Consider the following 101,521-nt stretch of genomic DNA (forward strand, 5'->3'; position numbering starts at 1 on the left):
GTCAAGGATGAAGGGGAGCTCCCCATGATGGAGCGGGCGTTCCACAGGCCACACTTGGCAGCAGCTGTGTAGGGGTGTGTGTGTGAGTTGGGGACAGCACGAGGGGTGGGGGGCGAGGGGTGGTGCTGGGACAAGAGGGGTTGAATGGGAATAAGTGGACCAGGGTGCCATGCAGGGGGAGGGGGAGGTTACAGGGAAGAGGTGGGGAAGGTGAGGTGGAAAGAGAGGATTGGGAAGGGCAGACAGGAGCATGGGGGGTTTGAAGGGTCTTGGTGAGGTCGGGGAGGTAAATGACAGCAGTATAACAATTACAACAATATACGACACCAATAATAACATAATCCAGTGATACCCAGAGGAGATGGTTGAATTGTCCTTGGACCACTGGAAAAGGCCAGTGACTAGGGGAGCCCTGAGGCTATAGCTGAATTCTTCCTGGGGTGAGGAGAGGGAAGAGTCCAGTGTTCACCGCAGTTTTCAGGAGATGACTAAATAGTCTTAGAGGGTATGGGGATGAAGACACCTGAGAAAAGGAGTAAAAAAGGAGCCTGGGTTGGGCAGAATAGGTGAGAAGGCAGGAACCTTAAGAAATGTGCTCATGTATAAACCTGGCAGCTGGTCAGCCACACCTTGATCCGAGAGGTGAGAAAGAGGTACGGGGAAGAAAATGGCCACTTATTGACCACAGCAGCTTGAAAACGGAATGACCCACAATCCTGGTGGCGGCGGCGGATGGTAGGCAATAAACAGTGGTTCTGATGGCTGAAGACCTGGTCAGGCTGAGGCTGCTCAGAGGTGAGATCTTGGAGTCCTCGGGGAGGTCCCGGCCCAGGGGATGGTTGATGGTCTGCTCCCGCTTCTCGGCCTCCGGGTGGATAGGTCCTGGCTTCCTCGGGCAGGTCCCCGACCCACGGGATGGCTGATAGTCTGTGTTGGTTTTTGGCCCTCCGGGAGGAGAGATCCCAGCTTCGTCGGGCAGGTCCCCGCCCCGGGCGGTGCTTGAAGGTCTTCTCCAGCTTCTGCACATAGTAAGCACTCAAATACCATTGATTGAAGAGCATTAGGCTAAGTGAGGCTCTTCATTCAGCCTGAAAAGGGCATTTTATTCATCATTCAACTTAGAACAGAACTCTGCTCTAGAACTAAGAGTATTTAGACTGAGCCTAAAAGAAATTAAGCTGTGGATCAATAGAGGTTTCTAAAAGATGAAATTTCCATCCAACATACTGGCCTTATAAATCTTCCAACAGTGTTCCCTGCCATCAGATGTGGTACTTTTGAGATTCTGTAGAGTGGGGGAGAGCTGGGAAATGTGGTTCCCGATCTACAAAGCAAAAATTAAACAAATATGTGCAACAGGACTCAATTTCACAGCAGCTCTCACTGCCGATCACCTAAGGATGACTGATGGCTGAAGGCTAAGGCATCCTGGAACATGTTTTATAAGGGGAATCTTCCAAGGTGACATGGAACAAGGAAAACCAAAGTCAAACCTTTACTGCAGCTTAGTTCGGTTGCTGTTCAGGCAGCAGGACCCTGCTACTGGGCTCTTGGGCCGGGCCGTGGTCTGGCTTTCGTATTAGCACCATCTTGGGAGTTGCTGCTGCTTCCAGCTAAGCAACTGGAGTCAGAGGCCAAAGGAAGAGACCACTGCAGAGTGGTTTAAGCAAGTGTGGGTTTGTCTAAACCAGGCTGCCGGAACTTCACTGTAATGCGTCTCTTGGTCTGATCATATCTGCTTTGCTGCAGTTGGCGTGTTTCCTCCCTGGCCTGGATGGAAAGAAGCAGAGAGGGTGCTGGGAGAGGCACCGGCTCAGGGGACCACGTTCCACCACTTGAAAGAGAAGGGCTTCCGGCGGACGTTGGTGCCGCAGTGGACGTCTCCCTTCCTCTCGTGATAGGTGAAGAAGTCATCGATGAAGGTGCAGTTGAGTCCCAGCGGCTCCAGCAGGGACCGGACCTTCTCTTCCAAGCAGCAGCGACCGTTGACGATGGGCCCAAAGGGCTTGGGGATCCCCAGGTATTTCCCCAAGACCACCATGTTCACCTGCAGAGGGGGAGAGAGATTCAGGATGGAGACAACAGCCAGCACGATCTAGAGTTTACCCCAGATACTGAGCCCAGAGGATGGGAAGGGAAATGCCATTTCAAGCCTTCTGAATTAATCCAGGAGTTGGGGGTCTCTGCTCATTTACTATCACCTCCAGATCTCAAGGGATCAGGACCAAGGGATGATCTCAGAGTTCTGGGAAGATTCTGCCATTTGGTCATTGAATGAGGTGGGTAATGAACCTTCCACTAACAAATGGCAATACTATTGCCTTTTGACTGGGAGATGTCACGACTGAAAAGTGCTTTAAGGTGCAGGACTCGAGACAGTTTATCCTTTCAAAAGCTGGAGGGGTTGAAACCTCTTCAACTACAATGCCACTGAACAATATTAAACAAACCATATATTCTTTCTGCAACTTAATATATCCATAATTTATATTAATGGATGTCTCTCCCTCTGGACCGTAAAGCTCACTGTGGCAGGGAACGTGTCTACCAAATCGATTATACTGTACTCTCCCATGCACTCTGCACCCTGTAAGTGCTCAATAAATACAATTGATTGATTAAATAACATTGTAAGGCATTTTTGCAAAATGAACTCAGTGAAGACTTATCTTCAACCTCATCATATGTTAACATAGCAGAGATCATAGTCCAACTTTACAAACTGCGATTGAGGCAGAGGGCAGTGCAGTGACGTACCCAAGAACTTATCTGGAATGCATTTATTTATATGAATGTCCGTCTCCCCCTCTAGACTGTAGGCTCCTTGTGGGCAGGGAACATGTCTACCAACTCTGTTATACTGTAATCTCCCAAATGCTCAGTACAGTGCTCTGCACACAGTAAGTGCTCAAAAAGTGATTGATTGGACATGCAGTCATGGTGGAATCACAAAAAGAGTCCGGATCTAATTTAATTAATTAATTAATGTTGGTATTTGTTAAGCGCTTACTATGTGCCGAGCACTGTTCTAAGCGCTGGGGTAGACACAGGGGAATCAGGATGTCCCACGTGGGGCTCACAGTCTTAATCCCCATTTTACAGATGAGGTGACTGAGGCCCAGAGAAGTTAAGTGACTTGCCCACAGTCACACAGCTGACAAGTGGCAGAGCCGGGATTCAAACTCATGACCTCTGGCTCCAAAGCCCGTGCTCTTTCCACTGAGCCACGCTGCTTCTCTAGACCTCAGAATTTAATTTAGACCTCAGAAATTCATTCATTCATTCAACTGTATTTACTGAGGGCTTACTGCATGCGGAGCACTGTACTAAGCTCTTGAAAAGTACAATTTGGAAACAAATAGAGACAATCCCTACCCAACAACAGGTTCACAGTCTAGAAGGGGGGAGACAGACAACAAAACAAGTAGACAGGCAGTTATAGCATCAATATAAATGAATGGAATTATAGATATATACACATCATTAATAAAATAAATAAAATAATAAATATGTACATGTACACACAAGTACTGTGGGGCAGGGAGCAGGGAAGAGCAGAGGGAGTGAGTCGGGATGACGGGGAGGGGAGGAGGAGAAGAGGAAAAGGGGGGCTCAGTCTGGGAAGGCCTCCTGGAGGAGGTGAGCCGAAGAGACACTACTATTTCAGTGTCCACAACGTTGTCATGGGCTGGTCTTCTTGAAGATGCTCTAAATAATTTATAGTGATAACACTGAGTTGTTTAGACTCACACCAGCCTGCTACCCTCTCCTTACCATGTCTGGGAAGAAAGCTTCAGCTTTGCATTTTTTTGAAGGGTTATTTTTAACGAGTTGGAAAAGCTGTGGGAGATCAACGATGTCTCGTTCAACCAGGCCCAAATCTCTCTTCAAGATTTCTCGGTTCCAGTCGATACAACCCTGGAGAGATGGAATGAAACTTATTCTCTTCCTGAGACCAGATGGGGAAGATCGAGTTTAGGCAGTGAACTATCTTAAATCATTCAGAAAAGAGCAGGAGACAACCGGAGTTGAGAATATTTCCTTAGACAATGGAAGTAACAGCTATGCATGTTAGAGCTCCTCATCTGAATGCTGATATAAGATTTTCTACTAAGCAGTCACTTTAATTATTATTATTATTAGTGATGATAGTAATAATAATAATGGTATTTGTTAAGCACTTACTATGTGCCAGACACTGTACTAAGGACTGGGGTAGATACAAGCAAATTGGTTTGGACACAATCCCTGTCCCATATGGGGCTCACAGTCTCAATCCCCATTTTACAGATGATATAACTGAGGTCCAGAGAAGTGAAGTGACTTGCCCAAGATCACACACCAGACAAGTGGTGGAGCTGGGATTAGAACCCATGATCTTTGGTTTACAAAGGGGGAAAATACCAGGCCAAATGACACCTTCCAACTGCTTCCCCCTGTCACCTCCCCATTCCATGTCCAGCTACAATCCAGATTAGCCTAAAAATCTGCTAGTTGGCTAACAGCTGGGCTACACATAACAGAGAAACCATCAAGAACCTTCCTATATATAGCCATCAAGGAATGATGAATGAATAGTGCCTGGTAACACTCCTCCACTTAGTACTGTGAAACTAGTTCCCAGGATTCTTTGCTGTCATACCTGCACGTATTTATTGTGTGCTCTCAGGGTTTGGTCCGACAGAATATCATCTATGGTTTTCTTTTCCTTTCCTATTTTAAGAACAAAAAAAGCCATGATCAAATCACCCCATTGGCAACAAAGCCCTCCTCTCTCGATCCCCCTCTGCCCTCTCCAGACATCACCCTGGCCTCTTCTTCCCATTCCTATCCAAACCCCTGCAGCCCCTGACTTTATTTCCTCCCCTCCATCATTCTCCTTGACCCACCACAGTGAGGTCTGCGGCTCCTTCACACCAAGAGTGCACTGTCTAAGGTCCCTTGGACAAATCCCAGTGGACTCTACTTTGTCCTCTTTTCCTTGACCTCTCAATTGCCTTTACTACTGGGGCCCACTTACTATGTTAAGTATAGTAAGTGCTTAACAAATACCACAGTTGTTATTTTTCCGGCTCTGCCACTCGTCTGCCGTGTTACCTTGGCTAAGTCACTTAACTTCTCTTTGCCTCAGTTGCCTCATCTGTAAAATGGGGATTAAGACTGAGAGCCTCACGTTGTATATGGACTGTGTGTAGCCGGATTAGCTTTCATCTACCCCAGTGTTTAGTTCAGAAGCTGGCATATAGTACGAGTTTAAAATGCCATAAAAAAGGAACTTAAAGCCTAGATATGACTCACAATCCCCCATAACACGCATGTAATTTCACTGTAAATTCTATTCCTTCCACCTGTGTGTAATCTACATTAATCTCCCTTCCCTGTTAGATTGCCAGTTCTTTGAAGGCAGGGCTCAACTCTGCACACTGAGGTGCTCAAAAAATCCTATTGACAGATTGATTTATTGACTAACTGAAGAACGAAGGATGAGATCTGAGGAATAGAGGATGAAGGGAGTCCATATGATTAGCTTGTATTCACCCCAACGCTTAGTATAGTGCTTGACACGTAGTAAACGCTTAACTAATGCCAGTTATTGTTACTATTCAAAGTTCCGTTCACTGTGCCATTCCCCATCAGTGATTTGTACACAATTAATATCAGAGGAAATTCCAATATGGAGAGGGGATGATGCCGGAAACAAGAACAGTACTGACCTTCAATCTGTTCGAACATCACTGCAGCTCCATGACCCTCCAATTGCTTCTCCCGGAAGAGCTGGAAGCAGGCAACGGGGCTGGCTAGGAGAAGCCGGAAACCCTGGCCAGAAAAAACCTGGGGTCATTGAACATTTCCTCAGCGTGACCCTCCCGACCCCCGGTCCCACTGCTTCCCGGCACAGTTGGAAAAGTAATCCCAAGACTCAGAGGGCAGATGTCAGGACGGGCCTAGGGCATCAAGACTCTAGCAGCAGGGCTGGGTCCATGTCTCCATTCCACATCCAAGACCAGTAATGACAATGACCCCCCCCTTGGCAGAGAAACTAACCCTGATAGCCCTGATTCCACCCATTCTCAGTGTTGCCATGTCCCCTACCATAGAGATTACAAAACAGAAACAGCTTTAGGGATGAAGCGTGGCTTAATGGAAAGAGCGTGGGCCTGCTAGTCAGAGGACTTGGTTCTAATTCTGACCATCTCACACATCTGCTGTGTGACCTTGAGCAAGTCACTTCACTTCTCTGTGCTTCATTTACCTCAGTGGTAAAATGGGGATTCAATCCCTGTTCTCCCTCCTACTTTGTGCATCCGGTGTGGAACAGGGACTATGTCCAACCTGATTATCTTGTAGCTACTTTAATGTTTATTATAGTGCTTGGCACATTGCAAACATTTAACAAATACCATTAAAAAATTAACACCCCCTCCAAATTAGCTTACAGTATTACTAGTGAATTTTTCTGAGTGACAGAGTTCACCCCTAGGCAGTTTCTTAGTGCATCTATTATTAATACTACTACTACTAATAATGATAATAACAATGGCATTTGTTAAGCCCTTACTGGGTGCCAAGAACTATTCTAAGCACTGGGTTGGATACAAGATAATTGGGTTGGACACAGTCCCTGTCCTGCATGAGGTTCACAGTCTTAATCCCCATTTAACAGATGAGGGAACTGAGGCACGGAGAAGTAAAGTGACTTGACCAAGGTTACCGCAGACAAAGGGCAGAGCCGGGATTAGAACCCACATCCTCTGACTCCCAGGCCCGTGCTCTTTCCACTAGGCCACGCTGTTTCCTGAGATTAATTGAGGTGTGAGAGATTGAGTTTATATAGTAATTCAATGATGGCCCGAATTCAGAGACCTAGCATGGTTTAAGTCAAACCTTATGGAGCTACACGAATAACAGAGTCTTGATGCACATCCTGGGCTTACAGTAACCATATTGTTGCCCCCTGCCATTCCTCCAGCCTGTGGCTAAGTCAGCCACCCATGAAGAAACCACAGCCTTAGGGAAACAAGGAGGGTGAGCTGAAGAGGAACACCCCCGCCCAACCCAGTTCATTCACCTTTCCATCCCGGGCTGGGACGAAGCTCAAGAACTCATCCACGTGGCCCACGAGGAGCCAATCAGAGAAGAGTTCGATGGGGGCCTGCACTTTCTGCGCGCAGAGGAAGTCCCACACAGGCTTGACTAACTCTCGGCCGCCGATCCTATGAACAGACGACAACGTGCCCGGTTAACCAGTGTCCGAGACGAGAGCTGTAATTTGCACCGTTATTCACCTCTCCCTCAACCCCATAGCACTTATATACATATCTGTGATTTATTTATGTATATCAATCATTCTGTCTTCCACTCTAGACTGTAAGTTCACTGTGGACAGGGAATGTGCCTATCAACTCTGTTATATTATGATCTCCAAGGGCTTAGTACATGTTCTGCACATAGTAAAATATTTCATTATTTCTTGGAAAGTTGTTCATTCAGCTGGTTACAAACAAGAGAAAAGTCGTAAAGGTAAACCAGCTGGCTTCCATCATGGTGGGATGAGAAGCAGGATGGCAAAGTGGATTGAGCACAGACCTGGGAGCCATAAATTCTTGGGTTATAATCCCGGCTCCGCCACTTGCCTGCTGTGTGACCCTGGGGAAATCACTTCACTTCTCTGGGCCTCAAGTAGCTCATCTTTAAAATGGGGATTGAGACTGTGAGCCCCACTTGGGACAGGGACTGTGTCCAACTTGATTTGGTTGTAGTCACCCCAGCACTTAATACAGGGTCTGGCACATAGTAAACACTTAACAAATACCGTCATTATTATTATTGTTATGAATAAATATGATTGATATTGACTGGGACTTTATCTGCAGCTGCTCAGGGCAGAAGAGTGCCCAGGTTCTAACATTCATTAATTCACGAGTATTTATTGAGCGCTTACTATGTGCAAAGCACTGTACTAAATGCTTGGGATGTACAATTTGGCAACAGACAGATACAATCCCTGCCCAGTGACCGGCTCACAGTCTAAACAGGGGAGACAGACAGCAAAGCCAAATAGGACAAAACAAAACAACATCAAGCTAAATAGAATTAAGAAGATATACACCTCATTAACAAAATAAATAGGGTAATGAATATGTACAAATAAGCACAGTGCTGAGGGGAGGGGAAGCAGAGGGAAAGGGGAGCTCAGATTGGGAAGGCCTCCTGGAGGAGGTGGGTTGTCAGTAGGGCTTTGAAGAGGGGAAGAGAGTTTGGCAGATGTGAGGAGGGAGGACATTCCAGGCTAGAGGTAGAACATGGACCAGGGTCGACGGCGGGATAGGCGTGAACGGGGGACAGCGAGGAGGTGAGCGGCAGAGGAGCGGAGCATGTGGGGTGGGCAGTAGAAAGAGAAGGTAGGTGAGGTAGGAGGGGGCAAGGTGACGGAGAGCTCTGAAGCTAAGAGTGAGGAGTTTTTGTTTTGTGCAAAGGTTGATAGGCAACCATTATGGCCACCGTAAAACTAAGGACTTTGCCTCTTTTTCCCTTTGTTATATTCCTGTCTGCAGGCCACAGAGTTCAGCATCATTTTTCTCTCATTTTCTAGAAGGAGGATCTGACTTGGAGGAATTGTTTTGATCATCCAGGCAATTAGGCAAGGTGGTGATGATATGATTGAGCGCCTACTGGATGCAGTGATTTAGAACAAAAGAAGACAAACCAAAAGACATCAGCACAGACCCCAGAGGATTCCAAGACCCTTTCCATTCTCCTTGGAATGAATTGGAGTGATACAAGGGGAGGCTGGAAATCACTTAGCATTTCTGCAGGTGAATGAGAAACACTCTTTTCCACAGTTGAGAGAAGCAACTTCATGGCCTTTAGGAGAAACTACCCAGATATGTTTCTCTAGCAGCTCCCCCTTGTAATCCCAGATGCTGTTTGCCCACCCCCCAAACCACCCCAAGGGTGCCCAGTGTGTTGCCCAGGTCCAGCGGGGATCCCGGTCTGCCCTCGCCCCTTCTTACCTGGGGAAGATATTGCTGCCGACGAGGATCCGACCCAGAGGGTATTCCTTACCCCGGACGCTGACGGGAGGACTGACCTCCAGATTGCCGAAGGAAGTGAGACCGTCGACCCATTCTGATCCTGAGTTTCGGGTCACATACCCAAAATCTGGGCCCTAAAAGAGAGACATCCCCCACATCCCCCAGAAAAGAGCCAGTTAGAGAAACATGGCCCGGCTAGGGCAAAAGCAATAAAAGCCTTTGTCTTTACGGTTGGATCAGGAACAGTGCTCTGCACATAGTAAGTGTTCAATAAATGTGATTATTGGGAAAAACTGGATGCAAGTGATTGAGGTAAAGACATCTCTGGTAATAATGTTAATGGTATTTATTAAGGGCTTATTCTGTGTCAATCTCAGTGTTAAGCACTGGCTGGGTAGTAGATAATCAGATCAGACACAGTCCCTGTTCCGCACATGATTCAAACCTAAGAAAATAAGCAGCTTACTAGTGCCAAAGGGCCTCCTTGAAAGTTGGGCAAATAGGTTCTTCTTTTAAGCAGAAAGTCAATGTCACTGATCATTCAACCATTCCCTTGGCTCCTAGCAACCTTGTCCAACTCCTCACCGCATACAAAAATACATCTAGCAGAGGATGGCAGATAAATTTCCCAATAAATCCATTTATTTCAAGAGACAAACACACAGATTGGACTCTCTTCCACTGATGGCATAAACCACACTTTCATTTTAGGTTTTATTAACTGTACTGGGGCAAAAATCATTATACACTGTGGCAAGCGGTACAGAGAGCCTGCCATTTATCTCGGACTACTTCCATCTCAAAGAGGCTTCCCTTAGCCTATCGCTTCAGACTCCTGCTGGGCCTGTGTTTAACACTGGTGTCGCCCCTGGCAACTTTAAGACTCCAATTTAATAAGTGTCTCTTAGGCGATCTTATTTATTGAGCGCTTACTGTGTGCAGAGCACGGTACTAAGTGCTTGGAGAGTACAAGATAGCATTAAACGGACATTCTCTGTCTACAGTGATCTTACAGTCTAGAGGGAGAGACAGACATTAATACAAATAAGTAAATGACAGATATGTACATAACTGCTGCGGGGTTGGAGGGGGCAGAGAATGAATAAAGGGAGCAAGTCAGGGTGACCTGTTGGGGTTTTCTTTGGCAGGTAAAGGGATGGGTGTTGCAGTATCTAATGCCCAGGCTGATCTAGCTTTCTCACCATCTCCCTGTGGCATTCTCAGCAGAGGGAGCGAGGGGACAGCTCTCCTCCGATGCCCCTGGGTCCTGGTAGCCATTCTAGAACACAGCTCCCAGGAAAAGGGGTGTCCCTTACTGCTGGGAGCTCTGGTCAAGGAGCACCATGTAGCAGATAGAGCACGGGCCTGGGAACCAGAAGGTCCTGGTTTCTAATCCCGGCTCTGCCACTTGTCTCCTGTATGACCTTGGACAAGTCACTTCACTTCTCTGGGCCTCAGTGACCTCTTCTGTAAAATGGGGATCGAGACTGTGAGCCCCATGTGGGTCAGGGACTGTGTCCAACCTGATGACTTTGTATCCACCCTAGTGCTTAGAACAATGTCTGCACACCATAAGCACTTAAAAACCATAATTATTATTACTAATGTAATGATTCAATACCTGGGGGCAGCCCGGTCTGCGTCTCCTGCAAAGCGGTTCCCCTTTTTGTCAGCCTACTCCCTGTTTCCCAAAGACCCCCAACCCAGAGGCAGACGAGGATGGCCTGGACAGGAATCACATCACCGTGACAATTACCACTGGTGAGGTCAATGCTGATTTCACAGAGACTCACGAGATTGACCCCAAGCCTCATGGCAAGGGTCTCAAGGACAAGAAGACTGAACCAGCCCTAACTTCTCCCAGTCACGTACCAACACATACTTGAAAGGGAAATCTCTCAGCCCTCCATCTCGCGGGGAGTCAAAGACGACAGGCAGTGTTTTGTGAGGAGCCTGGATGTAGCCGACCTCCATCTCGTCCTGGGAAAGGGGCAGAAAGGGGATTGTGATGAAATCAAGCAGACTGGATTATACATGTGTTCACGACCGGGGCTGCCTATATGCAGAGGTGATTTTCTCCTGTACTTGTCAACCTCCAGGGTCTTAGCCATTCTGGAGCCCAGAAAAATGAAGAGGATGAAATCAGCCACAGAAAGTTATGTAGACTTGTTCACTCATTCCCTTTCCTTAGTGCAGTGCCTTACTTCAGTAGCCAAGTGAAGGTGGGAATCAGTTCCTACTGTGAATCAGTGGAAGGTTTGGAACAGAAAGATCTGGGTTGGTGCAGTCAAAGCAGTGGATTCAGGAATCCGCTCAGCCCGCTTTTCACTTCAATTGTTGCGGCTGAAAGTAGGGCGGCCATTCGTCGGGTTTTATACTGGACAGTTCAATTTGCATCCGTTTTTCACAGATTAAAATATTTGGATGGGAAGGAATACCAGCCATGTTCTCAGAGGACTCGCTAATTGAAAGGCAGGTGGAGGGTTTTGCGGAAGGTGACCCAAATTCTGCCCCTCACTCTGCAAAGTGCTCAGGGTGGACACCCTGGGTCTTTTCCAAGGAATTAGAAAGTTCTGTCTTGATGCTGCTTTTCCCTGATCCCTGACCTTTAGGAGCTGTAACCAAGATCACCCTACATCCAAGCTCATTATTTACAATTAGTAGGATCATATAATATACTAATTATATGATACTAGTAATATTATGGGCAGGGAACATATCTACCAACTCTTTTACTGTAATAATAATTGTGGTATTTAAGTGCTTACTATGGGCCAGACACTGCTGGGGAGAATACAAGCAAATAGGGTTGGACAAAGTCCCTGTCCCATGAGGGTGGGACTCACAGTCTCAATCCCCATTTTACAGATGAGGTAACTGAGGCCCAGAGAAGTGAAGCAATTTGCCCAAGATTACACAGCAGACAAGTGGCAGAGCAGCATTAGAACCCTGATCTTCTGACTCCCAAGCCTGTGCTCTACCCATTATACCTGTACTCTTCCAAGTGTTTAATACAGTGCTCTGCACAGAGTAAGTGCCCAATATAGAGCATTGATTGATTGCTAATGATTGTGGTTTTTGTTAAGCACCTACTACGTGCCAAGCACAGGAGAAGATACAAGATCATCAGGTACCATATGGGCTTACAGTCTAAGTAGAAGGGGGAACAGGCATTGAATCCCCCAATTTGCAGATGAGAGAACTAAGGCACAAAGAAATGAAGTGACTTGCCCAAGGCCACACAGCAGGCAAGTGGCAGAGCTGGGAATAGAACCCAGGTCCTCTGACTCCTGGGCTCGGGCTCTTCCCACTAGGCCACAGTGCTTCTCATTACTGAACAGCTTTCCAAAAGCTTCAGTTAAGTTTGGGTTGGATTGCTCCTCTGAGAATCACTTGTCTACAGTTGGTCACACCATCACGTCCAAACTACTCCAGCACGTAGGCATGATCTCTGTAAATTCGCTATTTTCTAATGTTTGTATTCTTATATTTTAAGCACTGGAACTTGAATACTTGGTTTAAAAAAATGTGGGTGGGTGCATATGTTTCACCTTGATCATCCTTTGTAGGATGAAGACTCAGGGAGGGTGTTGGGACTGGCTTTTCAGGTGGTATGGGACTCCAAGGGTGTCTGTCATGTGACCTGGAATGTGGCACTCACTCCATGTGGAATCCAGCTTGTACGACCAGTGTCAGTGTTTTGATATCTGGCAAGTTTTTCTAAAGGTGATAAAGGCAGGAACGCATCTGTTATATTGTTTTATTGTACTCTCCCAACCACTTCATACAGTGCTGTGCACACAGTAAGCGCTCTGTAAATATAATAATAATAATAATGTTGGTGTCTGTTAAGTGCTTACTACGTGCAGAGCACTTTTCTAAGCGCTGGGGTAGACGCAGGGGAATCAGGTTGTCCCACGTGGGACTCACAGTCTTAATCCCCATTTTACAGATGAGGTAACTGAAGCACAGAGAGGTTAAGTGACTTGCCCACAGTCACACAGCTGACCAGCGGCAGAACCAGGATTAGAACCCACAGCCTCTGACTCCCAAGCCCGGGCTTTTTTCACTGAGCCACGCTGTTTCCCGAAGCTCTTTGCATCAACCCGGGAGGGTTTCAGACCTCAAGCCTCCTCACTGTTATGTTTTACCTGGATCCACACGTCCAGATCGTTTACCTCTTCAGGGCAGATGGTCAGCTTGCACTTAGCTTTCTTGGCAAGAGCTGTCACGGATTCAACAAAACTCTGGTTTTCTTTTATGCTGCAGAGAGCAAGGCAAAATGATTCATTCTCCTGTGCTCTGAGTCTCAGGGCACGGTAACCCAGGCTGGCCAGAAAACCAGTCGGCAACACACAGGGAGGGTGGAGATCTCCCTGAGAGAAATCTGCAGGCCCAGGGGATCCCGCTTGTCAGGTCTGGTGGAGGGACAGTTTTGAGGGGTAAGTGGGATGGGGCAGGGGGTAAAGGGGACCCTGGCTCGTAAGGGGATGCTGCCTCAGGGCCCCCCGGCCTGCTGCTTGTGCTAATGCTCCAAGCTGGGCCCCGACAAGGCATGGGTGTGTGAGCACCCCTCCTCCCAACCCTGCCTTCATACCAACTCAGAGGAGTGGCCAAGCCTTCAGACTTCAATGGAGTTAAAACCTGCTCCTAGCTATTGGACCAACTCCTACCATTCCTTCCTGCCTGGGAGTCAGAAGTTATGGGTTCTAATCCTGGATCTGTCACATATCTGCTGTGTGACCTTGGACAAGTCACTTCACTTCTCTGGGACTCTGTTACCTCATCTGTAAAATGGGAATCAAAACTGTGAGCCCCACGTGGGATAGGAACTGTGTCCAACCTACCTGGAATCTACCCTAGTGCTTAGAACAGTGCTTGGCACATAGTGTTTATTAAATACCACAATTATTATAAAGTGATTACTATGTGCTGGGCAATGCACTGGGGTAATAATAAATATAATGGCATTTGTTTAGTGCCAAGCACTGTTCTAAGCACTTGGGGGGATACGAGGTAATCAGGTTGTCACACATGGGGCTCACAGTCTTGATCTCCATTTTACAGATGAGGTAACTGAGGCCCAGAGAAGTTAAGTGACTTGCCCAAAGCCACACAGCTGACAAGTGGCAGAGTTGGAATTAGAACCCATGACCTCTGATTCCCAAGCTCGTGCTCTTTCCACAGAGCCACGCTGCTTCTCCACTAGATACAGCTAATCAGATGGTCACTTTTACTGAGCGCATACTGTGTGCTGTACTAAGCTCTTGAATCCCATATGGGGTTCACAGTCTTAAATCCCCATTTTACAGATGAGGTCACTGAGGCACAGAGAAATGAAGTGACTAGCCCAAGGTCACACAGCAGACAAGTGGTAGAGTCAGGATCAGAACCCATGACCTGACCCCCAGGCCCAGGTTCTATCCACTACGCCATGCTGCTTCTCTAGCTTCTCCCTGAGTGGGTTGTCTATACCCACTGCCTTCACTTCCCCTCCCCTAATTGTCTCCTTAACCCTCTCCAATCTGGCTTCTGCCCCTTTCTCCGCTTAGAAACTGTCCTCTAAGGTCACCGAAGATATCCTTCTTGAAAACAATTTAATGGATTCTATCCTAATCCTCCTCCACCTCTCAGCTGCTTCAACCCTGTGGACCACCCTCATTTCCTGGAAACATTATTTAACCTTGGCTTCATTGACACTGTCCCCTCCTGGTTCTCTTCCTATTTCTCTGGCTGCTCCTTCTCAGTCTCTTTTGTAGGGTCCTCTTCTGCCTTCCACCCTCTAAATGTGGGAGTCCTGCAAGGTTTAGCTATGGGTCCCTTTCTACTCTCCATCTATATCTACTCCCTTGGAGAATTCACTTGGTCCCATGGCTTCAACTATAATCTCAGTGCAGATGATCCCCAACTCTACCTCTCGAGTCCTGGTTTCTCTGCAGTCATACATTTCCTCCTACATTCAGGACAGCTCTACTTGGTCCTGGTGGGTCTACTCATCATCCCACCCAAACCTTTCCTTCCCATGAATTTCCCATCAGTGTAGTCAATCCCACCATCTTCCCTGTCTCTACGTTGATCTGAACACTCATTATATCCCATTTTGACTACTTTAATCAGCCTCCTTACTGATCTCCCTGACTCTTCTCTCTCTCCACTCCAGCCCTTATTTCACTCTACTGCTCAGAGCAGTCTACACCTGCCTCTCTTCAAGAACCTCCAGTGGTTGCCCATCCACTTCCACAGCAAACAGAAACTACTTACGCTCAGCTTTAAAGCATTCCATCATCTCTTCCCGTGCACTTGCTCATCTTCTACTACAGCACAAACCACACACTTCACTCCTCTAAATGCCAACCTACTCAGTGAACTTCAATCTCATCTTTCTGAACCCCAACCCCTTGTCCACATCCTCCCTCTGGTCAGGAACTTCCTCCCCATTCTTGTAAAAATAGACCACCACTCTCCCTACCTAGAAAGCCTTATTAAAATCATGCCTCCTTCATGACGCCTTCCCCAGCTGTCATTCATTCATTCAATAGTATTTATTGAGCGCTTACTATGTGCAGAGCACTGTACTAAGCGCTTGGAATGTACAAATCGGTAACAGATAGAGACAGTCCCTGCCCTTTGACTGGCTTACAGTCTAACTGGGGGAGACAGACAAGAACAATGGCAATTAATAGAATCAAGATCTCATTTCCCCTACTCCTTCTCCCTTCTGTATGTCACCTATGAATTTGAATCTTTGCCCTTACAGCACTTGCCTGTGAAGCAATGTGGCTTAATGATAATAAGAAGAGCAGCATGGTCTAGTGGCAAGAGCCCGGGGTTGGGAGTCAGCAGTTGTGGGTTCTAATCCCCATTCTGCCACTTATCTGCTCTGTGACATTGGGCAAGCCACTTAACTTCTCTGTGCCTCAGTTACCTCATCTGGAAAATGAGGTTTGAGACTTTGAGCCCCACGTGGGATAACCTGATTACCTTGTATTTACCCCAGTGCTTAGAACAGTGCTTGGCACATAGTAAGCACTTAAATGTCATAATTATTAGTGAGAAGCAGCATGGCTTAGTGGATAGAGCTTGGGTCTGGGAATCAGAAGGACCTGTGTTCTAATTCTGTCTACTCTGCTTGTCTATTGTGAGACCTTGGGCAAGTCACTTCACTTGTCTGGGCCTCAATTCTTAATTAAGAATTAAGAGCATGAGCCCCATGGTGGGACAGGGACTATATTCAACCTGATTAAGTATTATCTACCCTACCACTTAGAACAGGGCTTGGCACATAGTATGTGCCTATTTAGTACCATAATTATTATTACTTGCTATTCACCCCACCCTCAGCCCCACTGCACTTCCATACTCTCTAGACTGGAAGCTCCTCGTGGGCACGGAATGTGTCTAAGACTGTATTTTAGGGTACACACACAGTACAATGCACAATACAGTGTTCTGTATCTAGTGAATACTTAGTGACTATCATTGATTGATAGATTGATGGATTTCCAGGTTCTGGAGCAGGAACGAGATCTGACAGGTATGCAACAGCATCCTCCCCCTAGATTGTAAGCTCCTCTAAGGCAGGGTGATGATTTTTCTTTCTAGTGTGCTTTCTCTAAGCCTAGTGCAGTGGCTCTGCCCACAGTGGGTGCTCAACAAATTGTGATGTGGCTGTCTCATGCTAGACACTAGAATCCAAGGGAAGGATTCAGAACACTGGGCGACAGCATCACCCAGAGTGTCCCACTGGGAATGGCACATGGCGACCCACGAGGACCCACCCCCGCAACACCGGGCAGACCCCCCTCACCTGCACACGTACACCTCTTGAGGGGCCAGAGTGTTGGGAGTCATGATCCAGGGAGCCACTCGGAACACCACCGTGTCTTCGAAGATCGGGAACTCGGGGACATCCTGACAAAGACAGAACAAGATGCCTTGACCTGATGCCCCTCCTCAACTCTGAGTTGGGCCTCTGAGAGGCCTACCCCAGCCTCTCCCTCCTGGTCAGTTCTTTCCCTGCATCCGATGGAGAGGAATGAATGTCATCTTCCATGATGACCATATCCTCTGAATCTCAACATCCCCAACCTCTCTTCTTTCCTAGAGGTCATCCTTCCAGGATGTCCACATTCTCTGCATCTCAATATCCACAACCTCTCTTTTCTCCTAGATCTCACCCTCTATTTAGTCCCCTGCAGCCCACATCTCACCCTAGCCTTGTCTCCCAGCCTCCATTCTTCCCAGCCTCCATTCTCCCCCAGACTCCCTGAAGTTTTAATCCTTCTCAACTTCCCTACAGTTTCCCTTCTCCCCAGCTCCCATGGTCTCAGTCCTCCCCAGCCCCCCAGCCTCTGCTCTTTCCCGGCCCCTCCCCTTGCCCTCTCCCAGAGCTCCATGCCCATCTGTACCTGATGGGCCCGGGCCAGCAATGTGACCGAGAAGGAAACCAGGCCGGAGAAGTCGGCATCGGGGAAAGTGAGCCCCTCTATATAGAAGGTTCTATCCTCACAGCCATTCACCGGCTCCAGTACGTAGGAGGCCTTGTGCGGCCCCAGCACCATTTCAAACTGGGCCTGAAAACCTTCACCTGTGAGCCAGTGAGAGAAGGAAGCAAAGTGAGATTTGGAACCAAACCCACTCAGTGTTCACTGAATAGTCACTGGGTCAGGGGACAGTGAAGGAGAAGGAAAGAAGAAGGTGGAGTGCTGGGGGAGGAGGAAGGAGAGGAACCTTTAGTACTCACTTTTGTCTTGAAAAACTCTGACTTTATTCATCTTGGATGTGGGGATGTGCAAAATCAACTTGTGTTGGGCAAAGAATTCCTCAGGGCCCCGTGTTCTCAGCACCATCAAGGACATGTCCTTCAGGTCTAGAATGAAAGAATGACAGGGACGGCAAATTGAGGCAGAGGGGGGCAAACACGCAGGCTAATGGAAGCCAAGTAGAGGAGATTGAAGAATAACAGGCTCCCATCTAACTCATTATCAGGTTTAGACTCAGCAGTCAACAGCTTGTGAAGTTTTTCCAAGAGGAATCAAGCCCTTTGATGCCCCAGAGATGTGATTGACAGTGTGCTCACTGCAGTTCAGAAACACAGTACACAAGACCCCTAGCTCAGTGATATGTAGCACAGTCCCTGCTGACCGCTCACTGGCTCCAGAATGTGCGAGAACTTGAGTGGCCCTGGCACCATCGCAAACCTGAGCCTGAAGGACTTTACCTGTGAGATTTTTTTTTTCCTTAAATAATGCTACTTGTTAAGCACCTACTATGTGTTAAACACTGTCCTAAGCTCTGAGAAAGACACAGCTAAATTAGTTTAGACACAGCCCCTGTCCCACACGGGGCTTACAGTTTAAGTACAAGGGAGTAGGATTTAATCCCCATTTTACAAATGAAGTAGCTGAGGCACAGAGAAGTGAAGTGACTTGCCCAACATCACACACAGAAAAGTCTCAGAGCTGGGTTTACAACTCAGGTCTTCTGACTCCCAGGCCCATGCTGTTTCTATTGGACCACGTTGCTTCCCTGCTTCATTCCACAGCATTTTTTTCCATCCAGTTAATCCAACAGGCTCAGTGGGCAGTTAAAAAATCTAGTTTGGCAAGTCCTGTCCTCATTATGACCTAATGGAAAGATCACAGGTCTTGGAGTCAGAGGTCCTGGGTTCCAATCCCAACTGTGCCATATGCCTGCTATGTGACCTTGGGCAAGTAACTTCTCAGTGTCTCAGTTACCTCAACCGTAAAATGGGGATTAAATCCCACTCCCTCGTACTTAGACTGTGAACCCCATGTGGGACAGGGACTACGTCCGACCTGACTAACTTTACCTACCCCAGTGCTTAGAACAATGTTTAACAAGTACAGTAACAATTATTGTTATTATTATTTCAGGCCAAGGTAGCCTGACCCCATGCCTGTATTTTTAGCCAGCTTTTCTAAAACATCCTGTTCCCGTGTGAAATCAAAATGGATTTGCACAGCAGTCATTGCAAAATGAGTAACTTATGTAGCTCTAGCCAATGCCCAGTCAACTCTGCGATGGTCACGGACCAACTCAACCAGAATGGCTTGTTCTTCTCTTTGTCAGTCAGTCAGTTGCCAATCGTATATACTGAGCACTTACTGTGTGCAGAGCTCTAAACTAAGCACCGGGGAGACTATAACAGACACATTCTCTGCTCAGTGAGTAAACTGGCCCTGCCCCAGCCTACCCTGTCTCTTCCTTGCCACGTGAATCCTGCAGTCCAGCATGGCCCACTGCCTCTCAATCTGGGTAGAGAAATGCAGCAAGCCGGGTGGGATGCCTGCTCCAAAGCTGCTGCTCTGCCCTCCTTCCATTCCCCCATGGCTCCACCCTACTCTGCTACCCCAAACCCTCGCCGCACCCCAATCTCTTTGGGGCTCATATTCAGAATGGGCTAAAAGTGGCCAAGAAGATTGAGGGAGAGGGGAGATGGGGAGCCATCTAACCAGAAGCTTTTTTTAAAGAAAAAGAGCATGAGGAAGGTGGGACCAGTGCAGATGACAGGTGAGACATTAAAGAAGGGTTTGAGAGAGAGAGAGAGAGAGAGGCAAATGAGGAAAGAATGAGAACGAGAAGTAGCATGGTGTAATAGCTAGAGCCTGGGCGTCAGAAGGTCATGGGTTCTAATTATGACTCCGTCACTTGTCTGTGTGACCTTAGACAAGTCACTTCACTTCTCTGTGCCTCGTTTACCTCATCTGTAAAATGGGGATCAGGACTATGAGCCCCATATGGGACAGGGATTGTCCTCAACCCAATAACCTTATGTCTACCCCAGGGCTTAGTACAGTGTCTGGCGCATAGTAAGTGCTTAAAAAAACCCATAATTATTAAAGAATGACCAATAAGGACTTGGTAAAACAATATTTTGTCTCTAATACATTTCCAAAGAACACTTTTTATTAATGACAAAGTTAAAGTCCCATATAAAATATTTATAAGATGTCCTATAAAATCCACTAGATTATAAGCAACTTGAGGGTAGGGATCATGTCTACCTACTGCATTGTGCTCTCCAGAAAGTGCTTAATAAAGTGCTCTGTACATAGTGAGTGCTCAATAAACCCTATTGATTGAAAATCATCTAGCTTGTGTGGTCCTCAGTCTACGGCAGCCAAGCCTCATGAACTGAAGAGCAATAACCCAAAAGCTTCATTTGGTCGAGAGCCGCAGAATAAAACCAATTCCTTCAGCCAAAACATCAAGCTGGTGCTTCTGGGGGCAGAAGGTTAGGGGATATGGATAGAGGTGAGCAAAGGATGGCCAGGCCATGAGCTGTTCATTGCACTTCTCCCCACCTGGGGTTCATGAGGGCTGCAGGGAGGCTCTGCTATTAGTCAATCATATTTCTTGAGTACTTACTGTGTGCAGAGCACTGTATTAAGTGAAGTGTACAGTACAACAAACGCATTCCCTGTCCATAACAAGTTTACAGTGTAGAGGGGAATAGAGACATTAATACAAATAAATGAATTACAGACATGTACGTAAGTGCTGTAGGGATAGTAGGAGGGATGAATAAAGGGAGCAAGTCAGAGAGTGGGAGAAGAAGAAAGGAGGGCTTAGTCAGGGAAGGCTTCTTGGAGGAGAGCTGCTTTCAATAGGCTTTGAAGTACAGGGAAAGTAATTGTCTGTCAGATACCAGGAGGGAGGGCATTCCAAGCCAGTGATAGCTCATGGGTGAGAGGTCGATGGCAAGATAGATGAGCTTGAATCACAGTGAGTAGGTTGGCATTAGAGGAACGAAGTGTGCAGGCTGGATTGTAGTAGGAGAGTAGTGAGGTGAGGTGAGGTAGGAGGGGGCAAGGTGATTGAGTGCTTTAAAGCCGACGGTGAGGAGTTTCTTTTTGATGTGGAGGTGCATGGGCAACCACTGGAGGTCCTTGAGGAGAGGGGAAAAGTGGCCTGAACCATTTTGTAGACAAATGATGTCTACAAAGCAGCAGCAGCAGAGTGAGGTATGGAACAGTGTAGAGTAAGACAGGAGACAGGGAGGTCATCAAGGAGTCAAGGATTAATCAAGGCAGGATAAGATAAGTGATTGCATCATCACATGGAGTTCCCCAACTAACATGGTGAAATAAAGCCCAAGTGAACTGGTCTTCCCCTGCCAGGCACAAAAGCAAGTCAATAGGCACAACATGTGGCTCATTTCTGCTTCTGCTTGGCCACCCTCAAACTAAGGCTTCAGCCAGGAGCCGAGCCCAGCCCAGCCCACAACGTACCTCTACAGCCGAGCACCTTGTCATCATCCTTGTCCATGCCTGCAGCTTGGGGACCGTCCCGGTCACAGTTGACCAGCAGGACAGCACCATGGCCCCGAGGGCCCCAGGTCCAGTTTCTCTGTAGATGCCAAACAAAATGAAAGTGGTTGGTAAACAGGCTCCTCGGAGCCTGGAGTCAGAAACTTCTATCTCCCACAGCAGGGCTCTCTGGATTCCTCACCCTACCCCCTCATTCCCTGAGGAGAGAAAAAGTCTGGCCCACCTTCCGTTTTCCCCCATTAAAACAAAACTCTGACTGCTTTCACCTTGTCCATCTCCCTTGGGCTTCGGGTGACTTTACCACTGCGTCTTGTATCTGCATCCAGGCATATGTCTGACATGAAACATGAAGAAAATCACCAGTAAGGAGAGCAGGCTCAGTCAGGCAACTCTCGACAATCCCTATTAGTGAAGGGGAAAAGTGGCACAGCTAAAACAAACAAATGGAAGTTGTGGTGTAGGCCTTGGCTGGATCCACGTGGCTCAGAATCACTGTGGGGGACTGAAATTTGGGAACTAGACAACCTCATGATACAAACTTGGAGAGAAAGCAGTGATTTGAAGTAGATTGGTTTCAAGGCTCTCCTTCAGCCAGCCTCTTACCTAGGTAATTGCTTCTCACCTGTGATCTCTCATCTCCATTACACCCATGTTCATGCTATTTGCTGCTCTTGATTAAATCTTCTAACTGTCCCTTACTCACCTGTCTCTTTCCTCCCTTTCTTCAAAACCTTCCCCAAAGTCACCTCCTCCCCTGAGATGCATTTCCAGAAGCAGCATGGCTCAGTGGAAAGAGCGTGGGCTTTGGAGTCAGGGCTCATGAGTTCGAATCCCAGCTCTGCCACTTGTCGGCTGTGTGACTGTGGGCAAGTCACTTCACTTCTCTGTGCCTCAGTTCCCTCATCTGTAAAATGGGGATGAAGACTGTGAGCCCCACGTGGGACAACCTGATTCCCCTATGTCTACCCCAGCGCTTAGAACAGTGCTCGGCACATAGTAAGCGCTTAAGAAATACCAACATTAACATTATTAAATTTGCCATATTCCAGGTCATTCCATCCCTTCAGCTATTCTAACACTGTAATAATATATCTGGTTATCACAAGCAGCACAAACTAGTGGGCAGATCACTGATCTCGGAGTCGGAGGACCTGGATTCTAATACCAGCTCTGCCATTTGCCTGCTGGGTGACCTTGGGCAAGTCACTAAACTTCTCTGTGCCTCAGTTTCCTTGTCTGTAAAATGAAGATTTAATACTTGTTATCCATCCTATTTACATTGTGAACCCCATGTGGGGCAAGGACTCCAACTAACTTAATTATTTTTTAATCTTACCCAGAGCTTAATAGGTGTTTAGCTATTAGTAAGCACTTAAACCCCATGATTATTACTATTTACTTATTTATGGTTAACATTTGTATTCACATTCATCTTCTAAGGATAGGGATTGCCCTGTTTACATATGTTTTCTGCCTTCCTACTCCAGTGCTCTGCATAGAATAGGCACTCAATAAATGCTGTTAAGGATTTATAAAGATTTATTGACTCTACCAAATCTCCAACTTTACTTACCAACTCCAGTGAGGTAGAGAACAGCCTTGCCCACTACAGGGCCTGCTTTGGGTCCATAGTATGAAATCCGAACCTGGGAAAACAGCTCAAGTTGACACACCATACTCAATTCCTGTAGTAACTGCTGGTATAGACTCCATGATGTCAAACGTGAGAAGCAGCGTGGCTTAGTGAAAAGAGCACAGACTTTGGAGTTAGAGGTCAAGGGCTCCAATCCCAGCTCTGCCATTTGTCAGCTGTTTGACTTTGGGCAAGTCACTTAACTTCTCTATGCCTCAGTTACCTCATCTGTAAAATGGGGATTGAGACTGTGAGCCCCACATGGGACAACTTGATTATCTTATATCTACCCCAGCGCTTAGAATAGTGCTTGGCACGTAGTAAGTGTTTAACTAATACCATCATTATTATTATTATTTTAAACACTCTGGGAGACTGGGACAGGAGAATTGAGTCTGATCCTGTACCTGTGTGGCCCAGGAAGTTCAATGTGATTGGTGCAAAAATCTCACATGTCAATCTAATGGGCACCAATAGAGTCTTCAACCATCCACAATGGTTTTTTTGGAGACATTCAAAACCTTCTTCCCTCACCCACCCAAAGAAACACCTCAGATTAGATTTCCTGGGAGAATCCATCCATTTAACTTCAAGCCATTACTAGCACATCTAGCGTTCCCCACTGTTAGTAAAGTCATTTGTCACAGGAAGAGAGATAACACTGCAGATGATGCATTTTCCTACAATACCGTGGCTATACCCAGTCTTCCTTTCATTCATTCATTTAATCAAATTTATTGAGCACCTACTATGTGCAGAGCACTGTACTAAGCACTTGGAATGTACAATTCGTCAACAGATAGAGACAATCCCTGCCCAATGATGAGCTCACAGTCTAATCCTTTAATCTAAGGATACACAGTAGTGAACCCTAGCGCTCAGTATAGGAGAGCCAAGATGGACAGTGAATATTTCAACCCAACAAGGAGGTGTCCAACTAAGGGAAAGGGGGTCATTTAACATCTCTCCCCAGGCTCCACAATGATGTCCACCTTCTCCTCGTTGATGGTCGAGCTCGGAGCACTCAACATCACCATGACCTCCACTTTGGGGTTCAAGGACCATTTGGTTAACCCGGTGGGGGTCTTCTTGACGGGAAAGCTGTTGGCGGTGTCGATGACAACTCCCGTGGTGCTGGAGATGTTGAAGGCAGTGCTACTTCCTGGGGCACATCTAGGAAAGACCAGTGGATAAAGAATAAATAATAGCTAATTCAATTCCACAACATTCCCAGTCAACTCTGCACTATTAATGGCCCACTAAGTAGGAGGGTGAAGAGGAATTGGATCCCTATTTTACAGATGAGCAAGCAGAGGCCCAGAGAAATTAAGTGACTTGCCCAAGGTCCCCCAGCAGGCAAATGGCAAGGCTGGGATTAGATAGGTTGATCATCTGCCATCCCACAGTCCTTTTGGAAATTATTTTCTTTTACCAGAAACCTTGCAAAATTCAATTTCACTTACATTGAATTCCTCTTTGGCTGCCATTGGTAGAGCTTCTGAAATTCTAGGTATCCTTGAGTGCACACGCCAACTTTCTTTAATCCTTGTTCTAAGAACTGGGTGACCAGAAGGCCATGGAGCCAGAGTCAGGAGAGTTGTCGGGAGGGAGAAGGGGGTCAACCTTAGGGAATGAGGTCAAGATCATTTTCCTCTCCTCCTTTAAGATTTAAACCATTGTCAGGAGTTCATTCAACTGAGTCAGGGGGCATGGGGGACGAAAGTAGCCACCTTGCCAAAGCTGGAGCCTCCACCACTGTTATCATGCAGAAAGTGCTTGAGCTATGCACTAATAATAATAATATTGGTTAAGCACTTACAATGTGCCTAGCATATTGTAGTAGGTACAATACAATCCACCATAGATTCTGTCCCACCTGGGGCTCACAATATTATGGAGGGAAAGCAGTTGTTTAATCCCCTTTTATAGATGTGGAAACAGAGACCCAGAAAAGTTAATAATAATGTTGGTCTTTGTTAAGCATTTACTATGTGCAGAGCACTGTTCTAAGTGCTGAGGTAGATACAGGGTAATCAGGTTGTTGTCCCACGTGAGGCTCACAGTCTTAATCCCCATTTTACAGATGAGATAACTGAGGCACAGAGAAGGTAAGTGACTTGCCCACAGTCACACAGCTGACAAGAGGCAGAGTAGGGATTCAAACCCATGACCTCTGACTCCCAAGCCCATGTTCTTTCCACTGAACTACACTGCTAAGTGACTTGCCCTAGGTCACCCAGCAGGTAAGTGGAGGGGCTGGGACTAGAAGGCAGAAATCCCAACCTCCAGTCCAATCTGACTCTAAGACCCTTCCCAAATGTTTCCTGGTGAACATTCCCCACCTTTAGTTCAGCAGCCTCCAGCATCCCTCTGGCCCCATTGCCATGGAGACCATCCAAGCACTGCCCACGAAGAGTCAGCAAGAACAAAGCTGTTTGTGGTGGCCAGTGAGGAGCAAAATATTGAGCTCGTGATCCTCTCAGCTCGAGACTGGGGATTGGAGACGCCCCATCCTGCTTCATGAGCTCGAGACCTCTTTTGTTTTGACCTGACCCAGCTGTGCAGGCACCAAAGGGTCTTGCAGCATAATGAAAGACAAAGCTTTCATTGGCTAAGGTGCATGTCCTGGAAGACTATTTTAAGCCCTGCAACACCAAGCACCGGTAAACATTCACGCCACCTCAGCAAATGAGGTCACTGTAATTTTCCTCTCCTCTAAGAATTAAATCATCTTCAGTTCATTCAAACCAAATAATGCACCCTGAGATGTCTATTGGCTAAACTAATTCTAGCTTACTTTCCTAAGTACCATTGATTGACATGACTGTTTCCCCCGACCGCCCCCTTGGAAGTAACTTTATCAAATGTGTCTTGAAATTTACACAAGCCCTAGTCTACTTTTTCCTGAATGTGAAGTGAGTTCCATACTTAGTTGCTATTTATTTCCCTTGAAGTTGGCAATGTGGATTTCATGAGCCGCATAAACATGTACCTTACTGAATGTGGCTGTCCCACTTAACTTGGCTCCAGAAAGTTGTTTTACTAGGTTGATATCATGCACATGGAATCTTTTTTTATTGTGCAAACACCCACACCCCTTCCCACCCCCAGCCTCTCAACTACCCCTCTTTTAAAAGCAAATGCCCCCCTAAAATTGAATGCTGCTGCCCGAGGGTATAATTCTTCAAAGTGCAAATCCTACAATCCCCACTATTCAGGGAAGCAGGCCAGCTCCAGCCTATCTTCCTTGACAACTCTCTGTATTCCCTGGTCGCACTCTGCCACTTTGCAGAAGGATAGATTTTTCCCATGCCAGGTTTCAGCCGACAGACATCTGGGGAGTGTTTGAACAACCGGAGTTCAGCTACTCCCTTGTTCAGTGATTGTCTGAAGGAGAGAGGTTCAAGGGATTTCAAAATGACTTTTTTCTTGAGAGAGCAGTGCTAAAGCAGTTCCCCTTCAATGATTAAAACACTGTATGGATTAAGCCACAGAAAGGGAAGATTTTTCCTGCTTATTTCTACTTGTATCTTCCCCAGTCGGTCGGTCAATCAGTGCAGTCACTGCAGTCAGAGCACTGTATTAAGTGGTTAGGAGTGTAAAATACAACAATATAGCAGACACATTCCCTGCCTACAATGAGCTTATAGTCTAGAGGTGGGAGATAGGGCTGTGGGATATTGCCCTGTTGACAGGGCTTCCGGCCTCTTCAGGTACAGCGGCGGCCTGGTCCTACCTCCTATTTAGGTATGGATGCCTTATTGTGGCAGGAGAGTTTTTGCATACTCTGATGAAGCTTTGAGCTACGCCATATAGAGCTATCCATAATGGAAAGATCTAAGCCGAAGTGGCAAAGTCGATTCACCTGTGCTGGGCGGCAGCAGTGTGGGAAAACATCAAAGGCAGAAAATCAAGTCTGACGATGGCAGTAAGTTTTTACTGCATGGAAAAAGGCAGTGGAAAATCATTTCCATATCTTTACCCAGAAAACTCTGAAGATTCATTTACCAGAACGACCTTATTACAGAATATGGGATGTTCTGAAGAGGGTGTGTCCATGGAGTTGCTATGGGTCAGAAATGACTGAAGGAGGGTCCTGGCCTTAGCTCCTATTAAGCACTTAGTAGAGTGTTATTCACAGAGTAAGTGGTCAATAAATACAATGGAATTAATTTAGGGCTACAGCAAGTGATGGGATGTTGCTGGCTCACAGTCTTTAGAGAAAAGTGAGGGGATAGAAACCCTCAATGCCCTCCTTCCCTCTGACCCCAGGCTGATAAAGATGGCCATCGAAACAATAATGGTACTTTGATTTTATGAACTGCTTTTATTCCAAGACACTTTCCCGTTACTCATCTCATTTTTGTCCTCCCAACATCCCTGGGAGGTAAAGATAGGTATTATTATCCCTGTTTTATAGATGAGCAAACTGAGGCCTAAGAAGTATGTGGCCTAGTGGAAATACTAATAATGATAATAATGGTATTTGTTAAGTGCTTACTATGTGCCAAGCACTGTTCCCAACACTGGAGTTGATACAAGGTAATCAGGTTGTGCCATGTGGGCCTTAATCCCCATTTTACAGATAAGGTAACTGAGGCACAGAGAAGTTAAGTGACTTGCCCAAGGTCACACAGCAGACAAGTGGTGGAACTCCCAAGCCCATGCTCTTTCCACTAAGGACCTGGGTACTAATCCTGGCTCTGCTAATGACCTGCTGTGGGACCTCAGGTAAGTCACTTAATATCTCTGTGCTTCTATTTCCTCATCTTTAAATTTGGGGATCCAATTCCTCTTCTTCCTGCTACTTAGATTGTGAACCCATGTGGGAAAGGGGCTGTGTCCTACTTGACGATCTTGTATCTACTCCAGTTTTTAGTACAATGCTTGATGCATAGTAAACACTTAAATTCCATTATTTCAATTTAATGTAGAGGAGCAAAATGATTTGCCCAAGGTCACACAGCAGGCCTGGCCCTCCACAACACCCAGTTATGTCCTCTTTCCTCTGCATCTCATAGTAATGAGACATGTAAGAGAATGGGGAGAGAAGGAAAGTGGATTCTGCTCAAGACCCAGCTTAATCCATGAACTGTTGCCCAGAATAATTTCCAAAGCTCTTTGAAATCTAGTCCTCTAGATGGTAAGCTTGTTGTGGGCAGGGAACATGTCTACCAACTCTGTTACACTGCACTCTCCCAAGCAGTGTGGCCTGATGGTTAGAGCATGAGCCTGGAAATCAGAAGGACCTGGATTCCAATTCCCAGCTCTGCCATTTGTCTGCTGCGTGACCTTGGGCAAGTCAATTCACTTCTCTGGTCCTCAGTAAAATGTGGAATAAGAATGTGAGTCCCATGTGGGACAGGACTGCATCCTACCTGATTAGCTTGTATCTACTCCAGCTCTTAGTACAGTGGCTGACACATAGTAAGCACTTATATTCATTCAATAGCATTTATTGAGTGCTTACTAAGTGCAGAGCACTGTACTAAGCACTTGGAATGTACAAATCGGCAACAGATAGAGACAGTCCCTGCCCATTGATGGGCTTAAAGTCTAATCGGGAGAGACAGACAAAAACAACAGCAATAAATAGAATCAAGGAGATGTACATCTCATTAAAACAATAGCAATAAATAGAATCAAGGTGATGTACATCTCATTAACAAAATAAATAGGGTAATAAAAATATATACAATTGAGCGGACGAGCACAGTGCTGAGGGGAGGGGAAGGGAGAGGGGGAGGAGCAGAGGGAAAGGGGGGAAAAGGTGGCTTAGCTGAGGGGAGGTGAAGAGGGGGTAGAGGGGCAGCAGAGAGAGCAGAGGGAAAAGGGGAAGCTCAGTCTGGGAAGGCCTCTTAGAGGAGGTGAGCTCTAAGTAGGGCTTTGAAGAGGGTACATATATACCACAGAAAAAGTGGTCAATACAGTATTCTGCACACAGTAAGCACTCAATAAATACAACTGATTGATTGATTGATTCTTGTACATTCTGGTTGGAAGGAAACTGAATCGGGAATGGGCAAGGTAGCAACGTTCTGAGCCCACAGTCTCTACCTGGGTAAATGACAAACTGCTTCGTACGCATCCAAAAAGCCAACTTCTTGCCCTTTTTCAACTCTCTCCTTAAACATCCCTACTGAAAAATCATATCCCCTCCAGGAAGCCTTCCTTGACTAAGCTGGAAATCATGAGGGCAGGGATCATGTCTACTAACTCTACTGTACTGCAGTCTCCCAAGCGCTTATGTTTACAACATCTCTAGAATCCGCCCTATCTCCTTTTACCAACCTGCTACCATGATAAATTTAAAAGTTTATCATGTCGCGCTTTGGCTACTGCATCAGCCTCCTCCTTGTTCTCCCTGCTTCCTGTCCCTCCCCTCTCTAATAGATCCTTCTGCTGTCCAGATCATTTTTCTAAAATGAACAGTCCACATCTCACCACCCTTCAAAAACCCCTAATAGTTGCCCATCCGCCTCTGCAAACAGAAACTTCTTACTATTAGCTTTAAGGACTCAATCAGCTCTCACTTTCCTATTTTATCTCACTGATCTATTTCAACTCCTGTGATGCCAACCTATTCACTGTACCTCTGTCTCCACTGTCTTACCACTGACCTCCCTCTCCTTTCATATCAGATGGACCACCATTTTCCCAATTTTTAAAGCCATCCTAAAAAAAAAAAAAAACCCCACATCTCCTCCAAGAGACCTTCCCCAACTAAGCCCTCATTTTCCCTTCTCCCTCTCCCTCCTGCACCACCTGTGGGTTTGGATCTGAACGCTTTAAGCACTTGATATAAAACCCAGCTTCAGCCCCATAACACTTGTATACATATTCTTGTACTGCCATTTGCTCTATCTAAATTTCAGTATCTGTCACGCCCTTTACACATTAAGCTCCCTGTGGGAGGGGATTGTTCAACCAATTCCCTTACTGTGTACTCTCTCAAATGTGTGATAGAGTGCTTCACATACAGTAAGCACTCAATTAATTCCATTGATTGAATGATAAGTTTTTGTCCTTCCACCCTATCTCTCCTCTCTACTGCCTCACCCCTGCACTTAATCCCCCTTCTCTGTGCTGAGGTATTTACCTTGCCCCCATAGTACTTGTGTCCATAGCCTTAATCTCCACTGCTTCCCTTACCTGTAATTTACTTTAATGTCTGGTTTTCCCATTAGGTTGTAAGTTTCTTGAGAGCAGGGATCATGTGTACTGACTATTGTACTCTCCCAAATGTTAGTACAGTGCTCTGCACAGAGTGAACACTCAAATACAGTTTAGTTGATGTCAGTGTATCTTCGTTAACCTTGTTCAAGGGCTCTGCAGGCAAAAAGAGTTGTCCCTAAAAACTAAATAAGAATAATAATAATGGTGGTATTTGTTAAGCGCTCACTATGTGCTGTTCTAAGCACTGGGATAGATACAGAGTAATCAGGTTGTCCCATGTGGGGATCACATTTTAATCCCCATTTTACAGATGACGTAGCTGAGGCACAGATAAGTTAAGTGACTTGCCTAAGGTCACACAGCACGTTTTCTGGCCCAGCTCATTCTTTGTTTTTTTGGGGTTTTTTTCCACCTGCTTTGCTTAGCCTGCCAACCCTCAGGGATTTTTTATTAGTATTACTAGTAGTAATAGTATATTTGTTAAGCATATACTATGGTCATTCATTCATTCAATCATATTTATTGAGCACTTACTGTGTGCAGAGCACTGTATTGAAAGCTTGGAAAGTACAATTAAGCAGCAAATAGAGACAATCCCAACCCAACAACGGGCTCACAGTCTAGAAGGGGATGACAGACAACAAAACAAGTAGGCAGGCATCAATACCATCAAAATTGATAAATAAAATCATAGATATATACATATCATTAATAAAATAAAGTAATACATACAATATATACAAATGCTGTGGGGAAGGGAAGGGGGTGGAAGAGAGGGAGGGAGTAGGGGCAATGAGAAGGGGAGGAGGAGCAGAGGGAAAGGGGGGCTCAATCTGGGAAGACCTTCTGGAGGAGGTGAGCCCTCAGTAGGGCTTTGAAGAGGGGAAGAGTTAGTTTGGCAGATGTGAGGAGGGAGGGCATTCCAGGTCAGAGGTAGGACGTGGGCCATGGGTCAACGGTGGGACAGGCGAGAACGAGGCACAGTGAGGAGGTTAGCAGCAGAGGGGCAGAGTGTGCAGGCTGGGCTGTAGATGGAGAGAAGGGAGGTGAGGTAGGAGGGGGCAAGGTGATGGACAGCTTTGTCAAGCACTGTTCTCATTGCTGGGATATAGATACCAATTAATCAGGTTGGAGACAGTCCCTGCCCTTCATTCATTCAATAGTATTTACTGAGTGCTTACTATGTGCAGAACACTGTACTAAGCACTTGGAATGTACAAATCGGTAACAGATAGAGACAGTTCCTGTCCTTTGACGGGCTTACAGTCTAATCGGGGGAGACAGACAGACACATGGGGCTTATAATTTTAGTAGGAGGGAGAACAGGTATTGAATCCTCATTTTACAGATGAAGAAATTGAGGCACAGATCAATTAAGTCACTTGCCCAGGTACCACAGCAGGCAAACAGTGCAGCTAGAATTAGAATTCAGGTCCTCTGACTCTCAGGTCCAGACTTTTTCCACTAGGCAAAGCTGTTTCCCAGGGATCAGGGACATAGTGGAAGCTGAACTGTAAGCTAAATGTGGGGAGGGCACATTTCTTCAACTCTCTTGTATTGTACTCTGCCAAGGGCTTAATACAGTGCTGTGCACCCAGTCAGCATTCAGTAAGTATTAAGGTTAATTGAATCTCATTCACAAGGACCTTCTCGGTAGGAAGACAGGTTTCCTGCCAACTGGGATGATTCTGGTAGTGCTCTATGACATTAGGGATCAGTGAACTGATTGTCCTGTTCCTTTTAGGCCATGGAAAAAACCAATGTGCAGAGAAGCAGTGTGGCCAAATGGACAGAGCAGGGTCCTAAGAATTGGTTAAATGGCCAGGACATGGTGCTAGGAATTGGGAGACCTGGGTTCTAGTTCTAATTCTTCCACTTGACTGCTGTTTGACTTGGGGCAAATCACTACACTTTCATGTGACTCAATTTCCTCATATGTAAAATGGGGATTCACTACCAGTTCTTCCTCCACTTAGAGTGCACATTCCATGTGGGACAGGGACTCTGTCCAACCACACTATCTTGTATCTATCTCTGGGCCTAGTGTTTGGCACATAGTGATTGCTAAAAAAGTGGCTATTTTTATTATTTTAGGTCCCATTTTACTCTAAAGCCTCAATGAGTGCTAGTTGTGATTTTCTCCAGATTAAAATGACAAAATCGTGTAAAGAAAGAGGGTTTCCTCTCTCTTTAAAACATTCACAGATTCCAACATGTCTGTGCAAAGTGTGCGAATTCCTGAATGCTTTTACTTCTGTTTCTTCTTATCTTGCCTAATTTGTTTTGTCAACCTAGAGAAGTATCAGAGAATTACTTTGTCGGAGGATTTAGATTCAGCTGTTCCAAGCCTGTCGGAGCAGTTATTGGTCAGATATACCCTCCCGGCAGCCTAACCAGGTCAGAGTGTTCATTCTTTTTTTGGTTGCATCACTGAAGACAGCAATAAATAACATTTGCCCCTGCATTAAGGGCCTCTTGGGATCAGGTATACCTAAGCTATTTTAAGTACTCAAACAAGGACCTGATTAACTTGTATCTACCCAGGGCTTAAAACAGCATTTGACAAATAGTAAGCACTTAAACACCATAACAATAAGAAGAAGAAGAAGGGCTTGCTTGCTGTCAGCAAACAAGATCAAGGAAGTAGCATGGCCTTGATGGAAAAAATACAGAACTGGGAGTCAGAGGATCTGGGTTCTAACTCCAGCTCCACCACTTGCTTGCTATGTGACCTTGGGCAAATTGCTTAACTTTTGTGCCTCAGTTTCCTCACCTGCAAAATGGGAATTCAATACCCACTCTCCCTCCTGCTTAGACTGGGAGCCCCATGTGGGACAAAGGCTGTGCCTCACATTTACCCTAGGGCTTAGAACAGTGCTTGACACAAAGTAAGCGATTAAATACCATTAAAAAAAACCACCAGAGACTGAAGTGGGTTTGGGGCTGTCCTAGAGGAAATCTCATTTAGTTCTGGGGAGTTGGTAGCTATGGGTCCGCTTGGCTTAGCATGGGAGGTAAGCTACTTTTAACTCCTGCTTTTGCCAGAGTCTGGAGTGGGTTTTCTTTGCCCCGTTACTAATCGGTTTCCTAATCATCAAAAATTATCTGTGGTCACAAGCAACTACTCCACAGCAGATGAGTACCTGAGGTGGAAAGATCTCAGCATCTTGAAAGAAAAATAAATTAATAAGGAAATTTAAAAAAGCAATTCACTGGGAATGTGGGATTCAGTCAAGAAGTACAACAGCCTGGAGTTTCAAATAGCCTTCATGGAAGCATCATGGTGTAGTGGATAGAGTTTGGGCCTGGAGGGGTCAGGTGGTCATAAATTATAATCCCAGCTTTGCCATTTGTCTGCTGTGTGACCTTGGGTAAGTCACTTCACTTCTCTGGGCCTCAGTTCATCTATAAAATAGGGATTAAGATTCTGAGTCTCATGTGGGACAGAGACTGTGTCCAAAACTGATTATCTTGAATCTACCCCAGTGCTAAGTACAGTGCCTGGCACATAGTAAGGGCTTAAATGCCATTATTATTATGGACTGTAACCTGTAGGAGATAAGATCATTAAAAAAGTCAAGATTCCTAAATGTGAAAAATCTAATAGCTACTGGAAATCCTTCCTTTTGAGTTGGTGAGTGAGCATGTGTGTGCCTGTATATGCATTTGCTGAATTGCAATGAAATCCCAACATTTTACCACATCAAGGTCAAGAAATTAAATCAAGCCAGAATTGGTTTGTTCAAGTGTTTACTCCACCATGTGCTCAAAGGTCCCTTCACATGCAGAAAGGGCTAAAGAACCCACATCTGTCCTTTCAGTTAAAAGAGCCTCACAAAAACATCACCTTCAGCTGCATCATCACAGTATATAAAGAGTAGAGACCATCCTTCTGTATTTTGAAGAATACCTCATGTCAAATCCTCAGAATTATGTGGTAAACTAGAATGTACTTGGTTTCCTACATCTACTCCCATAGAAGCATGATACACTTTCAAATTCAGATCTCTTGAGGTGCCATTTGAGACCATTTGTTAGCCTTTTAGTGATCTTGGAATACTACCAAGTAATAACCAGCAACCTTTCCCCAATCCAAAGACTGCAATACAACCCTTCTTCGAGTAGTTGTGAAAGTAATAGTGGTGATGATATTTACTAAATGCTTACTCACTGCAATGCTCTCCTTCTTCCACATGATCATAATAAAAGGAAGCAATATGGTCTAGTCATAGGTTTGGGACTCAGAAGGATCTGTTTTTAATCCCAGCTCCACTGTTTGCTGTGTGACTTTGGACAAATCACTATAAAGGTATCTGTGCCTCAGTTACCTCATCTGTAAAATAGAGATTAAGACCATGTGGAACATGGACAGTGTCCAAACTGATTATCCTGTATCTATCCCAGCACCTAGTACAATGCCTGGAACATAGTATTTAACATATACAACTCTCATTATTCTATTTGTTTTTTGGTTTTAAGTGCTTTCTATGTGCCTAGAACTGTACTAAGCACTGGGGTAGATATGAGATCATCAGGTCCCTCAAGGGACACACAGTTTAAGTAGGAGGGAAAACAGGTATTGAATCCCCATTTTGCAGATGCAGGAACTGAGTCACAGAGAAGTTAAGTGACTTCTTCAAGATACACAGCAGGTTAATGTCAGAGCCAGGATTAAAACCCAGGTTCTCTCTCAGGCTCGGGTTCTTTCAGCCAAACCCTTTTCTCAAGTCATGTCTTTTAGATATATGACTATCATTGGGGTTCTCCTCTTGTCTACAAATACCCCTCAACTTTCTCAAAAAGAGTGGGCCCAGTACTCTAGAAGAATGAAAAGTAGAGTTGTGGGCTTAGTACAGTACTCTGATGCAGTAAGAGCTCAATAAATACTAGTAAATAAATCAATACCACTAACTGATAGACTGATGTTCCTGTTTGAATCCCAGCTCTGCCACCTGTGAGCTGTGTGACGTTGGGCAAGTCACTTGACTTCTCGGTGCCTCAGTTACCTCATCTGTAAAATGGGGATTAAGTCTGTGCACCCCAAGTGGGACAACCTGATGACCCTGTAATAATAATAATAATAATAATGTTGGTATTTGTTAAGCGCTTACTTTGTGCCGAGCACTGTTCTAAGTGCTGGGGTAGACACAGGGTAATCAGGTTGTCCCACGTGGGGCTCACAGTCTTAATCCCCATTTTACAGATGAGGTAACTGAGGCAGAGAGAAGTTAAGTGACTCGCCCACAGTCATACAGCTGACAAGTGGCAGAGCTGGCAGTCGAACTCATGACCTCTGACTCCGAAGCCCAGGCTCTTTCCACTGAGCCACGCCACGCTTGGCTACCCCAGCCACGCTGTATCTACCCCAGAGCTTAGAACAGTGCTCAGCACATAGTAAGCGCTTAACAAATGCCAACGTTATTATTGATGCCTTAAAAAAAAATACAAGTGATTTCTTATTTTAATATAGGCACTATCCTGAAGAAGAAATGCTTAGTGCCTGGTAGACTCATTCTCCCACTGGGAAAATACTAAAACCTTAATGAGAAGCAGAATTTTTGCAAAGCCAAGATGAATAAATCAGTAGTAATGATTGGTACAGAACAGAGTGCTGTACTAAATGCTTAGGAAGGTATAATATAGCACAGTTGGAAGACGTTTCCTTCCCTCAATGAGTTTACAGTTTAAAGGGGGAGAATTAAATCAATACAAATTACAGATACGTACTTATGTATGGTACAAAAAGGTCTAAAGCCTGAAAGGCATAAAGTCTTAAAATGTGAGCTCATGGCAATTAATATTTTGTTTCCCATAGATGAATCTCTTCTCCAGCAGGCTCTGTTAAGAACCATGTTCTTCCAGGCCCACTATTTGGGAGGGCAGTGGGAAGAAGCAGCTGCTGTCACTAATTAAAAAGTGATTTCAAGCTTGTGCCTACTCCCAGCACTCAATTTGGTATATGGCACATAGTAAGCACTTAAATGCCATTAAAAAATGGATTTTTTTGAGCATTTGTGTTCAGAGCACTGTATTAAGCACTTGAGAGAGTACAATATAACAGACTTGGTAGACATGTTCCCCGCCCACAAGGAGCTTACAGCCTAGAGGCACTCACACCCCCAGAGCTAGTTGTTTCTAATTTCCACCCTTCTTTCTCAACCTAAGTCAAGTCCCACTAAAAGACCATGGTTGTCCTGGCAGGTGAGTCAGACAATGGGAAGAACAGCTAATCCAAAGCATTGGGGCCTATGTCTTGTCATGTCTGGAGAAGCAGCGTGGCTCAGTGGAAAGTGCATGGCTTTGGAGTCAGGACTCATGAGTTCGAATCCCAGCTCTGCCACTTGTCAGCTGTATGACTGTGGGCGAGTCACTTAACTTCTCTGTGCCTCAGTTCCCTCATCTGTAAAATGGGGATTAAGACTGTGAGCCCCACGTGGGACAACCTGATTCCCCTGTGTCTACCCCAGCGCTTAGAACAGTGCTCTGCACATAGTAAGTGCTTAACAAATACCAACATTATTATGTCTTATGTCTTTGAGTCGTCTCCTTTCCTTAAGGACACTATGGACACATCTTTGCCAGAAAGCTCCACCTCCATCTGCAATCTTTCTGGTAGTGTATCCATAGAGTTTTCTTGGTAAAAAAAAAAAATCCAGAAAAGCAGAAGTGGTTTACCATTTCCTCCTTCCACTCAGTAAACTCTAGTCTCCGCCCTTGACTCTCTCTCATGTCGCTGCTGCCCAGCACAGGGGAGTTTTGACTAGTCCATTCTTATTTGATCCCAGTGGCAAACATTCCAGACATACAATGGAAGATTGGAGGACTACAGTTTGTTAAATGCTTACTATGGGAGTCCCACATGGGGCTCACAGTTTAAGTATGCACAATTTGCCATTAACGTGATAGATGCCTCTCAGCTAGAAGAGCACTTTTCATGTTATGAGTAGCAATCAAGAATAAGGTTTACTATTCCATGGGTGTATTAACGAGCCTTTGCTTCTGGGGAGAATAGAACTGGAAGCATTGAATGATTCAGAGAACAGATAAAAGTTTCCCCACTCAAGAAACTCATGTTCAGAAACAATTTCTGACAGTCGTATACACAGATAGCTTGTTATTGGCAGGGAATATACCTACTAATTCCATTGTATTGTATTCCAGTGCCCTGCACAGAGTAAGCACTCAAATACCATTAATTGATTAAACAGAGTCTTAGATTAAGTGTTGATTAGTGGTTCTTTTCCTCACTCTGACTTTGTGCTACATTTTTTCCCCCTTTGGAAAAGGGTTATATTAAAGTCTTTCCCTTTCCAAACTCAAGTAGGAAGAGATGGAATTAGCTGATTTTTTTGTTGGATACAGTATCTTTCCTAACATCAACAGATGCCATAAATAGCATTATTTCCCATTTCACTGAGTGTGTCATTTGTTAGGCGCTTACTCTGTGCCAAGCACTGCACCAAGCAATGGGGTAAATACAAGCTAATCAGGCTGGACACAAACCATGTGCCACAAGAGGCTCACAGTCTAAATTCCCATTTTATAGATGGGGTAACCAAGGCACGGAGAAGTTGTGACATGCATAAATTCACGCACTAGAGAAGTTGTAGAGCAGCATTAGAACCCAAGTTGGAGGCCCATACTCTATCCATTATGCCACACTGCTTCTCACATAATAAACGTTCAAGAAGCGGCACGGAGTAGCGGAGAGAGAACGGGCTGGAAATCAGAAGGACCTAGGTTCTAATTCCAGCACCGCCACATGTAGGCTGTGTAACCTTGGGTAAGACACTTCACTTTTCTGTGCCTCAGTTACCACATCCGAAAAATAGGGTTTAAGACTCTGAGTTCTTGTGGGACAGGGACTGCATTCATCCCAATGATCTTGTGTCTATCTCAGCATTTAGTACAGTGCCTGGCACATGGTAAGTGATAAAAAAACAACCCACCAATGTTGTTATTACAATTGACAAATACCATTAAAAAGGAAAAGGAATATAAGACGAAGGACTAAATGAGGCTTTAAGAGTCAGAGGTCCTCTACCTGTCTTTCAGCCCAAGCGGCCCATAGATCTCCACCTAGCAACGACAGCAACAATTGAGCCCAGTGAATTCTTTCAGGCAGGTGGATCCTTCTCAGTTTGGCTTATAATATAGCTGGGTCGCCCGACAACTTCTGCCTGCAGAAACAGGCTGGCAGAGCTCAAACCTGAACCAAGCAGACAAAGTCCCAGTGAGCCTCCAGGACATGGGGAAGAAAGTTCCATGTGCTTACCCCAAAATGTCAACCAGAGTCTCAGTCCCCACCACACAGACAGCATAAGTGGGGCGCTCCACCGACACACGGACAAATCCATGGCGAGACATGTTATTTCCCTTCAGGCTTTAGCTGTGACCTGATGCAGTTGCCTTTATACTACCCAGGTGAGTCAGCAAAGTAGGATTGAAGAACACTGGTCTTTTGCTCCGCCCCATGCCTTCTTAATGGCTCAAGATACCCATATACCTCCTTCTCATTCTCTGCTAGAGGACAAAGAGTTGTCAATCAAGTTATCTCTAGTTGAATAGCACTTCCAACACTGATCATGTATTATATTTACCTTATACCTTATATTATATCTTTACCTTATATTTGAAGATCAATCAGTGGCAGTTATTGAGCATTTATTATGTGCAGAAAGCACTGTATTAAGTGTTTGGGAGAGTACAGTACAACAGAATTAGCAGACCCGTTACCTGTTCATAACGAGCTTATGGTCTAGAGGAAATGCTACTGAAGAGATTTACCCATCATCATGTGTGTGCCTGAAAAGGCAATCAAAACCCATAGTTCTGAACTCATTTCCTCTTTTTCCATTCCCTTCTGCATCGCTCTGTTTTGTTTCATTCAATCGCATTTATTGAGCACATACTGTGTGCAGAGCACTGTACTAAGCACTTGGAATGTACAATTCGGCAACAGATAGAGACAATCCCAGCCCAACAATGGGCTCTCAGTCTAGAAGGGGGAGACAGACAACAAAACAAAACAAGAAGTGAGGTATCAATACCAAAAAGACAAATAGAATCATAGATATATACACATCATTAATAAAATAGAATAATAAATAATATATACAAATATGTTCAAGTGTTGTGGGGAGGAGAAGGGGGAAGAGCAGAGTGAGGAAGCAGGGGGAATGGTGAGAGGAGGAGGGGCAGAGGGAAAGGGAGGGCTCAATCTGGGAAGGCCTCCTGGAGGAGGTGAGCTCTCAATAGGGCTTTGAAGAGGGGAAGAGAGTTAGTTTGGCAGATGTGAGGAGGGAGGTGTTTCCTTTATTCACTCTGTCAGCCCCACAGCATTCATGTACATATCGGTAATATATTTATTTATATCGATGTCTGTGAGCTTGTTATGGACAGGAAATGTGTCTCCTAATTCTGCTGTGTGATACTTTTCCAAACACTTAATACAGTGCTTCTGCACATAGTAAATGCTTAGTAAATATGACTGATTGATTCACTGTGCACACAAAAATTCTGTCCTCTGTTATGTTGTGATGTTTAACGCTTGCACCACCTGGCACTGTTTTCTCTTTTTCTTCCTGGTCTCTCCTTCCTTATGAAGGTTTTGCTCAAAGGGAACCCCTCCCTTCTTGATAAATGACAGTATTTAGAGACCTGTGTAGCATGTGCTTACTGGAAAGAGCCCAGGTAGCCGGAAGACAAAGGGACTTTAGTGATGAGTGCCACCTGGCACTTTCAGCTCTAGGGCCTAGCCTGAGTCACACTCTCCTGGAACAGTCATTGGCATCGGCAGTGTCACTTGAGCTAAGACGGGATCAACAGGGTTCCAAAGAGCAGGGTCCAGAGTATTTAGCCAGACTGACAACCTTTACCTTCCTCAGACAGACATTTTAGAAAGGAATGTCAATCAATCAATCATTCGTATTTATTGAGTAAGCTTTGCAGAGCACTGTACTTCCCCTCTAGACTGTAAGCTTGTTGTGGGCAGGGAATGTGTCTATTATACTGTACTCTCCCAGTGAATTTTCTCCAGGGAACAGGCCCAACAGCCATCATTTTTCATGTGTCTTCGTATAGGTTACGAAGGCGGGGCCTCTATGGTGTCTAAAAAGATGAACGGAATTGAAAAAAAAGTGAAAATACTGTTTGAATCCCCCCTGCTGCTTAATGGCGTTGGCGTCCCTAGACTAATTTTTAATCTAGCAAATGGTCGACTGGTATAAAGTTTTAATCACAGCTGAGAATGCTAGGTTGTGCATGGTGGAGTTAAAACAAAACAAAAAAAGGTGGTTTGTCAATCATGCAAGTAACAATCAATCAGTGGCATTTATTGAGCACTTACTGTGAATACAATACTGTACTAAGTGGTTGGAAGACCAAGATTTACTGAGCACCTACTGTTCTGTATCTACTAGAGAAGTCTATCCTAAAGTGCTTGGGAGAGTAAGGTAGAGTTAATCTAAATGATTCCTGTTCTCCAAGAATTTACAGACTGGAGGGTGAGACTGCATGGAAATAAATTATAGATAAGAGGAAGAAGGAAAAGTAGAGATGCCGAAGATATGCAAAATGTAATATTGCAACATAAGCAATATGAAACAAACAAGATAAGAAATACGATTCCCAAATCAGTATGTACAGAAGCATTTCAGGCTGTTGAGAATGCATGGGAAGTTGATGCAGAAGTGCTCGATGGTAGTTGGAGGAACTATCCTGGCAGGGAGAAAAATTAATCAAGGAAGCACTTGGGAAAGAGATGTGATTTCAGAAAGGCTTTGAAAATGGGGAAAGCTGTGGTCTGAGGATTTGGGGTGGGAACAAATTCCAAGGAGGAGGAATGTCTTGATCATTAGTGTGATGGGATGTAGTGAGAGAAGAGAATGGATTCATAGTCGGGAGAGAGTTAATTAATACCTGCAAGCCAATGGTTAGGCTTTTCGGTTTGATGCAACTGATGGTTTCTGAGGGGAGGGGAGAATGATATTTTAGAAAAATGATGTGGGCACCCAGTGAAAGTATGGACCAAGGAAGGTAGTGGGTGGAGACAGGAAAACCCCTAAGGAGCCAAATGCAGCCTAATGGGAAATGCCTGGACCAAGTTGGTGGCTATTTGGAAGGTGACGAAGGCATAGATTCTGAAAATGCAGGGGAAAAGCTGGTAGCATTTAGTGACAGACTAAATTTGGGGGCTGAAAAAGAGAGGCAGAGCTCAAGGATAATGCCAAGACTGTGGGCTTTAGAGAAGGGGAGGATGGTGATGTTGCCAAATGTTCTTGAACCTCTTCCTCATGCAGCCTCCAGATTCACCCAAGTTAGCCCAGGTCTGCAATGTATTTATTTATTATTTACTTATTCATATTAATGATTGCCCCCCTGTAGACTGCAAGCTCACTGTGGGCAGGGAAATTGTATATTTTTGTATTGCTTAGTACAGTGTTTTGCACACAGTAAGTGCTCAATAAATACAGTTGAGTGAATGAATGAATGAATGAAGTTAACAAGTGATGTCTGGGAGACATGATGCCTGCTTTAATCTGGTCCCCTCTCTATCTATCTGCCTGCATCCTGGGACCTGGACGGGTCCTGAGGCTGCTCTGGCCGCCAGCCAGGCATCAATCAGTTTGTCATTCAGTCAATTGTAATTATTGAATGCTTACTATGTGCAGAGCATTGTACTAAGGACTTGGGAGAGTACAATATAACAGACACATTCCCTGCACACAATGAGCTTATAGTCTTTAGGGGGAGGCACACACTAATATAAATAAATGTAATTACCATTCTGTACATAAGTGTTGTGGGGATGGGAGGAGGGGGTGAATAAAGGGAGCAAGTAAGGGCAACAGAGAAGGGAGTGGGAGAAGAGCAAAGGAGGAATTAGACAGAGAAGGCCTCTTGGAGGAGATGTCCCTTCAATAAAGCTTTCAAGGTGGGGAGAGTAACTGTTTGTCAGATATGAGGGGAGAGGGCATTCCAGACCAGAGGCAGGACATGAATGAGAGGTCGGCGGTGAGATAGATGAGATCGAGGTAGACTGAGGAGGTTAGCATTAGATAAGGGAAGAGTACAGACTAGGTTGTAGAAGGAGAGAAGAGAGGTGAGGTAGGAGGGGACAAGGTGATCGAGTGCTTTAAAGCTGGTAGCAAGGAGTTTCTGTTTGATGTGAAGGTGGATGGGCAACCACTAGAGCTTCTTGAGGAGTCGGGAAACATGGCCTGAACATTTCTGTAGAAAAGTGATCCAGGCAGCAGAGAGAAGTATGGACTACAGTGGGGACAGACAGGAGGCAGGGAGATGAGTGAGGAGGCTGATATAGTAATCAAGGTAGGATAGGATAAATGCTTGCACTAAATGTGTTAGCAGTTTGAATGGAGAAAGAGGTTATTAATAATAATGATGATGGTACTTGTTAAGCATTTACTATGAGCCAAGCACTGTTCTAAGCACGGGGGAAGATACAAGGTAATCAGGCTGTCCCACTCACAGTCTTAATACCCATTTTACAGATGAGGTGACTGAGGCACAGAGAAGTTAAGTGACTTGCCCAAAGTCACACAGCTGATGAGTGGTGGAGCCGAGATTAGAACCCATGACCTCTGACTCTCAGGCCCGCACTCTAGCCGCTAAGCCACGCTGCTTCTGCTTACTATGTGCACAACACTGTACTAAGCATTTGGGAGAGTTATCACGCAACAATATAATAGACACATTTCCTGCCCACAGCAAGCTTACAAGTTTAGAGGAAGCCAGGACTGGGAGAGTGGCAAGGCCTAAGATGCTCTCCATACTGATGACAGGCTCCTGAGTTGGGACTGTGGTCATGTGGAGAGCAAGGGCTTGAGAGAAAGGCCAGTGGGCCAGGATCACATGTACAGTGCCCGCTAGAGTCAGCTGGGCACAGATAGCGGCAACTCTTCAAGGAAGAGAAGTCAAGGAGGAGCAGACAAGGAAAACACTTTTTTCTTTATTTTACATTACGAAAGTCGATTAGTTTTGGACCAAACTCTTCCAAGTTCAAAAACGAGTAAACTTTCTCTCTGTATCAGAGCGTGAAAGAATGTGCCACTCCATCAACAGGGGAAGATGTGGCTCTCTCTTCCAGGAGTCCCGAGTCCCTGTCAGTGGCACAGAACCTGGTCAGCAAGGAGTTAACTGCCCACCTTGGGGAAGACCAGCCACCCTATGACACCACCCAGGGCCCCTCTGGGGCCTTAAAGACAAATATCCTTCCCAAATCAACAAACACAGGAGACTGTGGGTGGACAGACTTTCCTACCCATCCAAATGTGGATGGGTAAGGGTCAGGGCATGACACCTGCCAGCAGGAAATGGGTTTTTTCTGCAAAGTTGTGTAACGCACTCAGTGTTGTTTGTTTAGATGTCATGAGCTGATGTGCAACAGGGTTGATGTCACCATTTATTAGCCTTTTTTCAGTAATCACCACTGACTCTGCCTGTTTATTTTTCCTTTGTGTGTGTGAATTGATCGAGCCGGATTAAGCAGAGTTTAGACAAGTGAGTTGTCTGGGAGAAGTGAGCTGAGCTCCAGGGCACATATAATCTGGGTTCTAATGGTCATAAATCTGAAGTGCTGCAACATGTACGAGAAGTAAACCGACACTCATCCCAGTTCTGAGGCTAACTGACTGGGAATACCCAGTCACTCAAGTCAAAAATCAAGAAAATTTAGATTGAGGCAACTCAGATGAACAGGCTTGTCGCTTCTGAGGCAAATGTGGTTGTCTATGGGAATTTTTTATCCGAATGGTACAGGTGTCTTATTGTTGGTTGTCATACTCACCAGATGGTCGCTCAGATTTCCCTTCATTTGCCCATGTAGATTCAGACATTGTTCTACTGCCTGGTTGACCTACCTGTGACTCAGTTCCGCATTGGTAGAATGAATCAGTCTGTTCAAACCTAGTATTTACAAAAAGTGCTTATTCCACGAATGAAGACGATAATACTGAGCACGTACGCTGTGTAAGGAATCATTCTAAGCACATGAGAAAATACAAAACAAGTATTATTCATTCATTCAGTACCATCCAACCAGGATAGACAAAATTACTAAAAAATAGTGGAATCCAAATGAATAATTTGAATAGTCAATTAAATATATATTGACTGCAAGTCATTGTGGACGGGGAATGTGTCTGTTGCATTTTACACACTCAAGCACTTAGTATAAAGCTCTTCACACAGTAAATGCTCAATAAATACCATTGATGACATATAAACAAGTGCTAAGGATGAGTAGAAACATATACATTTTAGAATTATTGGATTGTTATAACTGGGGGGAGGAGAACAGATGGGATTTGGGGAGGGATTGGAAGATGAGGAAGGTTGGTGTCTTGCAGATTTGACAGGGGGAGAGAACTCCACTGGGAAAGCAGAGAGAGCAAGGGGTCAGAGGCAGGTGAGAGGGGAATGAGGAGATTGAAGAATTTAGACTGGGGAATCACAAGTAAGTAGAGCCAATGTGTAGAGTGAAGCCAATTGAGTATAACAAAAGCTTATATAAAGGGAAATATCCCAGTGCAATTTTGTATATACAGACATAGGCTGATCCCTCTAGTTGATTGCACACTAGCTTGGCACATTTTCCTCTTCAAAATGTTAGGTGAAGTTCTGAATGATAAATGGGTGGCTTATGTTGTCTACTAATCAATCACCTCATCATTCAAATTGCTAGGTCTCCCTATCTTCAGAGCAGGGGGTAGTTAATAATAACGATGGCATTTGTTAAGTGCTTCCTATATGCCAAGCACTGTTCTAAGCACTGGGGGAAATACAAGGTAATCAAGTTGTCCCACTTGGGGCTCACAGTCTTAATCCCCATTTTACAAATGAGGTAACTGAGGCACAGAGAAGTTAGGTGACTTGCCCAAAGTCACACAGATGACAAGTGACGGAACTGGGATTAGAACCCACGACCTCTGACTCCCAAGCCGGTGGTCTTTCCACTGAGCCCTGCTGCGGGAGGAGGGACTTTCTGTGAAGCTCCATCGGTGGAAAGGACTTGTGTGTGGGAAGTGAGCTGAGACTGTGAGCACACACAGTTTCCTCCAAAACCAAAGCCTTGGGCCGACCCCTGTGGCAGGCGTAGGGGGACCCCAATCTGGGCTGCCACAGCTGGGGCTCTCCTGTCTGGATTTGAAGAGCTCTCTCTGTTGCTGGGCTGTGTGAGGGAAGGGTAATGCTGAACCAGGAGTAGGGCAGACCCACCTCCCCTCTTGATCAGACCGGGCTCTGGAACATGGAAGGCCTTTTTCCTTCCCTCATAACAGCAAATCAGCACAAAACAATCAATCAATCAATCACATTTACTGAGCACTTACTGAGTGCAAAGCACTGTACTAAGTGTTTGGGAGAGTACAATATAACAACAAACAGACACATTCCTGCCTTCGATGAGCTCACAGACCAAAGCGTCTCTGTCTTGGCTCCTTCGGAGGGTTCAGCTGCTCAAAGTCAATCAGTCAGTCAACCAGTCAGTCAGCCAACTGTACTTTCTGAGCACTTACTATGTAGTAAAGCATTCGGGAGAGTATAATACAACAACAAACAGACACATTCCCTACCCACAATGAGCTTATAGTCTAGAGGGAGAGGCAGACATTAATATAAATAAATGAATAAATAAATAAATGAATGAATAATCTGTTTCCACACTCATCAGCCCAGACCCGGTAAGGCAGGAAAGTACCTGTGGCTCCTCTCCAGAACCTGCACCCTCTGGGCCCAGCCCTGGGAAGGGTAGAGGAGATGAAGCCTCATTTTTGTTTTCTTTTTATGCCAAAAAAATTAAAAACAATAGCTCCCCTGGGGCCAGCAGGAGTCCGAGGTAGAGGTGACTCCAGAACAGGGGAATGCGGCGGCCACTGCCCAACCCATTAGGGCCGTACATGGGGGCGGGCACCAGGCGAGTATCAGACTGTGTCAAATGACCAACGGGGCAAGGTGGTGCCATGTAGGGTCGTACTTCAACCCCTTCTACTAAGGATTGGTAGTTTCGATAGGACACTTAGAAAAATCGGTCAATTAACCAAGCTCCTCTTAGGCAAATCACTCATTCAATCATATTTATTGAGTGCTTACTGTGTGCAGGGCACTGTACTAAGTGTTTGGGAGAGTACAATAAGCAGACACATTCCCTGCCCACAAGGAACTTACAGTCACACCCTCATCACTGTTAAAATCACCTCTCAAACGTCTTGCCCACCTTAGCCCATTGCTTACTTTGTCCATGGGCTTGGGATTCTGTCCCTGAGGACAGTGTGGTGCTGAAGTAATGTCAAAATCTAGTATCTACTACCTGGACCACCAAGCAGTATTCGTGCATCACCTCTGCACTTACATGCGTCCCTTTAAGTACTTGATATTCACCTCACCCTCAGTCCCAGAGCATTTATTGTACATATCCATGATTTCTTTATTTATATTGTCTCCTCTTTTAGACTGTTAGCTCCTTGTGAGCAGTACAGAGCTCTGTATACAATAAGCACTCAATACCATACCATAAATCGATTCACTTGTTTTACAAAAGTGCATAACGAGTCTAGCCAGTGGAGCCTCCCCAGATTCTATTTTGCTCTTTCCTGGGGAACACTGCTGGCCAGTCCCACTTCACTTAGTATAATTTCCTTCTACTCCTGCTGTCTTGGGTTATTTTAGTGTAGACTATCCGAGAAGCAGCGTGGCTTAGCGGAAGGAGCCCGGGCTTGGGAGTCAGAGGACATGGATTCTAATCCCGGCTCTGCCACTTGTCCGCTATGTGATCTTGGGCAAGCCACTTCACTTCTCTGTGTCTCAGTTCCCTTATCTGTAAAATGGGGATAAAGACTGTGAGCCCCACGTGGGACAACCTGATTACCTTGTATCTCCCCCAGCGCTTAGAACAGTGCTCGGCACATAGTAAGCACTTAACAGATATCATCATTATTATCTTTATTGATTATTATTATTCCTGCTATTTCTGAAAAACACACATTTTAAATTTTTCTTAAAACTCTGAGTCTGTTTCCTGTTGACTCAGTGAATCATAAAGTCGTTTACATTCCACGGTGTTTTTCCGAGAACGCAACCAAAGTGTTACACAAGTTTCTACCGAATTATTGACTTAGGAAAGAGTGAAGGACCTGGGATTACTTCACGAGGACAAGAGGTCTGGGGATGATTTAGTGGTTGGGTGTGCTCAGTCGAAAGGTTACGCTCTTTCTCCATAGGCAATTTCAAGTTCGGTGTTGGGGTTGAGAGGAGAGAACCATTTCCTAGGGAGCGTGCTCCCCAAAATAACAGTAAGAGATGGAGGTATTCAGAGATGATACTAAGATAGACTTTCTGGAGCCAATGGTAAATGGACCAAAAGCCCTGCTGGAAAGGCCAGGGGGTAGGGGTGGAGGGGTGAAGAGGGAACTCGTCTACCTATTAACTGACCTGGGCCCTTGCCGAAGCAAACAGATATGCCCAGTGGCGAAGAGGTCAATTTTAAAGTGGCAAGAGATTTATTTGATTCATTTTGTCCAGAGTATGTAACATGCCAGCGCATACATACGGGGAAGCAGCGTGGCTCAGTGGAAAGAGCCTGGGCTTGGGAGTCAGAGGTCATGGGTTCGAATCCAGGCTCTGCCACTTGTCAGCTGTGTGACTGTGGGCAAGTCACTTCACTTCTCTGGGCCTCAGTTACCTCATCTGTAAAATGGGGATTAAGCCTGTGAGCCTCACGTGGGACAACCTGATTACCCTGTATCTACCCCAGCACTTAGAACAGTGCTCTGCACATAGTAAGTGCTTAACAAATACCAACATTATTATACTAAGCCTGTGCAGGAGACAGCATGGGCAGAGAAGGAGTTGACCAATATTGCCCGACCCTTTGGGTGGTGATCAAGTGAACCAAGGGAGAGAAAATATGAGCCCAAGAGCAGGGCAGTGCTCTCTAGCCCCCAGAGGCTCTGGCCCCCAGATTCTCTTGGAAGCAGCTTGTCCTATTGGAAAGAGCACAGGCCTGGGAATCAGAGGAAGTGGATTCTAATCCTGGCTCTGCCACTTGTCTGCTGTGTGCCCTTGGGTGAGTCACTTCACTTCTCTGGGCCTCAGTTCCCTCATCTGTAAAATGGGGATTAAGACTGTGAACCTCTTGCGAGACTGGGACTGTGTCCAACCTGATTATCTTGTATCTACCCCAACACTTGGAACAATGTTTGACATATAGTAAGTGCTTAACAAATACCACCGTTATCATTATTCTTACCTCTTTGCCCCCAGGCTCTCGCTTAAGCTCTTCATCACTTTTTGCCCCAGGATGGTTTTATGCTCTTGCCCCTAGAGTCTGCTTCTGAGCTGGATTTTTCACTCTGGGGTCCTGGATTTTTGGTGTTTGGATCTTTCGGTGGAGAGGAGCGCTCTATTAGGGGAAAAGCATCTGAGGGACCCGCTCAATAAACTCAGTTCTAGTCACATATCAGGTTTCGCCTGCTGTCAGATAACTGCTCAGATGAGAAACTGGAGAAGGAATCATGTGGGATCTTGGTTAGTAACAGATACTGGAGTTCCATCCCCAGGTTTCTTTGGTGAATCATCGAACTCTCGATCCATTTTCTAACAGACCATCTCTATGTGTATGATTCCCAATTCTACATCTCCAGTCCTGACCTCTCTCTTTCCCTGAAATCTCCTCTGTCCCCTGCCTTCAGGACATGTCTACCCGGCTGTCCTGCCGACACCTCAAACTACTTATCTTCCCAACCAAACGCAGTTCTCCCCGTGTCTTTCCCATCACTGTAGACTATACCACTATCCTCTCTATCTCATAAGCCCAAGACCTTGACATTGTCCTCGACTCATCTCTCTCATTCCACCCACAAACTCAATCTGTCACCAAATCCTTTAGGTTTTGCCTTCACAACATTACTAAAATCCACCCTTTCCTCTCCAACCGAACTGCTACTCCGCTGACCCAAGCACTTCTCTTATCCCACTATTGCATCTCCCTCCTCACTGACCTCCCTGCCTCCTGTCTCTCCCCACTCCACTCCATACTTAACTCTGCTACATGGATCATTTTTCTTAAAAGAAACCATTCAGTGCCATTCAGTTCTCCCCATTCCTCAAGAACTTCCAATGGCTGCCCATCCACTTCTGCATTAAACAGAAACTCCTTAACATTGACTTAAAAGCACTCAATCCGGTCACCCCGTGGTACCTCACATGACTGATCATTCATTCATTCATTCATTCGTATTTACTGAGCGCTTACTATGTGCAGAGCACTGTACTAAGCGCTTGGAATGGACAAATCGGTAACAGATAGAGACAGTCCCTGCCCTATGATGGGCTTACAGTCTAATCGGGGGAGACGGACAGACGAGAACAATAGCAATAAATAGAATCAAGGGGATGAACATCTCATTTAAACAATAGCAAATAAATAAAATCAAGGCGATGTACATCTCATTAACAAAATAAATAGGGTAATGAAAATATATACAGTTGAGAGGATGAGTACAGTGCTGAGGGGATGGGAAAGGATAGGGGGAGGAGCAGAGGGAAAGGGGGGAGAAGAGGGTTTAGCTGCGGAGAGGTGAAAGGAGGGGTAGAGGGAGCAGAGGGAAAAGGGGAGCTCAGTCTGGGAAGGCCTCTTGGAGGAGGTGAGCTTTAAGTAGGGTTTTGAAGAGGGGAAGAGAATTAGTTTGGCAGAGGTGAGGAGGGAGGGCATTCCAGGACCGCGGGAGGACGTGGCCCAGGGGTCAAGGGCGGGATAGGCGAGAACGGGGGACGGTGAGGAGGTAGGCAGCAGAGGAGCACAGCATGCAGGGTGGGCAGTGGAAAGAGAGAAGGGAGGAGAGGTAGGAGGGTGTAACCTTAATAATTCTTTGATGTGGGGGAGAGTGGTGGTGGAAGTATATGGAGGTGGAAGGAGTTCCAAGTCATGGGAGGACATGGGAAAGGGGTTGGCAGTGAGATAGACAAGATTGGGGCACAGTGAGCGAGCTGGCTTTAGATGAGTGAAATGGGCAGGCTGGGCCATAGTAGGAGATCACTGAGATGAAGTAGGTTGGGGCAAACTGATTAAACAACTTAAAGCTGATGGTAAGGAGCTTCTGTTTGAAGTGGAGATGGATGGATAGCCACTGGAGGTTTTTGAGCAGTAAGGCGACAAAGACAGAACTGTTTTTAGAAAAATCATCTGTGCAGCAGAATGAAGTATGGACTGGAGTGGGGAGAGACTGGAGGCAGGGAGGTCAGCAAGGAGGCAGATGCAGTAATCAAGGTGGGATAAGTGCTGGTAGCAGTTTGGATGGAGAGGAAAGGGCAGATTTTAGCAATGTTGTGAAGGTAGTAACCAACACCATTTGGTGGCAGATTGAATATGTGGGTGGTATAAGAGAAATGAGTAGAGGATAAAGCCAAGTATTGGGCCTGTGACATAGGGAGGATAATGGTAAGCCTACAGTGATGGGAAAGGCATGGGGAGGGCAGGGTTCGGGTGGGAAGATATGGAGTTCAGTTTTGAACATGATTAGTTTGAGGTGTTGGCAGGACATCCAGGTGGAGATATCCCGAAGACAGGAGGAAAAACGAGATTGTCCAGAAGAAGAGAGGACAGGGATGGAGACGTAGATTTGGGAATCATCTGCATAAAGATTGTAGTTGAAGCTATGGGAGCGAATAAGTTCTCTAAGAGAGTGGGTGTAGATGGAGAATAAAAGGGGCGCTAGAACTGAGCCTTGAGAGATCCCCACTTTCGGAGGGTGGGAGGAAGAGGAGGAGCCAGTAAAAGAAACTGAGAAGGAGCAGTCAGAGGGATAGGAGCACTTGATTTTCCTCCCACTCTCGGCCCCCAGAACTTACGTACGTATCTGGAATTTATTTATATATAATAGCTTTGCAATGGAGGGTCAGGAAACTCTGTCTCTGGAGCAACATCTGAGTCTCCTTGGAATCAAGTGTAGGCGTCCACCCCTGCACGTGGCATCATGAGTACGTTGTCACTGTCAGTCTCCACAGTCAAAAACTTTGTAAAAAGCTGGGCAGGAAGTAGTTGGACAACCCCACTCCTCTGAGCCAGAAAGCTGGGAGTGGGAGTCAAGATGACAGCTCTATGCTTCACTGGATGGTAGGTTCTATGAGCTCAAGCTGCTTTCCTCCCCTTCTCCCCCAAACCCTCCACACGCCCCGTCACAGCAAGGAGCAGTGGTACCAAGGAGACCAGCCAATCTCTGGTCCTCCATTTGCCTGTTTTGTGATCTTAGGCCAGTCACTTAACTTCTCTGTGCTTCCAAAATAGGGCTCCAAAACCTCTTCTCCCTCCTAATTAGATCAGGCACCCCATGTGGGGACAGAGACTGTGTCCGATCTGATTATCTTTTTATCTACTCCAGTACTTAATACAGTGCTTAAAAAAATACTACAGTTATAAAATAATAATAATGATAGTAATGATAATAATAATGAGACTACTCCCTCAGACACATGCAGAAAAAAAGCAGCCGTCTGCCAGGGCCAGGATCCACATCCATCCATTAATCAATCAATGATATTTATTGAGCTTTTACTGTGTGCAGAGCACTGTACTAAGCACTTGGGAGAGTACAATTCAGCAGAATGAGTAGACACATTCCCTGACTTCAAGGAACTTACCATCTAGAGAGGGGGGAAGACATTAATATAAATAAATAAATTACAGATATGAACATAAGTGCTGGGGGCTGAGAGTGGGAGGAAAATCAAGTACTCGCAGGGTACAGATCAAAGTGTATAGGTGATGCAGAAGGGAAGGGGAGTCAGGGGAAAGAGGGCTTAACTCAGGGAAGGCCTCTTGCAGGAGATGTGACCTTAATAAGGCTTTGAAGGTGAGGAGAGTGATGGTCTGGCATATATGGAAGGGGAGGGAGTTCCAGGCTAGTGGGAGGATGTGGGAAAAGGGTTGGTGGCGATAAAGATATAGATAAAGATCAAGACACAGTGAGCAAGCTGGCACTAGAGGAGCTAAGTGTGCACACTACATCAGCAGAAGCTGCACATGGCTAGCGGGAAAGCCCCGTGACAGAGGGATAGTTCAGCTAAAGGGCTGGTTGTCACCATTACTATTAATAGGCACTCACAAGTGTCAGGTCTGGGGCAAATGAGTTAAGTGGCATCTTCACCGTCAGAGCTCTGACAGAGAAGAATAAGCAGAAGGAGGAGAAATAGAGGAAAAAGATAGCCAGATGTAAATCTCTCTCTGTCCATCTCTCTCTCTCCCCCCTTCTTATTTCCCTTTCCCTCTCTCCCCCAGGTGTTAAGTGGCAGCTTCAGAGCTCTGACAGAAAGGAGGAAGATAAGAGGAGGAGGAGGAAAAGGAGGGAGAAAATAGCCAGCTGTAAAAGTCTCTCTCTCTCCCCTCTCTTCCTATTTCCCTTTCTCCTCTCTCCCCTAATTGTCATAAATTTCAGAGAGGGTGCATGGGTATGATGGATGGATGTGTGTATGAATGTGGAAGAAGATGGGAGAAGAAAATGGAGAAGACATGAAGAAACCTACTGAAATTTAGCGCTTAGTACAGTGCCTGGCACATAGTAAGCATTTAATAAATCCCCTAATCATTATTATTACATCTCATCAATACAGCTGATGTGCTGATTGTGAACTATTCCTGGATACACACCCAGAGAAAGAGGTTGGATAGCGGGATGCCCTCGGTATCACTCCCTAGTATTTTGGAACACTCACAGAGTCGGCATTATCTGAAGGCCGGCAAAAGCTCTTTCAATCAGTTCCAGAGGAGGAAAAGATTAAGACTGTAAGCTCCATGGGGGACAATGACTGCAGGCGACTAAATTAAGTTGTTACCCCAGAACCTAGGACTGTGTTTGACACATAGTAAGCACTTAACTGGTACCATAAAAAAAAACAAGAATGGATGTGGTCAATATCTGGTGCTTAAGCACCTGGAACACATCTAGCCTGGAATGGTATAGAAACAGTGCATAAGGACTGAAATCTTCAGAATCACTTCTGAGCCGAGCCCGGCCCCAGTGGCTTCCCAGCTTCATATGAGCACCTTGCCCTAAAGCCTGGCCAACTGAGATTGTGAGGAGAGGTGTGTGTGTGTGTTTGTGTGTGTGTGTGTGAGAGAGAGAGAGAGAGAGTGTGTGTGTGTGTGTTGGGTGTGTGTTGGGGGTGTGTGTGTGTGTTTGTGTGTGTGTAGGCATATATGTGTGTAAGAAAGTTAGGGCAATATACACTATCAGATAAAGAATGAATCAACAAAATTGTGATTGGCCTGTAGGAACACCAGTGCATTCCTTGACTCAGGTTAGCTTAACTGATTCTGGATAAAACTCTGAGTGCTGTAAGACCTAAATCCCCCTTCTGGGAATCTGTGGAAGGATTCCCCTGACCTCATTCCCCAGTTTGTTAGCCAGGAAAGACAAACTCCCAACTCACCGAATCCTCCTGACTCCCCCAACTCCTCCTCCCCCCGGCGCTGGTACTAAAAGGGTCCTCAAATCATCCTTATCTTCTCCCCTCTCTCCCTATTGATATAATGTGTCACATGGATCTTGATTTGATGGTGCTTTGCACACTCACTGTTCCATGGTTTCCTTTCGTATGGCTCTTCGGCAATATAAAGGTTGCTGACCTCAGTGCTAAATCAGTAAGTGGCCCCTAATAAAACCCATTTAGCCAAAGTGACATCAGCACAGTGCTGGCTCTGGGTCGTGGAACCATAAAGCAGCCTGTGGCCATCAGAGTAGCCACCGTGGTCTTCACTGCCCATATTAACCACTTCTTTTCAGGATTCCCACTGAGCCTGTCCATCCTGTGAGATGTCCTCAGTGGTTCCATGGTCAGAAATCTTCCCAGTGATGACGGGGTCCCGGCAAATCATGTTTGGCTTCTGGACATTACACATCCTCACCAGAATGAGGGTACTTGCCAAGGACCGTCCACTGCTGCCCTATTCCCCGGGAATATGAAAAACTGTGAGGGACACTCTGTCGGACAAACCACTAGCATGCTAATCCATTCTTTAGTACAGATTTGGGGTTCCAAAGACCAGACTTTGACCGGACCGAGGCTTATCTATCATTTATAAAGGGGGACTCTATTACACTATAGAGGCCAAGGATTTGATCAAGGCTTCAAGACTGTGGGGTCCCCAGTCCCATTGAACAGAGCCCCAGGGTACCATCTGGGGGGCGGAGACTCCCTCTCACTTGGTCCCAGAACTAGGGGAGATTATATTCCTTTCATCACTTTCTCTAGGCTGTAAGCTCATTGTAATAATAACTGTGGTACTTGTTAAGTGCTTACTATATGTCAAGCACTATTCTAAGGGGTAGATACAAGCTAATCAGGTTAGACACAGTCCATGTACCACTAGGGGCTCGCATTCATTCATTCCTTCAATCGTATTTATTGAGTGCTTACTGCGTGCAGAGCACTGTACTAAGTGCTTGGAATGTACAATTTGGCAACAGATAGAAACAGTCCCTGTCCAACAGTGGGCTCACAGTCTAAAAGGAGAAGACAAACAGCAAAACGAAGCAAGTAGTCAGGCATCAATACCATAAAAATAGATATATAGAATCATAGATATATATGCATCATTAATAAAATAGAGTAATAAATAATATATGCAAATATATACAAGTGCTGTGGGGAGGGGAAGGTGGTAGAGCAGAGGGAGGGAATAGGGGGAATGGGGAGGGGAGGAGGGGTAGAGGGAAAGGGAGGGCTCAGTCTGGGAAGGCCTCTTGGAGAGGGTGAGCTCTCAGTAGGGCTTTGAAGAGGGGAAGAGAGTTAGTTTGGCAGATGTGAGGAGGGAGGGCATTCCAGGTCAGTGGTAGAATGTGGGCCAGGGGTCAGCGGCAGGACAGGTGAGAACGAGGCACATTGAGGAGGTTAGCGGCAGAGGAGCAGAGTGTACTGGGTGAACTGCAGAAGGAGAGAGGGAGGTGAGGTAGGAGGGGGCAAAGTGATGGAGATCTTTGAAGCCAAGAGTGAGAGGTCTTAATCCCCATTTTACAGATGTGGTAACTGAAGCCTAGAGAAGTGAAGTGACTTGCCCAAGGTCACACAGCAGACAAGAGGAGGAGCCAGGGCTAGAATCCACATCCTCTGACTCCCAGGCCTGTGCTCTTTCCACTAGCCCAAGCTGCTTCTCAAGAAAACGTGTGCTAATTCTGTTGTATTGCACTCTACCAAGCACTCTGTATAGTGCTCTGCACAAAGTGAGGCCTCAATAAATACCACTGATTATTTGGTTGATTCTCCAGCCTCCCCTTCTGAGGAAACAGATGGACTTGGCCTCTGCTCCGATCACAAGTCGGGAGCTTGTGCTACAGGGAAGCTACTGCAGGGGGCAGTGATGTTTTAGAGACAGGAAATGTAAAAAAGGTAATTTACAAAAGAGGGGTCAGGTTGACTTTCGAAGTTGCCTGGGCTGCCTGTCAATTCTGCCAGTCTCCAGGGAAAAGGTTCAAATTATGGTCCAACATGGCACCGTCCCACTCATCCAGTCGCACGATTCAAAATGACGCCGGCCTGGGTGGTTGGGATTCGCAGAGAGCTGACCGCTGCCCCGGTGAGTGTGAAGCAGCCAGGCCTCCATCCATGCAAGTCTGAAGGGACTGTCCTGGCTGGCGAGGGGTGGACAGGGATCATCTCTGGGCAAGAGGTCTCTTGAAAGGGTACCCTTTCCCCAGACCGCTTACCATCCATATGCGTCCTGAGGCAGCTCTGTCCCCTATGCCTCTGCCGGGGGTCAGCTCCAGAGGAAAGTCCCACCACCCTCTTCCCTAACTCCACCTACTTACCAGCTTAGGTGACCTAGTATCAGTCAATCAGTCATATTTATTGAGTGCTTACTGTGTGCAGGGCACTGTACTAAGCTACCTATAATGAGCTTACAGTGTAGATGGGGAGACAGACATTAATGTCAATAAATTGATTACGGATATGTGCTTAATTGCTCTGGGACTGGGGTTAGGAGGTGGTGAATAAAGGGAGCAAGTCAGGGTGATGCAGAAGGGAGTGGGAAAATGGGAAAAGAGTGTTTAGTCAGGGAAGTCCTCTTGGAGGAGATGTGTCTTCAGTAAGGCTTTGAAGGCAGGGGGAGTAATTGTCCTTCAGATATAATAATAATAATGATAATGTTGGTATTTGTTAATCACTTACTATGTGCCAAGCACTGTTCTAAGTGCTGGGGTAGATACAGGGTGATCAGGTTGTCTCACATGAGGCTCACGGTCTTCATCCCCAGCTTACAGATGAGGGAACTGAGGCCCAGAGAAGTGAAGTGACTGGCCCAAAGTCACACAGCAGACAAGTGGCGGAGCCAGGATTAGAACTGTGACCTCCGAGTCCCAAGCCCGGGCTTTTTCTACTAAGCCACACTGCTTCTCTAAAGGGAGGTCATTCCGGGTCAGAGGCCGGATGTGGACGTGGTTGAGAGGTCGTAGATGAGATAAACCAGATGGAGGTAGGTTGGGATTTGAGGAGCAAAGTGTGCAGGCTGGGTTGTAGCAGAAGAGTAGCAAGGTGAGGTAGGAGGGAGCAAGGTGATTGATTGATTGACTGAATTAGTAATACAAGCTATGAAACAGATTGCCCTGCAGACATTTAAGAGATGTTATTTTGAAGGATTTTACCTGAATAATGTGTCCTAGAGAATAAGAATGAGAAGAATGGTATCTGTTAAGTGGTTTCTGTGTTTCAAGCACTGTAGTAAGTGCTGGGGTAGATATAAGGTAATCATGTTCCACATGGGGCTCACAATCTAAGTAGGAGGGAGCACAGGAACTGAATCCCCATTTTTACAGATGAGGGAACTGGCACAGAGAAGTGAAGTGACTTGCCCAGAGTCACACGGCAGACAAGTAGTGGACCTGGAATTAGAAGCACTTGACCACACTGCTTCTCAAATGTGCCATCCCATCATGGAACCCTGGCAGGGTCAAGTCCACCCCTTCCTGTCCTCATTCTTTCCTCCATCACAACACCCAAGGATACCTAGGGAGGGTCCAAAGTGAGAGCAGGATTGACAGTGCAGAGTTCTCATGCTGCTGCCTTGGCAGGTCGCTGCCCCAGCTAGCAGCAGTGGATGTTTCCCACCATCCCCCAGGTTGGATGGCAGCCCACGAGTGGGGTGGGTCAGCCAGTCCCCTTGTTCAGTTTGGCTTAGTGCAAAGAGAACGGGACTGGGAGTCAGAAGGACCTGGGTTCTAATGTAATCTGAGTTCTAAGGATTAGGGCAAGTCACTTAACTTCTGCATGCCTCAGTTCCCTCATCTATAAAATGGGGATTAAGACTGTGAACCCCATGAGGGACAGGGGCTGGGTCCAACCTGATTATCTTGTATTTACCCCAAGTTGCTTAGAACAGTGCTTAAGATATAGTAAGCACTTAACAAATGCAAACATTATTATCATTATTATTATTATTAGCTTTGAGAGTGGGCACAGAGGGACGGGGGCTGTGTGAAGTGAGTTGTCTGGGTTTTTCCCTGTCCAACCCTTCCTGTTTCCTCCAACCACCACGCCCCTGGCCACCATCCCAGCCAGATGTGGCTCATTTCAGTTATTTCACAAACTTCATCATGACTCTCTGCTCACAGTTGGCCAGCTGGACTGTTTTCCCACAGTGACCTCTAAGGGGATTCGAGTGACGTTATTACAAAATCCTCTTCCCTTTCCCACATCCTCCTCCCCTCCCTTTTCTCCCATGCTCATTATTTCTGAATCCTAAGGCAGAGATTATATTCATTGACTAATACACCTCAAGATCTTTTAGAGTACTGACTATTTTAATGAGAGAATCACCAGTAGAGCAGGGACAAGCTTCTGTTTAGGGGAAAATGGTTGGGTTTTTTTCCTTTTAGAATATCCACAGTGTTTAGGACGTACTCTTACATTGTCTTCTCATTCCCCTCCATCCTTTCTACCTCTAGAAATCAATGGAAGATGATTAGATGATTTATATGGGGCAAAAAGATGAATCAGTACTTCTTGGTTAATAGAAAGTCCCCTAAGGGGTATCTGTGGACTGAAGAGTTTTAATATAACTAATGCTCTCCACTTTTCATGAAAAGAAGATTTTATTCATCATCCAAATTAGCACAGGACACAAGTCTAAGATTAAGAGAAATTGGACCAAGCTGAATAGAAACCAGGCTGTGGATCAATTCAGATTTGTTAAAAGTTGTATGTACCATCCAACATATTAGCTTTCTACACCTCCTGAATGTGCTCCTCTTCATCAGATCTGGTATCTTTGAGACTGAGAAGGGTGGGGAGATTTGGGGGCCGTGTGTCTGGTCGTTGACGAGACAGTCTACAAAGAGACCTTATGAAATATCTGTGACAATACTCAATTTCACCTTAGGCTCCACTGCAGGCTAGGCAGAAGCCATGGACGGCTGAAAGGTTAAGCTCTCAGGCAAAGATGTTTAAAAAGATGGGGAATCTGTTCCTGGTGTAGGTGTGGCCTGGTGGAGGAAGGAAATCAGAACTATACTAAAGATTTTATTGGCTGCTGTTCAGGCTCCTGGGCTCCCTAGGCTGGGCCAAGTCTGGCTCTCTATTAACAGCATCTTAGGAGATGCTGCGCCTTCCCGATTCAGTGGTTGCGGAAAAAGACCAAAGAGGCCATTGCAGTGTGCATAAGCAAGGGTGGGTTTGTCGAAGCCAGGCTGCTGGAACTTTGCGGTAACGTGTCTGATGGACTCATCTCATCTGCTTCACTCCAGGTGGTGTGTCTCCTCCCTGACCTGGATGGAAACAAGCAGAGAGGATGCTTGGGAAAGTCATCGACTCAAGGGGCCAGGTTCCACCACTTGAAGGAGAAGGGCTTCCGGCGGACGTTGGTGCCACAGTGGACATCTCCCTTCCGCTGGTAGTATATTACGAAGTCATCGATGAAGGTGCAGTTGAGTCCCAGCGGCTCCAGCAGGGACCGGACCTTCTCTTCCAGGCAGCAGTGACCATTGATGATAGGCCCGAAGGGTTTGGGGATGCCCAGGTGTTTTCCCAGGACCACCATGTTCACCTGCAGAGAGGGGAGAGAGATTCAGGATGGAGACAACAACCAGCACGATCCTGTGTTCATCTCCACCCTGTGCATAGACTACAGGAAGCAAAATGCTACTTCAAGTCTTCTCGATCAATTCAGGAAGTGGGGACCTCGGCCCACTTAATATCACCTGTTTTTATTTTGTGATTGTGCATTAGTCATTCATTCAATCATATTTATTAAACACTTATTGCGTGCAGAGCACTGTACTAAGCACTTGGGGGATTACAATACAACAATAAACAGACACTTTCCCTGTTATTCTCACTAATGCTGTTTTAATGTTCTACTGTTCTGTTTCTCGCTATGTGTCTGTCTCCAGTCTTCCCCATTTATTCATAGATTGCAAGCCTTTCAAAGGACAGGGTCTGTGTCTAATTCCTACCTGTGTACTCTTTCCCAGCCCTTAGCAAGATGCTTTGCTCAAGGTAACCCCTTAATAAATACTATTACTACTAGTACCTTCAGCTCTCAGGTGGTCAATATCCTTATTGAAAGAAAACACCAGCTTTCTCTTTGCACAACATAAAGGATCCCGGAACTAAAAAAACCTACTGAATGTTTGGCTGTCATTTGTTTCCTGGTGCACATACAAGGTTATAGTTAGTTGGATGTTTGCTTGCTAAACTGATTGAATTCCCATGATTGAGACAAAAGCCTTCTGCTCTCCAGGAGAGAGCAGTATGGCCTAGTAATAATAATAATAATAATGTTGGTATTTGTTAAGCGCTTACTATGTGCCAAGCACTGTTCTAAGTGCTGGGGTAGATACAGGGTAATCAGGTTGTCTCACGTGAGGCTCACAGTTAATCCCCATTTTCCAGATGAGGTAACTGAGGCACAGAGAAGTTAAGTGACTTGTCCACAGTCACACAGCTGACAAGTGGCAGAGCTGGGATTCGAACTCATGACCTCCGCCTCCCAAGCCCGTGCTCTTTCCACTGAGCCTCTCTGGAAGGAGCATGGACCTGGGAGGCTGAGGACCTTGGTTCTAATCCCAGCTCCACTCCTTGGCTGCCGTGTGACCTTGGGAAAGTCATTTCACTTCTCTGTGCCTCAGTTACCTCATCTGGAAAATGGGGATTAAGACTGTAAAGCCCATGTGGAACAGGGATGGTGTCCAACCTGATTAGCCTGTATCTTCTCCAATGCTTAGTATGGTGCCTGACACATAGCATGCTTTCAACAAATACCATTAAAAAATCAGGATGTGCTTAATGGTCTGGATTTTGCTTTTAGTTCAGTGAACGAGTTTGGAAAATCCCTAACCCTACAAAATGGCATTTGTATTGTCTTTAAACTGGGAGATTGTGTTCAAAGGGGTTTTCATGACTGAAAACTACTTTGCGGTGCAGGAATCAAGATCAAATTATTCTTTCAAAAGCTGAGAAAGATGAATCCTATTCAACTGAAAGACATGGAACAATTCTAAATAAATAATAATAGACTGAAGATCTAAAGGTCCTTGGTTCGATCCCAGGTTTCAGCCCATTGGTTGTTTAGGGAAGCAGCAGGGTCTAATGGATAAAGTACAGGCCTGGGAACCAGAGGACCTTGGTTCTTATCCTGGCTCTGTGACTTGCCTGCTGTGTGACCTTGGTTAAGTCATTTCACTTCCCTCAGTTTCCTCAACTGCAAAATGGAGACTCAGTGCCTGTTCTCGCTCCTACTTAGACTTCGAGCCCCATATGGGACAACGCCTGTAGCTGTCCTAATTAGTTTGTATTTACCCCAGTGCTTAGTGCAGTGCTTAACACATAGTACGCACATAAATATTATTAAAATCAAAATAATAATAACTCTATAGGGCTAAATGAATTTCACAACATCATCTCCACATGCCAGACCAGCAGGGATGACAGTCAAGCTTCATATAAGATGAAACTGAGGCTTAGGTTGGTGGAGTGACTTGCCCAAGGGCACACATTTATGGTGGAATTAGAAAATCATCCAGGTCTAAATTACAGCTCAGGACCTGCTCTATCTCAGGTCACAGATGCTACTTTCTCAGAATCATCAGAAGGTTTTCGTGATGCTGAGCGCTAAACCTCTTTTCAGGAGTTAGATCAGTTGTTTAGAATCACACCAGCATGCTACCATCACCTTACCATGTCTGGGAAAAAAGCCTCAGCCTCGTGTCTTCCTGAAGTTTCATAGTTAGAGCATTTGAAAAGCTGTGGGATATCAATGATGTCTTGTTCAACCAGGCCCAACTCTCTCTTCAAGATTTCTCGGTTCCAGCTGATGCAGTTCTGGAAAGATGGAAAGAACTTACTCTTCTGGAGAAGCAGCGTGGCTCAGTGGAAAGAGCACGGGCTTTGGAGTCAGGGCTCATGAGTTCGAATCCCAGCTCTGCCACTTGTCGGCTGTGTGACTGTGGGCAAGTCACTTAACTTCTCCGTGCCTCAGTTCCCTCATCTGTAAAATGGGGATTAAGACTGTGAGCCCCACGTGGGACAACCTGATTCCCCTATGTCTACCCCAGCGCTTAGAACAGTGCTCGGCACATAGTAAGCGCTTAACAAATACCAACATTATTATTCTGAGGCCACTTGAGAAGAGGACAGTTTCGACAGCCTTCATTTAAGTATAAAGCCATTAAGAAAAGACAATGTGGACTGTAACCTCCTTGAGGACAGTTATAGTGTCTACTCTTACATTGTTCTGTCCCAAGCACTTACTATGACACTTTTCACATAATAAGAACTCACTAAATAGTATTGATTGATTGCTTGAATACTCAAGAGACAAATTGAATTGGCATCATCCTTTTAGATATGGAAAAAAATAATGAGCTTCAAGGTATCAGTGCCAATGTGAGATTAATCTCCTTGACTAAAGCCCCTGAGACTTGGTTTGCACTAAGGGAATCAACAGTCAAATTGATCAAGAAGAGAATCAACTACCTCTCTAACTCTGTTCCGTCCCCAACCTCCCCTTCCCATGCCCCACTATAATCTAAATTCATCTCAAATTTATGATGTGATTTGGACACCATTTTGATGTCCAAACAAGCGATTCCAAGTGTCTGATTTCTGATGTCTATCTAGATACAATAAATTATGAATGATTAGCCCAAAATAACAACCTGCCACTTAATGTGAAATGATTTCCCGGGCTTCTTTGCTGTCAAACCTGCACGCACTCATTGTATGTTTCCAGCATTTTGTCGGATAGAATGTCATCTATTGATTTCTTTTCTTTACCTATAGTGAAGACAGATGAAAAAAAAAATTCAGAGGCAAAACCCCTACCTCTGGAGAGCTATCTTGAGGCTGTCTGAGTTCAGCAGCGTGGCTCAGTGGAAAGAGCCCGGGCTTTGGAGTCAGAGGTCATGGGCTCAAATCCCGGCTCGGCCACTTGTCAGCTGTGTGACTTTGGGCAAGTCACTTAACTTCTCGGTGCCTCAGTTCCCTCATCTGTAAAATGGGGATTAAGACTGTGAGCCCCACGTGGGACAACCTGATTCCCCTGTGTCTACCCCAGTGCTTAGAACAGTGCTCGGCACATAGTAAGCGCTTAACAAATACCAACATTATTATTATTATTCATGAAAGCTAAAGATCTAAGGAAAGCTCTTGTCCCAATTCAGAATTGACATAAAGTATAGACCGTTGGTGTGGTGAGCCAGAGTGCTAACTCTCTCCAAGTGTAAATCTCTGACAGGAAAAGCCTGACACAGCAGTCTAAAAGTTAAAACACCTTTCTCTGAGGAAGTCAAACCCTGATGCATGAATTGTCTTCTTCAACCCAGCAGCAAGCAGAAGTCAGAGGAAGAGCAACTGACCTCCACTGCTTGGAACTCCCTCCCCCTTCATATCTGACAGAACTCCACATCTCCTCCAAAGAGCCTTCTCTGACTAAGTCCTCATTTGTTTTACTCCCTCTCGTTTCTGCGTCATCCTTGCACCTGGATTTGAATCCTATACTCACCCTTCCCTCAACCCTACAGCTCATATAAGAAGCAGCATGGTGTAATGGATAGAGCAGGGGCCTGGGAGTAAGACGGTTATGGGTTCTAATCCCTCCTCTGCCACTTGTCTGCTGCGTGATCTTGGGCCAGTCACTTCACTTCTCTGGGCCTCAGTTACCTCCCCTGTAAAATGTGGATTGAGACCATGAGCCCCGAGTGGGACAGGAACTATGTCCAACCCGACTTGCCTGTGTCCACCCCAGCCCTTAGTACCGTGCCTATCACATAGTAAGTGTTAACAAATACCACACTTATTATCAAAAATAATAATGCCACCTTCTACCAAATACCACCTTCTCCACTTGGGGTCTGTGTACAGTCAATACTGCTGATTGTGGGCTGGGAATGTGTCTTTTTATTCTTGTATTGTACTTTCCAAAGCGCTCGGTACAGTGCTCTGCACACAGTAAGTGCTCAATAAATAAGACTGAATGAATGAACACTAGATCAGGGCAGGGCTTGGGAATCCTTTCAAGCAGAAGAGCCAAACTAAATGTAACCTTTAAGTAGTTCATGTGCAAAGAGTCAATCTTACTATTTAAGCACACATTGAAGTATCTGGCTTCACTGTGATTCTAATTGTTTTAAATACCTCAACCCCAATCCTGCATGATCACAGCGATTTTTAAGGTTCCCCCCATTCCTGCACAAGGCACCCTCGGTGGCAGATGGGCTGGATTAACCACCCCCTCACCCCTAAGGAGCTCAGGGCTAACCAGTTTTACAGGGCTTCCACATGACACGTGATATCGTTATGTCACACTTTGAACAATGCAATGTAATATCATTTTATAAAAATGGTATTTGCTGAGCACTTACTATTTACCAGGCACCGAATTAGACGCTGGAGTAAATACAAGATAATAAGATTGGACACAGTCCAAGTCTCACGTGAAGCTCACTGTCTTAATTCCCATTTTACAGATGAGGAAACTGAGGCCCAGAAAAGATAAATGACATCCAAGGTCACAGAGCAAATAAATGGCAGAGCTAGGATTAGAACTCAAGTCCTCTGTCTCCCAGGCCCATGCTCTTTCCATTAGGGCACACTGCTCCTCCTGCCTGGCTGCTTCAGAGTAACAGCTGTTGCTGCTGGTAGAGAAGGAGAAGGGGGTGGAAGGAAGGGAAAGGTTGAGGAAGGGAAAACAGGACTGCATCAAAGAGGAGAAGTTTGGGGGTGGGGGGTGGTCCATTGAGTCAGCACTGGAACAAGTTAGGGCCTTCCCTTCCCTTCCCCTCCTCTCTCCTCTCCCTACGTACGAGAGAGGGCATTATCCACACACCATGTATAAGCAGCAAAACCCCAGCCTCTCTCTTGTCACCCAAACCCACCAAGGGAGGACTAGAGACAGTGCCCCTCCCTCACAGTTGGCTGCAGCATGACCTCTGGCAAAAGGTGGTCCTGCTCTCCCTAGTTTGCCATGACAACGGAATCTAGTATCAGCCGCTGCCGCTTTTAAATGATGTCTGGTGGTGGAGCTATGAGGTGTAGTGAAGGTGTCCAGAGGGGGACCCTCCCCCTTAACCTGAGCCCCTGGGCACCCACTGCCCCCACCCCCAATCCCGGATGAAGACTGGGAGCCACATGTGGGACAACCTGATGACCCTGTATCTCCTCCAGCGCTCAGAACAGTGCACGGCACATAGTAAGCGCTTAACAAATGCCGACATTATTATTGAGAGCCACATTTGCTTCACCGAAGACCCAAATACGGTTCTAAGGTCATTAGTTGCAGACCCCTGAGATTAATCTTCAAGTTGGGGAGGGGATGACGCAGGAACCATGAACAGTATTAACTCTCGATCTCTTCAAACATCTCGGCAGCTCCATACCCTTCCAATTGCTTCTCCCGGAAGAACTGGAAGCAGGCATCAGGGCTGGCTAGGAGCAGCCGGAAACCCTGGCCAGAGAAAAATATGGGGGTCAGTGAACAACTCCTCAGGATGAATTCAGCCCCCCCCCCCTGCAGACTCTAACAATAATGATAATGATGGCAATTGTTAGGCACTTACTTTGTGCAAAGCACTGTTCTAAGCGCTGGGGAGGATACAAGGTGATCAGGTTGTCCCCCATGGGGCCCACAGTCTTCATCCCCATTTTACAGATGAGGTAACTGAGGCCCAGAGAAGTTAAGTGACTTGCCCAAAGTCACACAGCTGACACAGCTTGACTTCTCAGCACGGTCAAGAAGGGAGCATTATAAAATCAGGCCTCAGACTGGACCCAGAACCCTGAGGCTCTACCAAAGGGGTCATGGGTTGCCAATGAGTCTATGTAGCTGTAATTTCACATTAAAGCTTCTCAGCTGGACCCTTTTACAGACAAGAGGGGTGTAAACTGAGGTGAGGGGATTATAGTTACCCAGCAAGTCAACGATGGCCAAACCCAGAGCCCTAGCATGGACCACTTATGTTAAGCCTTATTGGAGCCACATGAATAAGCAAGAGTCTTGATGCACACCCTCGGCTTGTATTAGGTGCCGGCTGGTGTTTCCAATTAGCCTTTAGCGCTGATAGCGAGGGTCCGGCAGGGGATAACAAAGACCATATAGTTGCCCCCTGCCATTCCTCCAGCCTTTGGATAAGTCACGGTGTCCTTGTCAATCTCCCGTGAAGAAACCACAGACTTACAGAAACAGGGAGGGTGAGTTGGAGAGGAAACCCCACAACCCAGTTAACTCACCTTTCCGTCCTGGGCTGGGACAAAGCTCAGGAACTCATCCACGTGGCCCACGAGGAGCCAATTAGAGAAGAGTTTGATGGGGGCCTGCACTTTCTGCACACATAGTAAGTCCCACACAGGCTTGCCTAACTCTTGGCCACCGGTCCTGTCAGTCACACGGACCAATGAACAAAAAACATTGTACTCGCTTACCCATTTCCCGAGTCCAGAACCACAAAGATGACCGGGCGTTTATCTGAAGCCGCTGAGGGCAGAGAGCTACTCTGATTCTGAAACAGTTAAGGCTGTGCCAGTAATTCCAATTTGCTATGGGTTTTGCCTCTTTTTCCCTTTCTTATTTCTGCCAGCAGCACATAGAGGTCAGTATCATTTCTCCCATTTCATAGGTGGGTAAAATGACTCCTTATCACCTCAGTCCAAGCACTTGTCATGTCACTGGTGGACCACTGTATCAACCTCTTCCCTGGTTTCCCTATCTCCGGTCTGTCTCCTCCATCTACAACTACGAACTGCTGCCCAGATCATCTTGAAGCAACTCCTCCTTTTCTCACAGCCCTTCGGTGGCTTCCCATCCCTCTCCACATCAAACAAAAACTTCTCATGATCAGCTTCATAGTTTTCCACCAACTTTTCTCCATCTTACATACCAGATCTTTTCAGTTGCAACTCCCCAACTCACTTTATCCCTCCCAAACAAACCTCTTAGCTGTACTACTTTCTCAATCGTCCCCTTCACACACATTTTCTGTCATTCTGTAGCTCCCTCTTCTTGACAGACCACAGCTGTCCCTGTCTTCAAAGCTCTCCAAAATCCCATCTCCTCTGTCATCAACCACCTCTCCTGTGCTTCTGTGGTACTCTCCCAATCATTTTGTACAGTGCACTGCACCTATTGAGCACATAATAAATTCCTTTTCTACTACATTAGGGGCAGAGTAAGCACAAGTAGAAATGAAATCTCTAGAGTGCCTTCTTGGTGCAAATGATTTATAACTTTACAGGACCAAGCAAAAGATATTAGCACAGACTCCAAAGGATTCCAAGCCCCTTTCAATGCTCCTTGGAGTGAACTGGAGTGACACAAGACGAGGTTGGAAATAACTTAGCATTTCTGCAAGCGAATGAGAAATACTGTTTTCACAATTGAGGGAAGATTTTAGCAACTTCAAGGCCCCCGGGGAGAGTTACTCTGACCTGTTCCTCTAGCAGCTCCCCCAGCAACCTCAGATGCAGTCTTCTCCCCAGTTCCCCCCGAGGATGCCCAGCGTGCTGCCTGGGCTAAGTAGGGATCCGGATCTACCCTCACCCCTTCTCACCTGGGGTAGATACTGCTGCCGATGATGACACGGCCCAGGGGGTATTCCTTCCCCCAGACGTTGACGGGGGGACTGACCTCCAAGTTGCTGAAGGAATTAAGGCTGTCGACTGAGTCTACTCCTGAATTTCGGGTCACATACCCAAAATTTGGGCCCTAAAAGAGAGGCATTCCCCCCACCCCCCAGATAGCATTCAGTTGGAGAAACATGGTCCCGCTAGGGCAAGAGTGGACAAAAGCCAATGTCACCATTGGAAAGTGCACCAAGATTGAAGGCGGGAGTTGAAGGCCCATATTCTCCAGGCTGGTAAACAGCTTCTAAATACTAAAGACTCACAGTGAAGGATAGGCAAACACATTCCTCACTAGATTAATGGAATTCCTCTAGAGTGTAAGCTCCCTCTAGACTATAAGCTCATTGTGAGCAGGAAATGTGTCTGTTTATTGCTATCTTGTACTCTTCCAAGTGCTTAATATAGTGCTCTGTGCATAGTAAGTGCTCAATAAATATGACTGAATGAATAAACTAGCCTCTTTAGATTGGAAGTCAATGCCAGCGTTCAAGCAACCTATTCCTTTAGCTCTATAACGTCTACTCTCCTTAACTTGCATAGCCTATTTGACAGAGGACAGATAAGCTTCAGAATAAATCAATATAGTCATGGTAGAAACTGATAAATTGTTCATAGACTTCTCTTTCTCTGTTTTTAATATTTTTTGTTAAGTGCTTACTATGTGCCAGGCACTGTATTAAGCGCAGGGGTAGATACAAGCTAATCAGGTTGGACCCCATTCATATCCCACATGGGGCTCACAATCCTGATCTCCATTTTTACAGATGAAATGACTGAGGCACAAAATTAATCGTTCAATTAATCAATCATACTTACTGAGTGCTTACTATGATCAGAGCACTGTACTAAGCACTTGGGAGAGCACAATACAACAGAATTAGCAGACACATTCCCTTTCTGTATTGACCTTACAGTCTAGTGGTGACTTGCCCAAGGTCACCCTGCAGACAAGTGGCAGAACCTAGATTAGAACCCAGGTCCTTCTGTCTCCCAGGCTCTTGTTCCATCCAAGAGGCCAAGCTGCTCTTCAGTGGATGGCATAAACCACACAATCATGTCGGCACTTATTGACTCAATTCCAGGATAAATCATTGCTCATTGTATTGGGTGAATCCTCACCTTTTGTCCACCTCCCTAGGCCAGTGGCTCAGAAATCCTGACAGCTGACTTGAGTCAGGAGGCAATTTAGCCTCAGAGGAACGTGTCTACCAATTCTCTTATACCATACTCTCCCAAAGCTTAGTACAGTGTTCGGAACCCAGTAAGCATTCAATAAAAATAATTGATTCAATGATAAATTGACTGAGAGATGTCCCCTTCCTCCAGAGACCCTGGAGCTTACCACAGTATTCTTAGGGATGTTTTCCCGTCAGAATTCAGCAGGGTGCTTCTGTGACCAGTGCTCAAGATGATCTAGTTTCCTCCCCATCTCCCTCCGTCATGCCCAGTAGAGGAAGAGGGAGGGTGGTTTTGCTCCGATCCCACCTGAGTCCTGGCACTGGTTCTGGAACACAACTCCCAGGCAGTGAGTGGGGGGTCACAGTGACAACCACTGGGGGGGAAAGGTGGCTCCCCTTGTATTCTTTGCTCCCCTGCTCTACCTTCCTCAGGAATGAGGTGGGGGAGGTGGTATAATAATAATGGCATTTGTTAAGTGCTTACTATTTGCCAAGCACTGTTCTAAAAACCAGGGGGATATAAGGTAATCAGGTTGTCCCATGTGGGGCTCACAGTCTCAATCCCCATTTTACAGATGAGGTAACTGAGACCCAGAGATGTTAAGTGACTTGCCCAAAGTCACAAAGCAGACAAGTGGTGGAGTCAGGATTAGAACCCATGACCTCTGGCTCCTAAGCTGGTGCTCCTTCCACTGAACAACCCGAGGTGCTGTCCTTGCACCAATGTAGTGACTCAGTACCCTAGTGGCACTCCAGTCTGCATCTCCTGCTAAGTTGTTCCTCTTGCTTCCAGCCTGCTCCCCGTTTCCCAGAGACCCCCCCCCCAACCCCAAGGCAGAGGAGGATGGCCCAGACAGGAATCACATCACCGTGATAATTACCACTGGTGAGATCGATGTCGATGCTTGGAGAGACTGACGGGATTGGCCGCAAGACTCATGGGAGAGGCACCAAGGTCATGAGGACTGAGCCAGCCCTAACTAGAGAAGCAGCGTGACTCAGTGGAAAGAGCACGGGCTTGGGAGTCAGAGGTCATGGGTTCGAACCCCAGCTCTGCCACTTGTCAGCTGTGTGATTATGGGCAAGTCACTTAACTTCTCTGGGCCTCAGTTACCTCATCTGTAAAATGGGGATTAAGACTGTGAGCCTCATGTGGGACAACCTGATGACCCTGCATTTAGAACAATGCTCTGCATATAGTAAGCACATAACAAATACCAATATTATTATTATTATTGTTATCAATCCCAGCCACTTACCAGCACATACTTGAAAGGGAAATCTCTCAGCCCTCTGTTTTGCGGGGAGTCAAAGACAACGGGCAGCATTTTGTGAGGAGCCTGGATGTAGCCGACTTCCATCTCATCCTGGGAAAGGAGCAGAAAGGGGACTGATGAAACCAGACAGATTGGGTCACACATCTGTTCACATCTCAGATTGGGTCACACATCTGTTCACATCTCAGATTGGGTCACACATCTGTTCACATCTGGTGCTGCCCATTTGCAGGGGTGATTTTTTCCTGAATTTGTCAATCTCCAGGGCCTTAGCCATGCTGGAACCCAGGAAAGTGACAAGGGTTAACCAGTCATGGAAAGTTATGTAGCTGTGACCACTTACCTTACCTTATTTCAGTGCCTTAGTGCAGAGAAGCAGGGAAGCTTAGTGGAAAGAGCAGGGGCCTGGGAGTCAGAGGACTTGGGTTCTAATCCCAGCTCCACTACCTGTCTGCTTTGTGACCTTGGGCAAGTCAGTTAATTTCTCTTCTTGAAACAGGGATTCAATACCTGTTCTTTGTCCTACTTAGTCTGTGAACCCCAAGTGGGACCTGATTATCTTGTATATACTCCAGTGCTTAGTACAATGCTTGGCACAGAGTAAGCACTAAAGAAACACCATAATTATTAATTCAGTAACAGAGTGAAGTTGAAAATTGGTATCTTCTGTGAGTCAGTGGAAATTTGGGGACTGAAAAGAGGTCTTCCTCAACTAAGGTCTAATTTCCCCTACTCCCTCTCCCTTCTGCCTCACTTTTTTTTTAAATGGTATTTGTTAAGCACTTACTATGTATCGAGCACTGTTCTAAGTGCTGGAGTAGATAAAAGCTCATCAGGATATCTAATTGAGAGCAGCATGGCCTAGTAGAAAGACCAAGGGCCTGGGAGTCAGAGGGACTGTGTCCAACACAACTCTCTTGTAACTACCCCAGCGCTTAGTATAGTGCCTGGCATATAGTAAGTGCTTAACAAATACCACAATTATTATTATGAGTATTATTATTAGTATTAGGTTAGGCACCGTACCTGTCCCACATAGGGCTCACAGTACTAATCCCCATTTTAAAGCTGAAGGAACTGAGGGCCAGAGAAGCTAAGTGACTTGCCCAAGGTCACACAGCAGATAAGTGGCAGAGTAGGGATTAGAATCCCAGTCCTTCTGATCCCCAGGCATGTAGTATTTGTTGGTATTTGTTAAGCACTTACTATGTGCCAGTCACTGTTCTAAGCACTGGGGTGGATCCCTCAGCCCAACAGCACTTACATACATATCTATAATTTATTTTAATGGCCTTCTCCCCCTCTAAACTGTAAGCTCATTGTGGGCAGGGAACAAGTCTACCAACTCTGTTTTATTGTACTCTCCCAAGCATTTAGAACAGAGCTGTGTACACAACTGTGCACACAGTTTGACCCCATAGCTCTCTCTAGTTATCATCCCAACTCCCTCTTACTATTCCTCTCTAAACTTTTAAATGAGTTGCCAATCCTGCAGCCTCAAATTCCTCTCTCCAGTTCTCTCCTTGACCCGCTCCAATCTGGGTTCTGTCCCCTTTACTTCACACCCTTAATAAATACAGTTGATTGAGTGATTGATTCATGTTGACTAAAGTGATGGGAAAGATGAGGAGAGGACAAGGTTTGGATGGGAAGATGAGGAGTTCTATTTAGGACATGTTTAGTTTCAGGTATTGGTGGGACATCCAGGTCGAGATATTCGGAAGGCATAAGGAAATATGAGAACTACAGAGAAGGAGAGAGGTCAGGGCTGGAGAGGTCAAATTGGGAATCAACAGCATAGATATGGTAGTCGAATCTGTGGGAGCCTATGGGTCCTCCCAGGGAGTGGGTAGAGATGAAGAATAGAAGGGGACCCAGAATAGAGCCTTGAGAAGCTCCCACAGTTAGGGAGTGGGAGGCAGAGGAGGAGTCAGTGAAAAAGGCTGAGAATAAGCAGCCAGAGAGACAGGAGAAGGATAAAGAGACAGCAGTGTCAGTGAAGCTAAGGTTAGATGTTTCCAGAAGAAGGGGGTGGTCCACAGCTGAGGCAGCTGAGCGGTCGAGGATTAGGTTGGAGTAGAGGCCATTAGATTTGCAAAGAAGAAGCACTTAGTACAATGAACAGACACATTCCCATATCAAGCTTACGTTCTCATGTACTCCATATCTTAAAAAACTCCTTCCTTGACCTCATAGCTCCCTCTAGTTATCATCCCAACTCCCTCTTACTATTCCTCTCTAAACTCTTAAATGAGTTGCCAACCCTGCAGACTCAAATTCCTGTCCTCCATCTCTCTCCTTGACCCGCTCCAATCTGGGTTCCGCCCCCTTTACTTGGAAACTACCTTCTCTGATTTCACCACTGACCTTCTTCTCGAAGAAGAGACTTACTCTGAACAAAGTTAGTGCTCAATAAATAACACTGATTAATTTTTGAGGTATGTGAAGCTAGCCCCCCATCTTTGATGGAAGTAAAACCAGCCCTGCTCCATCCAGTGGCTTTCCTATCCCCTATCCCAGCCCCCCAAATGCACTCCCTAACCAGGCCCTCTATGCATCCCCATCCATGTTTGTGAGTCAGTACTATCCTGTCTCCCCAATTAGTTTGTAAGATCTCAAGGACAGGTAGGGATTAGAGAAGCAGCTTGGCTTACTGGAAAGAGCATGGGTTTGGGAGTCAGAGGACGTGAGTTCTAATCCCGACTCCATGACTTGTCTGCTGTGTGACTTTGGGCAAGCTACTTAACTTCTCTGGGTCTCAGTTCCCTCATCTGTAAAATGGGGATTAAGACTGTGAGCCCCACGTGGGACAACCTGTTTACCTTGTGTCTACCCCAGTGCTTAGAACAGTGCTTGGCACATAGTAAGCACTTAAATACCATCATTATTATTATTATTATCATGATATAACATTATTTTGAAATTTTCCCCAGTCAATTTCTAGTACAAGGGTCTGCTCCACAGTAGGTATTTAGTAAACACAGCTACGGTAGTTTTTTTTATTGTTCTTATTGCTGATGATGCTTGCAAAGTGTTCTGTAAACTCCTCCACTAAACTGTAATCTCCTCCAGGGCAGGAATTGTACCTACCAAGTGAAATGTGTTGTACTCTCCCAAGGACTTAGTCCAGTTTTCTCACACAATAAGCACTCGATAAATACCACTGATTGATTCCCTCTGTGGTCAAAGAGGATTTATCCGAGGGAACTCATGGCAGGGGATGAGTTTCTCCATTAGGAATTTTTATTCTCGTCCAACACTAGTACTGCTGACTTCTCTGGAAGGGCTTAAATTGGGAATAGGCAAGGCTTACACTACAGGCATCTTCATCTAGGGTGCTAAAACCTCTAGAAATGAATCATTTCTCAGAATGTCTGGTGCTGAACTGTTATTAAACGTACCTGGCTCCACCTTCCGCCTTCCAGTATGTCCCCAGATCAGATTCCCTGAGCTCTCTGACTCCTCCGAAGAAGGCTTTGGAAACTCACTTTTTTTTGTCACTAAGATGATCTTACCTGGATCCACACGTCTGAATCGTTTATCTCTTCAGGGCAGACGGTTAGCTTGCAGTTGGCTTTTTTGGCGAGAGCTGCCACGGATTTGACAAAACTCTCATTTACTGATATCCTGTAGAGAGCAAGGCAGAGCAACTCAGTCTCCTGTGTTCGGAGTCTCGGAGCACGGTAGCCCAGGCTGGCCAGAGAACCAGTCGGCAACAGGTAGGGAGGGAGGAGGTCTCCTTCAGAGCAATCTGCAGGCCCAGGGGACCCCACATGTCAGGTCTGGGGGAGGGAGAGCTTTGATGGGCTGGTGGGATGGGACAGGGGATGAGGGGGCACTGGCTGGTTAGAAAATTGCTAATGCTCCAGGCTGGGCCCAGACAAGGTGTGGGTCTGTGAACACCTCCCCCCACAACCCTGCTTTCACAGCAGCTCAGGGAAGCAGCCCGTCCTCCAGTCTTTAACGATGGCTCCACTGCCAGATGCTGGGGCAGGAATGAGATCTGACAGACCTGCAACAGCCTCCTCCTCCTAGATTGCAAGCTCCTAGAAGGCAGCGGTGATGTTTTTTACTTCTATTGTATTTTCCCCAGGCCTAGTGCAGTAGTTCCGCCCACAGTGGGGACTCAGTGAATCGTGAGGCTGTCGCTGCTCATGTAAGTATGGTGCCTTGTGCTAGAAGCTGCAGTGTAGGGGAAGGACTCAGAATGAAGGGGTGACAGCATCAACCAGAATGTCCAACTGGGAATGGCACTTGGCATCCCAGGAGGCACCAACCCCACAATGCCGGAAAGACCCCCCCTCCTCACCTGCACACGTACACCTCCTGAGGGGCCAGAGTGTTGGGAGTCATGATCCAGGGAGCCACACGGAACACTACCGTGTCTTCGAAGATTGGGACCTCGGGGACTTCCTGACAAAAGCAAAACATGATAAATAGCCTGATCCCCCTCCTCAACCTTTCTCATGTTGGGGCTTGTGAGAGACCTAACCCAGTCCCTCCATCCTGGCCTGTTGTTCCCCTGCACCTGAGGGAAAAGAGTGAACATCCAACCATTTTCCATGATGCCCACATCCCCTGCCTTCAACCTCTCTTCTCTCCTGGATCTCACCCTCCATCTATTCCCCTGCAGCCTGCATCGTCCCCCAGCTACCTCCAGCCCACATTCTCCTCCAACCTTCTTTCTCCCCCAGCCTCCATTATCCACTGGCTCCATTCTCCCTGGCCTCCATTGTCTCCAGCCTCCATTCTCCTCCAGGCTTCATTCTCCTCCAACCTCCATTCGCCAAACTTCCAGTCTCCCTGAGCTACTCCCGGCCTTTGTTCTCCTCTAGCCATTTTTACCCCAGCCTCCATTATCCATTGGCTCTATTTTCTCTGGCCTCCATTTTCTCCAGCCTCCATTCTCCTCCAGGTTCCATTCTCCCCCAGCCTCCCCACCATTTTAATCTTCCCAGCTCCCCTAAAGTCTACATTCTTGCCAGCTCCCACAGTTTCAATCCTCCCCAGTCCTCCCAGCTCTCAAAGCCTTCTCTTTCCTGGGCCCTCCCTTTGCCCTCTCCCATCTCCCCCAGAGCTCTGTGCCCATCTGTACCTGGTGGACCCTTCCTAACAGTGTGACCGAGATGGAAACCAGGCCAGAGAAGTCAGCATCGGGGAAGGCGAGCCCCTCTACATAGAAGGTTCTGTCCTGCCAGCCATTCACCTGCTCCAGTACGTGTGAAACCTTGCATGGCCCCAGCACCATCTTAAACTGGGCCTTAAAGCCTTCATCTGTGAGTCAGAGAGAGAAGGGAGCAAAGTGGGATTTGGAACCAAACCCATTCTGATAATTCACTGAATAGTGACCGGGATAGGTGGGGCGGGGGGAGGGCAGGCAGGAAAGAAGGTGGAAGGCAGAGTTGGGAGGAGGAGGAGGAGGGAGAGGAACCTATCAGTACTCACTTTTGCTTTGAAAAACTCTGACTTTATCCTTCGTGGATGTAGGGATGTGCAGAACCAACTTGTGCTGAGCAAAGAATTCCTCAGGGCCCTGTGTTCTCAAGACCATTAAGGATATGTCTTTCAGGTCTACAGTGAAAGAACGATAGAGACAGTAAACTGAGACAACGGGGAGCAAAGACGCAGGCTAAGGGAAGCCTTGTGGAGGAAGCTATTGAGGAATATCAGTCCCCCAAATAGCTCAGTCCCTCTCAGGATCGCACCTGGAGAGTTTCCAGGACTCTACCAGTCTCAGCTATGGGAGGAAGAGTCAAGCAGAGGCACACCCATTCCATTCCTAGCTTGGGCAGTGGCTAGCGAGTGGAAGGCAATCTGTTGCAAGTCAAAACTCACTTGTGGCATGGAAGAGAGTCAAGGGCAGAGACTAAAGTTTACTGCAAGGAAGGAGGCAATGGTAAATCACTTCCGCATTTTTATGGAAATAAAGTCTATGGATCCACTATTCATTCATTCATTCATTCATTCATTCAATAGTATTTATTGAGCACTTACTATGTGCAGAGCATTGTACTAAGCACTTGGAATGTAGCAATGTACTAAGCGCTTGACAATTCATCAACAGATAGAGACAATCCCTGCCCAGTGACGGCCTCACAGTCTAATCGGGGGAGACAGATGGCAGAGCAAAACAGAACAATACAAAAACAAGACAACATAATCACGATTAATAGAATCAAGGGGATGTACACCTCATTAACAAAATAAATAGGTTAATAAATAATATATACAAATGAGTACAGTGCTGAGGGGAGGGGAAGGGGTGTCACCCGTCGCCGGGGACAGGTTCTTTCGGAATCGGCTCAGCGAGAGAGAGAGAGAGAGGGGCCGGGGATGGGAAACCTGAGTTTGTATAAAATGTATTCCATGGGCGAATTGAATTAATCTAATCTCCCACTATTAGACTGTAAGCCCATCAAAGGGCAGGGACTGTCTCTATCTGTTATCGATTTGTACATTACAAGCGCTTAGTACAGTGCTCTGCACATAGTAAGTGCTCAATAAATACTATTGAATGAATGAATGAATAATTAGTTATTTAGGCATGACACATCGGCCTTCCCTTTTGGGGAAAGCTTCCCTAACAGGAGGAATACACTGATATGTTACTCGCATGTGGCCGGACACCAGAGCCCACTTATGATTTATTCACAACGAGGTGAGGCGGCTGGCTCCCACCATGTGCATGCCCCACCCAGGAGTAACCCGCCTTTGCATTAAATAACAGGCGTTAAACACTAATGAGTTACATACACTTATGAGTTACATACACTTATGCACTAAACCCAGTTATGCGTTACCCACTCGTGTGAGGCGGCTAGCTCCCACCATATTCATGTCCCACTGGGGAGGCACCCATTTAGACATCAAATCCACTTACGTGCTACTCGCATCAAAATGATTGCAGATGGAGGTGGGACTTTCTGGGAAAGATGTGTCCATGGCATCGCTATGGGTAGGAGACGACTTGACAAGACAAGACCAAGCTCAATGTCCAGTTTAGACTCTGCAGTCATTCAAAAATTAGTGAGTTTTTCCCAGAGGAATCTAGTCATTTTGTCCTGACGGTGTGATGATGGTGGTTGTGGCTAAGGCAGTTCAGATGCCCAGCATGCGAAAAACTAACTCAGGACTATGAAAAATGATCCAGCCTAAGGAGATTGTTAATTCCACAGTATTTTCTTCCATCAAGTTAGTTCAACAGATTCAGAGGGCATTTTAAAAGCTGGTTTTCATGATTTGGGGTCTGAGGTAGGACGACTACACATTCATATTTTATGAGACAGCCCTTTTGAGGGTCAATTTTCCTAGAATGACCCTAGTAACATTCCCATAGCCCTTGTGTACATAACTGTACTTTATATTAACATCTGTAACCCCCTCTAGATTGTAAGCTCACTGTGGGCAGGTTATCTACCAAGTCTGTTACATTGTACCCTCCCAAGTACTTAGTACAGTGCTCTGCACACAGTAAGCCCCCAATAAATAAGATTGATCTATTGATTGAAGTCTATGTGGGTTGGAATTTGTCCTGAATTCATTATAAAATGAACAATTTACGCAACCCCTCAGCCTGCCAGGTTGGTTCTGCAGCCACACCTGAATCCAATCTGAATTTAAAAAAAACAAAAAAACTCGCCCCACTTCTGCTAACACCTTCCCTCTCCTGCCGTGTGGACTCCATCACTTCACTTCTCTGTGCCTCAGTTACCTCATCTATAAAATGGGGATTGAGACTTTGAAATTCATGTGGGATAGGGACTGGGTCCAACCCAACTTGCTTGTATCCACCCCAGTGTCTAGTTACAGTGTCTGGCACAAGGTAAGCACTTAACAAATACTACATTTATTATTATTATTATTATACCACCTGGGGCTTCCAAAGCCATGGAATGGCCACAGGGAAGGAGGCCTGAGTGGGAACTTCTACTGTCACCCTCTTCAACCCAATCCTGCTCAGTCAGTCAGTCAGTCTGTCAATAGTATTTAGTGAACTCTTACTGTGTACAGAGCACTGTACTAAACTCTTGAGAGAGTACAATTTAACAATATTGCAGACTCATTCCCTGCCCACAGTGAGCTTACAGCTAATAGAAGTATTAATGGGGTCCCTCTCCACCCACATTGGCCGGTGACCTGGGAGTTGGAGCCAGGCTGGGATTTAAGGGAGCCATGCGGCAGGGAATGGATGGGGTGGCTACGGGGAGACATGTGGGGTGTGTTGAGTGAGGAGGGCCCCATCATGGGGGGAACACAGGAGGGACACATGATGGACATGGAATGGCCTCGCCCATAGGAGGGTAGGCCAGGTGAATATGGAAGAACTACTGCAGGTGAGGGTAGGGGGGAAGGGAGTAAGGTGGAAGTTGCAAGAAAGTCAGGAGAGTAAAGCAGGACTCATATTTCAAAGAATACTCTTTACTACTTAATTTCAAAGTCCAAAATTTCCATCAAACCTCAATAGTCCCCTCTTGAAGGCTCAGACCCAGAAAATTATCAAACATACATAAAACCCAGGAGCCCAGGCCCGCCCACACTTTACCTTGGAGGTTTAGTATCTTATCATCATCCTTGTCCATGTCTGCGGTTTGGGGACCATCCCGGTCACAGTTGACCAACAGGACAGCTCCGTGGCCCTGAGGGCCCCAGGTCCAGTTACTCTGCAGACATCCAACAAAATAGAATTGACTGGGAAACAGCCTACTGAGACCTCAGATCAGAAGCTCCTGACTCCATCTCCCACAGCAGAGCTCTCTGGATTCCCCACCCTACCCCTTGGCCCCTGGGGAGGGAGAATCTGGCCCATTTTCCATTTTCCCCCATTAAAATCAAACTGTGGCTGCTTTTACCTTTTCCATCTTCCTTGGGCTTTGGTTGACTTTTCCACTGCGGTTTGTGTCTGCATCTAGGAAGATGTCTGACATGAAACATGGAGAAAGTCACCAGAGTGGCCTCACAGTCAGGCAACTCTCCATAATCCTTATGAGTGAAGGCATGGATAAAGCAAAGTAAAGGATAATACAAAATAATAATAATAATGTTGGTATTTGTTAAGTACTTACCATGTGCAGAGCACTGTTCTGAGCACTGGGGTAGGTACAGGGTAATCAGGTTGTCCCACGTGAGGCTCACAGTCTTAATCCCCATTTTACAGATGAGGTAACTGAGGCACAGAGAAGTTGAGTGACTTGCCCACAATCACACAGCTGACAAGTGGCAGAGCCTGGATTCAAACCCATTACCTCTGACTCCCAAGCCTGGGATCTTTCCACTGAGCCACTCTGCTTCTCTTAAAAGGAGCTGTTTGGCCTAATAGAAAGACCACAGGCCTTGGAGTCAGAGAAAACTGAGTTCTAATCCCACACCTGTCTGCTGTGTGAGCTTGGGCAAGTCGCTTAACTTCTCTGGGCCTCAATTACCTTATTTAAATGCTATTCCTTCCTACTTAAAATGTGAGCCCTATGTAGGACAGGGACTGGATCCAAACTGATGATCTTGTACTTCAGAGAAGCAGCATGGCCTAGCGGAAATAGCAAGGAGCTGGAAGTCACAGGACCTGAATTCTAATCCCAGCTCCACCACTCGTCTGCTATGTGACCTTGGGCAAATCACTTAACTTTTCTCAGCCTCAATTTCCTCATCAGTTAAATGGGGTTAAAGACTGTGAACTCTATGTGGGACAGGGATTGTGTCCAATCTGATTATCTTGCATCTTCCCCAGTGCTTAGTACAGTGCCTTGCACATAGTAAGCGCTTAACAAATGCCATTAAAAAAGGGAATTGGGTAACATCATGGGAAAACATTGGAGAGAAGGCAGTGATTTGAAGTAAATTGGCATCAAGACTCTCCTACAACAGCCTCTTACCTAGGTGTTCTTGTCTCACTGCGGTTTCTCTTCCCCACTACACGCCAGGATGCTCATAGTACTCATTTTACAACCACTAAGCATTCAGTGAACACTGCGGCTGATGATAGCAGGAATGGTATTTATTGAGCTGTCCCTAGGGCCAATGCCCTGTATAAAGCACTTGGAGGATGATGACAATTTATTGACTCTACCAAGTCCTTAACTTTATTAATAACAATAATAATAATAATGGTATTTGTTAAGAGCTTACTATGTGTCAAGCACTGTACTAAGTGCTGGGGTGGATACAAGCAAATTTGGTTGAACTTACCAATTCCAGTGAGGTAGAGAACAGCCTTGCCCAGGACCGGGCCTGCGTTGGGTCCGTAGTATGTAATCTGAACCTGGGAAAACATTTGAACTTGACACATGATACTCAATTCCCATAATAACTGCCAGCAAGGACCCCAGGATGTCAAATACCCTGCGAGACTAGGCCAGGAAAACTGGGTCTGATTTCTCCCTCTTGGGTCCCTCAGAAACTGGAAGGAAGTTCAGTATGAATGGTGCAAAAATCTCACAAGTCAATCTGATTGGCACCATCCAGGCACTTGTCTCTCAGATTGGCCCTGGAGCCATTCAATACCATCTCCCCTCACCTTACCAAAGAAACACAACAAACTACATTTCCTGGGAGAATCCATCCATTTAACCTAGATCTATTACTAACACATTCAGTGTTCCCCATTGTGTGTTAAAGCCATTTTACTGGAGACAATTTCTGCTGATGATCCTTTTCCCAAGGGATTCTTTAGCTACCACACTTCCTTTTGGGTTTTTTGTTTGTTTTTGGTATTTGTTAAGTGCTGACTTTGTGCTAGGTACTGTACTAAGCTCTGGGGTGATTACCAACAAATCGGGTTGGCCAGTCTCTGTTTCATATGGGGCTCAGAGTCTTAATCCCCATTTTACGAATGAGGGAACTGAGGCCCAGAGAAGTGAAGTGGCTTGCCCAAGGTCACACAGGAGACAAGCGGCAAAGCCAAGATTAGAACCCATGGACTTTGACTCCCAGGTCCCCGCTCTATCAACTACTCCGTGCTGCTTCTCTGATACATAACAGTGATTCCTAACGATCAGTATTGGAGGCTAAAGTGAATATTGACTAATTCAAGTCAATGAGGAGGTGCCCAACTAGGTTAACTTCTCTCCCGAGCACCCCCAACCACAACTACCTTCTCATCATTGATGGTCGAGCTCGTAGCATTCATCGTCACCACAACCTCAACTTTGGGGTTCAGGAACGATATGGAGACATCGTTGGGGGTCTTCTTGATGGGAAAGCTGTTGATGACGTCGATGACAACTCCCACCGTGCCGGTGATGTCGAAGGCTGTGCTGCCCAGTGGGGCACATCTAGGAAAGACCAGTGGGTAAAGGACAAAGGAGAGACCCAGAAGTAAGAGAATCACTGATCCAGTTAGCCTGTCCCAAAAATCTTGAGCAGTTCCTGTAGATCAGCAGGGCAGGAATGGATTCTCATATGTGCTCCAAGTGGCACTGATTGGGTTCAGTTGAACAGAAATCCAACCTTCAGTGACGATTTTTTACATCATCTGGCTTCTGGTTTGAAGCTGGCTTGGACCCATTTCACTGTTCCTTCCCTAGACTTCTCTTTGGAACATGTCTCGGTGGCTGAGGAGAGACAAGGAACAGCCTAGGAAGCTGGCTATCTCTAAAATTACATGCCCAATACCCGAGCCCTCTAATTCAGCAGAGGGAGATCTGTCCTCTCTTAACCTTTAAATAAAAATAAAAATAAATTGTGGTACTTGTTATGCACTTACTATGTGCAAAGCACTGTTCTAAGCACTGGAGGATAGATGATCAGGTTGTCCCACGTGGGGCTCACAGTTTTTATTTTTTTTGGTTTTTTTTAATCCCCATTTGACAGATGAGGTAACTGAGGCACAGAGAAGTTAAATGACTTGCCCGAGGTCACACAGCTGACTAGTGGCGGAGCCGGATTAGAACCTGTGACCTCTGACTCCCAAGCCCACGCTTTTTCCACTGAGCCAAGCTGCTCAATCACTGGTATTTATTGAGCACTTGCTATGTACAGAGCACTGTACCTTAGCAGACACGTTCCCTGTCCAGAATGAGCTCACAGTATAGAGGGGGAGACAGACTTGAAAATGAATAAATAATTCATAATATATAATTTAAAGATATTTACATAAAGAGCTCTGGGGTTGAGGGTGGGGCAATTATCAAATATCCAGAGGTCACAGATCCAAGTGCACAGACAAGGCAGAAGGGAGAATGAGCTGGGAAAAAAGAGGGCTAAATCGGGGAAGGCCTCTTTAGGATATTTGACCTTCATAATGCTTTGAAGGTGAAGAGAGTGGTGGTCTCACTGTGGGCAGCCACCGTGTCTACCAACTATATTATATTGTACTCTCCCAAGCACTTAATACAGTGCTCTGCACACAGTAAGAATTCAGTAAATACCATTGTTGACCTGATATCATTAGCTCTTGTCCAGTTGTGTTTTAAGTGGTTTGCTCGAAGCACGCTATAGGTAGAGTTTTGGAAATTTCAGGTTTGTTTAACTGTATTCTAGATTGTAAACTCCTAGAGGGTAAAAATAATGTCTACTTACTCCAGTGTACAGTGCTCTGCTCTGCTCACAGTAAGTGCTCAATACATACTATTGATTGATTGAATGCACATGACTTTTCTCAAATTTTATACTTTAAGTACCAAAGGACATCTTGGCCCAGTCTACAGGATTTCACATGCGAAACACAAGAAGTCAGGGTAGATTATTTTCTAGATCCAACTGCACCCAGAGTTAGTAAAGATTTTCACTTCAATCAATATTTAGGATTAGAGTCAAGAGGAGAATTTCCCTCTACTCCTCTACTTTTAAAATGAAACCATTTTCCCTACAGCTTGTTCAAACCAACTGATACACTTGCTTTTAAATAGACTATTTAATTTCTCTTTAAGGTAATAATGATCTTGCCTGAGGTGATCCACTTCCTCTCAATCTGTTTCTGTGGATGTTTCTCAAGGTTCTGGATCTCCTACTCTGCTCTCTCTACAGTTACTTTCAGGGCGGCTCAGTGGAAAGAGCCTGGGCTTTGGAGCCAGAGGTCGTGGGTTCTAATTCCGGCTCCGCCACTGGTCAGCTGTGTGACCTTGGGCAAATCACTTCACTTCTCTGGGCCTCAGCTCCCTCATCTGGAAAATGGGGGTTAAGACTGTGAGCCCTCCTTGGGACAACCCGATTACCTTGTATCTACCCCAGTGCTTAGAACAGTCCTTGGCACATAGTAAGCACTTAACAAATACCAACACTATTATACATGATATCTCCCACATCCCCATCTGCTTCTCCACTTGAATAGCTATCATTTTAGTCCAAGCTCCAAGTCTTCGTGGCAAGACTATTGTATCAGCAGCTTTGCTTGTCTCCCAGCCTCCACCCTGACTCCCTCCAAGCTATACTGTATGCTGCTGCCTGGCTCATCTTAGAGCAATGTCCAACACACTCCTTTATTCCTCCCTGCAGAATGGGAGCTGTCAATTAAGCTGCCCCCAGTTCCAAAGCATTTATGTGCATGTCTACCTGTAATTTATTTTAATGACTGTCTCCCCCTCTAGTAGGTAAGATCCTTGTGGGCAGGTATCCTCTATACCTACCTTTTTGTATTGTACCTTCCCAAGTTCTTAGTACTGTGCTCTGTACACAGTAAGCATTCAGTAAATACCACTGATTGCTTGACTGATTGGATAGGAGTCCCAAAGATTTAGAGGCTTCAGAGAGTCATACAACATTCACTTACTGGTAAGACCCCAGGCCACAGTAAGAAATAGGAACTTGAGTGGTTGAATGCTCTGTGGCACTTTCAGTCCCGGAATTGTGAGCCTCATATGGGAAGGGGACTCTCTCTCTGGCCTGATTGAGTTGTATCTCCCCCATTGTTTAGAACAGCGCTTGATACATAGTAAATGTTTAGCAAATATAATAGTAATAATAATAAACATAACCTGAGTCACAATCTCCTTGTACAGACACTGGCATTAACAGTATCACTGAGCTAAGAGGGATCAGTAGGGTTCCAAGGAGCAGAGGCTAAGGCATGGACGTGGACGGACAACTTTCGCCTTCCTCGGTTGCAGATTTTAGTAAGGAAAAGTCCAGAAGCCGAGGGCCTGGCTTCCCGTTTTGATTTTTCTGTTCAGGAACCATCCCCTCCACTACCATGTTTGCACTAAATGCTAGGGTGCACTAAATGCTGGCCTGATTTATTGCCTCTGGCCTTAGTCGAGCTCCACACACTGACGCAGACTCCAGGTAGTTGGCGAGAGGAAACAAAAGCCAGAAGCTGCCCAGAGGCCAGGAATGCCTGCATAGCTCCAGGGAGCGGACCCAACAACTGCCATTTTGCACAACAGTCCATCCATCAATCAAATTTATCAATCAATCAATCAATCAATGGTATTTATTGAGCACTTAACGTGTGCAGAGCACAGTGCTAAGCACTTGGGAAAGTACAATGCAGTAGAGTTGTAAGACACGATCCCTGATCACAAGGAACTTACGGTCTAGAGAGGGAGACAGATATTTAAATAAATTACAGATAGGGGAAATAGTTATATATAAGTATATGTACATAAATTCAATATCTTTATATGGGTCAGGAAGCCAGGACCAAACATAATGTCTAAAGAGGTAATAATAATTATGGTATTTGTTAAGCGCTTACTACGTGCCAAACACTGTTCTAAGCGCTGAGAGAGATACAAGATAATCAGGTTGTCCCATGTGGGGCTCACAGTCTCAATCCTCATTTTACAGATGAAGTAACTGAGGCACAGAGAAGTTAAGTGACTTGCCCAAGGTCACTCAGCGAACAAGTGGCAGAACCGGAATTAGAACCCACAACCTCTGACTCCCAAGCCCGGGCGCTTTTCACTAAGCCATGCTGCTTCACTGCATTTGTTAAGCTCTTATTATTTGTCAAGCACTGTTCAAAACACTGGGATAGGTACAAGTTAACAGGACAGACACAGCCCCCATCCCATCTGGGGCTCATAGCTTAAGTAAGAGGGAAAACAGGTATCCCCGGGAAGGAGGTGGGAAAAGTGAAGAACGAGAGGACAGGGCTGTGTGAAGAAGACAGAAAAGATGGAGGAAAAGTTTTGAAACTAACTCTTCCAAGTTCAGAATTGAGAGAACAAATTCTCCCTTTGAATCTCAGTGTGAAACCATGTGCTGTTCCTGTGAACAGTGGGAGATCCAGATCTCTCTCTTCTGGGAGTGTCTTTAGTGCCCCCCTACCCCCCAACCCCGCCCCGCCCCACAACCACCAGTGGAACATTCATTCATTCAATCCTATTTATTGAGTGTTTAATTTGTGCAGAGCACTATACTAAGCACTTGGAATGTACAGTTCGGTTCAGATCTTTCTGCACAGCCAGATGTTAACTGCCCACGCTGGGGAGGACCAGCCACCCTTCGAAGCCAATCACAAGCCCTCTGAGGCCTTGAAGACAAATCAGCAAACACAAGGGACTGTGGATGGAGAGACTTTCCTCCTCACTGAAATGTGTACCGGTAAGGCCCAGGGCATGACACCTGCCAGCAGGAAATCGATTTTTCTGCCAAGGTGTGCAATCCACTCAATTTTGTCTGTGTGGATCTCATGAGCTGATGTGCAACAGTGTTGATGCCACAACCGAAAAGCCTTTTCTCAGCAGTTATCACCAAGGTCTCCAGCTGATCGATTTCCCTTCTTGAGGTTCAGCTGATGGAGCTAGATTAGGCAGAGGTAGAGGAGGACGGAAAAGGGACGGCCCGGGCTGTCCAGAGAGCCCAGAGAGACCGCTCTACTGGAAGGACTTCAAAACAGACTCATCTTTTTTTTCGGCTTCTCGGAGGTGTGGGGTCTGAGATGCCCCTCACCTGTCCTTGCTCTCGGAAGTAGATTTGGCCTTGATGTACCATGGCCTCTGGCTGAAGTCATGGCTTGGACCCTAGGCTGCAGGGTGGAGAGCACTGTACTAAGCACTTGGGAGAGTACAATACACAGAGATGATAGACATGTTCCCTCCCCACAAGGGGCTGGCGGTCGGATTGTGTCTCCTTCCTCACTGGGGCACCATCATCTGGGCATTCTCAGTTTAAGAAGCAACATGGCCTATTGGATAAAGCACGGCCCTGGGAGCGAGAATACCTGGATTCTAATACTGGCACCCCAACATGCTTGCTGCGTGACCTTAGACAAGTCACTTAATGTCTCTGTGCCTCAGTTTCCTCACCTGTAAAATGGTGATTCAATCCCTGACCTCCCTCCTATCTAGAACCATGAGGGATAGGGAGTTTGTCCCACCCGATCAACTTGTATCTAGACTAGCACTTAGAACAGTGATTTTTTTCATGGCATTTGTTAAGCACTTACTCTGTGTTAAATTCTGTTCTAAGTGCTAGGGTAGATACAAGTTCATCAGATTGGACAAAGTCTCTGCCCCACAAGGGCTTACCATCTAAGTAAAAGAGAGGAGAATTGAAGCCCCATTTTACAGTTGAGAAAACTGAGGCCCAAAGAAGTTACAACACTTGCCCAAAATCACACAACAAGCAATTGACAGAGCTGGGATTAGAATCCAAGCAATGACTCCCAGGCCCATACTCTTTCCCCCATGCCATGCTGCTTCTCAAATAGGTTGGTTACCTGACCTTCCCCTACAGTTCTCCATTTCAGGAGAGAGGCAGGTCCTGGCACTGCCAGACAGAAGTGCTAAGCACTGAGCCAGAAGCAGCTGGAAGTGGCTCACTCCTGGGTGGATGCCTGGTTGCCCCCTCTGAAGCCCTCAGGGCCCCTTCTTGGGGTCTGTAGCTCCCCATAGAAACCTTCAAGTCCAGGGGCCTCCGGGGCCACACCCTGGATGGTCTTGGGCAAGTCCAGGTTGGCACAGGCAGGAGCTAGTTCTGGGTCGGGCCGGGCCTGGGCAGGCATGGGGAGGGTTGGACTGGGGTCTGGACTTCCTGCTTTCCGAGACTTTATCACCAAGCCTATACCACTATAAGAAAAAAAAAGCAGAAGCGATGACATCAGCTGGGGAAGTGGGCAGCAGTTCAGTTGGAGGGGTGTGGAGACAGCAGTTTGATCGGATTTAGAACCGTCTCAGTGATATCAGGTCATCAGTTGCCATCAGTTATTTTATGCTTTAAGTGATTTCTTTGTGTTTTTTTAATGTACTTGTTAAGTGCTTACTGTGTGCCAGGCACTGTTCTCAGCTCTGGGGTAACTAAAAAGTAATCAGGTTGGACACAATCCAAGTCCCATATGGTGCTCATAGTCTTAATCCCCATTTTACAGATGATGGAACTGAAGCTCAGAGAAGTGAAGAGACTCGCCCAAAGTCACACAGCAGACAAGTGGAGGAGCAGGGATTAGAATCCAGGTCCTTCTGACTTCCAGGCCCATGCTCTATCAACTAGGCTACACTGATTCAAATATACATCATCATCATCATCGACAGCATTTACTGACTCCCTGTGGGGAGAAGATTGTTAATTGCTTGGGAATCATTGTAATAATAATTATGGTATCTATAATCATATTTATTGAGCACTTACTGCATGCAGAGCACTGTACTAGCACTTGGGAAGTAATTCAGCAACAGATAGAGACAATCCCTACCCAACAAAGGCTCACAGTCTAGAAGAGGGGAGACAGACAACAAAACAAAATGAGTAGATGGGCATCAACAGCATAATCATAATAGTGTCAAGCACTGGGGCTAGATGCAAGTTGATTAAGATCAGACCTAGTCATGTTCTATATGGAGCTCACGATCTCAGAGGGAAGGAGAGCAGGTTACCTTATCCCCATTTTACAGATGAGGAAACTGAGGTCCAGAGAATTCAAGTAACTTGCCAGAGATCTCACAACAGGTGAATGTCAGATCTGGGATTAGACACAGATCTCCTTCATGCTTTTGTCCCCAGGTCCCACTATCTCTAAAACAGAAAATATGTAGAGTGATCTTTCCAATTTGTCCCTCTAACTGCCTGTCTTCCCCCTTATTTTATATGATCCTTGAGGGCAAGTGAATGAACAATTGCTTTGCTTTACTTTTCTTTCAATAGCCCAAACACTTATAAGCACTTGTGACTTGGCCTGGAACACCCTCCCTCTTCCTATGGGACAGACAATTACTCTCTCCACCTTCAAAGCCTTCTTGAAGGCACAGCTCAATAAATATGATTGATTGATTGATTAAGCACTCAATAAATATGATTGATTGATTTATTATGTCAGCCCTAAGCACTCAGTGGTCGCTCAGTAAATACCGTTGATTGATAACTTGACACTGCCAGTGACAGTCACGAATGTATCTCAGAGAGAATCTCCTGCATGCTGTGCTATGAAAATACAGTAGAGCACCTACTCTGGGCCCTTGTCATTCATGGTGAGCATTGCTCAGATACCAATGGCTAAGCAGGGAAAGGTATGTCTTACTTGAGAAGTAGAGTGGCCAAGGAGAAAGAGCACAGGCCTGGGAGTCAGAGGACCTGGTTTCTAATCCTGCCTATGCCACATGCCTGCCGTATGACCTTGGGCAAGTCACTTAACTTCTCTGTGCCTCAGTTTTCTCAACTGAAAAAAGAGGATCAGATATCAGTTCTCCCTCCTACTAAGACTGTGAGCCCCATGAGGGACAGGGACTGTGCCTTACCCAAATAACGATAATAACTAATAATAATTATGATACTTGTTAAGCGCTTACTTTGAGCCAAGCACTGTTCTCAGTGTTGGGGTAGATACAAGTTAATCAGGTTGGATGCAGTCCCTGTCCCACATGGGGCTCACACTCTTAATCCCCATTTTAAAGATAAGATATTTGAGGCACAGAGAAGTTAAGGGTCATAGAGCAGACATGAGATAGAGCTGGGATTAGAACCCAGGTCCTTCTAACTCCCAGGCCCATGCTTTTTCCACTAAGCCATGAACTTGTACCTAGCCCAGCACTTAGTACAGTGTTTGATACATAGTAAGCACTTAACAAATACCATTAAAAAAACACTTAGCAGAGCACCCTGCAAACAATAAACTCTCAGTAAAGACCATTGATTCGGCTGAGTGATTGAGGTGAGTTTGCTTGCAGGCCACCACTGCTTTCCAAGGAGTTCTGTCTCTCTCTAGACCATGTTGCAATGGGCTCATCTGTACTTAAGGGAGAAAATTGCTATTGAAAAATATAATAATAATGGTATTTGTTAAGCACTTACTGTGTGCCTAACACTGTTCTAAGTGCTGGGTTAGGTACAAGGTAATCAGGTTCTCCCATGCAGAGTTCACAGTGTTAATCCCCATTTTACAGATGAGATAACTGAGGCACAGAGAAGTTAAGTGACTTGCCCAAAGTCACACAGTGTTTTTGTCCATCTGTCTCCCTCGATTAGACTGTAAGCCCATCATTGGGCAGGGATTGTCTCTATCTGTAGCTGAATTGTACATTCCAAGCGCTTAGTACAGTGGTCTGCACATAGTAAGTGCTCAATAAATACTATTGAATGAATGAATGAATGGAGGAGCCGGGATTAGAACCCATGACCTCTGACTCCCAAGCCCATGCTCTCAGGCATCCTTTCCAATTAATATAAAACTTTTTATTCTGTTTAGCTTGTTTTCTTTCTTTTCAGAACAACTGCAACCTCCACTAAATGTGTTCCTCTAGGTAGGGGTCTCTGGGATGTACTGGGAAACACATCCACTGGGAAAAAGCTAACAGCAGCATTAACATTATAAAATGCATCTTCACTGAGCTCTCTCAGGGCACCTACTAAGGAGGAAAACCCCTGACTACACACTTTTCTACCATTTCACCTGCTCTGGTGTACCCAGAAGAGACGAGGAAATGAAACGACGGTGAAATGGGGGCTCAGCATTGTAGACAATCTCATTTCCTGTTTGGCCCCAAATTAATTCATCGCCTGCCCACGATTTTGCGGTGAGAGAGGCCCCGAGACTTTTGTTTTCTGAATGGAGAGAAGAAACAGTGTCAGTACAGGAGGAGAATCATTCTTTCCTTGTGGACTAAAGAGATAATAACCCTCTGAAAAATAAGCATTTTCCTCCTTCCTCTCAACACCAATAATATCCTGGAATTTGTATTAACAGAGTTCCTGCTTTCTGACCCCTGAAAAATGTAAGCCTGTGGTTTGGTTACATTTCAATGTAATCCAGAGGGAGGACAATAGCATGTTGTTATTTCCATTTTAGAGATGAAGAAACAGAGGTCCAGAGAGATGAAATGACTTGCCTTAGAGTCATAAGTACTTAAAGTAAGTAAATATTTACTTACTTTAGCGGCAAGGACTGTTCCAAGTGCTGAGATAAATAGAAGATAATCAGGTTGAACACAGACTGTGAGCCCCATGTGCAGCAGAGGCTCATGGTGCTGACTCATTTCAGGAAGTGAGCACCTATGCTGGAGAACGATATCTGGCTTGCAAGCCATTGGTTACTGACCTTTGACCCAGGCCTGACTTGGGAGGACCTCTCCCCCCCCCCATCACTCCAGAGCCATTGCATTCCCACCCCAAGTCCCCATAAAATCAGGCATCACTTCCAAGCGGTGTGACATGGCAGCAAGGGAGTTTGGCTGCTCAAATAATATCCCAGAAGGAAAGATGAACAGGGCCTTCTCTGAATGGGGCAGGGGACAGACCCCTGAAAGACAAGATGAAACCCAGACAAATGGCCACTCTAGGGCCAGGGAACAATCTCCCTGATGGTGGGCAAGGGGAGAGGGACAGTCCTCTCTGTAGACCTGTGACTCGGGTAGAGAAGATCCTAGGGCTGCGTGGCTTCTGCTGTTGCTGCTGCCTTCTGCCATAGCTTTTAAAGACTCGTGTATCTACCAAATCAATATTGTAATCTCCCAAGCACATAGCTTGGTGCTCGGCACAAAATAAGCACTCAATAAATACGTATCCAATTAAATGTTCAATCAATTAATCAATAAATGTGATTCATTAATTGATTGAACATTTAATTGGATACATTCTCCCTTCCCGAGAGTCAGTTTGGCACTCTTTGAAGGTCTTCCAGATCATCAGGACCACCTAGGAAGTCAGGGGCGGGAGGCTCTAGCCACCTTGAAGAACATAGAGCAGGCTCAACTTTTGTCCTGAAGGAGATTGCGTGTCAACAACAGTAAATACATGATCTCTGCTGGATTGGATTAGTTCCTCTTTTGCCTTTCAAGTTAAGGCACGAGGTCACCCAGATCTGCAGATCAACAGCTCAGAGCCTCAGAGTCTTTGATATAGCTCATGACTCACTTAGTTCCGGGCCAGGATGCTCTGAACTCCTTGCTTTCCAAGAAGCCTATTCAGATGACCAGGAAAGAGCGGAAAAAACAAGTGCTGTAAACCTGATATTATGGAGAAAAAGAATTACGAACCACAGATTTCCTCAGAATGCTAACAGGTCAAAATGGTCTCCGGCTTCAGTGTGTCTGACCCAGCCCAGTCCTGCCCAACCCAGGACAGCTTCCTGCATGAAATACACATTCATACAATCATTCATTCTATGCTGCCTTGATTACTGAATTAGCCTCTTTGCTGACCTCCCTGCCTTCTGTCTCTCCCCACTTCAGTCCATATTTCACTCTATTGCCCAGATCATTTTTCTACAAAAATATTCAGGCCATGTTTCCCCACTCCTCAAGAACCTCTATTGGTTGCCCATCCACCTCCACATCAAACAGAAACTCCTCACCACTGACTTTAAAGCTCTTAATCACCTTGCCCCCTCCTACCTCACCTCACTACTCTCCTACTACAACCCAGTCCACACTTTGCTCCTCTAATGCCAACCTTGTCACTGTTCCTCAGTCTCCTCTATCTCGCCACGAACCCCTCGCCCACATTCTGCCTCTGGCCTGGGTTGCCCTCCCTCCTCAAATCTGACAATTACTCTCCCCCACTTCAAAGCTTTATTGAAGGCACATCTCCTCCGAGAGGCCTTTGCTGACTAAGCCCTCCTTTCCTCTTCTCCTACTGCCTTCTGCATTGCCCTGACTTGTTCCCTTTACTCATCTCCCCTCGCAGCCCCACAGCATTTATGTATATATCTGTAATTTATTTATGTATATTAATGTCTGACTCCCCCTCTAGACTGAAGCTCATTGTGGGCAGGGAATATGTCTGTTTACTGTTATATCGTACACTCCAAAGTGCTTAGTCAATGCTCTGCACACAGTAAGAGTGCTCAATAAATACAACTGAACGAATGAATGAAAGTAGTACAATTCAAACATGGCTGGAGTGGTTTAGTTTTACATGAGTCCCATGGTGGTAAATGACAGATTCCCAATCATACAGGAATGCTTTGAGTTAACAACTTCTTCCCAAGTCTCAAATATCAACCCATTTCCTCAAAAACACACAAGCATAAAACTCCCATGAGCCTCTCTGTTTTGACCCTCTACTCTCTCTCCCAAACCTAGTGGTTCCCATTTGGACATTCACATTCCCTAGGCTGAGTTCCTTCATCCCAAGTAAGGCCCAAGAACTCCAACACTCCCAAAGTTTTCATCATATAGAATAGATTTCCTCTTTCCTCTCAGGGGATATTCAGCGAGCCTTGCTTGGCCAATTCTGCCACCATGCCCCCAGGCACACTAGGCAGAAAGCAACCTCCTTCCCATCAGGCTGAAACCCTGGGTAATCCATCCCAAAGCTTCTCTTCCTGTCCTCATGTAATGCTAGAATGGAGTCTCACTCCTCCTTGATGGCTCACCTGACGTGGGCCCTGAATCCCAAATGCCCAGAGTTCCAACCTGTAGTGTTCCGGCAACTTACTTCAGGTAAGGGGCTCAATTTTATGATGACTCACCAGGACAATTATCATTCAATAAAATTAAGAACTCTTCTCCAAGTTAGTTGACTGATAGATTAGATCCAGAATTTTCATTTTCTGTAGAAACCCACAGAAATTGAGTTAATAATAATAATTTTAAGATATTTGTTTAGTGCTTACTATGGGCCAAGCATTATACTAAGCTCTGGAGTAGATGATGATAATCAGGTAGAACACAGTCCCTGTCTCATATGGGACTCGCAGTTTAAGGGGGAGGGAGAACAGGTACTTCATCTCCATTTTATAGATTTGGAAGCTAAGGCAAGAGAATCAAGTGAACTGCCCAAGGTTCCACAGCCGGCAAGTGGTAAAGCCGCTACTGCAACGCAGGTCCTCTGACTCCCAGACCTGTGCTCTTTCTAGTAGGCCACCCTGCCAGAGTTCTGTTCTATTTAGCAAATGGGGCGGTAAAATACACAGTGGAGTATAATGAACTGTCCTGGATGGGAGAAGAAGAGTGACATGGGAGGGATTTTTCCAAACCACTCTGACCCTGTCACTCCCCAAGAGGTATTCGGAGTATCCCAGCTCCAACATTTGGAACCAGTAGCCCTGAAGTATCTTCCCCCACCCCATGTCTCTACTTCTTCCATATCTTAAGCAGACCTGAGAGTCAACCTTCTAAGGTTTCTTTTGTAGAAAAAGTGCAGCTGCAAAAGAACTAAAGAAACTCAGAACCAGAGTAGAGAGAAAAATCAGACATAACTTTTCTCCAACTTAATTGACAATTAGACCATTAAGGTGCCAATCCTGGAGGCTTCCTGTTTGAGTTAAGAAAGAATATAAGCTCTAGGCCCAGATCTGCCATAACTGCTATGTGAACTCAGGCTAGTTGCAGCCTGTTTGGACCTCAGTGTCCCGATCTATGAAATGGAGAAAATAATACCCGCCATTCCCTGCCTCACAGGGATTCTGTGGGGACAAAACAAGATTATTATCAATTTTATTATAATTATCATTATTCTATCTGTTAAGCACTTACTATATATCCAGCACTGTTTTAAGTGCTGAGGTAGATAGAAGTTAATCAGGTTTGATACAGTGCCAATCCCCATAGGGTTACACAGTCTAGATAGGAAGAAGAACATGCATTTAATTTCCATTGTACAGTTGAGGGAACTGAGGCACAGAAAAGTTGAGCAAATAGCCCAAGGTCATACTGACAACAACTGGGAGAGCCAGGATTAGAACCCAGGTCCTCCTACTCCAAGGCCTGTGCACGTAATAATAATAATAGTATTTGTTAAATACTTATTATGTGCCAAGCACTGTTCTAAGCTCTGGCAAAGATACAAGGTAATCAGGTTGGATACAGTCCCTGTCTCACATGGGGTTCCCAGTCTTAATCCCCAATTTTACAGATGAGGTAACTGAGGCACAGAGAAGTGAAATGACTTGCCCAAGGTTGCATGGCAGACAAGGGACAGAGCCTTCTGGCCTCCAGGCCCATGCTCTATCCTCTATACCAACCTGCTTCTCTTCACAGTAGGCCATGATGCTCCTCGATGTGAAAGCTCTCTAGAATAGTTAAAGTGCTGTGCAAAGACAAAAGAGTGGTCTGAGCAAATAAGCTATTTTCGCCTCATGAGTCTTGCCCAATGAAATGCTGGTGACCATAGCTCTCAGCCAGCTGGAAGGAACCATGAGTCATGAGAGGTTTCCGATTAAACCCAAGGATAAAGGGGCCAGAGGAGGAAGAAGTCACCTTCAGGGTAGGTTTTCACAGACAAATGTCCTGTCCTTTGATTGTCAGCTGGAGAGGCTGGCCAAGCTTCTCTGAGAAAGTCACCTTTCAGGTAATGGTCTGACTCTGCACTTCAGGGGGCTAGAGAATGAGTTGCAGGTGGAATTAAGAACACTTTCTCTAAAAGGAGTCAGTTCTTATAGGAGATCTGGAAGTGTTCAGTATACTGAAGGAGTTTCATTCATTCATTCATTCATTCAATCGTATTTACTGAGCACTTACCGTGTGCAAAGCACTATATTAAGTGCTTGGGAAAGTACAATACAACAATAAACGGTGACATTCCCCGCCCTCAATGAGCTTACAGTCGTGGTGGGGGAGACAGACATCAATATAAATAAATAAAAATGACAGATATGTACATGAGTGCTGTGGGGCTGGAACAGGGGAGGAACAAAGGGAGCAAGTCAGGATGATGCAGAAGCGCGTTGGAGATGAGGAAAAGTGGGGCTTAGTCTGGGAAGGCCCACTGGAGGAGATGTACCTTCACTAAGGCTTTGAAGCGAGGAAGAGTAGTCTGTCAGATAAGAGGAGGTAAGCCATTCCAGGACGAGGCAGAGGAAGGGGTCAGTGGCAAGACAGGTGAGATAGAGGCACAGTGAGAAGATTAGCACAAGAGGAGCAAAGTGTGTCGGCTGGGTTGTAGAAGGAGAGAAGCAAGGTGAGGTGGGAGTGGGCGAGGTGATGGAGCTTTAAAGCAAACAGTGAGAAGTTTTTGTTTGATGTGGAGGTTTGGAGATATAGATGAGAAACCATTGGAGTTTCTTGAGGATGAGGGTGACATGCCCAGAATGTTTCTGTAGAAAAATGATCCGGGCAGAAGAGTGAAGTATGAACTGTAGTGGGGAGAGAGAGGAGGCTGAGGGTCAGCAAGAAGACTGATGCAGTAGTCCAGGTGGGAAACGATGAGTGGTTGTATTAACACAGTAGCCGTAGGGATGGAGAGGAAAGGGTGGACTTTAGCTATGTTGTGAAGGTGGGACCGACAGGATTTGGTGATGGATTGAATATGTGGGTTGAAAGGGAGAGGAGTCAAGTTTAACACCACAGTTACGGGCTTGTGAGATGGGAAGGATGATGGTACCATCTACTGTGATGGGAAAGTCAGGGGAAGAACAGGGTTTAGGTGGAAAGATAAGGAGCTATGTTATGGGCATGTTAAGTTTGAGATGACAAGAGGACATTCAAGTAGAGATGTCTTGAAGACAGGAAGAGATGCGAGCCTGAAGAGAGGGAGAGAAATCAGGGCTTCAAAGACCAATAGTGTCTGAGCTGGAGAGAGCTCTTTCCCGATGTTGGGGTTGTGCACAAAGGAAATAATAATAATAATAATGTTGGTATTTGTTAAGCGCTTACTATGTGCAGAGCACTGTTCTAAGTGCTGGGGTAGATAAAGGGTCATCAGGTTGTCCCACGTGAGGCTCACAGTTAATCCCAATTTTACAGATGAGGTAATTGAGGCACAGAGAAGTTGTGACTTGCCCACAGTCACATAGCTGACAAGTGGCAGAGCCAGAAGTCAAACCCATGACCTCTGACTCCAAAGCCCAGGCTCTTTCCACGGAGCCACGCTGCTTCCCAAAAGCAAAAAGGGAAAGACCCGAGTAAGGTCTGCCCACCGGCCTGCCATATAGACCCACACCAGAAAGTCAACACTCCTGAGTGGGGCATCTGCTTTCTTCCCAACCTCCACCTACTGTGCCTCACTGTAGCAGGGGCTGGGTGTAGAAGAGCAGACTTGACAGAATTCCACATCAGATGCAGAGGACACCTGGTTCAGTGTTCCTATCTCAGGGCCATGCAAGGGGGTTCCTTTTTTTGAAAAGAGGGGTGCCCCCACTATTTTCCTCTAGTCTGACCCATGTAGGGTCAAGCCAGCAGTATATTTTTTTTTGGTATTCCTTAAGCATTTACTACGTGCTGGACACTGTATTAAGTGTGATAGATACAAGAGATTCAGGTTGGACACAATGTTAAGTCCCACATGGGGCTAGTAGTCTGAATCCCCAATTTACAGATGAGGTAACTGAGACACAGAGAAGTTAAGGGACTTGCCCAAGGTCACCCAGCACGGAAGTGGTGGAGTTGGGATCAGAACCCAGGTCCTTCTGGCTCCCGGCCCCATGTTTTTTCCACTAGACCTCACTGCTTCTTAATTCATTCCAAGTTACCAAACAAAAGTGGGGTGACATAACCAGACCTGAAGCTTGGTTCCAGATCAGTCAATCAATCAATCATATTTATTGAGTGCTTACTGTGTGCTGGGCAGTGTACTAAGCCCTTGGAAGACTAAAATATGAGTTGGTAGATACATTCCCTGCCCATAACAAGCTCACAGTCTAGAAGGGAAGACAGACATTAATAGAAATAGAAAAATTACAGATATGTACGTAAGTGCTGTGGGGCTGAGGGATGGGTGAATACGAGACACAAATCAGAGTGACGTAGAAGGGAGTGGGAAAAGAGGAAATGAGGTATTAGTCAGGGAAGGCTTCACATTGATGTCTATCTCCCCCTCTGGAATGTTAGCTCTTTATGGGCTGGAGATGTTTGCTAATTCTGTGCTTGTACTCTCCCAAGCACTCAGAACATAGTGAGCGCTCAATAAATACCATTAATTGCTTGATTGATTAATGAGGGCTTAGTCAACAAAAGCTTCTTGGAGATGTGCCTTCAACAAGGCTTTGAAGGTGGGGAGAGTAATTGTCTGTGAGATATGAAGAGGGAGGGTGTTTCAGGCCAGAGGCAGGACGTGGGAGAGAGGTCAGGGGCAAGATAGACAAGATTGAGGTACAGCAAGTAGGTTGGCATTAGAGGAGAGAAGTGTGTGGACTGTGTTGTTGTAGGAGAGTAGTGAGGTGAGGTAGGAGGGGGCAAGGTGATTGAATGCTTCAAAGTCAATGGTAAGGAGCTTTTCTTTAATGCAGAGGTGGATGGGCAACCTTTCGAGGTCCTTGAGGACTGGGGAAACATCGTCTGAATGTTTTTATAGAAAAATGATCTGGGCAGCAGAGTGAAGCATGGACTGGAGTAGGGAGAATCAGGAGGCAGGGAGGTCAGCAAGGAGGCTTATATGGTAATTTAGGAAGGGTAGGATAAATGCTTGGATTAATATGGCAGCAGTTTGGATACAGAGGAAAGGACAGATTTTAGTAATGTTGTGAAGGTTGAACCTACAGGGTTTAGTGACGTCTTGAATATGTGGGTTGAATTCATTCAATAGTATTTATTGAGCACTTACTATATGCAGAGCACTGTACTAAGAGCTTGGGATGTACAGATCGGTAACAGATAGAGACAGTCCCTGACCTTTGACGGGTTTACGGTCTAATCGTTTGAGTCTGGATTTGGATTACAGTTTCTACATCGCCTGTTTTATTCAGCACATCTGTTCATAGATTGGCCCTATCAGTGTGTACTCTGCCTACCATAAGAATTTTATCATGAGATTGTCTTCATTATCAAAATGCCTTTATCATCAAAAGAAGGAGAGAAGCAGGATGGCCTAATGGATGGAGCACTGGCCCAGGAGTCAGAAGGACCTAGGTTCCAATGTCGGCTCCACCACTTGTCTGCCATGTGATCAGGGGCAAATCACTTCTCTGTGCCTCAGTTACCTCATCTGCAAAATAGGGAAACAATGTAGAGCCAAGTAGAGTAAAGGATTATTTCTTGGCTCTTGCAGCTCAAAATCTACATCATGCTGGCTTTTGAAAAAACTGTTAATATCCTACATTATGGCTGGCTTGTAATCCATTATGACCCTTGCTTCTTTACCTCCTAATATACCTTGCTTTACTTTATAAAAGAACGGCATGGCCTAGTGTAAACAGCACAGGCCTGAGAGTCAGAGGACCGAGGTTCTTATCCTGGCTCTGCCACTTATCTGCTGTGCTCTCTTGGGCAAGTCACTTAACTTTTCTGGGCCGCAGTTCCTTCATTTGCAAAATGGGAATTCAATTCCCGTTCTCCCTCCTACATAGACTGTGAGCCCCATATGAAACCTGATTTCTTGTATCTCCCCCAGTTCTTGGCACATAGTAAGCACTCTACAAATACCACAATTATTATTATTAATGTCATTATTATTGTATTGGTGTTATTATAGCTTTCCTTTAACTCTAATAAGCATCATAACAGCTATCTCTAATGGACTTCGCTCTACTTTTGATGGACATCCAATTCCTCAAAAAATAGACACGTTTCATATGAAGAAAGCCCTGAGCACTGCATTCCAACCAATTAAACTTGGGAGCATTTCATATCTCCATGACAGCCTTTCTTTCCCCTTTCCTAACAAAGAACCCTGACCTCAGATGTTCATCTAGTTCATCCTCCTGCCTTTAGGCAGGATTTTCCTAACCCAAACAAATCAGGCTGATTCTTAATCCTCTCTGGGTAGATACCTGTTGCTTCCTGGTTATAGTATTAGTAATAGTAATAATAATAATAGTACTTGTAAAGTGCTTACTATGTGCCAAGCGCAGTTCTAAGTGCTGGGGTTGATACAAGTAATCAGGTTTTACACAGTCCCTGCCCCACATGGGGCTTACATTCTTATCCCCATTTTACAGATGAGGTAACAGAGGCACTGAGAAACTAAGTGATTTGCCCAAGGTCATACAGCAAACATGTGGCAAAGCTGAGATCCAAGTTCTTCAGAAAATGGAAGAACCCAGGTCCCTGGGTTAGAACCATAGTGATAATTGTTTCTATTATGTATATGTGTCTTTTTTATGTGGCTTTAGTGTTTTATTGCTTTATTGCTACATAAGTCTGTCACTAAACCCCTCTCCCCCTTACATTCTTAGATTGCCAGAGGGCCAAGGACCAATTCCTTCTTCTGTATTCTTTCCAGGAGCTTGTATAGAGCTCTGGATAACAGTAAGCCTTTGATAAACACTATCACTATTACTTTTTAGTTAGGCCCCAAAGTTGACACATCTGTTCTTTTTGGCTTAAGGATTAGTTGGCACTTTTCTAAGTGAAAGTGTAAATTATCTAAATTGTGAGACCTGAGTAAAATGAATGTATCCTGGCACTTAACAAATATCACTGAAGTAAGTAGGAAGTCTCAACCAAGGTAATGGCTGAAGGTGGGACTGTGGTGAACCTTGCATTCCTGAGGATTCTCCCTCTAGATCTCACGCTATCAAAAGAATGAAGTCTTTCTGCTCCATTGTGGGAGGAAATCTAAAGGGAAGAGGGAGTTTATTCCTTGTCCTTCGCATGCCTTTTTGTTTGTATGTTTTGTCCTAAACACAGAGTCAAGAGATGGGAAAGTTAGGAGAATGTGCTGTACTGAGAACTCTCTCTGAACTCCTGAATTTTGGCTTTCTGTCATCTGCCTAGAAATCAATTAATCAGTTGATAGATAAAGCAGCATGACCTAGTGGAAAGAGCATGGGCTTGGAAGTCAGAGGATCTGCGTCCCAGCTCTACCACTTGTCTTTTATGTGACCTTGGTCAAGTCACTTAACTTCTCTGGCCTCTGTTGCCTCATCTGTTAAATGGGAATTAAGACTCTAGGCTAACTTCTCTCTCTAGGCTTCATCACCTTGCCCCTTCCTACCTCTCCTCCCTTCTCTCTTTCTACTGCCCATCCCGCTCGCTCCGCTCCTCTGCCGCCCACCTCCTCACCGTCCCCCGTTCTCGCCTATCCTACCGTTGACCCCTGGGCCACTGCCCTCCCTCCTCACCTCTGCCAAACTATCCTACTGCCCTCCCTCCTCACCTCCGCCAAACTAATTCTCTTCCCCTCTTCAAAACCCTACTCAAAGCTCACCTCCTCCGAGAGGCCTTCCCAGACCGAGCTCCCCTTTTCCCTCTGCTCCCTCTACCCCCCCCCCCCCCCGCAGTTAAACCCTCTTCTCCCCTCTTTCCCTCTGCTCCTCCCCCTCTCTCATCCCATCCCCTCAGCCCTGTACTCGTCCGCTCAACTGTATATATCTTCATTACCCTATTTATTTTGTTAATGAGATGTACATCGCCTTGATTCTATTTATTTGCTATTGTTTTAATGAGATGTTCTTCCCCTTGATTCTATTTATTGCCATTGTTCTTGTCTGTCTGTCTCCCCCAATTAGACTGTAAGCCCGTCAAAGGGCAGGGACTGTCTCTATCTGCTACCGATTTGTACATTCCAAGTGCTTAGTACAGTGCTCTGCACATAGTAAACTCTCATTAAATACTATTGAATGAATGAATGAAGACTGTGAGCTCAATGTGAAATATGGACTGTGTAGAGCCTTAGTAGCTTGTGTCTACCACAGTGATTAATACAGTGCCTGGCGCTTAGAGTAAATGCTTAACAAATACCAAAAAAACAGAGTATTTATTGAGTGCTTACTGTCTGCACAGCATTGTACTAAGTGCACTAACTAGATTTGGTAGACATGATCTCTTCCCGGAATGGAAATCTGAAGCTGAAAAATTAGGGGAAGGGTCATGGACTCCCCTGGGAAATAAACGTACATGGCAGTGTATCACTGGGCTCTAGAATAGTAGGCTCAAACTGAATCTGGAGAAATAGAACCCCCACCAAGGGCAGCTTGCTCTGTTCAAGACTCCTGGGCCCAGAGAAAGCTGAAGCTTGCTCTGAACAAGACTCCTGGGCCCAGAGAACGCTGACCCAAACTGAATGAAAGGGCCAAATCCTAACAGCCCTCAAAGAACAGTCCTAACAAGGATCAGCTCTGCTCTGTTCCCCTTAAACATGGACCATCTTATTCTCATCTCCTCCGTAAGGGAACTCCCGGCTGATCCACTTCAAGCCCAATTCCTGGAGGTTTGAACTAAAGTAACGTGATCTAGCGGAAAATGTACAGGTCTGGGAGTCAGAGGATCTGAGTTCTAATCCCAGTCTTGACATTAGCCTGTTCTGTGACCTTGGGAAAGTCACTTAACTTCTTTGTGCCTCAATTTTCTCATCTACAAAATGGGGATTCAATATCTAATCTCCCCCTTAGACTGTGAGCTCCATTTGTGACAGGGACTGTGTCCAACCTGATTATCATGTATCTATTCCAACACAGTCAGTTGCACTTTCTTAACACATCTAAAATCTCTCCTTTCCTCTAATAATAATAATAATAATGATAATGGTATTAGTTAAGTGCTTACTATATGCCAGGTATTGCACTAAGTGCTGGGGTGATTACAAGCAAATTGAGTTGTATACATTCCCTGTCTCATGTGGGGCTCACGGTCTCAATCCCCATTTTACAGATGAGCTAACTGAGGCATAGAGAAGTTAAGTGACCTGCCCAAGGTCA

At 45.8% G+C, this 101,521-nt stretch overlaps 2 protein-coding genes and 1 non-coding gene across 3 annotated transcripts; 1 reads left to right on the forward strand and 2 right to left on the reverse strand.

The window, feature by feature from the left end:
- Positions 1–1,036: 1,036 nt before the first annotated feature.
- On the reverse strand, positions 1,037–25,327 carry LOC100088824 (protein-arginine deiminase type-4-like). The gene is made up of 17 exons (XM_039912214.1): positions 25,304–25,327; positions 24,425–24,519; positions 23,954–24,134; positions 22,902–22,974; positions 21,595–21,662; positions 21,290–21,407; positions 17,779–17,904; positions 17,444–17,622; positions 16,843–16,946; positions 13,187–13,298; positions 10,908–11,015; positions 9,015–9,169; positions 7,070–7,214; positions 5,715–5,817; positions 4,643–4,713; positions 3,775–3,918; positions 1,037–2,047 (listed from the first exon to the last, which is right to left on the reverse strand). The coding sequence occupies exons 1-17, from the start codon at positions 25,325–25,327 to the stop codon at positions 1,814–1,816; spliced, it is 2,040 nt and encodes a 679-aa protein (XP_039768148.1). The 3' UTR covers positions 1,037–1,813.
- Positions 25,328–58,215: 32,888 nt separating this feature from the next.
- LOC100082008 (protein-arginine deiminase type-4-like) lies at positions 58,216–88,042 on the reverse strand. Its single transcript, XM_029065957.2, has 17 exons — positions 88,023–88,042; positions 86,403–86,648; positions 80,792–80,972; positions 79,888–79,960; positions 78,558–78,625; positions 78,251–78,368; positions 75,154–75,279; positions 74,804–74,982; positions 74,018–74,121; positions 73,224–73,335; positions 69,691–69,798; positions 67,181–67,335; positions 65,865–66,009; positions 64,980–65,082; positions 62,344–62,414; positions 61,317–61,460; positions 58,216–59,184 (listed from the first exon to the last, which is right to left on the reverse strand). The coding sequence occupies exons 1-17, from the start codon at positions 88,040–88,042 to the stop codon at positions 58,951–58,953; spliced, it is 2,187 nt and encodes a 728-aa protein (XP_028921790.1). The 3' UTR covers positions 58,216–58,950.
- LOC114812311 lies at positions 75,396–75,533 on the forward strand. Its single transcript, XR_003759967.1, has one exon. It is a non-coding gene; the product is annotated as a small nucleolar RNA SNORA7 (small nucleolar RNA).
- Positions 88,043–101,521: the final 13,479 nt, after the last annotated feature.

The sequence above is a fragment of the Ornithorhynchus anatinus genome, chromosome 5, assembly GCF_004115215.2.
Source record: "Ornithorhynchus anatinus isolate Pmale09 chromosome 5, mOrnAna1.pri.v4, whole genome shotgun sequence".
NCBI lineage: Eukaryota > Metazoa > Chordata > Mammalia > Monotremata > Ornithorhynchidae > Ornithorhynchus > Ornithorhynchus anatinus.

Excerpts from the sequence above, each read along its gene's own strand:
- LOC100088824 (XM_039912214.1), bottom strand. The coding sequence starts at position 25,327 with ATGCTGGAGGCTGCTGAACTAAAG. Across the intron at positions 17,905-21,289 it reads CAAGGTGCTCGGCTGTAGAG|ACCTGAAGGACATGTCCTTG; the intron begins GTACGTTGTGGG and ends CTTTCATTCTAG. Across the intron at positions 11,016-13,186 it reads ATCTGGACGTGTGGATCCAG|GACGAGATGGAGGTCGGCTA; the intron begins GTAAAACATAAC and ends CCCCTTTCCCAG.
- LOC100082008 (XM_029065957.2), bottom strand. The coding sequence starts at position 88,042 with ATGAATGACAAGGGCCCAGA. Across the intron at positions 75,280-78,250 it reads TAAGATACTAAACCTCCAAG|ACCTGAAAGACATATCCTTA; the intron begins GTAAAGTGTGGG and ends CTTTCACTGTAG. Across the intron at positions 61,461-62,343 it reads CATACAATGAGTGCGTGCAG|AACTGCATCAGCTGGAACCG; the intron begins GTTTGACAGCAA and ends CCATCTTTCCAG.